The following is a 144,179-nucleotide window of genomic DNA, read 5'->3' on the forward strand; positions in this document are numbered from 1 at the left end:
AAGTTATTTTGTAAAGATCTTCACGAAAGTCAATCCCAGAGTAAATTTCTCAACACACCCTTCCTTTCTCCGCGTAGATATGACTTCCCTTCTTTCTCATTGCAACTTTGGAATAACTTTGGATAAAAATGCCCATTTTCTAAATTAAAGCAAATCAGTGTCAACAGAGTCTATTATATCTGAATATATGTAAACTGAGTCTATCGTGGTTCAATATATCTCAACAAAGTATATCATATCTAAATATATGTTAATTGAGTCTATCATAACTTAATATATGTAAACTGAGTCTGTTATATATAAAACATCTCTCTGAGTCTATCATATCTAAATATATGTTAACTGAGTCTATCATATCTAAATATATGTAAGCTGAGTCTTTCATATCTAAATATATCTAATCAATATATATATCTCCAGAGATATTATCATATCTAAAGATATATAATATAGGTCTATAAAATCTAAATATATGTAAACTGAGTTTATCATATCTAAATATACCTAAGCAGACTTTATCATATCTAATTACATATTAACTGAGTCTATCATATCTAAATACATATTTATGATGAGCAGTTCTCATGTACATCCGCATATGATACAATAGAGAACATCAAACATTGTGAAAGATAACCAGGAAAACGGAAGTGTGAAATGATAATGGCCGTTTATTACAAAAAACGACATGAAATAAAAACATGTATACAAGACCATGTTACATCACGCTGGAACAAAGTTTCGTGTATGCATAAATAATTACACAAACTAACTCAGATAAAAACGATACTGACAAAGCTTTACCCTGTCCTTATAGGCGGGAAATGTGTTTCCTGGGCCCAATAGATCTGTTTATGATATTGTTGATCAACCAAAAACATAAATAACAATGTGTTATCCAAGATGAGAACAGAAATGTTAAAGTATAACTCATTATTGAATTCAAATGAGGTATCCAAGCCTTTCACTAGTTAACGGAGCGAAAGTAACCATGACTTTTTGATAGTACAACATACAGCTAAAAAGAAAATGAAACTACAGGGTAAACAATTTCCCGATAAGTGTTATGCCCCTTTGACTACAAACTGACTTCCACAAAATATGTATCTATCATGATCACCGTTACGTCCGCGGTCGCCGAAAATACTTATAAACACATGAAACATAGACTATGTAAGAAACAGACGAGACAACCGTCCGAATAAGCCGTACTTATTGTGTAATTCGACCCTGGATTGTTCGGTACGACTTGATGGCTGCACCCCGCACACTGCGATAATACCAAGGGATACCAAACATGTTCAAATGGACCCCATCTGGTATGAAAATATCCTCGCTACTGTTCTTTAATCCCCTATGTTTGTGGTAATGCATATCCGAATTATCAGCTAACACAGATTTCAATAGCTGGTTCACTTGGCGTACATTGTCATTATAAACTGCGACCGAAATGTTCCTAGTGCTCCGACGAAACAACAGTTGCATGACACAAACATGGCGGACTCCAAACCCAAACACCATCCACTGTACTACCGATAAGATACTTTTCGCTACCTGGCTAAGATCAGAACCACACCTGTCGATATCAACACCTCCGACTTGCAAAAGTACAACATTGGGCTGGTGAGTAGTTAAGACGAAATCACTTGAGATGTTAATGCTTACACTGTCACATTTACCGAGGAAATCGACCACCACCTCTGACTCCCGAAGGTTCAAATTATCCCACCGATTTCTAGCTGCAAAAATCTCGTTTTTCAAGGGTGGTCCGTACACTTATAACTAATTGGCAATCTGAATGATTGTAATACATGTTAACATTGATTATCACTTAAAACATGTAAACACTCAAAAAGCACAGACCTATACAGGAATATTGAAATAACATTTTCAAGCAATGCAAAACATATTTTTATCATGACAGTGAAAATCATCACATCGTTGTAGTAACTTTCAAATCATTACATCCATTTCTGCACTATGTGACGTACTCTTGGACAGTAGCTACTAACGCCTAATTTCACAGATATAGAATAGGTAAAATCCCCAACACAAACAGTCCAACATCAGAAAGTTGTCTGACTGTGCGGTACAACCACACCGCTGAATCCCGCCCTCTGGTTCACCATATCCCCATGTCCTCATGGAAGTATTGATTCCCTGGTCGTTGCTAACAAAAACCCAGTTGTTCGCCTCATTTCTTTTACGTCCGGTGTATATAAGATCATAGTATCCTGAAAATAGGAAATTGAGAAGTTGATGAAAATAAAAATATAAAGAAGCATGTATCAGCTTATGATTATCATTTCGGAAATGTAACCTTTATCTACAAAGAACAATTATAAGGCTTTTCAATTTTCTTATTCTGCATCATTTTTTTATTCACTCTCAACAGTGAGGAATAAAGAACGATGACGATGATAAAATTACCCAACGGCATATGTATATGGAGCACAAAAACTTCAAATGTTGTTGAGTTAAAACAGGTCTATATCAATTGATCATACCATTAACGACATTTTTTTGTCTAAACATCCACCCGGAAAAGTGATCATTATTCTTATATCGTCCTTTCCTAACAGGAAATATTGTGATATAAGTGATACTTACCAACACGACTCGGCAGGTTGCTCATTATGAACTTAGCTTCTGTGTCGGTTTGGATCTCAACAAGATTAGCTCCCATGTCATTGCACTGGGTCTGAATTGAGAAATACTTTAAACAGAATGTACGTGACAAAAATACATGATCTGGTTACGAATGAATATTTTACTCATTCCTTTCTTATGGAGATTCGTAACTTAATTTAAAACACGAATAATGCATTTCTGAATAGTTTAAAATCTGATAATCTTATCCTCAAAAGAACATGAACATTTAGAATTGGGTGATTGGTGACATTTTAAGTGATATTCTTCAATATGAAATAATTTATGAATATAGGCTTATCATACGTTTACATTGGTATATGTTAATGAAATGGAAAACATTAGTAAATAGATATATATAGGATTAAGTATAAACTGACCTCCCACATCGGATGACCAAATAAGGACAAAGTAAGAGATTACATTCAACAGTCACAATAATGTTAGTTCGACTTCATCTGTAATAAGCTAATACAGCAGGAAACCCTGTAGGACAGCATCGAACATTGCATTTGTCGATTTCATGGGATGATGAAATGAATTGCTCTTTAGACAAATTCAATGAACTGTGAATGCTGGATTGTCTCAAGAGCAACTCTTTCCATCACCCCATGAAATCGAAACTAAAAATAGTTAGATAAAATAAAATTGTGATAATTGATTTTGTCGATAAATTTTGGATACAATAAAAATTTCTCTGGCAGCTATGCGGAAGAATAATGTCTGCACTGAGATCTACGATCGTCTGTCGTTTCAGTGGGCGGCAGCCGTATATGAATGGTCAGGGAGTGTGTTTTGTGATCTTTCTCAGTGGCCTAAGTATCCATAGTATCATGAACTTAGTCAAGAAGCAGTTTTGTATTATAATCGCTTAGAGGATTATCTTGGTCTTGGTGGAGATTTTCATTTTCGTGCAATAAAGAAAATTGTGGCAGACGACACGTGTACACTTCACTCAGGTCTCAAGCAGATATCGACACATGCATATATATTCTGTAAACACCGGGGAAATTGTGAACTGAAGTATGAATGTGTCCATACTACAATGGTTAGAGGATTTTTAATATTTTGTAATGGAAATAAGCCTCATTTGTATAACTCACCATTGCTGTTGCCCATTCCGTCATCTGGAAAGATGAGGAGACATAATAACACTTTTCCGGGGACGTTATCCAGTCACTGTCACAGACAACTGGTGGAACAGGAGTCGGCGTCGTGGTTGTTGTACTTGCTTTAAACAGAATGAAAGTCTATATTATTTACACTGTTTTTCATCATACCTGTTGAATTTAAAATCAAAACAGCTTAGCCACTTTTGATTATCTGTCTAGCACTCATTAAACTAAATGTAAATATATTGTTTTCAGTTTCATATAATAAAATGCTTCGAAAACATTACGTAATCTATGAGATCATCAAATACATTTTTGATGATGTTATAATTCAGTCTTTGGAATGTCTCTTTAGATTCATAAAAAACAATAAAGATACAGAGAAATCTGTCAGGTATTAAAGAGTCGAAATTGCTGCAAATGTTCTGTATATAGTATATACTGTATTCTGGGTACAATATTTCCCATTTTGATATATAATTATGCAAAGAAAACAAGATCGAATTTCCTCACTAGTGTTTGTTAAAACCATGGAAAATATCAATCATGATGTCTGACAATAAGACACATTATTCTTTAACATATTTGTAGGATAGATATTTATTCGATCTAAATATTACCCGTAGTTGTATACCAAGTAGATGGCATCATCATTACTTGTGAATGAAATGTGTGACAACATGGATAAGAAATCCTATGGTGACACATTCGCCACATTAGGTAGTGTCTCTATCCTATTGTAAGTGGCACCAGAGCGAATGCCATCATGTAGGTATAAGCAGTTCACCAATCACCATCCCCGATTGTGTTTATATTGTCAGCAGTACGAATGCGAAAAAGTGAAGACTACTAGGAGAGTTCAGTTGTATAAAATGGTAATGAATGCTGTTTACCACAGCGACTAGGAACCACACATCTGGAACCTATTTCTGTCAAAAACATTAAGAACTTAGATTCTAGCCAGATTTGAATTGAGAACACGCCAGGCGTAGGAAAAAGGTCAACTATGTGATTTTTCAAATCTCAGATTCGGATAATAAGAACAGTTAGGTTCAGTTGTTTAACCGCTAAATCGGGGATGCTTATAACCAGGCGTATCACCTCCAAGTTATCAAAACAGTGTTCAATATATACATTATGCATCAAATGACTGTACAGGTACTCTGATGGTGAACGCGAGATGTGTCTTACAGGTAAACTTTGCTGATAGTGACACCTGTTCGACGAATAGTGAGAAAAAAAACAAAACACTGAACACTTTATGGACAGGGATGAGTAATAGTGGTCCGAGATCTCCGAGATTAGATATAACAAGTGTTAAGATCGAGTCCAAACGATCAGTTAAACGAATAGGAGTATTGGGGTTTTACGGTCAGAGCTGTTTAAAGACGCTACTAAATCCACGTCCTTTGACAGATGTTTATCCTAACATATAAACCCACTACAGACGACGGTCTATCACCGTTTATGTGAATAAATTTGTCTCGTTTAGTATCACTTAATACGCTTATCATCATCTTACCGTCGCTGTCCTCTCCTCCTAGTAGTTTACGTAATTCCGCCTGCTCATTTTTCAAAAGTCGTATTCTATTTCCAAACCCAGACAGGATTTTGGAGAACGTCTTAAGCTCGTCAGACACAGATCGCCTAAAATCGTCAATTTCCGTTTGGTTACATTTACACTGATTGTCGGAGTTCGTGGTTCCTTCGATCGCGTCGACTCGCCTTTGTAACTGACATACTTTCTCATTCAAATTGAAGTAAGTGCCATTTAAAAGCCCTACAATCTCGCTTGTTAAACTTCTCTCCTCAAATTTCTCTATGTTGTCGTCATCGTCGTGGTGGTGGTCACAACACGCTTCATCGTACTTTGATATCAGAATCAAAACAGCTAAAAGTAAATACGACTTCATCGTTCTGTACTCCTGCCGTAGAATGATATAATATCTCTCCACGTATGGCTGTAGTAAAAATTGTAGTCACGTGTTTTAACAAATATCATTGGTACCATTGTTAACGGATTCGTACTTTTATATCTGTATACTTGTATGTTCGGTGTCATCATTACACAACATACAAGACAAAAAATAAATAAAAAAGGACACACATACAATATTATTATAATGAATTGTATCACACGATTCGACAAAAAATAAGCTATTACACTCTTGCTTTCCGGTATGTATGTACGCGGAAGTCTAATATGGGTGAGAACCAGAAGGCATGAGGAAACCCACATGGTGGGGCAAGTGTCCCTAGTGAAAGACATGTTACGTTTATCATTAACAACTGGGGAGGATGATGATGATGATGATGATGATGATGATGATGATAATAACACATCGGTGCATGTGTATATGTTTCCAGTCTACCACCATTCCCCGTTTAGTTATATGCAAACGAGATGAGAATATATCAGGCTATGAATGCCTGTTTGTGCGAGCATATGATTACATATTCGGGGTCAAGGCAATCTTGTTAGATATAAATGAAATATTTCCATTCTGTGTTACATTCATCTGTATATCATAACTACGCCTAATTGTAGTATATAAGAATGTATACTATCAATTACAGTGATTCGGTCTAGATTTTTGCTAGGTAAAAAACAAAACAAACAAAAAAATAAATAAAACTGGCCGCCGGTCACTTTCAATTCAATATTCAGTATACTCACATATCCGAAGTTCCTTCACACAAAAAAAGTTACTTTACAAAACCATCAAATTTTAACAGAACAAATTTATTGTCAATCATATGATTTATCAGAATCATTATTATCACCATAACACACAAGATTACCAAGTTTGTCAACTTCATCTGCTACAGTAGACGTCGATCGGACAGGCCAAAATTACAAATGTAGAATCCGTTTCAAACAAACTGTCGCTTCTGACCTGATCAAATTTCATTGATGTGCCCTCAAAACTTATATAGATCCCTGCATTTTTTATATTTACTTTTAATTTGATCATAGAAATTGCTCTAAACTCCCTGGATATTTCCTGTCTTACCAGATTAAGGAAACATTTTTTTCTTATTTTTCGTACAGATGAGTCTAAACCTAGAAGTTTTTAACTTTCATTGTCAATTTAACACCAATCATGACCATTCCGTGTATTTAAGTTATGTAAGTATTTGGTGCTCGCGCATGCGCTTCAAGCACAAAGTCAGAACTGGAAAAGGTCACACATGAAAATACCATACTGGCGGGACAGCATCATTGAAGGCATGGTGTACACTTCTAACCAAATGTTGGGATTATTAGTTAAAGCTGACGAATGTTTCTGATATAGTAAATATACAAATCTTAAAATCAATGCTAGACAATGTTAGTTAATTGATTTTCCATACAGAAAACACCGATGATTTGTAACATTAAAGAAATGAGCCCTATACAAAAATGTACATAGAAACCATGACTATTTTTAACTTTCTTTACATTTAAGTACCAATGGTGACGGTGATTTTTCCATTAAAAGCTATACAGCCTGGCAGAGAGATGCATGTGTTTAGTCACAACTGGAAAAGGCATTTTCACACAGAACACATGTTAAGGTTTGACTTACTTACAACTTGACGCCGAATCGCAAAATGTTTCATGTTTTCAAGCAGATTCTTATTCATTATATCAATGTATGAAGATGCATTTAAAAGCTATTTGGTTATAAAATCTCGTTTTGATTCTTAGTCAATTGTATCTATCACATAATTATTCTGTTATGGAAGTAATTTTTGAAAAACATGTGAACAATTCAGAAACAAACAAATAGAAAACGTGAAAATGTTTTGATTTTTAAAATTATTATCATCCATTTATTTACAAAGATTTTTACTTAAAATATTCATCTTCAAGACATGCAAAATTTTCACACCATTCACACCATTATAATTCCTACATGCATCATCATCATCATCATCATCATCATCATCATCATCATCTACAATGATGCAAATATACTAAACAAAAAAAAAGAAAGGTAACACTACTTTATTCTGTGATTAATTAATTAACCCCTTCATAAAACCTTACCAATCATGTACGAATAAAGTAATTGATCAATTCTGATGAAACTGCAGTCATGGTTCATTATAAAACTTTGCGTTCAGTTGATTTTATTCGACTGTAAAGGACGTTGGGGTCAATTTCAAAGGTAACACCATTAGTAACGGGTATGCCCACCGTTTGCGAAGTAAACAGCATTGCAGCGTCGTCGCATGGAACTCAAAAACCGGCGGATAATTCGAGGAGAGATGTTGTTCCATTCAGCGATCAAGGCTTGGGCCAGTTCCTGCAAGTATGACGGCTGATTTTGACGTTCTCTCACGCGTCGCCCAAGAACGTCCCAGATATGCACAATCGGTGACAAATCAGGTGATTTAGATGGCCAATCTTACACCTGTACGTTATTCCGCTGCAAGAAAGTTCTGCTGACGCGACTTGTGTGCGCTGATGCGTTATCCTGTTGAAAAATGGCGCCAACGCCGTGGCGTTTTAAGAATTGCAGAACCACTGGTCTTAAAATTTCGTCCCGATATCGAATGCCGGTTGAATTACCATTTAACACAACAAGCCTGGTACAAGTCCCCCCGCAAATACCACCCCAAACCATTACACTTCCGCCCCGGTCCCGTTCTGCGAGGCAGCAGTTCGCAAAACTCTCCCCTCGTCGCCTCCACACTCTGCGCCTTCCGTCACCGTGTTGCAGACAAAACATGGACTCATCTGAAAACAGAACATTGTTATATTGCGGTAAGGCCCAACGACGGTGAACACGGGTCCAGTTACGCCGATTATTACGGTGACGTCGCAACAAATTGGGTCCAGTGTAGGGACGCCGCGCTTTCAATTGGTAGGCTCTCAACCTGTTGCGGACTGTTTGGGGAGACAAACAATGTCCTTGCAGTCTCTACTGCGGTTACGAATCGATTGCGCAAGTGTATCAATCGTATACGACGGTCATCTCTGGCGGTCGTTTTACGGGGTCGGCCGCTTCGGGAAGATCGGATGTTGACCCAGTTTGGTTTAAACGACTTACCAACTGGCAAATTGTCTTAACACTGCAACCAAAATGCTGTGCAGCTCGACGGCGAGACTCCCCAGCCTGGATCATGCCTACAACCCTTTCTCTCTGTACTTGTGACAGCCGGGGCATAATGACAAAGTTGATAGATAGCAAGATTCGGTGATTTCTAACAGTTGTCAGTTTGAATGTTTATGAAATTCAAGCGAAGATACAAGTTAGTCGCAGAAAACCTCTTGCAGCGCTTTCGCTAATACAGACTTTCACGCTTGAATGATTTTGGTAACCCCCTTAGATTTTGTAATGTAAAACATTACCATTTTCTAACATTGCACAAACGTCATTTTGTTTTCACTCATTTACAGGTATTTTCCAAGGAAACATGTTAACTTTTCTTTTTTTGTTGAGTATATATAAATATGCAATGTTTATTCACACACATACCCCTAAACACACGTCCTCACTTCTACATATGATCACAACCTATACCACACATATTTACATATACCCTACATTAACTAAACATAGGCATGCAACACACTGACATATATGTAGTAAAGAAAACGGATAGCTAAAAGCTGAACAAAAATAAGAAAAAAGACCTATTTTTTGAGAGAGGAAGAGAGGACGAGGTCAAACAGCTATATTTGAGTTATAACTAGTGTGTGATCTTTGGAGTTAAACATGTTTTCTGGTACTCTCGTAAATAAATGTCAAAGTGAATTAGCATCTACAATGCTGACTTACCTTGTCTACTTCTGCTGCTGTCATTACTACAAATTATGCATTACAATGTAATATACTAACATAGGCAAGATCACGTTCAACTAGTTTCAACAATTGTTTTCCGTTCTGAAGTTATATTTTTAAGATATTGTTCACTTTTACCATAAACAATATATCTCTGGGCCCTGTAGTAATCTTGAATCAAATTAACAATAACTGTAACATTGAGTGACTTGTGTACACATCTGGTTTTACTCTGCTTTATAAACGGAAAACCTTCAATATCAATTCTAATATAAATTCCATGGTTTTCTTATTTATTGAAAATGGGATAGTGAGAGCTTCCAATAGATTTTCCAAATTCATCAAAACGTTCTGATTTCAGTCGAACATCAATGTTTGGATCCATTGTTAAGATTTCTTGAGCTAAAATTTGCCAAGGTGTAACTTCATTTTAAAGTAATCTCTTTAAGCATTTCAATTTTAAATATTTGATAAAAGAAAGGATATGTGACATTTTAAGGCCTCAATTTTCACGCAAACCAATCAAGTTGACCCTTTTAACTTTTTCCACTTGGTAATTTCAAATAAACTTGTACAGTATGCTATTTAGTAAGCAACATTCTACTCCAGAACGTGGTCAGAGCTTTAAGTTAAAATAACCTTTCATCAAAATTCAATAATTTAGTTTTTTTGTAAAGATCTACACGAAAGTAAATCCCAGAGTAAATTTCTCAACACACCCCTCCTTTCTCCGTGTAGATATTACTTCCCTACTTTCTCATTGTAACTTTGGAATGACTTTGGATAAAAATGCCCATTTTGTGAATTTAAAAAAATAAGTGTCAGCAGAGTCTATTATATCTAAATATATATAAACTGTGTCTATCATATCTAAATATATGTAAACTGTCTATTAAATCTAAATAAGCAAATTGTGTCTATCATATCTAAATATATGTAAACATAGCCTAGCGTCGTTTAGTATATTAATACATTGTCGAGATTTAATACATGTAAACATACCCTGTCGTGGTTCAGTATATGTAAACGGGACCAGACGTGGTTCATTTTGTAAATACATCGTTTGTCGAGATTTAATATATGTACACAGAGCCTGACGTGGTTCAATAAAAGTAAACATAGCCTGTCGTGGTTCAGTATATGTAAATAGAGCTGGTGTGGTTCAATATATGAACACCGACCCTGTCGTGGTTCAGTATATGTAAATAGAGCGTGTCGTGGCCTAATATATCTCAACAGAGTCTATCATATCTAAATATATGTAAACAGAGTCTATCATATCTAGATATATGCAAAATGTGTCTATTATAACTAAATATATCTCAACAGAGTCTAATAAATCTAAATATATGTAAATTGAGTCTATCATATCTTAATATATCTCAGCATATTCTACCATATCTGAAGATATGTGAACTGAGTCTATCATATCCAAATATATGTAAACTTAGGCTATCGTGGTTCAATATATCTCAACATAATTTAACATATCTATATATATTTCTGTCCTGATTCAACACTGTCGTAGTTCTACATATGTAAACAGAGCCTGACGTTATTCAATATATAAACACAGACCCTGTCATGGTTCGTCATATGTAAACAGAGTCAGACATTATTCTATATACGAACACACACCCTATCGTGGTTCATCATATGTAAACAATGCCTGACGTTATTCAATATATGAACACATACCCTGTCGACGAAGTCTTGGGATAGTTCAAAACCGTATATTTGTATTTATCTCTCAAGCCCTATGGGACCAAGATCCAACATTCATACCAAATTTGTTTCCTTCTTGGAAGCATATTACTGGCCAATTGCGGTCAAAATCTGCTCGTTGTGGTATAAAAATCCTTCACACCAGGTGATATAGATGTATAGGTTATTCTCTCCTTACGATCACTTTGGACTTTCCTCAGTCGCCCAATACACTTTTCGCTTCACTGCCATGTCCTAGAGATAGCCTTTCCTTCATCGTTTGTCTCTAGTGTATCTAATCTGTATCAAAACGTGTTATTCACTTGTGTTTCTTTGAATTACCTTTATCTGCATACCCAGTACAAAGATGTACCTATTTTTTATATTAAGGTCATGTTAAAATCACAAAATTTTGAACAATGGAAACAATCTGTATATTCTAGTCAAAGATCATACGGCAGTTATTTCGAAGGAGTCATTGATTGCTATTAATTTGTTTTCTTCCACGCAACTGTAAACTTTAGCAAAATCAAAAGCTGCACACTCACCTTATCCTCCTCTCCCTCAATGCCAATGGGTAATGGATTATCAACAATACTTAAAAACACAATTATCCTTTCATTAAAAATTTTATTCATAATTTCGGTAATGAACGAAGTTTTCGGTGCGTTGTGCGTTACCACAAATGTACATATAATCAATATACCGACTAATTTATCAATTTAAACAACGAAGTGCATATTTGATGTGGTAAGCTACCCATTTCTTCATCAACATGCAATAGCGTAATCAGCAAATCAATACATCTCTTGACAGTTGCAACACTTTATCAGGCTATTTTGATTAGAAGACGAGACAGACTCACACAAAAGAGAACTAAAAGAAGACCCTAGAAGAAAACTCACAAAAACAAATGTGACATTTCTTCAATAGTCAACAGAACTGCTAGTCTTCTTTAGTCACGAATAAAACATGTTTAAACATACACATTCGAATATTGTCTCTAAACAACAGCCGTCGAAATCAAGTGGTTTAACATCAGTCAAACGAAAATAATCCAAAGTATAAGAGTAATAGATGAATCAAGATCTGACGAAACCAGCCAAAAACTGGAACTGAAAAGTATTGCGTTGAAAAACTAGCAGTGGAACTATATAAAAAGAAAATGACAACGCTGTTTAAAACGACAAACATATATCTTATTATGGCATAAACACAGATATCATCATACGGAAACACAACTGGCGAGAGCTTATGACACTTAGAAAATGCTTCAATCCATTATGAACCAAATTGGAAAATTATAAAAAAAAAAATAAATAAATAACCATGATATACAGAATTACTATAGGAAATATTCATTGTGGAATGTCAGTGATATCAGAATTGGGATTTAAAAAATTGAGGAAGACTTAATTTTATGGTACACAGGATTAACTAGTTCTAGATATAATTTTATTAAAATATTCAATGGTATAAACAAGAACATAATTAGCAATGGAAAATAAAATTGATCGCAAGTTTTATACTCAATAAGAATTAAAATCTTCAATACAATGAAACGATAATGAAACGTTTTCTTTCATGTACACTAGACAATCATGCATCTTAAACGAAACATGTTCAATGGAAATGTTATGTTTCTTTATCAATTAACTTACATATAAACCATCATCAGAATGCTTATGTCCAGTACTGAGTTGGTTATTGTATGATATAGAAATACAAACAACGCATTCAAACATAAAAAAATACATGAAATATGCATCTCGTACACAAAATGTATTATCTCGGTCACACTCACGTGCACACTGTCTTACAAAAATGCCTCTGTCTCGATCTACAAAATGTCATGCGTACACAAAATGTATTATCTCGGTCATACTCACGTGCACACTGTCTTACATAATGCCTCGATCTCGGTCTACAAACTGCCTTGCGTACACAAAAATGTATTTATCGCGGTCTACAAACTGTCCTGCGTATATAATTTTTCTATTGCGGTCTATAAACGGTCCTCCGTACACAAACATTTGTTTATCGGTCTACAAACTGTCCTGCGTACACAAAAATGTATTTATCGCAGTCAACAATCTGTCCTGCGTATACAAAAATATATTTTTCGCCGTCTACAAACTGTTCTGCGTACAGAAAAACGTATTTATCTCGGTCTACAAACTGTCCTCCAATGTTTTCCATTGAAACGTGCAAATGGAAATACGACGGGCTTCAACGCCACTGAAGATTCGTTGAACTAAAGGACACACGTGTTTAAGTACTGATGCCTTATATTCAGAAAACATATGGACCAGATAACATATTATACATGTACATAATGTATCCAATCAACCTATCATTGCTATATCTTTTTCTGCTACGTTTTTGTCAGAGAATTATCTTCTGATGAATTGCAAGTACTCCTGGAAAATAACTTCAACATCGACAAAACCAATGCACTGCAATATATGTTCTTTCCCGTTCAATTCTTGGCCAACAAAAATCGTACAAATCTTTCTCATCTAATATTTAGGTTAACATGGCGTGGAAAGTGAATTTCGAAGTTGAAAATTGAAAACCGAGTAGAAAGAAACAAAACATAGTGAAGAAAGCCGTTCCTAAAGTAGATGACAAACATATTTATCAGAAAAAGTATATGTTTTAAAATTATACAATGAAACGTTATAGTTTATGTATGGTACAATTTATACACAATGTTGGTAACTGTTTTTCATCAAGCAAAGGTATCACCATATTTGGTACTCAAAATGTCTTCAATGTCCATCAAAACATTATCATGAAAAGCAGATTGATCATTTTTCATTCAGCAATGCATTTATGTTATTTTGTTTTGCCGTTTCCAACATCCCTTTAAGCATCCAATTTTAAATCATCGTGTAAATCAAAGTGATTCTTAAGCACATGGCGTGTGTATTACAAACACGGCATGAATATAATGTAGAATAAGTTATATTCAATATGGAAAAATCGAGGTATGGGTTGATATCAAGGGTCCATGTTCCTCCCCATGCTGCTTTTAACAATAACATCATTCCGACCAATCTATATATTTCCCCAGCTGCCTTTTACGTTTCTATGGTATTGACTACGACGTGTCATAGAAGGACAAATCTGCTGTATAAACTGTTCATATAAATTTGTATTGAAAGTTGCAATTTAGTTGTGAGTCTATGTACAATCTTGCAACACAGTTATAATAGAGAAATACCTTTGTAATTACAAGGGATATTGAAAAGCGGATGCAGCCATGTTTTTAAAAATATTTAATATAAACAAAACAGCTGCGATTAAGAGTATATTGCTTAATTATATATACGTGGATACCATTCTCAATCTTATCTCCTCGGTATTCATATGTTTACTAAAATCATCACAGAACCACCAATACAATTTCTAACACGGAGTTCAGTTTCTTCGTCATTTCGTTAAGATGATGGCACAACAGTAAACCTGCTATTTTTGTCTTGTTCATGACTTATATTCGGTGTGATGAAATTTACAGTTGGACAAAATTCCTTTGTCGTATTTGGAGACGATGACCCTGGAGATGATGATGTTGGAGAGGTAGACCGCGGCGATGTTGACATGGGTGGCGTTGATCTTGGAGAGCGAATATTTCCATTATTTTCTTTGTTTCTAACTCTGACAGATCTTGCTCGATTCCATCTCTGTTTATGTGGTATTGCCGCCATGCTACTAGGTTGAACTACATACCTGAAAAAAATTAATATACAAATATTTACAATTCTAATGATCTGTTTTCGATTTGTACAATTTATTATTAACAACGTACCAAATAAAGTTGGTATACTACTCATAGTTTTTGAAAAATTGATTTTGTTACTTCTTACCATCAAGGTGGACGTCATCGACGACACATGTCGAAAAAAGTACTTTTCGTTTATTGGGCGATGGAAAATATATATCTGTACTCGTTTCAGGATTCTGATACCTTGCATACATACATGCTTAACTGGCGCCATCTAAAATGATGAATATTATTATACATTTGTATATCCTACTTACACGATATCTCCTACCCTCAATTTTCTCTTTGGTGTTGGGTTAAGTATAACGTATGAAATTTCATCATCTTTTGTATCCTCTTCGGCTGAAATATATCATTTTGATATTCATCAAAAACATAGTATAATCATTGAGAAAATCCTACACTTACATGATCACATATGATAAAATATTTTGTTCAGGATTTTCTGCGATCTTTGTGTTCAAGCAAAATGTTTGTGTATATTTTGGTAGTCGCTACTGTTTTTGAGCAGTAACCAGGCAGAATTAGTTTAACTAACCATTTTGTTCACTATATACAATGTCTAATCGCACATCACCCGTCCGAATTCAGTTTTTGCCCTAAAAAGTAACTTTCATTTTAAAACATTAACATATCGTTATTTGAATGTTGTGTATATTGAGCAATGCATGTTGTAACAACACATTCCTCATTTTTAAGAAGAGATTTCAAATAACATTGGCATTTTTCATTCCTCCATACAGAGGTTCAAAGGCTATCATTTACTCACGATGGTAACCAACGTGCAATCAACATATCGACATTTTCGATATTTTTCTTATAATAAAAACTAATCCTAAACTTGTTTTCTGTCACTGTCTATAGTTTTACTTCAACTTTAAAAATCTGTGGGTTTTTTTTTTTTGCATTTGAAGAGGCGGCCATCTCGAAATCTGGTGACCATCTTAGATTTTCAGCTGGATAACTTACTTTTCTTAAAAAGTACATCCTGAACATCATTTGTGCCAAATTTGGTGCTTGTATCATAAAATGAAAGATTCTTATGGAATATTGTCTTAAGCTGCCCCACTAATATGCCTAGCAACAACGGTCTATTGTGTTCTGTATGAAGTTAAGTGACCGAAGTGAAGAGCGGACTCACTAGCCCATATTTTTATCCCTAAAGCTTACATGACGTGATGGATAATCCGAATTGACCAAGGCTGTCAAATTATTTCCAATTTTAAATTCAATTCCATACAATCTGGAACCAACAGGGTTTAATACAAATATAAGGTCTGCGTTTTGGCCATACTTGTTGGCTTGGTTCAAGCTATCAATGCAAACAAAAAAAATACAATATCACATTAACATCTATCAGCATACTCTGCTTTGGTTAATTGCAATTTACTTCGCATGGTACATTAAACAATGAAAGCTTCATCATCGGGTACTACGTTGTTCGCTAACTTTTTAACCTCTCACTACATTGTACCAACATACACATAAATCTGTTACATAACAATACTGTTAGTCTGTAACATCTAATACACATAGTCAACTATAGTTTAAACACTTTATATCTATAAATGATAAACAATTACATACTAAATTAATTACACTTATTATAATGAACCAATATATGCTATATATATTATCTCCCTTTAAAGGCCTGACAACCTGCATAGGGTTACAGTGGACACCCTTGAAATACCATATTTAAGTACAACAGTTTGAATACAACCATTAAACGTGAATAGTTTCTTGGCGCTTTTATGTAAACTTGTGCATAGTGACCTAGTTAATCAATCCCTCCAAACAATGCACATTTAAATATGGTTCTGAATATTCAAGTTTCCTTTCATCGAAATTAAAAGATTTAGGAGAGCTGTCCAGACAATACAAATACACATAAACAGGGGGATGCCTCTATACCCATCAATATTGCTGCATGGTATTTAGGGGATAGTATGCTTATTTTGATGCATGTACTGGAGCTTGGATCCTGAAATTAAGTTTTTACATGAGATGAAGTCTACTGATAAAATTTTCATTTTCCACTTTCCGGTATATGTATAAAACAGGCGTACTATCCCCAGTCGGAATTAATTAATCTAAAGACAATGTAATCATTGATCGTAATATCAACAAAAGCCAACGAAACGGTCCCTCACATGTTCAAATCGCTCCCTTCAATTACTGATGACATAGAAATTCCACCCACAAACAAGTCAAATTAGTCAATGAACTTGGATCAGGAGATGTAGATCGAGGCATTTGAAAAGACACGAGATGTTTCTCTGCGTGGATTATTCGTATTTATCGTTGTTAAAATTGATTCCTAATGTAAATATTCGATATTCGTCATGTCTATAACTGAATGACAAAAACGAGGAATGTTTCGAAAAGTGTCGAGATACTTTTTTCCGAAGATGTCAGCAAGTTTCTTTTGAATGGATATTGAGATATAAGTATCATTCTGTATAGAATTATCCAGTAAAGGTAAGAGACAATATGACGTATGATTGATTGGGATATTACAATATCCTCGGATTCCTTGTATAGAGAATATTCCTGTACCAGCCGTATTAATCGTTATTCTAGCACTACCGAAAACCTAATTTGAAGCAGAGAAGAATTGGAAGACGCTATCATCATCGTACTCTCATTTCCAAGACATAATGGAACATGTTGTTATCGTGATTTCTCCAGTGTTGAGGTCGATCATCTGCCTCAACAGGAAAGATGATCGCCATATTTAGGCTAGTATCAGGACAACAACATGACCATTCCTGAGTATATTTGAGATTAGTAATTGAATAGTCCAACGAATAGGTGCGCTGCATAAAAAATTGTAACTAAAAAATATTCCTTTTCTTTGTACGATTAGAAGCTAGATGTGTTTGATGTCTGTGGGAGTCTATTGATGTATTCCTTTTTCTCTTTGATAACGTGACATTAATTACTTGAACTAACTAAGGTTTGCATGGCGAGTGGCGCCGAAGCAGAATACTCTTACTCTTCCGAAACGCCTGGTTTTATTCTCATTGTACGACAAATTTTGCCGTGTATGAACAAAAAGGGGCACATTTAGTTCCCATAGGTATGCCAAAGGCTTGTTGGAAGATCTAACAATCGACGAAGATGTTGTCAATCAGAACCTCGACCAAGTAAATTCAACACAATCATTATCCAAACTCAAATTAAAATAAACTAAGGCAAACTATTATAGATTTACACGGAGACTCCTGCAAAAGTACAAGTATTCCAAACCAAAATTGCATATAATTTTCCGACTCTCGTCAACTCATTCACGAAAATTGCAGCGGCCTGAACATCGTTTGCATTCTTTGCATGAATACTTAACGAGTAAAAGTTCAGGGAGCAACATCAACATACACATCGCCTTAAACTAAGACCTAATACTACTGCACTGCCTTTAATGAAGAATAAGTTATCTTTTTCGTACAACTCAATCCAAAGGTTCTTGTATTAAATAAATGATGTTGTTAACATCAATTACCACGAAGCGAACTCGTTTTATAATCGATCATTATACAGTACTAGTACATCAAATGAAATACCGTAATCATCAGCATCCATTCCAAGACTTTGTAACCGATTCCTAACGAGATCGCTCATATCGCTGTTCTGCATGTGATTGCCCATGAAAGGCCCCTTCGGAAGAGATGGGCGGTTGTGTGCTTCCATAAGTCCATTCTTTTTACCATCTTCATTGTTATTGACTGTTCTCTGATTATAACAATAAATCTATGTGAGACAGGTCTACCACGAAACTTTGATAAGGCTGATGAGAATCAGAATGTGGATATCATTTTACAGAAGGTTATTGTTATTGCTATGTTATATAGGTCACATGTATATGTTATATAGGTCACATGCATATGTTATATAGGTACATGTATATGTTATATAGGGTACATGTATATGTTATATAGGTCACATGTATATGTTATATAGGTACATGTATATGTTATATAGGTCACATGTATACGTTATCAAGGTCACATTGTTATATAGGTCACATGTATATGTTATAAAGGTCACATTGTTATATAGGTCACATGTATACGTTATAAAGGTCACATTGTTATATAGGTCACATGTATACGTTATAAAGGTAATGTGTATATGCTATATCAGTGACTTGTTATATATGTTATATTAGCTGGTTTCACGTTAAAATTGATTAAGTGAATTGTGTTATGACATTGACGCAAGAATTCCCAGGTTATCTATCCCTGTTTTTTCATTAATTATTGCCTTCGTGTCTTCGGTTTGGTATCGCTACAAAACTTCGGCAATTTATTTTATACAATATAGTAAACACATCGAACAAACCGGACCTATTTAACAATGAAAGAGATGTCTTACGTCTTCGGCTGTATCCAATAAAGATCTCTCGGTTCTGTAAATAGCAATAGGCACTTCACCCGTTGTGGTAGCCATCCCTTGGTATAGTTCTTCAAATGTCCGGTAACGCACAAGAGTCATATTTTTAACACGAATCTATAAAACAAATACACCAATATTTCGTTTAAAACAGGTCGGAAAACTAGATTTCCTTTTTCCTTTAAAATTAGAAAGACAGTTTTATGCACGAGTACCCTTTCATATTCTCAATCCATTCTTCCGTCCATTAATATCATTTCCATCATACAATTGTCACCAAGTTTGAACTATTTCCATATTAAATAAACAACCAATATTATGTAATTTCCTCCCCCCTCCCCTCACACACACTCACACACACACACCTCATGGTCCAAAGTGCGAGATGCGACACCCTGATTCTACCATTCTTGGTTATTGAAAAGATTTTTGAAATTCTGATAAAAGTTTACGACGCATGACGCCGGACAAAAGGCGATGGAAATAGGTCATATCGAGACTTCCTTCCAGGTTACCTAATACCAACAAAACCGACAGCATTGTAAGTTCTAGCCTTGAAAGCAGGTCACTGGGATTCGAAAAAAATATCTTAACAGCAAAACATCTTTTCACGTTTTTATGTGGAAATAAAAATATACTCTTCATAAGTGACTGTACTATTGGCATACATTACTTACACTTGATAGGTGACCAGAATTTTCCTCAGCATCTATCCCAAGTAATAGCCGTACAAAGGTGATGAGGTAGCCTTTAACGAACGTCTGCAAGACAAACAAAATCTTACAATCCGATTTTCAAATGGCACTATTCCCTTTTTACATACTATCGGTTTACAGTGTTCCTTATAGAAATTCTGCCCTCATTTCATCGATTTTGAAACAAAACGCCAATTGGACAATAGTTATTTGACGACAAACCTGATATAGAAGACTGTCCAGCATACTGGCGCTAAAGACCTGTCCTGCAGCAAACGGAAGTCGGAATATGTGAGATAAAGTCGAACTCATCCTTTCCTTTAGTTTCTGAAAATATGTTGATACAGAGTTTAACATTTTTTTCCCAATTAGTTGTTCATATACTGCACGTGTTCAAACTCAAAATTAGCAACCCTTCCTCTGAAAATGATGCTTTATTGCTATAGTATAGCACGACTCAATTAATCCATTTGGTGTTAAATCAATAATTTACCATTAAAAAGCAGGAACTTACAATATACAATACATCGTCTTTCTATCTAAAAGTTGACAGCTCAATATTCACCATGGCTAATATTAGACACTGACAAAAGCACAATATCTGTTAGATTCTAAAACAAAGCAAGGAATTATTAAATTGCATATCTTACCCTTTCCAGTTTAGACACCTGACGCGTATACTCATTGTTTGCCTGGAATTGCATGAACCGGATATTGGACGCCTGACTAAGTTCGGTTATGATGTTGGTGTTTGGGAAAAGTCTACAAAATGATAGGAGCAATCACCAATTAATAGACATAGGAGACGTCAAAATAACCACGTCGACAATTTAGGTAAGAATATAATAAGTGACACAACTCACTTAAGAATGGTTTGTACTGCAACCACGGATTCTGAGTCCACCATCGTTTTCTCCATTTCTTTTGATTTAGACTCGTGGTTGACGATAACTAGATGACTAACTTTGTGGATTCCGGCTAAGATCAGATCATCTATACTGTGAAAATGAAATCAGACGAAAAAATGGACAATGAATTTATTTCATATCTTAAGGCAATACTCATCAACTACTTGTGTAGAAGGAATGGTTTCATGAAGTTGTCGCTAGTTAGTAATTAGAGGATTGTTGTCATGACAAAAGAAATCTTACAAATTGATTTTCTCGTGATTATTTGAATCTTGTCATTTTGACCAATCAGAATAACATTTTCTCTTCACTGCATTCAAATTTGTCGATTTTCTCTTCCGGGTAAAATGAAATGAGAATGCTTTTCAACTATCTACAACAGTTAATGATACATCGGAATATATAGCAACAAACAAAACAATAGAAATCTTCTCCTTTATACATTAACTTATTCGTCATTGTAGGCGAATACTCATTTGACACAGTCTGTTAGATTATACCAACATTTTAGATTTTTCCTAAATTACTTGTGGCAGGATCGATTAAACTCACTCTGTATATATTGATGACATCGATAATTGTTTTGTTGCTTTCAAACTTGAAAAAACTAAATTAGAAACACAAACCTTGTAATTTTCCCTTGAATCCAGTAAACTAAAGGAAAATGTCCTATTGTTTCTAAAAATAAGTTCGTCGGTCTGTATATAAAAGAAACAAACTTCAGATTAATACTCTGAAAATTGAATGTCACTTTCCCTTCTATATTCCATGCATTTTCTTCGCTACGTAACAATGTTGATAAGGTTTCTTCAAACACACAATTTAACGCAAGCAAGAATTAGATTTACATTCAAATAAACTTATTCTGTGTTTGTTTACAGTAAAAATATCATGATCGATCGACAAAACGTATAGGAATAATGGTTGTCTGGAAGCAACGCTCTAGAAATTCTACACATATGATGTGTATTGACTAAACAAACGAAATTCAGAGCATACCGAGCGATCACGGTTCGTAGCGGTCGCAGGTTTTGATTTAATAAGACATTGAATTGCAATGATCTCGATAAAAATAAATTATGAACTATCACAATCTAGTGATATAGTTAAAAACAAATATTGCCACAAATTTGAGTTGAAATCAAAGAAGAAAACATAAATATCAGTGTCATACAATTGATTTGATTTCTATACGTATAGTTGGCGAGATGGCACAAATCCTGGTGACTACAACAGTAAACATTTATAGTTTTATCACGGTATACTGTTACATGTAGTGATGTCTGAAATGAAAAAAGGAAATACCCCAAAATTTACATTTATACTGTATAAATATGTGTAAATAATTATGTATTAACTAACCTTTCATTTAACAGCAAAATAATCGGACTGAGCGAATTCATACTGATGAAATTTGACCTTAGCGGGACGATGAAGTTGTGAATCCCCACGCAGGCATGCTCCGCCGCCAAAATAATCAACTGATTAGTCCATCTATGGTCTCGTGCATTCTTGTATGTACAGTGTTCACAGTCCTGCATTGGCATAAGTGTATAGATATTTACAGATGGTACGCCAATCAATATCAGAAGAGGTTCAAGTTTTTGGCATGTGCTATACTCTATACAACTATATGTAAAAGATAAGTGATCTAGTGACGCATTTTGTAAATAGACGTCTTAGGTTCGATTCCCGAACGGACATGAAAAGGTTTGTGGTGACCACAGTAAGACCCCTTGCCACCAGGGCCGACAAGCGTGATTAACGAAGTGTAGTGTTCCAGTCACAATCCAATTAAATACATCACGTAGGACTACACATACATATCTTAACATTATTTATTTTACAACAATTGTGAAACCATTTATTTCAATTTTTCGAATAATCTTTCTGGCCCGGATGTAAACATCATATTGAATTTAAATTTCAAATCACTGTTACACCTCACACTTAACCACACAAGTCATGTTTTAAAACTGCATGTACATCTAAGTATCTTTAACTTTGACCCAACATTACACCATATTTTACTCTTGAGCATGTTTGTCCGGACAATGTTTTTCAAAAAAATGATCGTAGATAAAAATGTATTATTTGATACAAAGTACATAATTATACAAATAAAATGAACATCTGTTACCAGAATGGGGCACTTTTGTTAGATATGAAATTAAACATACCGTTCCCCATTCTAAACAGCATACTGGACGGGGTGACTTCATCACGTGACATAATGTCTTCTGTTTACTGGCATAGAGAGTTGGAGGAGGTGGCCCAGTCGTGATACTGAAACACACAAGTTATCACTGCTGTAATGGTCCCGCGGGTTACCACTGATGGTATTCAAACTGCTTCTAATGTCTACCTCCATAACAACGATCATTCAATTAGTTATTTGAATTTCTACAGCCTTATATTGTAAAGTATTTGGTTTGTAGTCGACAAACACTGAAAATAATCTACTCGCTAAATTCTGGTAACAATGAAAACATTATACTCGCTTAATTCTGGTAAACATTGAAAATATTCTACTCGTTTAATTCTGGTAAACACTGAAAATATTCTACTCGTTTAATTCTGGTAAACATTGAAAATATTCTACTCGTTTAATTCTGGTAAACATTGAAAATATTCTACTCGTTTAATTCTGGTAAACACTGAAAATATTCTACTCGCTTAATTCTGGTAAACACTGAAAATATTCTACTCGCTTAATTCTGGTAAACACTGAAAATATTCTACTCGCTTAATTCTGGTAAACACTGAAAATATTCTACTCGCTGAGTCGTATTTAACAATCTATTTCAGCAGCTTTTAAGAAATTCTACCGAGGATGCTATGCTATTCAAGACAAAACCATTTGAAATACTGAATTCAAGCAATACAGCGTGGAACAATGCCATTACTCGTGAAAATGTCCCCAGTATTTCAACATGTAGTGGTAACACAGCTCCCGAGGCCAAGCATTGAGTTGATTTGTTTATCATTTTCTACTAGATTAAATAGCATGTATTCCAGTTACGAGATATGCATACAGTTTTGTTGTTACTATGATGTTCTTACTGAATCTGAAGACGTGAAAAAGCTAGTTAGCCGTTGATTCTGTTTTATGCAATTACAGTTAATAAATTACTTTTTTTTACTGTTTTGGATGTATATAAAATGGTAATTTAAAGGAAACGGTTATTTACCATTGGTAACATCTAATGACACCACGTGTCACGTTTTAATCCATTTGAAAAAAATAATGAAATTTATTGCGTACAGGTTAGAGACATATTTTCGACCAAGTTGTATTTTCTTAAGTTGAACTTTGAACATTTACGTCCCTGTCATTACTGACGAGATTCAGAAGGATGGAGCTATAGCACGAGATTCAGAAGGATGGAGCTATAGTATGATAATACATATATATTGTTTAGCAACGCTGAATCTAATGATTAATGTATAATGGAAGGTGATATTCACTTACATACGTTTTGTATAATAGTATTGGTGAGTACTGAGCTTTTATTCACAATCATTCACAGGCTTGTCACCCGTTTTACTTGTTCAAGATTCCGCTGTCAACACCTAGGGTTTGACAGATAGCGCGTGCACCGGAAGTGAACCGGAACTACTTCTACACACGTCGTCTGCTACATGTATGTGAACAAATGTACATGTACGAATTATCACCGAAGCTAAGGCTCTCTGAGAAAAAGTATGCTGGGAGAAAAAATATCATCCCCTACCTTGAGGGTGTGACAGAGAAATCGCCGACCCTCGGGGTGATATTCTTGGTTGTCTAACCCACGGCATAGCCTCGGGTTAGACAACCAAGAATATCACCCCTCGCGTTAGAGATTTCTCCGTCACACCCTCGTGGTAGGGGAAGATTCTATTAATCACAACAAAGAACAAAGTTACCAGATAGACAGCCCGTTGATTCACAGACGTAGTAACGTATGTAGATATATGTCAGGGATTAGATACATATCAAAGCCTTAAGAAATCAAAAACAGTATAAGCAGAAGTAACCTTTCTTGTCCCATATCTTCATACAGCTGTAAGACCTTTGGTACTGCTGGATCAGTCTGACCGTGGGTGTCCACCTCAGTATCTACTCCATTTTCGTCTAGGTCACTTTCCGATGATCGGGTTTCTGGCGGTTTTGTACGCATGCGTCGTGCTATCTCTAGTCCCCACTGACACGTAATAGTATTGTTGAAGACACTCTCTTCCTGTTCGTCCTGTGGTGAACTAAGGTCCTGTTGAAGCAATTTTTCCAAAAGTTCCGATATCTGATCTGAAAATCACAATGATTAACAACCTGTACAATAACATACTTTTCTCGTGTGAGATTTCCATTTATCTATGTAGTAATGAAAATGTCGTCACCTTTGACCTCTAAACGAAGGCTTACTTTTGCAAGATCATCATCTTCGTAGCAATATCACTATAATATCACAATAATCATTGTTATCGATCACATTATAGCAGAAACGCGTTTTGTTGATCGACCGAAATACTAATTAACCGGGATTGTAGCTAAAACAGTAATTTCACAATTTCAGTCTAAAATTTTGTATAAAGGACGGCATGCATCTGATAATTATGTATAACCATTGTTACAAGTCACTTAGAACATACCTAAATTTTTGTTGGGCTCATTTCCCGTTTGTTTCTGATCAGTTTTCACTTCTGAACATATTTTAGCATATTCTTCCTTAAACTCCGCAATATAGAAACAGTAGTCCGAATCCTTTAGCTTGTAATCTGCTCCGGGGTTCAATTGTAAACGTGGATCTGGTTTGGTAATGTCTAACACGGCCACTAAACAAACACCAAACCTGCAATACAAAATAATAAAAATAACAATACTCCTCTCGATTAAACTCAGAAAACACCTTCATAAATATCTTGTCACGACCTCAGCAATTCAAATCCACAGAGGACGACGAACACTCTACCAGTTATTACCGTCAGTAATCCTAATCCACATAGGACGACGAACACTCTACCAGTTATTACCGTCAGTAATTCTAATCCACAGAGGACGACGAACACTCTACCAGTTATTACCGTCAGTAATTCTAATCCAAAGAGGACGACGAACACTCTACCAGTAATTACCGTCAGTAATTCTAATCCACAGAGGACGACGAACACTCTACCAGTAATTACCGTCAGTAATCCTAATCCACAGAGGACGACGAACACTCTACCAGTTATTACCGTCAGTAATCCTAATCCACAGAGGAGGACGAACACTCTACCAGTAATTACCGTCAGTAATTCTAATCCACAGAGGACGACGAACACTCTACCAGTTATTACCGTCAGTAATCCTAATCCAAAGAGGACGACGAACACTCTACCAGTAATTACCGTCAGTAATTCTAATCCACAGAGGACGACGAACACTCTACCAGTTATTACCGTCAGTAATCCTAATCCAAAGAGGACGACGAACACTCTACCAGTTATTACCGTCAGTAATCCTAATCCACAGAGGAGGACGAACACTCTACCAGTAATTACCGTCAGTAATTCTAATCCACAGAGGACGACGAACACTCTACCAGTAATTACCGTCAGTAATCCTAATCCACAGAGGAGGACGAACACTCTACCAGTAATTACCGTCAGTAATTCTAATCCATAGAGGACGACGAACACTCTACCAGTAATTACCGTCAGTAATTCTAATCCACAGAGGACGACGAACACTCTACCAGTAATTACCGTCAGTAATCCTAATCCACAGAGGAGGACGAACACTCTACCAGTTATTACCGTCAATTATCCTAATCCACAGAGGACGACGAACACTCTACCAGTTATTACCGTCAGTAATCCTAATCCACAGAGGAGGACTAACACTCTACCAGTTATTACCATCAGTAATTCTAATCCACATAGGACGACGATTACTCTACCAGTTATTACCGTCAGTTATCCTAATCCACAGAGGACGACGAAAACTCTACCAGTTATTACCGTCAGTAATCCTAATCCACAGAGGAGGACGAACACTCTACCAGTTATTACCGTCAGTAATTCTAATCCACAGAGGAGGACGAACACTCTACCAGTTATTACCGTCAGTGATACTAATCCACAAAGGACCTCAAACACACTCTACCAGTTATTACCGTCAGTAATACTAATCCACAGAGGACGACGAACACTCTACCAGTTATTACCGTCAGTAATCCTAATCCACAGAGGACGACGAACACTCTACCAGTAATTACCGTCAGTAATCCTAATCCACAGAGGATGACGAACAATCTACCAGTTATTACCGTCAGTAATCCTAATCCACATAGGACGACGAACACTACCAGTAATTACCGTCAGTAATCCTAATCCACAGAGGAGGACGAACACTCTACCAGTAATTACCGTCAGTAATCCTAATCCACAGAGGATGACGAACAATCTACCAGTTATTACCGTCAGTAATCCTAATCCACAGAGGACGACGAACACTCTACCAGTAATTACCGTCAGTAATCCTAATCCACATAGGACGACGAACACTACCAGTTATTACCGTCAGTGATACTAATCCACAGAGGACGACGAACACTCTACCAGTTATTACCGTCAGTAATCCTAATCCACAGAGGACGAATGATATTCTCTCATCTTCTAACAATCGATACATAATTCACCAATGACCACGTTATAATATGGGGTTACCTTTTGTGCAATGTGAATTAAACTACAATCAATGTTATTTGGCATTGTCAGTAATTGTAATCCCATATTTACCACCATTCCTGTTCATACAGGTGTGTATTATACTTAAATAAAACGATGTGCTTAGGAGAGAGATATCCGTTCGATATCGACAGAATACTGAAATATGTGTATTCATAATTATATATTCACCGCTTGTGTGCATTTGCTGACGCATAGGTGAAACTCTTTCCGCTATAACTCCTAAAGAACATGCTTTTACACAATTGTATGTGATAAACAGCATTTCTGGAGTGGCGGCCATACACCTGCTGCCATGGTTCCTGTCCGATATGTCCCGCCCTGAAATGAGAAGTATTTGGATACATGTAATTGTGAATTTCTAAAATTGTGTAAAATACGCACAGATGATTAGTACAGTTTACTACTACTACTACTACTACTACTACTACTACTACTACTACCACTACTACTACTACTACTACTACTACTACTACTACTATCTACTACTACTACTACTACTACACTATTCACCAATGACCACGTTACTAATATTACTACTGAATTAAACTACAATCAATGTTATTTGGCATTGTCAGTAATACTACTCCTACTATATTTACCTACCATTCCTGTTCATACAGGTGTGTATTATACTTAAATAAAACGATGTGCTTAGGAGAGACTACTACCTACTACTATATACTACTACTACTACTAAATATGTGTATTCATAATTATATATTCACTACTACTTGTGTGCATTTACTACTACTACTACTAGGTGAAACTACTTACTACTATAACTCCTAAAGAACATACTTTTACTACAATTACTACTACTACTAAACAGCATTTCTACTACTACTACTACCACCACCACCACTGCCTACTACTACTACTACTACTGAAATGAGAAGTATTTGGATACACTGTAATTGTGAATTTCTAAAATTGTGTAAACTACTACACAGATACTACTACAGTTTACTACTACTACTACTACTACTACTACTACTACTACTACTACTACTACTACTACTACTACTACCACTACTACTACTACCACCACCACTACTACTACTACTACTACTACTACTACTACTACTACTACTACTACTACTACTACCACTACTACTACTACTACCACTACTACTACTACTACTACTACTACTACTACTACTACTACTACTACTACTACTACTACTACTACTACTACTACTACTACTACTACTACTACTACTACTACTACTACTACTACTACTACTACTACTACTACTACTACTACTACTACTACTACTACTACTACTACTACTACTACTACTACTACTACTACTACTACTACTACTACTACTACTACTACTACTACTACTACTACTACTACTACTACTACTACTACTACTACTACTACTACTACTACTACTACTACTACTACTACTACTACTACTACTACTACTACTACTACTACTACTACTACTACTACTACTACTACTACTACTACTACTACTACTACCACTACTACTACTACTACTACTACTACTACTACTACTACTACTACTACTACTACTACTACTACTACTACTACTACTACTACTACTACTACTACTACTACTACTACTACTACTACTACTACTACTACTACTACTACTACTACTACTACTACTACTACTACTACTACTACTACTACTACTACTACTACTACTACTACTACTACTACTACTACTACTACTACTACTACTACTACTACTACTACTACTACTACTACTACTACTACTACTACTACTACTACTACTACCACTACTACTACTACTACTACTACTACTAATACTACTACTACTACTACTACTACTACTACTACTACTACTACTACTACTACTACTACTACTACTACTACTACTACTACTACTACTACTACTACTACTGTACTACTACTACTACTACTACTACTACTACTACTACCACTACTACTACTAATACCACTACTACTAATACTACTACTACTACTACTACTACTACTACTATTACTAATACTAATTATAATAAAAAAGAGTTAAATACAATAGAGCCAAAGTATGACTTAAACTGCGTCATTCAGTTGTTTCGTCGCTCGATGATAAGAGTTATCAGAGAAATATCAAATGGAACAGAGCACATCTAGCCCCGATGATCTAAACGGAACCATGTTGACGTCATGATTGAGTTTGCTGTTAATGGTAGCATTTTCATGATCAACGCAAACGTGGGAATAACATGACATACGTACTGGTAAAAAGGGGACTTAACGATCTGAAGTGGGACCCTAAGTCGTCCACATGATCTGGAGTGGGACCCTCAAGTCGTCTACATGATCTGGAGTATGACCCTCAAGTCGTCTACATGATCTGGGATATGACCTTAAAGTCGTCTACATGATCTGGGGTAGGACCCTCAAGTTGTCTACATGATCTGGGGTTTGACCCTCAAGTCGTCTACATGATCTGGGGTAGGACCCTCAAGTCGTCGACATGATCTGGGGTAGGAACCTCAAGTCGTCTACATGATCTGGGGTTTGACCCTCAAGTCGTCCACATGATCTGGAGTGGGACCCTCAGTCGTCTACATGATCTGGGGTAGGACCCTCAAGTCGTCTACATGATCTGGGATATGACCTTAAAGTCGTCTACATGATCTGGGGTAGGACCCTCAAGTTGTCTACATGATCTGGGGTTTGACCCTCAAGTCGTCTACATGATCTGGGGTAGGACCCTCAAGTCGTCTACATGATCTGGGGTAGGACCCTCAAGTCGTCTACATGATCTGGGGTTTGACCCTCAAGTCGTCTACATGATCTGGGGTAGGACCCTCAAGTCGTCTACATGATCTTGGGTTTGACCCTCAAGTCGTCTACATGATCTGCGGTTTGACCCTCAAGTCGTCTACATGATCTGGATTATGACCCTCAAGTCGTCCACATGATCTGGGGTAGAACCCTCAAGTCGTCTACATGATCTGGGGTATGACCCTCAAGTCGTCCACATGATCTGGGGTAGGACCCTCAGATCGTCTACGTGATCTGGGTTAGGACCCTCAGATCGTCTACATGATATGAGGTTTGACACTCAAGTCGTCTACATGATCTGTTCACTATAATACCCAACACCCTCTGTGTGCCAAGAACTAATGTCCCTTTTTTCAACACGAGGATTTCATATATTTCGTCTTCTTTAGACATTGTTGAAAACATGTACTAACTCAATATATCATAGGCATTGTCAAAACTATTACACCTAACTATCAAATTGTTCCAAAATCAAATTAAAATTTACATTTTAAGTTTGAATTACTGTAAATGTAGAATATGTCAATTTAGAAATATACAATCCTTAACAAAGTTCTACCATAAAATGTCATTGTATTTACAGAAACATCTGCTGACCAGCAACTTACTCTCCCGTGGTGGTGTGAAGAAGCAGAGTGACCAGGGTTGACATACCAGGATATAGACAATTATTGGCCAAGAGAGCATACTTAAATTCGTCCTCACAAACCACATGTTCTGAAATATGAACGTTCTATTAAGGTTCCATAACGAGAGAGAGAAAACAAAAACAAAAACAAACACAAAAAACAAAAAAACAAAAACAAAAACAAAAACCAAAAACAAAAAAAACAAAAAAAAAAAAAAGCGAACAAAAGCAAACGTGCATTGTCGATATGCATTTTGTGTCCTACGTCATACTTATTTTTGATTTCAAGGAATTGTCATGGTTTATTCACGATGAAGTAATTAATTCGAAATCAAGATGGCAGACAGTGAATAAGTCGACATTAGAGTATTCCATTGTAAAGAACATCAAATCGTTACATGTAGAAAGGGAAACAACTCTCATCATATTAAACAAAACATTGTTATATGCGATATATTCTAATCGCCGAGTAACTTAATTACTATTTCTATCTAATGACAATTTTACCATCCTGAAATAGTAAACGTTCTTACATTAGGAAAAAATCGAAAATAAACACATTGTGCAATGGAATACCACAGTTTTGCTATTGGTAACATCCCCAGTACTTATTTTCCCGAATTTCGGTGCTATATTTTGTGTAGAATCATAAGTTGATAATATCATTATGTGTTTTCCATTTAGATTGTAGTAAGAAGAACCACTTCGTCTTGTATGAAATATCTTTCATACTACGAAGTTCTTGCATAGGAATTTCTGTTTACCCAGTTACGGAATAAACCGAGTATTTCAGGAGAAACATGCATTTCGCGGATATGACAGAAGTATATCAAAGATTTACAAGATATGGTAGATTCCAGAGAGAGATTTATACATTTGTATAAGGAAACTTCAAAGAAGGCGATATTATTCGCTCGGAATGATACAAGTATCGAATATAATTGTTGAATTACATTTATAAAGAATATTAAACCAGTAAGCTGGGAAATCCTAAACTTATCACAATGATTCCAAATGGAAGGGACAAACAGATCAATAGATAACATTTTAGGGACAGGACGGACGGACTGATAGGGAACACTAAAAGGAACAGGGCGGACGGACTGATAAAAATGCTTTAGTGACAGAACGGATAGATAAACGGGGAACAATTTAGGAACAGGACAGACAGATCAATGGGTAACACTATAGGGACAAAACGGACAGACTAATAGGGAACACTATGGGTACCGCACGGACAGACTAATCGGGAACACGAAAGGAACAGAATGGACAGATCAATAGGTAACACTATAGGAACAAGACGGACAGACTAATAGGGAACACTATGGGTATCGCACGGACAGACTAATCGGGAACACGAAAGGAACAGAATGGACAGATCAATGGGTAACACTATAGGGACAAGACGGACAGACTGATGGAGAACACTAAAGGGACAGGACGGACAGATCTATGGGGAACATTATAGGGACTAGACGGATAGACTAATAGGGAACACGAAAGGGACAGGACGGACATATCTATGGGGAACACTGTAGGGACTAGACGGACAGACTAATAGGGAACACGAAAGGGACAGGACGGACACATCTATGGGGAACACGAAAGGGACTAGACGGACAGACAAATAGAAAACACTATAAGGACAGGACGGACACATCTACGGTAAACTTACAGTTACAGGACGGACAGAGGAATGGGTTAACACTATAGCAACAGCACGGATTGACTTATTGGGAACACTATAGGGACAATATTGACAGATTTACGGGAAACATAATACGGACAGGATGGAGACATCTATGGAGAACATTATAGGGACAGGACGGACATATCTATTGGGAACACATTAGGGACAGGAGGGACAGATTTATTTGGAACGCCTTAAGGGCCAGAAGAACTGATTGCTGGTAAAACTATAGGGACAGGACGGACAGATTTATGGGGAACGCCTTAAGGACAGGACGAACAGACTGATGGCAATACTATGGGGATAGGACGGGCAGATTTATGAATAACGATATAGAGACATGATGGATTGGTTTACTGATAACACTACAGGGACAAAATAGACAGACTTGCCATTATATACCTCCCATAAAATAACAGGGACATAAAAACAAATGAAAAATTCCGCAAAAACAAGTTTGTATTATCTTGTATGGGTCATTTTATTTTGTCAGTAGCAAATCTTCAACCCAAAACGTTGAACACAATTTACTGCCTTTAGGAAAACCTATGACATATCGTGCAATCCAATCGGTTTGTTTAACTGTACCTCTCGGTAAACCTATGACCGATCAGTATATCTCAGCGAAGAAATACGGTAAACGGAAACTTGGAAATCTGCATGTGCAAAATAAAACTTTAATTATAAAAAAAAAAACAAAAAACGAGGAGAGGACATATTATTGATATACATTGTATTAAGTTTGTCGGTTTGTAAAGAAGAAACGAAGGAAGTATCAAAACCAGACGAATACTTAAATGATTGGTATATACAAACGCATAGCATGAATAAGAGGGCAAAACAAATTTCGTTCATAAACAAATATTTTTCGTTTCTATCCACGAAAAAAATGTTTAGTGGGATGTTTCTTCCTTTAACGCTTCTTGGAAATACTCATTTAAACAGGACTCTTTAGAAATTGATTTATAACCTTAGCTTATCATAATTTGATCTTTTGGTTGGCCAAGGGAAAATGCCAAGGACAAAAATGAAAAAGGTTTGCTGGAAGTCGACATCACACCATATTACTCACGCTGTAATCGACTCTCGTCTGAATAAAAAAACATCACAACAAAGTAAAATACATTCCCTCCACAACAAGGGCTAAGAGCTATTTAGTCGATGTGTCTGAAGTCGTATAAGGAACAATGACCATATTAGTGGTGCGTCTATCATTATGTCGGTAGTGCCTCTATCATTATGTCGGTGATATGTTCGTCATTATATCGGTGGTGCCTTTATCATTATGTCGGTGATGTGTCTGTCATTATATCGGTGGTGCCTCTATCATTATGTCGGTGATGTGTTTGTCGTTATATCGGTGATGTGTCTATCATTATGTCGGGGTTTGTCTATCATTATGTCGGGGTATGTCTATCATTATGTCGGGGTATGTCTATCATTATGTCGGTAGTAGGCCTGACATTATGTCGGTGGTGTGTCTATCATTATGTCGGTAGTGTGTCTGTCATTATGTCGGTAGTGCCTCTATCATTATGTCGGTGATGTGTCTGTCGTTATATCTGTGGTGCCTCTATCATTATGTAGGTGGTATGTCTATCATTATGTCGGTAGTAGGCCTGACATTATGTCGGTAGTGTGTCTGTCATTATGTCGGTAGTGTGCCTATCATTATGTCGGTAGTGTGTCTGTCATTATGTCGGTAGTGTCGGTGGTGTGTCTATCATTATGTCGGTAGTGCGTCTGTCATTATGACGGTAGTGTGTGTGTCATTATTTCGGTAGTGTGTCTATCATTATGTCGATGGTGTGTCTATCATTATGTCGGTAGTGTGTCTATCATTATGTCGATGGTGTGTCTATCATTATGTCGGTAGTGTGTCTATCATTATGTCGATGGTGTGTCTATCATTATGTCGGGGTATGTCTATCATTATGTCGGGGTATGTCTATCATTATGTCGGTAGTAGGCCTGACATTATGTCGGTGATGTGTTTGTAATTTGGTCGGTTGCATGTCTGTCATAATGTTAGTGGTGTGTCTGCCGTTATATCGGTGGTATGTCTGTCATTATGTCGGTGGTATGTCTGTCATTATGTCGGTAGTGTGTCTATCATTATGTCGGTAGTAGGCCTGATATTGTGTCGGTGTGTGTATCTGTCATTATGTCGGGGTATGTCTATCATTATGTCGGTAGTGTGTCTGTCTTTATGTCGGTAGTGTGTCTATCATTATGTCGGTAGTGTGTCTATCATTATGTCGGTGGCATGTCTATCATTATGTCGGTGGCATGTCTATCATTATGTCGGTAGTGTGTCTGTCTTTATGTCGGTAGTGTGTCTATCATTATGTCGGTAGTGTGTCTGTCTTTATGTCGGTAGTGTGTTTATCATTATGTCGGTAGTGTGTCTATCATTTTGTCGGTGGTATGTCTGTCATTATGTCGGTTTCATATCTGTCATAATGTTAGTGGTGTGTCTGCCGTTATATCGGTGGTATGTCTGTCATTATGTCGGTGGTATGTCTGTCTTTATGTGTCGGTAGTGTGTCTATCATTATGTCGATGGTGTGTCTATCATTATGTCGGTAGTGTGTCTATCATTTTGTCGGTGGTATGTCTGTCATTATGTCGGTTTCATGTCTGTCATAATGTTAGTGGTGTGTCTGCCGTTATATCGGTGGTATGTCTGTCATTATGTCGGTGGTATGTCTGTCATTATGTCGGTGGTATGTCTGTCATTATGTCGGTAGTGTGTCTATCATTATGTCGATGGTGTGTCTATCATTATGTCGGTAGTAGGCCTGACATTGTGTCGGTGTGTGTATCTGTCATTATGTCGGGGTATGTCTATCATTATGTCGGTAGTGTGTCTGTCTTATGTCTATCATTATGTCGGTGGCATGTCTATCATTATGTCGGTGGCATGTCTATCATTATGTCGGTGGCATGTCTATCATTATGTCGGTAGTGTGTCTGTCTTTATGTCGGTAGTGTGTCTATCATTATGTCGGTAGTGTGTCTATCATTTTGTCGGTGGTATGTCTGTCATTATGTCAGTTTCATGTCTGTCATAATGTTAGTGGTGTGTCTGCCGTTATATCGGTGGTATGTCTGTCATTATGTCGGTGGTATGTCTGTCTTTATGTCGGTGGTATGTCTGTCTTTATGTCCGTGGTGTGTCTGTCTTTATGTCGGAAGTGTGTCTGTCAATAATAGAAATCCTACTTGTTTACCATGATATGTTTATAAATCAAGAAACATATCAAACTGACAAGAATAAACCACTAGATTTGATTAGAAAATACATGTTTTAATTTCCTCACGTTGATTACTTCATATCAATAATATTTAAATGAACTTGAATAAAATTAGCACACTGATGCCTACATACCAGCAAACTTGACATGAATTTTATTCTCCGTTTTGAATAGTTGAATATATTGCCTGCATTTTGGTGCAAAGTCTTTCACAGCCCAAGATCGTAAAATGGTATGCTGATCCTGAAACAATTATAAAGACATCCAGTTGATGTATAATCGTTTACTACATAAAAGTTATGTTAACAAATATAATGTAGTTTATTCACTTTGATATGAAAATGAAACATATATAACATTACACAGTAAGATATGCAACTTCAACAGCTTTATTATTATCATTGTCTAAGATAATTTGATGCTTTATAAGTGTGTGAAGTTTGAGGGAGAATCCTTTAAAGATCGAAGCCGATAGAGCGCTGACAAACGGACGGATGGACGGACGTAGAGGTTTTCCATAATCCCTCCGAATTCACAGGTTTGGGACTAATAACTAACAAAAATAACTTAACTCACAGTAGACTTTTGTGATAGGCAACGATAGGCTAAAGGGCGAAAAACAAAACAAATAAAAATAAAATATTGAAGGTATTACTAACCGCTTCGTCTCTGTTATTACAGGCAGTGGGCGTAAGGATGAAACAACCGTCAGCTTCGTGTATCCTGTAAATATAATCATTTAAATAAATTCATCAATTACAATTTAATACTCTGCATGTTATGTTTTAAAATAAACTATTACGCCATTCAACCAAATGAAATTGACATAATTAATTCATCCAGATGACTACGTTTATAAAATTCCAAAAAAAGAATGTAGGTGAATTTAATACACGAAAACACATTAGCATCAGAGTGGTGAAATTATGAACATATATACTGAACGACTTTTATTTGTATTGAATACTTATTATGAGCTCAAAAGTCTTTGTAGCAACAAGTTTTGTAGGATTTGTTCTTGTTACCAAGGAAATGGAGTGGGTTCTTAAAATTAGAGTATTCCACGGGAAAAACACGAGCCCAGGGCTCATTTTTGAGTTCCGAAAAATACCTGCATCGTTTGAGATCAATATCCTTCAAAGCTGACCCTCGCATGTATATCACACGGTGAGCCCATTTTGGGTCCTTCAATATCATCTGTAGGCTGGTGTCCCTTTCCTCAGAGCTCAGCAAAACTACAATGTGATCCTGAAATTCAAATGCATAATCGCCATGTCTATATACTAATATTATAAACCAATCTCTACTGTTATGAATGCATTACCAAACAATATATATTTTAATCATATACTCATCTACGCTTAAAGGAAATGTTACCTATCAAATTTAAGAGTGATATAAACATCTATTGTCAAAATCCGAGAATAGTTCCGATCGACCATTTTTGCTTTCTTGAATAGATAAACAGTTAAATGATTTGAGAAATATTTTCAAACACTTTTCGAGATTTCAACCTTCAAATATCTAAATCGAAGATGGTGGTCTGTCAGGCTTTTCGATTTACCAAAAACGGAATTAGCACATTAAGGGACCACGTGGAACGTATTTGAGTGTCCCCTTTGTTATCTGTACTGCAGGGATTTTTCTCAAATTTAACATGTAGGTTGCCTTGCATCATACTATTGCTTCGTTTCAAAACGTGACACAATGGTTACCTCAAACTTAGGGTATACCAGCGGTATCTACCACCTGTTATCTCGAAGATTGTACAACAGGCACACAAATGAATAACACCTTTTAATAATTAGATACAGTAGAGACAGATCATAAGTTAATTGCATACTTAAGTGGGACACAATGAAATAAACGCGCACCATACAAATGTTTTGTCTTTCTAATATCTGAATTTTAAAACCTTAATGGCAAATGAAAACAAAAAACAAAAAACCTCAAAATGATCGGAAGAAATGTCAAAATCTAGATGGAAAAGTGAACTAGCCTCATAGTTCAGTCCCCCAACGTCGATATATAATCAATTCACTCTGTTTGAAATGATAAAAAAAAAATCTGACATTTCCTGAAGCAAGGTGACGTAATACAAAGTGGTGGTCTGCATATAGAACATAAACGCCTCATGTCGATATTACCTCTAGTTTTGGATGGGCGTAAAATTCAATGAGGAAGTCCATGATACTTTCTGCTGTGAGGTTAGTAGCACAGACAACCACATGTCTATGGCCCGCCGAGTGTCGCTGACTGTATTCTCCTCCGATTTTTTTCCTCTCTTTTAATGTAGACGTAATACCTTCAACCTGATGGTAATAAATAATGAATAAATGATACAAATAAAATGATTGTGTGTCACATTTATAATGTTTATGTCTGTTTCACGGTAAGGGCTACCGTGACCGAAAGCGATGTTCCTACCAACATACAAAATGGCGACGAACGATAATTGATGACGTAATGAAACCTGTTCACGAAAATAAGGTTTCGGTTAAAATGTTTCATGAGGACTTAGCCTTTAGTGTGTTTTGAAGTAAATGTCTCCGCTTTCATCACAATACTGCCCTTCTATCAAAGAGTCTCAAAAAGTACGAATAATTTTATTTCAATTCAACATCTTCGTTGGTTACACTTTGATCAGCTCGTGACAACATGAACTTCGACCACGTGAGAGGTTAGAGAGTAATATCGTGCTAATGTAGTTTTAGTGATAATTTCAAAAACTGGGATTTTTTTCGCGTTTTCTCTTTTAAATCACATATTTGATGAAATGGATTTGTGTGTTTCATAATTTCTTTGGTCATATTGTAAAATACATTCCTTGTTTCTTCAAAAATACACAAATATATTTTTGGAATTTCAGAAATCACCTTATCTTTAGTATATTTTAATATAACTTTTCATTTTAATCTTATTGAACGTTATATAAGGTTTATATAAGATTTTATGACATCTTAGTAAAGAGTTATAGGTTTAAATGATATTTTATCACATTGTAGTAAATCGTTATTGAAGATTTGTATGAGACATTATTACATTTTGGTAAATTGTTACTGAAAGTTGATATGAGATTTTGATACAATTTGAAGGTTTATGTGAGATTAAATTATATTTCAGTAAGTCGTCATTGAAAGTTTATGCGAGATTTAATTACATTTCAGTAAGTCGTCATTGAAGGTTTATGCGAGATTTAATTACATTTCAGTAAGTCGTCATTGAAGGTTTATGTGAGATTTAATTACATTTCAGTAAGTCGTCATTGAAGGTTTATGCGAGATTTAATTACATTTCAGTAAGTCGTCATTGAAGGTTTATGCGAGATTTAATTACATTTCAGTAAGTCGTCATTGAAGGTTTATGCGAGATTTAATTACATTTCAGTAAGTCGTCATTGAAGGTTTATGCGAGATTTAATTACATTTCAGTAAGTCGTCATTGAAGGTTTATGCGAGATTTAATTACATTTCAGTAAGTCGTCATTGAAGGTTTATGCGAGATTTAATTACATTTCAGTAAGTCGTTGTTGAAGGTTTATGTGAGATTTTATTACATTTCAGTAAGTCGTTGTTGAAGGTTTATGTGAGATTTTATTACATGTCTGCCATCGAGATATCTCATTGATATAATTGGGGTTTTTTTTAGTGAAAAATAATACTTTTGCAGACTTACGCCAATGAAACGAGGGAACACAAATCATCTGATAAAAGTAACAAAGCATAAACCCCCATACAATAAACACAAAACCAGACATCCGAAAGGGCTGTTTACTTGTGACACTACCTTCAATTACGTAGTAAACTTTCATTTCCATGAAAGTCAACAAGCAATGCAACGCAAATTACCTTATCTGACATCGAACCTAACCCCAAGCAAAATGTCTTGAATGTGCAGCTAACGCGTTAGACATTTCAAAGGGATTTGTGTCATCAACAGCGACAGCTGTAGGTTGCCGACATATTTTCTGCCGCGTAGTAACTTGTCACAGGTTAGATTATCTTTGAATAGGTAACATTTTCTTTGTGAATATTAAAATAAATTGTCATGAAAATTTATTTTTGTGTTAACATACTTTTAATGAATTTTGAAAAAAAAAATTGGTTATATTTTGTCGCGTACTGGGAAGCTAGAATGATTGAGTAGTGTCTGCGAAAAGCCTAGTCAGCTTCCTCATTTTACACCTGTTTTTAACAAGCCAGTAAATTTGGTTATTTTGCACGTGGAAATGTAATAAATGCGAAAACAAAACAAACACTTCACGGAGACAACATATCATTTCCTTGTCGGGGACAACATTGTTTCGCTTACATGTCCAGTACAGCAGCATATCATTAACTTGTCGGGGGGAAACATCATATCACTTACTTGTCGTTGCCTATGGTTGGTATTTCTTACCTGCCTTGGTATAAAAGCGAATGCCAAACATATCATGAAGGTCATGAATAGCTGTCCAAGCCATGTATCCGGTGAGATGTCACCGTATCCGACCGTGCTGAAGGTCACAACTACAAAGTACATAGCCTCGAACATGGACAGTTGATGGCCATTACTTCCCCGCTGTATGTGTTGTATGCCGCATATCCTGTCATAGAAAAGAGTTTATCAATAGAAACAAATGGTACGCAATCCTATATTAATCTTATAGGATCTTTTTAACTAGTTAGTTCTCGTTGTCTGCAAAATATGTTTGGTAAAAATTGCTTAAGATCCAACCAGAAGTGTAAGGATTTTAGACATTTTAACCTGGGAAACTAAAATTAAATTCCTTCAATACATCCATACTTAGGACCAAAAACGGTACCACCGATTCCTCTATTACACATACTAATATCACGTCCGTCTAGCCCCAGGTGGTATGATCTTTCCTATACACAACTGAGTCTCCTTTACCCAAAACGACTTCAGATCAAATTTGTATAAAATTCTGTTATTTCTAAAGGAGGATGTTTTCTATTTCACCTAATGGACCCTACCCTTCCGCTTCAGAGGGGCAACTAGCGTCGTTTATACCAAACCAATTTCCATGCACCACACGAGGCTTCAGAACAAATTATGAAAGAATCATGTTTTCTCCACAGAAGAGGAGTGATTTTAATATTTGTTCTATTTACTCGACAAAAAAGAAACTCAAAATTAAATTATGCAACCAATAGCCTATGACATTTTGGGAAAATTGTACAAAATTTCGATCTGTAAAGGGACCAGTCTACTTTTTACAAAACTGTAGAAGAAAAATATGTGTGACGTCACTCGTGTCATCAGTAGTTACTCAAAGCGGGATACCCGCAAAATACAAAATGACACTTCAGGGCCTGGTGAGGGCACCTCTTGCACGAATATCTGCACGGATTCTCCTATGTATTCATTAATTCATGAGAGTATTAATTCACTGTAAGGGAATGCTGTTCCATTCTTGTGTTAATGCCGCGACGCGATCAACTAGGCGCAGTTAGTTGGGGGAGGGGGTTGACGTTTCCTAATACGCCTGTCCAGCTCATCCTTCAGATGCTCCATGAATATGATAGTCATTCCAGAGGCTGAACGTTGTTTGTTGTGAGCAAATCGCGACAGACTCTGGCAACATGTGGTCAAGCATTTTCTTTTCGGCTATGACGTCTGAAAAGTGGAAGGATATGGGGTTGGAGGATCAGGTCTCTGTATCGAACAGCATTCAGGTTTGGATCCAGGACCACTGAGGCGGATTTTAATCCATGGGGGATGGCTCTCCAAACCATTACAGTAGCCCAAACGAATCTATCGCGTTCAACCACGCATGCGTCGGCGAAACGTTCACCGCGTCTGCAATACACCCTTTTCCTTCCGTTTGAGCTATACAGACAGAACTTCACGCGCCTCCACCGACGCATCTCAAACCTCTTAGGGTCATGTCTAAGCATACAGTCAAGACGCACTTGTGGCCCGACACATGGTCGGCGCGCAATGATTCTCTCGGCACGCAAGCGGTTCCTTCCTAGAAGCCTAAGTACTAATGCGTCTGCCATGTGTACCTAAAGTATGCGACGCAGTCTCTACATCAGTCTTCAATCTGTTGCGCAAGTGTGACAATCGAATCGCCCTGTCTTGTCGCGCGGTCGTTAAACGCGGACGTCCGCTCCTGGAACGATCGGAAACTAACACAGCAGCATAGAAACGTGCATAGATGACGATTAATTGTGCACTGGGCAATGCCAAACTGCCGAACAGTTTATACAGAAACCGTTTATACAAAATTGATTTTCCTTCATCCGAAGATGATTAAGATAAACTTGAAGACAGAATAAGAGGATTCCTGCAGATCGAGAAAGATGCTTAACTAATTTGCTCCATGCCTCCTATCTGGCCCAAGGGAGCTTAGACTTACAATTTATACACATGTATACAATTGATTTTTCTTCAGCTAAAGAAAGCTTCAGAGCAAAATAGGGTGAAGCCTGTTATTTCAAGGGATGGAGAAGGTTTCTAAAAAAAAATGAAAATTTCCCTTTGTGTGTGTGTGTGTTTTGTTTTGTTTCGTTTTTTTTTTTTTTTTTTTTTGTGTCTCGCCCCTCACATTCTGGGGGCCGAGACCCACCATTTAAACAAAATTTGTTTCTCTCCCTTAAGGATGTTTCAGACTAAATTTGAAAAAAAATCTCAGTTTGTCATAACTGTGAGCGAGTTTTAGGAAAAATTGACAGACGAAAGACGATGACAATGGACGGATGACAGACGCATAAGCATAACTTTGAACCGTGAAAGATAAAAACGAAATAAGTACAAAAATCTCTAAATATTTTACCATGGCATGTTGTATATGATAAAATAATACCTGTCCAGTACGCATACTTACGTGGTAAATATGAGGCACCACAGCGTAACGAGAAGAACTAGAAGTTGTTGTGAAAGAGTCACAGATATTGTCTGAAATCTCTGTCTTGTTAGGTGGAGATCGTTCTAAAACAACACAAATTTTACAAATTAATACAATCGTAATCCAAACTCAGAATCGATGAAGCAATTGTAAAACATGAATGAAAGGCAGATTTACACGGAGGCAAGGTTAACTATGTCAGAATCTCAAATAAGAACAAATTTAAGAAAACAGAAACACATTGAGACGGGAATGGAATATTTCTAACCACTTTTTAATAAAGTCATAACTTTGATTTACTTATTTGATTTCTTCACACACAAAGTGTTTCTTACCCTTTATACATGAAATTGTTTGATATCACATATCAGATTTTATAATTGTTATTTCCCTGTGTAACATATAAATCCGCTGGAGTTGGTTAAGTTCCTTATCTAGAGGCGTCCACATCATCCATAAGTTACTTGAGCATTTTTCCTTACAAAAGACTCTATTCTTCATCGCATGAATTGAATGGCTGTCTACATGACCAGATCGACACATTTGTCCAACTTAATCATCAGTATTAAAAATATCAAGCTACAAAATACTGGAGGGTGAATCAAAACACCAATCATCGGCTCAAATCATGTCGGCTAAATTTTCTTAAATCTAGGAGCCTCCACGGTACCAATTTATCTCTATAACTCAATTCAATGTATGGTACCTACCAGTAATTTCTGGAGAGATCTTCGGACAAGCCAACAGTTGAGGAAACAAGGAATAAATATGTTGCTAAGTAACGGTGGGTACAACACCTATCGGAAAAATAATAATTCATCCAATGAGATCATTTTATCCCGCCACTTTTAATCCATAAACACGCCTTATTCATGTTTCCCAACTTAATGCCTTTGTAAATATTTCTATGGTTAAATTTTTGTATTTGTCAATTTTTCCTTCAGAGATCTTACTTTATTTCTCTGATCATGTTTAACTATGATTGAATTATCCAGAAGCCTGCACGTGTCAAAATTTACACTAATAGCAAGTGTAGTTTAAAAATAATGACAATTAAAATATCAACAGGTGAACGGAAGATTAATTTAAGCTCAAGTCAGATGAATTTTAAACTATGGCAAAATAAAAGATTAAACAATGACATATAACCCATTGTCATATGTCTATGATAGATTTATCAATATATAACTAATATAACCGCAGGGAAATAAGGTGTTGTCTTGATTAACCAAAGTTTCTGTACACAGAAATCAGTTCCTTACACTTACTAATACGTGTCACAATGGACTATGTGGGGGAATTAAAATACAGACATAATCATTCTATATTTCAGGTCATATGCTCAAGTTTTGTAAGGGACAAAATTATTTAGTCTCATCATTATTTGCTTGTATCTCAAAACCTAGAATGTGTTTTTATATAGAATACACAAATTACTAGACAGAATTGTTATTAATCTAATCAATAAGTACAGCAAACGTTGGTACAAAAATAACATTACACCAAAAATGGATAGAGAAAGTGTCCTTTTCTCAAGCCAAATTATATTAACTGAACTGTTAGTTGTATCAACCAGATGTTTATTCGGTAGGCGAAAAGTAAATGTAAAACTATTGATATACAAATGTAGTTCGCTTCAAATGCTTTCATATTGTGCCATACTATCGTCATAACTTGCGAGATATATTATAAAATAAGTCATCTTAAATTCACCAATTTTCTACAATCGAATGTCTGTGGTATGATGTATTTATCAATATTGTTTCGAGTCAGATACTTACCGTAACAAGAAAAGGCACTGTACAAATGAGATCCAGTATAAACCCATCGTGTGTAAGTTTCTGTAAACAGGTGCCCTAGCAGTAAAATTAAACAAAATTGTAGTTTTGTCTGCGTAGCAAAAACAATAGTATCTTAATTAAGTACATCTGTTTTCAAAAACAATCCTAATTTTATATCTTGAGTACAGAAGTTAAACCATATGCCCAATGCATGTGTGGAGCTGCCTTTGGTACCAACAAAATCTCGATCACACTGTGTTATCATGACAATGTGTTGTCTTCATGCATTCCAGTAAAACCATCTGCTGCATGTTGTCCATAAAAGTCAGGTACTTTTTTTAACAATCTCTTATGATCCCGACTTTCTCATTTCATTATATTGAAAGGTTGACATAATAGCGTAGGTTAGAGCGAGAAATCAAGATACGATTTTGAAGCCCGTGTTACACTGAATTACATTTTGACGTTACAATTATTGTTCAGAACATGCACATTCTCCCACATGAAAATCACAAAGATATAATTCGCTGATAATTTAAAATTCGATCATGATCTATGAGGATATGAAATATATGATAGTATATGTTACATCGTGCTGATCAATTTACTCATCTTTACGATCGTAAGTAGAGAACGTTATATTGATAAATATATGGGGAAAATTAACACACCATTACGATAGTGTGTAGAAGTTAATTGTTATATTGATAATGTTATATTGATAAATGAGAGATCAATTTACATAACTTTACTATCGTGTATAGAAAATGTTATTTTGAAAAATATTAGATTGACACACTTTTACGATAGTATATAGCAAATGTTATCTTGGTAAATAGGGAATCTGTTTACATACCTTTAAGATAGTATAAAAAGAATGTTATATTGATAAATAGGGAAAAAATTAACACAACTGTACGATCGTTTGTAGATAAAGTGATATTGGTGAATAGGGGATCAATTTACACACCTTTACGATCGTGTTAGAAAATGTTATATTGATAAATAAGGGATAATTTTACACACCTTTACGATAGTGTTTAAAGATTTTTTATGTCGGTAAGTAGAGGATCATTTTAAACACCTTTACGATAGCGTGTAGAGAATGTTATATTGATAAATAAGGGATCAATTTATACACTTTTACGATAGTGTTTAAAGGTTGTTATGTTGGTAAATAGGGGGCTTTTATACTCACCTTTGATCCGATGTATATGTCCAATAAGCCTTTCATCAACGTCATGAAGGACAGAATGACTTGAATAAGCCACAGGATGAATGAGCGACGAACCCATATCAATACATACCTGTCCATATAAAATGTAATGTGTTATAGAACATCGGTAAAACATCTTACCCAGATCGGTCAACTAGTTAAAATTAACTATAAAATGGTTTGTGATAAACAATATCATATATCACACCTAGTTAAACGTTCATGTGTAATATTTCGATGACTACATCAGATTGACTACACAAATTAGCGTTCCTTATCGAAGACTTTAGGAAATAAATTCTTAATAAATTCTTGAATAGCCAGTAGAATATCTTTTTAAGTATATATAAGACTTGTTATCACGTCGAAATAAACCAGAGATGCCACAAAAAATTAACTTTAAGTGCAACATTAGTCGGACACAGCGGTTATATCGCCAAATATCTATATTCGCCATTACATTTCACCCTTCTCTGTTTTTTCTTAGAGACAAGAACCAAATACAATAAAAATGAACAGTCAAACATACATGTTTAGTATCTTCACAAGTAACCTTTACATATATCATTAATATCTACACAGGTAACCTTTACAGTACAGCCTGCATACTTAGTATCTACACAAATCTCCTTTACAGTATAACATACATCTTTAATATCTACACAAGTAACCTTTACAGTATAACATACAATTTCAATATCTACACAAATCACATTTACAGTATAACATGTATGTTTACTATCTACACAAGTAACCTTTAAGTATAACATGCATATTTAGTATCTACACAAATCACCTTTACAGTCTATCATACATCTTTAATATCTACACAAGTAACCTTTACAGTATAACACACATCTTTATCATTTACCCAAATTACCATCACCGTCTAACATATATGTTTAGTTCCTACATATATTGTATGACATTCATGTTTAGTATCAAAGCAATTATTTTTTTCGGTATAATATACTTGTTTACACCAGTAAACAATATTGTCTCTGAAACCTACCAGTTAATGGCGTTTGATGAAAACACCATTTTGTCGTTGTCAACCGGAAGTGTGAGATTTCGATCCGCACAACTGTAGCCATAGCTAAAAAGACACAAATTTGTCAATCTAGTTAAAAGTTATGCCTTAAATGAGTCAACAAAATATGCACGATGAAGGAATCACCATATAAAATGTATTCCATTTTGAAGTCCGTTTTGTGGAAACGAGCTTATTTGTGCGTATTTCTTTATCAATTTTGTTATATTGTTGTTTTCTGTATAATGTGGGCATGGTTTCAGCATTCCACTTTTTTGTTACGTAAGAAGCACTTTTAATACTTTTGTGCTTTATACGTTCTAATAATCACAGGACATACTTCTGTTACGTAGATTTATCTACATAAGTACACATTTATTTATTAACACATGCTTAGTACAGTATATATGCTTTCATATATGCGTGCAACTGGTACTTGTCACATAAAATACGCGCGTTATAATCATAATGACAATTTATAAGTCACAAATACCGTATATATATTTGCTTTAAACGCATGACGCATGATATATCACTTCAAATAGTATCGATGGCATCCAACACGTGACTAAGACGCCATTATTGCTTTCATGAAAAAAATGACGTTGAATATAAAAAAGTTGTTCCACACTGCGCATTTCTATGCCGTCTATAACTGAGCCGCGTTAGTTTAAATCGATTTACAATCTGCATTACACACATATGTAATGAAAGTTAGCATATACATAGTGAAAAACAACAGGGTGGTTACCACATATGTCATAAAAAGTCACATACTTCGGTGTCTGAAATACTTCATAGACAGTAATATATGTACAACTATATTGTATCAATGCATTGTCTGGATGATATTGGTATGTGGCATTAACATACACTTTATCAATACAGAGATATTTACATATTCTGTCAATAAGTAAAATATTTTCCCTAATGAAGCAAGTCAATTGTTAATATTTGTTTTTTTCTTAATATTAAATTAACTATCCATGCCGGGCACTATCATGATTCGCCGTTGCGAATACATAAACACAGTCTAAAATAATTATATACCTTATATACCACTGATAGTAAACTTACCATTATCAGTAAACTTACCACTGACAGTAGACGCACTACTGACAGTAGACGCACCACTGATAGCAAATATATTTACCTTGATAGTAAAACAAGTAATAGTAAACTTACTACTGTTAAACGACTTACCACTGATAGCAGACTAGCTACTAACAGTTAACTTATCACTGACAGTTGAAAGCAAACATACTTACCATTGATAGTAAAACAAACATACAAGTAATAGTAAACTTACCACTAATGAAAGATTTACCATTGATACCAGTTTTAGCAATAACAGCGTACCACTGATTGTAAAGAAGACTTGCCACTGGTACATATCATATCACTGATAGTAAGCCTACCACTGGCAGAAATGTGAACTTACTTCTGCAAGAAAAGTAGACTTACTACTCTTATAGTACTGGTGGACAATGATATTAATGGCGGACTTATCACTAATAGTCAAGTACACTTTCCACTGTTAACACCGAAGGACTTACCAAGGATATAAAGGGTCATCTTACCATCGATAGAAAAGGTACATTTACCGCTGAAAATAATGCAGAATTACCACTGATAGTAAAGATGGACTTAACACTGATATAAAAAATTACCTTTGATCGTAGTTTTACCATCGATGTCAGACTTAGCACTATAAATAAAGTAGACGTACCACTGATAGTAATGTCGTCTTACCACTTATAATAAATGTTGACTTACAACTGAAAGTTAAGTAGACATACCACTGATCGCAAGGGTGGACCTGCCACAAACAACAGAGTACACTTACTACTGAAAATTAAAGTGAATTTACCACTCATTGTAACTTAAAAGTACCGCTGATAGTAAGTAGACTTACCGCTGATAGCAAAGGGGACATACCACTAAGAGAAAAATAGACTTATTACTGATAACAAAGGCGGACTCATCAATGATGGTAAAGAAGTGAATTTACCAATGATATAAAAGTGAAAGTAAAGTAGACTTTCTTCTGATAGTAAAGTCGACATATCAATAATAGCTAACCAGGACTTGATATTGATAGCAAGGGTGGTTCTACCACTGACAGTAAATGTGAATTTTCCACTGAAAGTAAATGAAAGCATAGATTCACTTACCAACAGTAGCAAAATTCAACTTTCTAATGATAACACATGTTAACTTATATATGAAAGTTGACTAACAACTAATAGTTAAGTAGATTAACTTCTGATCCTAAAGTAGACTAACTATTAATATTAAAGAAGACATAACACCAATAGTTAAGTGGACTCATTAATGATGCTTAAGCAGAATAACTACTGATAGTAAAGGAGACTGAATACTAAGGGTTACGTAGGCGTATTACTAATAGAAAAGTAAATTTACTACTGATAGTAAAGTTGGCTAATTACTGATATTAAAGTAGACTAACTTCTGATATTAGAGTAGACTTACTACTCTTAGTAAAATGGACTGGCTAATGATATCAAAGTAGACTTACTACTACTCTTAGAGTAGACTTACTGCTTATAGTTAAGTGGACTGGCTAATGTTATTAAAGTAGACTAACTTCTGATATTAGAGTAGACTTACTACTGTTAGTAAAGTGGACTAATTACTGATATTGAAGTAGACTTACTACTGATATCAGAGTAGACTTACTACTGCTAGTAAAGTGGGCTGACTAATGAAATTAATGACTCGCTACAGATAGTAAATTAGACAGTGTTGGCATGCCATTGATAGTTAACTAACTAATGTTATTTAAGTACACTTACGTAAACCCCATTCATAACGACGAAAATTTGCTTATATATGCAAATTTACACATGAGTAAATTTACACACATAAGTAAAAGTTAATTTGCTATGCGTTCATGAGAGATTTATGTTCCGTCAGGACATCCCCAAATTGTCATTTGAAATAAGAAGATGGACTGGTTCAGACTAGTGTATTTTCACAGAAAAAAAGGGTATCCCCTTGCTATTTGGGCATAGGACTAGCTATTGGATGTTCCCGAATCAAGAATACTAGAAGGAAAGTCCGATCCACTGAATGGTACGACAGAACCTTACCTAATGACTTTAAGGACGAAGATTGGTATGAGAATGAAAAAGGAAACATCCTTTAAATTTTGTGAAAAATTGGAAAATGCATTGGCCCCTGTACGCATACTCCCATCATAGCTCCTAAGCATTCCCATGGAGCCTACTTGAACAGGAATGGGTTTTTTTACTCCTTGATTTTGCAGGGTGTTTGCGACCACAGCTATATCTTTAGAGGAAAGTACTATTGCCAGTGGTTCTTCGTGGCGACCCAGCGTATACTTTGTAGAGTTGGCGTTTGAAGTCATACACCAGCAGATCTACTTTTACAGAAACTCAGTCTACTTTCAACTATCGTTTAAGTAGAGCACGAATGACGATTGAAAATTCGTTTGGCCGTTTGAAAGGCGCCATGTTTTCAGAATTATGTTTTTCCCGCCAAAGCACACACAACCATAACAACGCTTGAAATGATGCAATACACATGACAAAATAATTACATAACTAAATTTGCTGCGTGTTCATACGACAATATTTACACACGGGAGCAAATAATTTGCGACAACATGTATGCAAAATTTAATTTGCACCTAGTCCTTGTCCAGGTGCAAATTTACTCATCTGTGCAGAATTTGCATATGAGCAAAATGTAAGTAAATTTACATATGGGTAAAATATACTGAGGTATGCAAATCGTATGAATGGGGTTTAAGTAAAGTAGACTGACTACTAACAGTAAAGAAGGCTTTATTTCTAATAAAAAAGTAGACTTACTACTGATAGTAAAGTAGAGGAACTCCTGTTAGGTTAGTGGACTGACTAATGACATTTAAATAGACCGATCACTGATAGTAAAGAAGACTAACAAATTATATTTAAGTAATTTAAGTAAACTAACTACTGATTGCAAAGTTGACTGATAACAGATAGCAAAATAGACTAACTAATGATAATAACGTGGACATACCATACTAAAGTTCACTTACTACTTATTGTAAAGATGACTAATTACTAATAGAAAAGTAGACTTACTACTGATATTTAAGAAGACTAACTACTGATCCTTAAAGTACAATTACCACTGATAGTAAAAGTGGACGTACCAATCAAACCAACAATGAAGTGATAGGACTTTCCATTTATGACAGATGATGAATTTTTCAATGATATGAAAAATGGATTTTTCATTGATTGACACCGTGGATTTCAACGCATATTTGGACTTACCATTGATAGGACAAGTGATCATCTAATTCCACTCTAATGACATATAGTAAGCACAAGATGACCTTCAGCACCAAGTCCACTATCCGGCTTCCGAGGCCTGAAAAACCAGCGTTAAAGTTGAATGAAAGTTCACTATTTACAGTGAAGACGACCTTGTCATTCGACTTGAAATAAACAAAAGTGATCGAAAGTGTGCATGTTTTTCAACACCGACAACTGATAGCGGCCAGACAGTTTTCAGCACTTTTGTGTTCAAGAGCGTACTATAAAGTACATTTCTAGTAGTCATGTGTACCATGGTATAAAAGTGATTGAAAAATGAAGAGCGTTAGAACGAATAATGACAGAATTTGTATCGATTAACGTGGGTACTTAATGGGAAAACAAGAATTTATTTATATAAAACATTAATGTAGTCTCATCAAGAAGAATATTGTCACTATTATTTTACAAAAATATGCAAAACTTCGAAAAAATGGAAAAAGGTAAGTGTTAACGGAAAATAATGGTCTTTTTCCGAAAATTAACTTTCCATTTCACGTAGATATTACACCTGTCAAATGAAAAGCTATGTTGATAAAAACAACAGACCAGACTATTCATCAGGAGTAAGGAATTTCAAACAGACCCAATGAAAACTTTTTGTGTAACGAATGTCCGTTTTTTGCTTTAAATGAGGGACAATTGCATACCAAAATTTGAATCCGAACAGTGTTTATAAAAGTTATAAAAATTATGACATTCAAATGTGTGTCGTGTTACACTTTAGTGTATAACAGGGTACCAAACAAAATGGTACCATAATACGCTTTTAAATATGAGAGTTATGAAATGCATCATCGTACTATAGCCAGTGTATGTGAAAAGGTGTGTTATTTAGTGAGGCACATCATTTACTAACAGACTGGGAGAGATAAAATTTGCCATATTTTTGTATAGAAAAAATTATGTGAGGTGTGTAAAAAGATAGTTTGTCCTCCTTGGTTAGAAATCTTCTTTTTATAATTAACATATGTTAACATTGTACGGATTCAGCCATATGTCACCAAATCCTACATTATCTGAATCAATGTTGGCCAAGATAAAGTCGGTTCTACTACCATATCAATTGACTTGAAAAATGGTAACAATTCGAAACAATGTAATTCTCGCTATGAACAAATTTAAACCGATATTCAAACTTTGCATGTTATCTAATTAACTCCGAGGAGAAAAGGCCCACTTTACTATACACCAAATTATGTTTTGTTGACTTTAAAAAATAATTTCTGATATAAAATAATGCCAACATGGCTTAACGCCCCTGGGCAGCAATTTTTTCTTGAATATCATTATATAAATCATTGGAACGAGTTTAAAAACGGCTTTAAGCATGCTGAAAAGAGTATGTTTAAGTGACCTTTTAGACATGTACAACAACAAACGTCACGGCAACAACAAGGCTAAAAGGAAACACACATACCATAAATAATAAAAAATAAAAGTTATAAGATATGCATATGAAGTAAAAATTGTGTTTGCTTTAAGAAAAAAAAATAAAAGGAAAAGACAAATCAGCACTTTGATGAGTTTTGTCTTAAAAACCAGATAATATAAATAATATTCATAGAATTTATGATTTATGCAGGAGAAAGTTCTGTGACACCTTATGTAATTATAAAGCTTTTACCAAACAAAAATAATCTCAAATTATTTACTGGTTTATGATTTACAGAGCGCCAATAACTGAAACCAATGATAAATCATAAGGAAAATACACCTAAGCTAAAGGCGAAAAATGTATTGAAACAAAGATGTGACTTGAAAGTTAATCAGCCCGGGGTTGACATTTCCTGCGACGTTCATGACTGTGCATATACATGTAAATACACACTAGACATGTAGGCTAGTTTCAAATACATGTACACGATTAATGTAACAGGGCAAGGAACAATCAGGGTCCAAATACCACACCCATATATATATGATAATTACAGGATGAGTCAGGACTTACCACGTAATCTCTTATTTCAGCCCTAATTGTTTGTAAATCAAAGTTAATTGGTAAAGGAACAAGACATATGTCTTTATGTTAAATAATGATAAGTTATTACAAAAAAATAATTTAAAAATGATTGAAATTAAAATTTATAAATCTTTATATATCGCTGATTGCCAAAACAAATAATATTAACATAATCTACTCGACTGATTAGTTATGTTTTTAACATAATTGCCCCGTCCTTGTATGGTCTTGGCGAGGAAGTTAAACCCGATACATCAAAACTAAGCCTATCTTTATTAAACAATAGGTGTGAGAGATTCCCCATGATGAGTATCGACTTTATCTAACCTTTCATTAGATCAGTCTCGATTTTCTTCGAACCAAGATTTCACGATTAAGGCCACAGGTAGCACTGGTAAGCCCGAGAAGGATGAAACAGCTGTATGACACAGTCATCTTTTATCTTTACTGTGTCTGGCTCTAAATCTGGTTTGAAAGATCCTATCCATTTAAGTGTTCTTTGTACAGTCTTGCCTAAAAATGCTTTGCATGTGAATAATTGTGTTTCATTTGATTCCACTTGATTACATTTCAAGCTATCAATTGGATGTTACCATAGAAACTGACAATATAAACATACGTCTTGACTTACTATTTCTGAAAATCACATCCTTTTAATTTGACTAAAACTAAAATCGTTAGGAAATGTGGCATCATGTGTTTCATTAATTAAATGTCTGAAAATTATCAAGAACTATAAGAAGGGACTTATTTTTTCCAGATTATTTGCACTTGTTACTATAGTGATAGCGATTAGGATGTCACATATTGACACAACCAAATAACATTCTATGTGAATTCATAGGATTTTTTCAGTTTTGTGTATTACACATGATGTCCGGGTAAAGCCAATATACATGTAGATTATTCTTTAAATCAATGGCAATGTCAGAACATATTTAATGGAAACAAAGTTCGGTTTTACTTACGTGTTGTTGGCTTTCGTAAAAACAATCTTTTGAGACGGCCCCTAAAGGACAGTTCGTTGGTGAAATACTTCACTCGGGTAGAACTGTAAGGAGAACAATTGATATATGCATCATTATCACAACTATATAATGACACAAAATTATAAAAAAAGAAATGTTGATTTTCAAATGTTAGAATCGAACAAAATGCCGGATATCCATAACATAGGTAATATTATTCTCTGTCTAAGAGATATGAAATCAGCAAAACTGTCACATCCCTGTTTAAGTAGTTAAGTGATTCCAGCGAGTTTTCTTCCGATAAACTTATCAATTCCTCAAATATCGGCTCTTGAAAGCGGACATTTCTTTTCCCTAGTTCATTCATCGTCAGGTCTACATGAGTACGTTTAATATTCCCGAAAGCCTCGCTTCCTTCTCATTTCATCTTCTATAATATATACACATATTTCTATATATGTGTGTACACACACACACGCACAAAGACTTTCCAATTCCAGACAATCCGTATTGTGATAAAGAAGTCATTTCAGTTAGTCTACCAAGCGTCTCAATCGTTTCAGTATCTGTTATATGTAAGTGCTTTGAATTGGTGTCCTATATAGATTTATGTAGGTTTTAAAAAGGTACTTATGCGTGATTGCATCAAATGAAAGTTACACCGTGTAATAAGTATGAGTGTATCTACAGACACGCATCGCTGAACAAGCAAGTGCTATATATTTAAGTCACATTTGAGGACATAACATATATAACAGCGATATAATTTAAAGTCAGGTAATATGCAATTGCGCCGTTGCACAGCTGAATGTAGGTCAAGGCTTCAACTGTAACTAGTATTATCTGTTTTCATTCCATAAAACGTATCTGACAAATTTCTTTATCAACAATATAAACAATTATAAACAATCTTTATAGAATTTGCATGATTATTTGTTATGTCCAAGCTATGTTCTTGAGCACAATGCTCAAAAGTAAAAAAAAATCACATCGTTAAAAATGACAAAATCTTATATCGGAAGTCAAAACTTAAACTTATTCGATAAAAAATCCAGAGGGAAGGCAATAGTGATACACGTAATATAGACTAAAGCTTACTTTATTCATCTTTGAATGTTTTAAAAGAGTCTTAAGCTACAGGATTGATTTCAAATTCAAAGACACCACGAATTTTGTGGTGAATGTTACATGCTTATTTACATGCGCAACTGCTAAGCGTCCTTTATAGACCAAGTTTCTCTACAGCCGCAAATGCAATGTGAAATACCTTTATGCAATGTCAGTAATTAAGAGGTATGATGTCTTAGATACCCCTCTTTTCCTCTATCAATGCATAATGCTTCGCCAATGAACCATATTGGCAATATAGAGTACCCTTAACCACTAAGCCGATAATCGACCAGATATGCCCAATCAACGAGAATACACCTACATGTCAAAAAATTCCAAAAGAAAAAAATCAAGATGGAGATCCTTGGAAAAGTAAAATAAGACCTGGTGTTCGGGAATGATAATCGTCCTTTGCTTCATCGACGACATTTGTAAGCGTCCAACAATGGAGACTATTCAAGTAAACTTACCAAATATACTATAGCTTTAATAGTTATATCAAATCATTTTTTATATATCCCTGCCGTGATACGAATTCCTGTATATATATGATACACTAAGCAAATTATGTCGGTCATTGTTTAACGATAAAGTCATTTTACCCGAGTATATACTAATCGCTTACAGTGACAATTCTGATATACAGCTGTAAGTGTCCGAAAAATTCGCTATGTTATGGATATTTTCATGTTTTTTTGTTTTTTTTTTTTTGGTTTTTTTTTTTTTGAGGTTTTTCGTACGTTTTCATTTTCAGACAGTAGGGAGTCAAAGTATGCTACAGATTCTATAAAACCTTTATATAGCTACAAGAAACACCAGAGGGATCTTGATTCGTTTACCATTGATGTCTAGTTGAAACCTTTTCTCGTTTTTTTCCTCTCTCTCTCTCTCTTGTTCTTAACTATATGAAATTAAAAACCATCTCGTAAGTAAGAGCAATATCCCAAAATAAAGAGTATACCCAGTGTCTATGGTGAACCTACAGGTTTTTTTTTCAGTCCATCTTGTACGTTGTAGCGATTATCAAACTTTCACTGTCAAAATCGATGATGACCGTGACGCAGCCTCTTTTTTCAGTCTTAAACTTAAAGGGACCTAAGTGAATCTTCATATGATTATTGTGAAGGATCTATCGCGATCTGGAGATTATTATTATTAAGGACTGATGATAGATAGACGATGTGTGTACAACGGACAGAGGACGATTTAAACAGTTCACCATCTGATGTCATTGAACTGAAATAAAGTTGCTAACAAATAAGACTTATTAGCTTTTAAACAACAAAATCTTGGCAACAATCAAAATAATGTGTTGGTACAAGTACATATTAAATTACAGTAAGTAACTTTTTTTCTGGTTCATAAATTATAATCCACTCGTTTGTATACATTAAAACTAAGGATGGATTTGTGCATTATAATTATGACAGAATGTCTGTTTTTCTAATGACAGTCTAGATTTTCAAGGCGTTTGTACTAGGTACCGAAATCAGTTCATCGAGTAAATTATTCAAAACAGCTACATATATATAAGTTTTAATATGATAAACAGACATTTCTCCGACACCGTTTATCATTTCATTATTCGCTGGTAAAGCAGGAAATGTTGAGATTATAATTTTAATCTTAATGCAAATGCAAAACACCACAAGAAAATTCAAACTCGCAGAGAATACGACCCGGTGTTCTGGAAGAGTAAGCGTCTTCTTCTTCGTTGGAGACATCCGCCATGTAAACTTTGGTCAAACCAAGTAAGTAATGTAACGTTCTCAAATAAGAACAATATATACAAACACGGAACCAAAAAGTAAACTAATGAGCATCAAACACGTCCATCTTCATAGTGCACAAAGAAATAAATAATTTTCCAATGGGATCACCGAGCACACACCAAACACAATAATGACAGGAACTAATTAGACATCAATAACAGAATTAACACAACAACAGTAATCAAGCAGACAACAAACACAACAACGACAGGAACTAATTACATATCAGCAACAGTAATAACACAACCCCAGTAACCAAGCTGACATCAAACACAACAACGACAGGAACTAATCAGATATAAGAAACAGCAATACCAAAACACCAGTAATAGAACAGACAATAAAGACAACAATGAAGGGACCTAATTAGATATCAGCAACAGTAATAGCACAACACATGTAAAAAAGCAGACAACAGACACAACAACGACGGAAACTAATTATATATCAGAAACACCAATACCACAGAGCAGACACCAAGCACAACAAAGAAAAAGGTAATTTCCCAATGAGATCATTGAGTCATCACGCGTATCAAGCCTTATTTCTGATGTTATCGTTTCAATAATAACAAGGTAATTTGCACAACTCAAACATTACTTAAACTCAAAATTCCATGATCATTGCATAAGATAGAAGCTTCGACTTAAACTGACACAAGATAAAAGTGTTAGTATATGATATATAACCATCTATATGCGTGCACATCTTCAATTGCACAACGAGTCTCACATAATTTTGGATTACATCAAGGAATCTAGAATTTGCATTAAAACTTAAGTCTACCAATATACAAACGTTTCATGCTCAGGAGACATCATCAGTCCTCAGATGACGAGCCCGTTCAGGAAAGGAAAAACAATCCTGATATTAATCTTATGACACACGACTTATGTTTCATCTGTACGATACACAAAGTCTACCTGACCTTGAATTCATACGTTCGATCCTGAATTTTATTTCATCATATATGTATCTTAAGTACTGACATTTATTACTGTCAGACTACTTCACTATAACTTTATTTTGCCAAATAAAGTTGCCAGCTCAACAATATATATATATATATATTTATTTTCAAATGTGATTTGTCGGTTAAACACACTGCATATTCACATATAAAAACAGTTTAAAACGTAAAATATCTCTTTAAACAAAAATGATATGATGGGTATTTACTTCTCTATCTATGTTAGTAAGAGGAAGAAGATACTAGATAATATGCGTAGTCTTAATTCTTTGTTGAAAAACAAGATTATTTTTGGTGAAAATAAACAAAAGCTGACAAATCACTGTAAAGCTAAAATCGTGTTTGAATATTCCCATAAAAATATTCAGAACATGTCATCAATGAGTTATTCGTTTACGACACATGTAGTTCAGGACAACAGTCTTAATCATCTACGATAAAAGTTTTTATTTTCTTCTGTATTTGCCTGAAAGCATGAAGCAGTACAAACGTATTTACAATGCAAAACAGGCGTTGAGTCACTGCAAATGTTGTTTTCCTATCAACAACATGTTATTCAAGAGAGTATCTAAAATATCGGTATGTCTGTGGACCATTGTGAACATACCGAACAACAGGTATTGTTATAATAATGAAACGACAGGGAAAAGCCGGTGCGGGAATAACGTAGACATCTAAAACAACACCACAAGGAAAAATAATATCACAACACCAGTAACCAAGCAGACACAAAACAACGATGGGAACTAATAGACATCAGTGACAATAATAACACAATACCAGTAACCGAGTAGATATCAAACACGAACAACAAAAGAAATTCCACTAAAACCACAGAAACAGCATAAAAAATTTAACAGCAATAACGAAACCCATAACTAATATGGACAGCGAAACAAACAGGCAAAGCAATGAAGCAAACCACATAACAACAGCGAAACAAACGTGACAAACATATTGAATACTGCTAACGCAATATATGTCCCCTACCGGACCCCAAAAGCTATTACACTGTTTACTATTATTATTACAGGCTATTTATAAAGATGATGCTGTTTGGTGTTTATTTGTATAAAGAAAAAATTATGCATTAAGTTTTAGACTAATTTGAATGGCACAATGCAATAAATATGTATGACATTCAAACAATTTAATTAGTTTTATTAGTGATATGTAATAATGATGTTATGGTCGTTTCAACGTGTATGAGGTTTTGAGGGAAGGATGCAAATAATGAGCTGATGACGATTGTCTAAAACCAGTTACGCTGACCTTAACTTTGACCCAACAACTCCGACACTAAAAGTATTTTTGATGCTTTTTAACTGTGTGAAGTTTGTTGCTAATAAATCAATCAATGATCCGCTAAAGAGTTGATTAAGACTTTTCGAAAATAATAACAGTGACAATTACATTATCCAACAACACTGAATCTCAAACTCTTCAAAGATGTTTTTATACTTACTAAATGTGCGATGTTTGATGAGAATCCCTCAAGGGATGAAGCCACTAGAGCGCCTTAACAACGACTTTATAAATATTCTTCTGTGACCTTGAACGAACAACATTGAAACTCGAAGTTGTCCTAGATATTTTGATGCTTAACACGTGCGTCTTAAGTTTGATAATCGTCTCAAACGCAAGGACGGACGTCCGGAGAGACAAACTATATTAACATCCCCGTCTATGGTTCAACAGGTATTGGACTAAACACAACAGAAACCACATAGAGACAGAATTTTTTTAAATGAAAAAGAAAATTACGCTACAGAGAGGGAAAAAATCAACAGAGACACCGAAAAAAATGACAACAAAAGAAAACATTTAACATTGGAAACCAAGGATAGAATAACACAGAAAGAAAGACAAACTGACGAACCGAAAAGACCGAGATATGTGATAAACTGATAAATGTCTTAAGCTGTGTGTATGTAATATATAGCCTCAAGGCATAGTGTTCAAAGATATAATCAATATCAAACGTTGAGGCAGAGAAAATGGAATCACGAAATAGTCCAAATCAATTGTATGTGTCGGCCACACCTATATAGATACAACTTACCATCGAAACGCATAATGTGGTCGACTGCTACATCATGCTGTTCGGTATAACTTACTTGTGATCAAAAATGACGTCCAAAGACAAATCGTAAACATGTGTTTCCGCTTGTAGTGATGTGATTATATTCAGTAAAATAGGTAGAACAGAAAAGAGTGTTCGGCAATATAACGGACACGTACAACATCAAATCAGTGAATCACGCCATTTAAAGAGACCTTTAATATGTAACATTCTAGATATAACAAAGCCGCACTACCCTATAATCTAAACCAAAAACAATTAAGTCATAGTTTCATTACTTATTCAAAGTTTTCAAGATCGTCTTCTTTTCCTTGACTGTTTATAATTTTATCATATTTTTTTTTAGAATGAACACTTCCTCTATGACAACAAAGATTTGCTGATGAAAGTAAAATTGAAAGACGAATGATGCCATTTGAAAAAATAAGCAATATAAAAAGTCTAAAATTTATCAATGTAGATAAATTTATATCAAATTTAATTACTTCTACAGTTTTATTACGTTATTATCAGCATGCTTTCAACGATATGTTTTCAAGATATTACCCTGTCAATGTATTATTTAGCACCATACATTTTTCCAAGAAATCCACATTCGATTTTGAATACATTTCCCGACAAGGAACCCACGAATTATTTTCGCGATAATATTCCGACTAGAAATCCATGACTAATTTTTAGCATACTTTTCCCGACAAGAAACCCACGCCTGATTTCCAGGAAACTTTTCCACACAAAACATCTTATTTTTAAGACACCTTCTCGAAAAAGAAGCCATGTCCTGTTTTCAGGATACTTTTCCCACAAGAAACACAAACGATCAGGGATAAAAGTCCTATCTCAAGAAAAGGTTAACTGTCAAGACAGGATTATTATCAAGATTTAAGGGTAGTTTTCTACGTTAGCGGAAGAATATTATTTATTATAAGCTCTGGAATAAATGCATGGAAGCTACGACACGAGTCCATCATACACGGGAAAACATTCATTGTGTATTTCTAAAGAACTAGTCAATTACAAGTAGTCACGAAAATGGCAATAAGACCGAGGGACGGCGATTGAATGATAAACCACGGACGACAAGTTATTTGAACATCCGACAAACATCCATAGTTAGAACTGTTGCAATGATGACAAACAGATGACGTATATACTATATATGATTTGAACCTGTCAGACTGAAACACTAACTCTTTCGTATATTTTTGAAATTACATCTTTAACACTCAGAGGCACTTCAAACTGTCGTTTGAGGGTTGACAACAATAAATGTACAACAATTACAACGTCCCTTGACTACCTGATATTTCAATTCCGACTCTGATATCTACACCATCTACTTTTAAGTAGGTTAACTCAAAATGTGGGCCACTTTTCGCAAATACTGTTTTAATGCCATCAATAAAACATGTTTGGGATTGGAAAATTGAATGGAACAATATTGCCCGATATCTTTGACCGAAAAAGACATCTCTTATTAAAATCTTTGATATCATCAATCATTCTTCCTATTTTTTATTGCTTTAATTTCGATCTTTTCGACATTTTTATTGTAAGATATTTCTTACTGTTTGACACTTCGACAGATCAGTAGGCTTCTAGTATTAAGGTACTAGTAACCTTCATTTCATGACATCGAAATAACGAGATTTTTCTAGGTTTGATTGGTAATGTCCCAAGAGGTGTCAGCCTTACAACATTACCAATTTACTATCCTAATATTTGATTATCTTGTTTCTAGTAGCGTTTCGAATAATAGGGACTGCGAGCCTAACCAAAGATAGAGGATCATGTGAATGAGCTATGAAATCGGCTTCCTCAGTTAAACGTGTTGGAATTTCAGTCGACAATAAGGATGGTCTACCTTGTGTTTTAGAGATACTGCATTATGACTTTACAGTAATGAAAAATGTTATATCGGCTTATTTCTCGTTAACTGCGACTTATCTCGAGTGACTGCTGACATCAAGATTAACTCCAAGTTTGCCTACTAAATATCAAGCGAAGACGACACATGCGCGACCGGAGCCATTCTTTCAGGACAAAAACGTAAAGATTATCATGTTCGGGGGTTCAATTACTTTTCTATTTTTAAAGATGGAATAAAATTGCGATATTTTTTGTTTGATGGGAATACAGCCAAGTCGCATATCATCCAGAACTAAGTATCCACGATTTCCACGGCGTGTCAGCACAAACCGGGGAGTTTATCGGGTTCCTGAGGAACACATACTGCCAAGGGAGCTAACCTATCGTGGATAATTTTTCTACACAGATTTCAACCATCGAAAAAAAATTCAAAATACAATTATCTATACTGGATGGTAAAAACTTACTGAAGCCATTCCTCTTCTCCATCACTTCCGGTTTCCTCTACAAAGTCTAAATCGATCCCGTCACAAACCGTATCGTAGACCATAGCTCAACGGCAACTCGCTGTAAAGTAGTAAACAAAAACTATACAACATATAAATAACTTCAAGACAACAGACTATTCGCACTATCATCAAATAAACAAGAGTAATTATAATACACCATAGCTCAAAGACAATAAACTGTTAATTAATAAACATCAGCAGTTATACATAATACACGATAGCCCCACACATATGACGGTGTTAACCCTTAAAAATTAGAAGTAATACAAAATATACTATAATCCCGCAATAAAGACACTGTTAACTGATAAACATCAGCATATATACAAAATATACTATAGCCACGAAAATAAGACACTATTAACCAAAAAAGATCAGCAGTAATATATACTTTATTTTACCCAAAAATACGATGGTCAACCTTTTAAAATCAGTAGTTATACAAAATATACTATAGCCCAAAAACAAGACACTGTTAACCTCTGAACTTCAGCAGTTATACGTAATATACTATAGTCCCTAAAATAAGATATTGTTAGCCTATTAACATCAGCAAATATACATAATATATTCCAGGCCAACAATAATACACTATCAGCTGAATAATATCAGCAGTTATGCATAATATACTATTACCCCCAACCCCATCCCCCCAAAAAGACGGTGTTAACATGGAAACATCAGCATGTATACACTATATACTATAGTCCCAAAATAAGACACTGTTAATTTATAAACATTAGCAGTTTTCCACATTGTACTTTATAGCCCCTAATAACCAAACTTTGTTAACCTTTAAACATCAGCAGGTCTGCATAATATACTAAAGTCCCAAAAATGAGACTGTTCAACGATAATCATCAGCAGTTATACAAAATATGATATAGCCCAAAAATAGACACCGTCAACCTGGAAATATCAGCAGTTATACATCATTGATATAGCCCAACAATAATATATTGTTTACCTATATAACATGCAGTTATACAGACTATAGCCACAAAAATACGACACTATTAACCCTGTGATAATTATGAATTGTACACCATGGCTCAAAGAAAGATTCGTTAACTTATAAACAATAATAATTATGAATTGTACACCATGGCTCAAAGAAAGATTCGTTAACTTATTAACAATGATAATTATGAATTGTACACCATGGCTCAAAGAAAGATTCGTTAACTTATAAACAATAATAATTATGAATTGTACACCATGGCTCAAAGAAAGATTCGTTAACTTATTAACAATGATAATTATGAATTGTACACCATGGCTCAAAGAAAGATTCGTTAACTTATAAACAATGATAATTATGAATTGTACACCCTGGCTCAAAGAAAGATTCGTTAACTTATTAACAATAATAATTATGAATCGTACACCATGGCTCAAAGAAAGATTCGTTAACTTATAAACAATAATAATTATGAATCGTACACCTTGGCTCAACAACAATTTACTGTTAATTAATAAACGTGTCAAAAAGTACACACTAACTCAAATTATACAAATAAATAAGAGAATTTATACATAGTGTATCACACAGTTGCTCAACGACAAATCGCCGCTGACAAATAAACAAATGTAGAATTACATTGCCTATAAGCACAAGCGCGCTTAAGGGCGATTCGCTGTGAACAAAAACACCGAATAACATTTATCATGCAAACATATAACATTTATATAACGACAATTCCTATCCGGTCCCTTGTTTAACGGATGCGTTAAGTCTGTAAGACATGTTGGTATATATGTTTGTAAGTTAAGCCGTAAAAAATATTTATAACTAATTACATATCTTGTAGTGATCTTATTAACATAATTGAGTGTTATTTTATTGGTGTGATCAATGGAAAACATGACGTCTTAATACTGATAGATCTCTATACCGGGTTAATTGTATTCTTCCCTTTCCATCTCGACACAACAAGGCTTTTCCCACCTCTCTTTTAAAAATATGGGAACTATTATATCTCCCTTTCTAAATCTTAACTCAAGTGGACTGTCTACTTCAGTTCTGTTTCCTTTATGAAGATATGAGGACTATTAAACCGTCATTACCGCATCTCAACAAACGGTAATTATCTACCTCCTCTCCACATATCTCATCATAGGAAACGTTTTGCATCTCTGATGAACCAAGTTGTTCAATGCCGTACTTTTCAGAAATAATAAGTTAAGTGTATCGTTGATTTTCCATTAAAATATCCATTTTCGTCATTTGTTTGATTATTTTATAAGGTAATAGTATTTCACATACTGTCGACAAAGATTAGAATAAAGAAATTAGATGGATTTCCTTGTAAGGATAAAAGATCGTGATTAGAAAAAAATAACATAGACCAATCATGAAGCAAAAAGAATAAGTGTAAAATATTAGCCAACTTATTTTTATTTCAATATAAATCGTCACCTTTATCAGATATCAGAACTTGTTTTCCCATTTGATCCATTTAATACCGGAAAGTGTTCTGTTTTCACATACATTTTTGTATTAATATCAATCCGTAACATACCTCTCTGATTTCAACATACCTGAGTTTTGTCGAGTTACTCTCACGCGAAATTAGTATTGACGTGAATATTCATGAGGTAGGATCATAAATTATGTCTAAACTTTGACGTCATATTCCATGTGACTTGGGAATGTGCTTGCATGTTATTTCAATTTGATGACGTCAATGATGAAATGAAAATGTTGTTTGCTAGTAGATTCTGCTTCCTAAATGCTGAAACGCCTTTAAAGGAGGATAGATTTTACTACATGTCATACTGTCATCAGACGCATGTATGTTGATATTTCAAGACAAATATTTTACTGTTGTATAGGTCAGTGTTACATACTATTTTTATATCTTTTTACCCATTTTATGGTAATCTAAATTAGTGCCCCTTATTTTATTTTGTAAACTTTTAATTTCATTGAATATACAAGAAATTGAACCAAAATGAGTGAACATATAACGGCGTTTTGTGTGAGGCAGTAGCCAGGGATTCCCCTTATCAGAGAACATTGGCGAAACGCATATAGTAGACATCCTCACATTGCAACTAAAGGTAATTGTCATTTTCCATTCTTATCTATTTACTTTTAAAAATTGTTTGTCCATCTCACAGTCAGAATATTATCTGTATAGATGAAATGCCATAGACTGTTCAGTACAAAGGATTTCTATGCGACAACATCTGTCCATTAGTGACAGGACATATATTGAGATATTCTCCTCATTATTCAATCAAACGTGTCCCCTGAAAATCACTTGCATGTTCATTGTACGTGCATGAAATACAATGGCTATCCCAACATCAGTCCTTTGTCTCATTTACATAAATAACATGTTTGTTTTTAAAACTAATAAATGACTGGTTTCAACGGTTCAGGAACAACACAAATGACTGATATCTCGTTTTTAGTTATCACTGGATGAATATTCTATTTGACGAGTACATGATTGTTGAAGTACTCCTTAACAAATTGTATTGTACATTTAAAAGGTGTGATGTAAAGCAAATACACGCATCAAAGCGATTGGCTTGTGTTATTGGTAGACGTAAGGAATACCACCATATCACAAAGTGATCGCGTATGTTGTGATGCCTTAGGCGACAGGCAACAACGACATAAATTGCTGGAAATAGACATTGAGTGACATTGAATCATTTAAACCCTTTGTAATGGCAACAGGTCATTAGTGTTAAGAAGCCAATTGTGATGGGGATTGTTGTTAACACGAACAAAGAGTTAAGTTACATGTGGACATATAAACAATTTGTTGCCTAGGGCTGAGGAAAATTTCCTACACTGACATATGTACACAGAAAAACTGTACAGTCAATACTATTGTCACAAAATGTTTTGATGATACTATGATTGGTTTTGTAGTCTCGATATTCATTGTCGGAAATGTACCCATTCGCGAGTTTCGGCGTTTTAATGAATTGTTAAGATTCAAACTAGATGTATGAAAATACCAATCAGTTACATACTCCTCCTTCAGGAAATAACTCGTCCTCGAGTTTCCAGTGGTTATCGCGATGCTGGTGGGGCATGGCTAAGTGATATTCCCGGGTCCCTACATGGGCGCCAATGTAACAGAGGTCATTATTTTTCCAATGCCTCCGCTAGGAATCGAACCCGGGTTATATATGGATAATATTATAATATTGCCATAACTCTGAAAAAAAACATAGCTGACAATAACCAAATCAAACAATACTAAACAATGTGCCAAATACAGTTCTGCGAGAAGAGAAATTATGACGAAATGACAGTTAAGGATAATGCGATATGCTCCCGGACATGAAATGATGGGTACAGAAAAATTCTCACTCATAAAAAATGAAGACGATGTCTAAAGAAGTGATTTAATTGAAACTTGATATTCTTACGATAACAAAAGCATTTTGGGAAAGCTGTAACAGATTGAACCGAATTCCATAGACTTCAAAATCTATATTTCACGAATCTCGTTTTAGATTTACAGATTGATGTGTATGGATGTATGAATACGTTTATATCCTATTGTTATGTACATTATAGAGCCACATCGAAAATAAACAAAATATACATATCATAAGTAGATGCACAAGGTGATTTTCCAGTCGTGCGATAGCAGACATTACAGAATGTTTCGGCTAAAATCCATCAACATGTACTATAAAGAACATGGACTTCGATTAATAAAGTTTAAGGTATATATTTTGTTCTGAAAAATTAGTGAAAACTTCCCATTTATATACGTGTTAAACAAAATCTAACAGTATTAAATGAGCAATAAAGTATACAACTTTGTGTTGGATTGTAAATAATGTCTAAAAAGGTGTTGAAAATACTTAATTGAAATTTAAATGACATATTACTGAAATGGTTTACCTTTGTTGTTTTTTTTTGTCGTGACACCAAGTACACGTGCGTGTGTTTAAATGAGTTACCTTCTTCACAACAGATCCTCGTGCGGTAGATTGGTAATGTATTAGCTTCAGGCTAATTCTTATGAGCAACACACAAATATCTTTTTACATTACGTGCAAAATATATTCCTTTTGAAGCAGGGTGATAATCTGACCATGATAAGGCTGTTTTGTAAAGACAAATTATGTTCCCAGCAATGGTGGACTGTCACCGTCATTACAACAAGGTGTGTGACACCGTCGGCGGTTTTATAATATGATACGCATCACTGAACACGAGGAAATCGCCAAACAGCACTGTCATCAAAGATTTATACAAACATCGCGACACCAGTAAGATTGATTTATCTTAGATAATGTTGGTTCACATCTAATCATGTTAAACAACTTGTCACAACATTTTTCAATGGCTCTTAATCTTTGTTCGGATGGCGTAATAAGATATATGTCTGCTGACAGAAAAACTTATTTTCTTTAAATCGCGAGTTGTTGGACTCTATGTTTATTCACCTGTGCTAAAATGTTTACAACAGCGTTCAGAGAAAGCTGAGTATCAATAAAAAATCAACTTTTTTATAAAATGATTCATTAAGTTATTTTCTAAAACTACAAATCAATACAATAGGACATGAACAGAGAATTGAAATAAACTACTGCTAAGAAATATAGATTATTACACATGATATTGGAATTATTTCGACAGCTGAATTGTGCTCTCTTGTTAGTAATCTTTCAGAGTACAATAATGGTATCTACTTTTTAAGTCTTTAATGCGCTACTCATTTTGTGCATTTTGTATAAACATGGGAGAAATAAGATAGAGCTACACACCCACACACAAACGCAGACCCAACCCCTCTAACGTTTCTATGCTATCCCGATATTAACAGTCGATTTCCCATGTCCAGCTTGACCACTTCAGGAAACCCCTCTCAGATTTTGCGCTGATAACGTCGCGCGATAGTTTTGAAAACGAGGCATTTCATTTTTGTAAACTCGAACACTTGCTAGGGGGCAGAAATGACAGCAACGGTAATGACGCATTCTGTAATATCCCTTTTTTCAGCACTTGATCCTGTTATGGGTATATTAAATATTATTTGATAATTTTAAGTCATACAGAATTACGAAATAAGTTATATGAATTTGCCAACTGAAGCCATTTTTGTTTACAGGCGACGGTGTTTTGTGCGCATGCGTTATCATATATGACGCAAAAATTTACAAACCCCGACTGTTGAGATAAGGATTTCCTTTTTATAATTATTGATTAACCTCTTTATGTTCATATTTCTTTAAACTAACTGTCTTTATACATAATGTGATACACTTGATATATGTAAAAATGTAATAATAAAAAAAATCATTAAGCAAAAAGTCGTTTAACCGCGTATCTATATATAGATATATAATAAATAACTACAAATCCATCTTTGAATCATCGGCAAGTGTTATAAATCTAGTTTTTCAGAAAATATCAATGTTTTCGTCGACCTCAAGTCCTACAGAGCAAATCAATCGCTAGTCAAATTAAACATTACATAGGTATACATTTTAAGCACAAAGGGCTCTTTCACTTTAAAACCACCATCGTTTAAACCGAAGAAACATTACAAGGGGGGAATCTGTAAAAATAACAAAAGACGAAGACAAAGAGAAATTGTTACAATGGAAACCACAATGATACAATAGACAGGGGGCCCCGGCTATTTTGCCACACAACCAAGACAAGTATTGACAAAGAAGTATCTATCTAGTCAGAAGAGTAGACAGTAAGGTCCTCATTGGTGTAACCAATACTAGGTCAGTGGTTTGTCATGAAGAGAATTATAAAGCGACACAAACTTTTTGTACAGGTATGTGTGTTTCTAACCTGAATAATCGCCGAAAACTAGTTTACAGAAGACTGAGGGCTGATGAAGTGATAAAGGACTTTAAAAAACGCTATGATTGGAGAGAAAGTATCTGATCTCTGAGAGGAGTATGGAAACCGATACCCAATTGATATTGTCTTGCTTACAACATTCAAAACACACATATCTTCAACACCCTCATCCATTGTTTTAAACTTAGCAGGTCAATGTTTTAAAGTTAGCAGGTCATTGTTTTAAACTAACTTGCTAAGTGTTTTAGAATAAGCTGGTCATTGTTGTAAACTTAACTAGTATTGTTTAAAACTTAGCTGTTCATTGTTTTGAATATAGCTGGTCATTGTTTTGAAATAAGCTGCCAATGTTTTAAACTTAGCTGCTGGCCATTGTAGCTTTAAAATAAGTTGTTCATTGTTTTACACACTACTAAATACTATTTAAAACTTAGCTGGTCATTGTTATAAAACCAACTGACACTTGTCATTGTTTTAAACTTAGCTGGTCATTGTTTTAAAACCAGCTGGCAATTGTTTAAAACCGAGCTTGTCTCTGTTTTAAACTTAATTGATCAATGTTTCAAAATCAGCTGGCCATTGTTCTGAAGTTAGCGGTTGGCCTTTGTAGCTTTTAACTAAGCTGGTCATTGTGTTAAACTTAGTTGGTCTTTGTTTTCAACTTATTTGGTCAATGTTTAAATTTATTTTGTTATCGTTTTAATTATATCAGATCATTGTTTTAAGTTTAGCTGGTCGTTGTTTAAACTTAAATTTGTAGCTGGTCAGTGTTTTAAACTTATCTAGTCATTGTTTAAACTTATTTTGTCATCGCTTTGAAATAAGCAGGTCATTGTTTTGAGCTTAGCTGCTGGTCATTGTAGCTTTTAACTGGGCTGGTATTTATGATAAACTTAGCCGGCCACTGTTTAAACTTAGCTTGTTATTGTGTTTTCTTAAATAAGCTCGCATTCATTTAAACTTAGCTGTAGACATTGTAGTTTTAAACTTAGCTGTTCATTGTTGTAAACGTAGCTGGTCATTGGTATAAACTTAGCTGGTCATTGCTATAAACTTAGCTTGTCATTGGTATAAACTTAGCTTGTCATTGGATTTAAACTTCGCTGGTCATTGGTATAAACTTAGCTGGTCATTGGTATAAAATTAGCTTCCCATTGCTTTCAAATACGCTGGTCATTGTTTAACATTGAGCTGCTGGCCATTGTAGCGTTAAACTTAGCTGTTTATTGTTGTGAATTGTGCAGGTTTGTATTTCAAACAACGCTGGTCACAGTGGCATTGCTTTAAAATGAGCATCTCATTTGTTTTAAACTTAGCTGGTCATTATTTTTAACTTAGCAGGCCATCTTTTTAAACTTATTTGAACATTGTTTCAAACCAAGGCTTTCATTGTTTTAAACATAGCAGGTCTTTGTTTTGAACTTAGCTTTTCATTGTTTTATACTTAGCTGGCAATTGTTATAATCTTAGCTTGTCGTTGTTATATATAAGCCGGTCATTTTTTAAACCTAGTAGTTTATTGTTTTAATCTATGGTGGTCAATGTTTTGAAATCAGCTTGCCATTGTTATAAACTTATCCGCGGGCCATTGTAGCTCTATACTATTTTGATCTTAGCAGTTTATTTATTCTAATTGATCTGTGGTCACTCTTTTAAACTAAACTGCTGTCCATTGTAGCATTAAACTTAGCTGCTGACTTAGATGTTCAAATGTTTGTAACTTAGTTGGTCATTGTTTAAACTTAGCTTGTCATTGTTTAAACTTTGCAGGTCATTGTTCTGAACTTAAGCTTTAAACTTAGTTGTTTATTGTTGTTAATTAAGCTGGTCGTTGTTTAAAACTAAGCTGTTCATTATTTAAACTTTGCTTGTCATTGTGTTAAACTTATCAGGTCATTGTTTTAAATTAAGCTGCTGGCTATTTTAGCTTTTAACTGAGCTGTTCATTGTTTTAACCTTGGCTGATCATTGTTTATAGACAGACATGTATAGTCGTTACTGTATTATTTATAGACAGACATGTAAAGTCGTTACTGTATTATCTATAGACAGACATGTATAGTCGTTACTGTATTATTTATAGACAGACATGTATAGTCGTTACTGTATTATTTATAGACAGACATGTATAGTCGTTACTGTATTATTTATAGACAGACATGTATAGTCGTTACTGTATTATTTATAGACAGACATGTATAGTCGTTACTGTATTATTTATAGACAGACATGTATAGTCGTTACTGTATTATTTATAGACAGACATGTATAGTCGTTACTGTATTATTTATAGACAGACATGTATAGTCGTTACTGTATTATCTATAGACAGACATGTATAGTCGTTACTGTATTGTTTATGGACAGACATGTATAGTCGTGACTGTATTGTTTATAGACAGACATGTACAGGTGTTACTGTATTATCTATAGACAGACATGTACAGGTGTTACTGTATTATTTATAGACAGATATGTATAGTCGTTACTTTATTATTTATTAACAAACATGTAGAGTAACGACTATGTATGACATTCCATATTTGATACATTTACGACTGTACATGTGTGTCTATAGTTTTACAGTAACGGTTGTGTACATGTCTATTCATAAATAATTGAGACCCGAGTTCATATCTGGTAACAAGTATTTAAAATAGTTACATCTTATTATAGTGTCAACATCAGTTTTTGTAAGTATACTACAGCTTTAACTAATTAACGCATCATCATTAATACTTGTAGACACCTAAGAGCTATATTTAGTTAGCAGTTTGACAATGATATGTGTGCATAATGTAATATTCAAATTAACTGAAATTATACATCAGCGACTCGCTCTTATCAGAGTTCGCATGACCTGCACGTGAACTTGACCTTTGACCGAGATGAAGTTTGACATGCTTACCATAATGTAATGCGACATTAATTAAATGCACATCAACCTGCCAATCATCCGGTAACCAACATGTGTTAGTTGTCGAGGGAGTGCAGTCTATATCATACAGGCAACAGAATGTTTACACACGACATTACACTTACAGTATTATTTAGGGAGACCAGGAGATCTCTTTGTATGTATAATATAAAAGTTAACTCTATAATGATAATAACTCTAACGAAGAGGTTCACTTTTAATGATATTCAGTGTTAATTTTACGTTTACCTAAACATTGTGTATTACAGTAATATCCGTTTGTCGCCACTTTAAATCACACGTAGAATGTTTACTTCGTACAAACAAGAGAATATATATAAACAAACTTTCATTTTAATTAAACATTTGTCATACATAGGTATCGTCTGATTAACAACAGATACAAGTTGGTTGAGAAGGAAAATGTATTCATAAATTACCGTTTTTGTACTTTTTAAGTTACCCAACCCAAATTCAATGTAACACTACCGTATTGTTCGTGCCCATGGTCCCTTTGCTACAACACCAACCCCTATTCGTGTCCATGGTCCCTTTGCTACAACACCAGCCCCTATTCGTGTCCATGGTCCTTTGGTATTAAAGACGGGAATAAACTTACCTGTCCGAGTGTAGTCACTTGATGTTACCCCTCCGATGAATGTACCACGTTTTAGAGTAAACAGCTTTGAATCATTTACAGCTTTCAGTTAAAATCAGCGAGTGACACTATCACACAAAGGTCCTAAAAACGTAAACATCAGAGATGATCACGCGCCCGTTGTCAGATTCCCACATGTGCATGTATCCACGCGACGTATAGCGTTCTTTGTCTTGTGTGGCAAATTCATCGCGCCATTTGCCGTATGTTTCGTTTGCTAGCTTTAAAGGGTCACAGTTGGTTAGGCGTGGACAGTAACAAACGTTGCATTTAAATTCGTCTCTATCACACTCTATTTACATCCAGTGATGTAACCCTTAACCTGTCACTTCAGTGAACACCATATCTACTTATTATTGTTTTAACACGGCTAATAGGTCGTAAACTTCATCTTTTTATGACAAACTCAGCTTAAAATTCAACCTATGTAACGGTCCTCATCCATGTCCTGTGGAACACGTGTAACCTGCATATGTGTGGGTTTATATGCCTCGCCAATGAGTGTACACAAAACACTTACAGTTTGAGTGGTAAGTTTCAAATGTCACTCTTCCGCAAATACTGAAATATACTGCCCAATATTTGAAGTGTTTGTGTACATAGCTGTTGTCCACTTCAATTTTACACCCAGTAACAAATTATAAATGTCACGTTTTTCTCAACATTATTTATGGCGTAACACACAGATACGTTAAAATGCAAACAAATCTAGTGAAGTTACCATATTGTTTCGAGAAATTAACTGCCACACAACAGTCCACAGGGGGATGATACTTTTTTCAGCACTGCTGTCTGTACGATTTGTTTGTTTGTTTGTTTGTTTTGTTTTGTTTTGTTTTGTTTTTGTTTTTGACAGATTTTCCGTCTCCGCGACTCCTCCCGTGACCGGGTATCATCTTTCCGACGAATATTAGTCATGAGTCGATCTGCACGAGTAAAACGTGCCCGACAATTACCTCACACTGAAAATGTCCTCCCTCTTACCACTTTTCGCTTTAGAAGAAGTCACATTAAAACGTGGCTATTAAAGTGTCAAATATCTTAAACTTTTAACCTTAGCTTTGGTGAACTATTTCCTACATGTATCAATAAACCAGAGGCACTTTACTTCAGTTCCCATAAACATTAACTTGTTAAGGGGGTATCCGTTGTTTCAGCTTAAATACAATGTCCAATGTGTTTCTGTTGTTTACAGAAAACAAGTGGTTACGTAATTACATGTGCACTCGATTTTTCCAGAAGCGAAGACCTGCTGTGAATGAGTGCAGATCGTTTCCAGTGTTTCAAAAACAGCATTGAGTCCAAATGATCTCCAGTTGTCGTTATTGAATTTGTTGGTATGCATTCTAGTGCAATGGAAAATACATATTCCTTTCCTTGTGCGTTATGAAGCTATGTTTTCGATGTTCATTCGTATGCCTGTTGGTTCTGTTCTTACAGACCTTGTTTTCGACGTGTCATATCTTACTTGGATTGATAAATGATAAGTGAGTGGGTGTCATCCGGAACACCTGATTATCCCCATACTTTATCAAATTAAGGGCTCCCAAAAGCCTTTTTCTCACCCGAAAGGCAATATTCGCATTCATTAGATAATTTATGTCACGTGTAGACCGTTTATATTTTCATATATGGCAACTCGACGTTAAGGACGGCAATATGGGTGCCGACGTTGTTATTGTATGTGTCCCTTTGAGATTACAAACACCCAAATAAAACTCTTTCATATATAACAGCTATTAGGATATAAATGTTACATGTCTGCCATCTTCACTGTTACCTTGGGAACATGAAGAAAAATAGAACCTTCCTTTCGAGGTAAAAAAGCAGATTTTGTTTTCTTTTTTCAAATTTACATTACTAATAATTTCTTATGAAGTACAATGTATAAGGGAATTGTTTTGGAGCGACCAAAATTAAATTATAACGAAAGAATATCAGTAAAGGTTAAGAGACATGATATCACTGTTATTTTTTAATAACAAGATTACTATATATTTCAAACAAGGCAAAAACAGTGTGGTTGATAAATTTTGCAAACAATCACATTTTCATATATGTTTTATAAAAGTTTGCAAATATATAGAAAAAAAAAGAAAAAAAATAAAAGAAAGAAAACCGATAGTATTATCTTTAAAAGTCATAACAGCACTTATAAAAAGTCAAAAGAAACATTTCTTACAAACAGATACATCACTATATATTATCTTTACTGCTTACTGTACCCGTTGGTGAAAATGTTGGAATATATAACATCACTTTAAATGTCATTTACGTCATCATTACTTTATTTTCCAGCACACCGGTTTATGATTAATAACACGATTTTTGGTTTTTCACACCCAATCAAATTTTTCAAGTTTTTCAAGATTAAAATCATTGGTTTAGAAATGTCAAGGTACATTTGGTCTAATTTTCTATGGAAGGTCAGTTTGTTTCATTAGAAGGCAACATGGCGGCGCGTATGTCAATCGATTAAAAAATAAAACGATTTGTCATTTGGAATAGTGGCGTGAAATTGAAACCAAATTCACATTTGTAAATGATTATGTTACGAGTAAATGTATAAAAGTTGTCTCCCCTCCACCGCTTAAAATGAAAAGACAGCATGCCATTTTTAGGCTAAACGTACTCAGTACACAAAGCCTATTGAGACGGCCTTTCAGACAAAATTTACCTATCCTGGCCTTCTTATTGGCTGAAATATAGAAAAGAGTTAGAGCCATCTAGCGGCAATTTTCTGCGTAAATAATACGCGATCTTTCAAATCGCTATTTTAAAAGCATCCGAAATTAGTTTATTTTTTACTAACAATACGATTACTATATATTTCAAACAAGAAGCACAGTGTGGTTGAACTATTGATAAATTTTGAACAATATATTTTACGGAATTCTCGAAATGACGTAAGCGTACAGAACACTGTACGTTATAAGAATTAGTCTGGGGGCTTGGTTTGAATTATCAACTAACAACACTTATAAACAAACAAAACTTACAAACAGAACATCAATTTTGTTTTAATCTTTGTCGTTGTGGCAAGATCGTCTTAATATATAACATCACTTTACCTCATTCGACGTCACCGAATTGGACTGTTCGTCCCACGCGCACACACTTTTTCAGGTTTTTCACACCCACCGCCATCACACTTTTTCAAGTTTTTCAAGATAAAAAGTTTGCGCTTCGTAGGCAAGGTGCATTTGGTGCTCATGATTTATAAATAATATAGTTTTAATACTGTCCTGATCATGATGTTGACTTTGTTATAACTTACATTTTTTGTCTTTTAGTTTTATTTGATGAAGGTTGATTGTGCTGATTTCTCTAGGTTTGTTAATGTATATCAAAGTTCATTGAAATAAAAATATTCCTTCAAACAAAGCGCGTATAAAAAAAACCCCAAAATATTCATGTTAATAATTATCAATTAACTAGAACGAAATATTTCCATAACATATTCATTCATTTAGCGTGTCATGGTGACATTATCTAATGCATTGGAGATCAGAAATAGTAGTAGCTATAGTGAAAATATTGTAAATTTTGTATATATATGGAAATCTGGTTTAATCTCAAAGAACTATGTCTTTATAGACATAATTACTGGAAGAAAAGTCTAACCATGATACTTCAATGTATGCATGTAAATACATTTAATGTAATTACTTACACTTTAACCTATCTGAAATGCTGTGTATACCTTATCTACTTTCCTCAACTACAAATATAATTATAATAAGTAAGGACTATTACTTTGCAATACATTCAAAATAAAGAAGTAGGTATAAAGTCCTTTCGATTTGTCTAAATCCTCATATTGATAGTATAGTAATTGCAACATTTTGGGTATTTCAAAGGTTTTATTTAGTCAACTTCATCATAGAGCTATTTATCATTTGGCTTGTTGGCGATAAATATATGGTTGTGTGTATTTTTTTATTTATTTTTTTTTTACCTATTTCGATTTGTTCACATTATTGTCGTCAAATTTGAAATAAGAATTAAAGAAGATATAAAATCGCTTAAAATTAAGAAAAATAGCCTCTGGTTCTCTTATTTTAGTAATTTTTGCATTCCGAAGTGTAAGAGTATGGGGAAAGTAATATAGCTTTGCGGTTGTTTGTGAACATTTTTCAATACGTTTAGCCTTTAAGTACTTTCAGTACTTTGATTTTGTTTGGTGTTATATGACGGTCCGTAACATGTACAGGATGTCTGCTCTATGGCTCAGTTGGAATCTGTGGTTTATAAAGGGTCAATTAGATGTGTAGGAGGTCGGCCTCTGTGGTCCTATAGAGGTTCAGTAACATGTATAGAAGCTCAGACACTGTGGTTGTATAGAGGGTCAGTAACATGTATAGGTGGTCAGAGGTTCAGTAACAATAAACGAGGTTAGACTATGGTGTTGTATAATGGTCAATAACATGTATATGAGGTCGGCCTCTGTAGTTCTATAGAAGTTCAGTAACATATATAGAAGGTCAGACTAAGGTTCTATAGGGGGTGTATAACACGTATCGAATATCTGCCTCACTTGGTTCTATATAGGTTCAGTAACATGTATAGGTGGTCGGCCTCTCTGATCTGCAGAGGTTCGGTCAGACTCTGGTTGTATTGTCTATTTAATGAAGGTACTCCTATGAAAGGAAAATCACAAATCAGTCAATAATGCGAGTATCCGCCTTGGGCATTGAAACGGGCTGTGCAACGTCGTCTCATAGAATTGCAGATTGTCCGGTGTATCAATCTAATTGGCTGATAGGAGAGCAGTGCCAGCTGTGTAAATCCGAAAGTGTCCAGCGATGTGAGGTGGATGTTTATTATTTTATAGATAAGTAGGGTGATTATTTAGAAAGAATCTTAAGTAATTATCATGTAACCCGTGACAAAGTAGAGGCTCCGTCACAGGCGTAACTTTCGTGACGTCGGCACTACAGTATCAGAAGTGAACATAAAGCTCGCCATTTCATCATTTGCACTCACAACTTTATAATATTGATATTAAAAGTAGTATACAAAAGGTCCACACAGTAAAATAGTTTAGCTTTTTTAATGTGTGCACTTCTTACTTCGGACTTATAATTTTCCAAGGAAAAAAAATTCACATTACGCGGAATATTGCGGTAACTGAGCAGACCCTTCAAATCGTATTGTAAAGATTTAATGTTATTCTGGGTTCAATATCCAGTATCAGTGTCAGTGGTAATCACTTGATAAGGAATTCTAAATTGTTCCCGTGAATTGTACATTTTGTACAAATTCCAATATGTCAATAGAATGGCTGGGAAAGGTATTCAAAAATTCAAACTTGGCTATTAATAGTCACCTCAGCTCCAACGAGAATGTGTAATCGTTTTTCATGTGGTGAATTTAAAGTTACAAATACTGTACATACATACATACATACATACATGTAAATTACCAACTTTTTTAGCCTTTCAGTATATAAATATCAAAATATAGCTAGCCGCTAAAATGGAGCGGGTCGTTCCCCAAACACGGTAGTAAAACTTGTGTATCAGTTATAAATGACAACAACACACTGAACGTTCTGCTTGGGTAGCAAGATAAATAACACCCCGGGAGATCCCTATAAGGTAAATACGATATACGCCGCGGTGCAGACAAGCAGAACTGGTTACAGTGACATCACGGACGGATCTCTTGTGTGATCGGGATTTATAAGAATAAATACCGCGATGGCGTCAGTGACATTTTTCAGGAGTCTATGGGCTTTACGAAATATTTTCCTCATCATTGCCGCTTTCCTGCTGCCTATCGGTCTCTTACTGGATGATTCACTGGTAAGTTGTCCTATAAATAGTATGTAAAATTGATAAGAGATGTTTACATGAAAAATATTGTATATTACAAACATGGATATAATATATATATATATATATCAACTAGGTGACATCCTGAAGCAAGACGCCAACACTTACAATAGTAGGACAAATACTTCATTGTGTTTAACTGTGCTTGAGATTTATACTCTCACATCGGGTACAGAACTATCACTGAAATCAGCCGTACATAAAGAGAGCGTCTAGGTCAGATGTATGGTGGCATGTAACTACCATCTACCTGTCGTGTGGTCATGATTATTTATCACCGCAAATCGTTATAGAAACATTGTGTTTAGACGTCTTAAATATCATGACAACACATTTGTTTTGTATCAAAACTGCTCGAAAGCGACATGTGTTGAAATTTTACTTCTGTAAAAATACATGCAGATTGACGCGTTATTCGCGAGGCCTTAGTATTTTGGATTTTCGGTGATAAGGAGAAGACTGCTTTAGCGAGTATAGGGCGAGCTCTACTGTAACTAATTCATTCCGTGTGTAGCTTATTGAGGTACCTGAATAACTAGCCAGTCTCGTTTTAGAGAAAGTAAAGTTTTAACCCAAGTCATTTCCAAGCATTATCGCGATAAAAAGTGGTGTTGTGTTGTCATGATACTTAATGTGAATCAAGGATAAATTTATCGCGATAATTTTCACGACTAGTCGCCTTCATAAGACGTTTATTATGATGGCAAGTCGTGTTAATGAGAAAATGTTTAGCAAGACGACAAGAAGATGGCAGTCATACGTCACTATACAGATAGAAATATTCGCATGTAGACCGATAGATTAATGTGTACTTGCGGGGATGGTACGGGAAATGTTATGTCGCATGGATACCCATTAATGACCATAATGTGTTTTTAGGCACACAAAGCAGCGTAAACCAATATGGTTAGATCGTAATGACGAAGATTACAATATCCCTGAGAGTATTATGTTACAGTATGTATAAGATACATATAAATCCAGTGATACGGAACCATGCAGTTCACTTACACATGATCCGTGCTCTCTCACGATCTGAGACAAGGGGGTTTTGGTGACCGTGTAATCAAGATCATCAAGAGAGAGAGAGAGAGAGAGTGTGTGTGTGTGTGTGTGTGTGTGTGTGTGTGTGTGTGTGTGAGAGAGAGAGAGAGAGAGAGAGAGAGAGAGAGAGAGAGAGAGAGAGAGAGAGAGAGAGTGAGAGAGAGACAGAGAGATAGAGGGAGAGAGAGTGAGAGAGAGACAGAGACAGAGTGACAGACAGAGAGAGATATTAAATTGATTATAATCAATAACATATTTAATCATTAGATGCTGGAAATCCTTATACAGAGTATGACTTTATTTTTTTCTAGAGAACTGTCTTCGAGTACGTCCCATGTGTATAGCTCTTTAAAGATCTCGCATCTTAATAAGACATTCCGCGGGTTGAAAGGTCACTTTACATACATCCACTGTGACAACAAATGTTGTTTATTGATACGTGTTTTTATTTCTATATAATTTCATATTAGATTTAAATTTGGACAATATTATTAAATGAATGACATGCTCGGACATTGTTGTCTTTATCAAGGGCATCACTGCCACTCCCGACGCTATACAATGATACGATCTAGAACAGAACGCGACAGGTCCACTTACAGCCAACTGTATCTATAGACCAAGGGCAAAGTGGGAGGCAATTAAAGCAATTCACGTTCTATTTTCATCGGCACGTAGCGACAGGTAAAAAAGGTCAAGAGGACTTTCGAATATATAATTGCCGTCTGTATTTTTTTTCTCAAGATTTAAAATTTACACAAAAAAAACGATTAATAGATTTTTCGCATCTGTAAAGTTTGAGCGCCTTTATAGACGACCCGTTCAAAAGTTCTGTCATAACAAAAAAACCAAACAAAACAAAAAACAAACATGGGAACATAACAATACTCAAAACACAAATAAATTAAAACTAAGACGATATATAACACAAAGAGACCTGGTTTTCTGGCAGTGTAAGTGTATAACACTTCAACGACGACACCTGCTTTGTATGGTCAAATTAGGTTAGTAATCTCAAGTTCTCAAATGAGAAAAAATACACAACAACGGAACCTACAGGCAAACTTATAAGCATCAAATACGACCAGCATATCGCACAGAGAAATATATGTCTCATTAAGATCATTATAACAACCGACAAAAATTTCCCTGTATCTTTTAAAACGTTGTGTACTCATTACACAGCGTTTTAAAAGTTACAGGGAATTTTTTTCGTTTTAACTTTGCATCTCGCGGTGTTTTTCTACCTCAGCGTCTGACTGATTTTTTTACTTCCACCTCTGATTTTTGATCCAAGTCTGAATGAGTTTTTACCTTTGTGTCTGACGTGTTATTTACTTCCATTTATAGAATTAGCATTGAAAAATAACTTTGAAAACGTAAAAATATTTTTTGAGAAAATGACAGAGGTGTACATGAATAAAATACCGCGAATTCTTGTAGCTTAAACGGATTACATTTATAACTAATTAATGATGAACATGGTGCTCTACTGGGATTTTAGTTTTATACCACGTTCAGGCGTTAAGCTTAAATCCTATTTTGACACAACTTCCTTTTCATGAGAAGATATAATCAGAAGATAAGATAGTTTTCATGTAGTTATAGCTTGATTTTAATCAGATTTTGACTGTGGTCATATATAATTGATTATTGTAGTCTTATGTAGTTACGATTTTCTTTCACTAGCGCTTATTGTAGAAAAAGTGGCCATTTTGATAGGGGCACAGGTTGAAACCTTATCTATGCCCATTTGTGTTGTGTGAAACGTACACAAATAATTTCACTTAGTGTAGGCCTGGTCTAGATATACTTATGTTTAACATAGGTCCATTCGCAATACAATTTATATCTAATGTTGGCATTGTCTCAAAACAAATAACATTCAATGAAGGCCCTACCTGATATTTTTCTATCTCGATAAAGGTCCCGTGTCTATACAATATTTATTGAGTAGAGTTCCTGTCTTGTTTTAATTTATTTAAGTGTAGGCCATGTCTCAATGTAATTTGAATTTAATTTTGGTGCGCCTCCTCATTTAAATGTTGACACTTCTTTCGATCATTTTTTATTTTCCTCAGTCGCCCCTTCAAGGTTTAAAATTTAGACCCATAGCATCACTGACGAATGAAGAAACAGCAGTATCATGCAATTCTATTAGCACTTGTGTCTTTTGTACAATTTTGGTACAACTGTACTGTTTCCATGCAATTAATATTTAATTTAATCCTTTCTAAAAAATAATCTACATCTAGTGTTTTTTCTGTCTTCATTCAGCTTATAGTTAGTGTAGATCTTGTCTCAATAATATCTATGATATGTGTTGGTCTCGGCTCAGTAATGTTTACATTAAAAAGAATGTTCTGTTTGGTATCTCGCAATGCATCATATATTAAATGTTATTTATATTTAGAGAAAGTCCCGTATCAGTACAAGTCATATTTAGTCTAGACCCTGTATCAATAAAAAGTATTTCTTTATTTGATCCTGTCTAAACATACTAACATTTAAATGTAGGTCCTACATAATATTATTACTATGTTTAATGTAGGACCTGTGTCAAAATGCGGACCTGTCCTAATACTATGGTGGCTGATTCGGGACATCGTAATATCGCTTCGTTTAATGGGAAGCGATATTGCGATATTACGAAACCACGTAGTATCGCATCGTACTATCGTAGTATCGCATCGTGGTATCGTAATATCGCAATATCGCTTCCCATTAAACGAAGCGATATTACGATGTCCCGAATCAACCACCATATTATACAGTGTATGTCCTGTCTCAAAACGCTGACTTTTAGTGTTAAACACTTTCGATAAATTTCCACCAAGGAGAAGTAGGGATAAGAAGATATATTTTCAGGCGTCAGATAAAAGAGGCAAAAATAGGCCTTTATTTCTTTATTCGTCTACTTTGTATGCACATGGGCCTGAATAGTATCTAGAACGATTTTGAACCAAAAAACAACTTATCAGTGGAAGTCTTGTCTCAATACGCTTTTCATTCAGGAGATTTAAAATGTTTTCTATAGTATTTTGATCACCCCGTCTCACTATTTTCTACTATAGTTTACATAAAAGCATTAATGCATCAATGATGTCTTATTCTATGTTTGAATACAGTCCTATTTGAGGGCAGTTTCCAGCCATGGTCAAAATGTGAATAAAACAAAGTTTTAGTCAAGCTGTCAGCAACGTTAATGATAGTTCTCTACTACATGGCTTCGTTAACCCTCACCCTAGCGACTTACATCTATCCTGTCCAGAAGCATATCAGAGTATGTTTACTTTCTTTACTTATTTGATTATATAGCACACCACAAAGTATGTCCCCGTTTACTCAGTCTTTCACGCGGTAGGCTAAACACACCAAGATACAAGTCATGATAACATGTCTAAAACAGCATCTGGTTTATTTTAATCAAATAAGTCACTGCAGGTGCTTCATCCTCTTTGGGAACAAAACAGAAAAATAAAAACATAATTCTCGCGATGTCAATGACTTCTAGAACGTCTTTTATTTCTCCTCTAAGTATGTAAAGCAGTTACGTCATAAAAGACAGGTATCATTTGAAGGTTTTGTTACCTTTTAAAGACGACATATAATTCATTTCTTTGTAACTGGAGTAGAATGACCAAGTACAGCGGTCTCTGGATACAATCTTTAAAACGTAATAAGATTCATAGGATTAACGAACTGAGTCGTATATATTAAACGTCCTCCCAAAATGAACAGGCGTATCTTCTTCAAAGTGACAAAACGTGTGTGGAATTTTTTCATATTTTGATATGAACTCTCGCTTTTCTCAGTTCATGTTAAAATAATCATGGACTGGGTCTTTGTGACAAATACTTTCTGTTTACTTTTGATTAAAAAACACACACACACAAAGCACGTATTTGAGCTATTTACAACTGAAATATCTTGCCATATTGAAGAAAGTGATTCCGCGGCAATAAAAATCTCAATAAATTTCCGTTTGACCAATGCAATTTCTATGATTCGTCATTCTGATTTATTAATATTATTTTTGTTACAAAAGAGAGATTCACTTTTCACTGGCCGACAAATTGGCTTTAATCAGGCCAGACAGCATATATTTTGTAGTGAATGGGGGCACACGTAAATAACAAATGAACGGTTTTTACGGCTCAATGAACAAACACAAAAGCTAAAACCAGAAAAAGCATCCACTATCCTTTTGTAATATATCCCTTGGCAAAATGCCTGTTTAAAATTTTAAATCTGTTTGACTGGGAAAGAAAGGTATCGTTTTATAATCCATGTGCTACTGAAATAATTAAAACAACGTAGCAGTAATGAAATTCGGAAATCACCACATATAACACCCTGCAGTTACATTGTATATATTTTATAATTAAACAATCTACAATTTAGATTGTCCAATCAATGCTTGATACTAAATATACTTTAATAGTATTAATGCATTTTATAATGATAATAATACATACATTTATATATATATATATATATATATATAACAGAAAAGGGCATGTCTACCTTATCTAATGTTAAATTACTCAACAATGTTAGTTTCTTTAGTAAAAAAAATAGCTAAATTACTGTAAGGCAGTCTTCAAGTCTCGCCATAAACCACAAAATAAGGGGCATGATTATGTCATTTCTCATAGGACAGATAGAGTCACTCAGCATATCCCGTCATATCTATTTAGGTATCCCCTCACCCCCGTTCCGAGTATTGTCTTACCGACGGTCTTTCGACTTGAAGAGGCGAGTTGCATCCCCCTGAGAGGGGTGAGACCTCTATATACGTACAAACGTGTGTGCATTTGACTGTATCTTCATTAAATCCACTTTCCGACTCGTTAAGTCGTGGTTATTCACCATCAACTTGATAAAAAATAATATGAATACTTCGACACGGTTTCTTGACTTTGAATAAGATTTTGGAATTGATCACATTAAAAAAACATGCAATTGTTTCCTTTCCAGTGTTACAGAGCTTGCAGAGAGGACAATCTTTTCGTTTCGCTTTAATAAAAAAAATTGTACTTAAAGTAATGTGTATCATTCTAAGTGATTTGCAAAGGTTTAACCAGATGTCATCTTTAAAATCAGAAAGTTCTCCATTCTTTTTTGCTCTTAAATTTTGACGGTTCTCTCTCTGCTTAAAAAAATCATAACATGCTATTGAATCTTTAGTATTTTAATAGCTATTTAGTGACCAAGATTCTCCTGTGGTTATCGATAATAATAGTAAGCCTTAACGCCGTCCAGGAGCCCAACATAAATATAATTACATATACTATTAGGAAAGGACTTCAAAATTTCTCCTTATCTGAAAGTTAGAAATCCTAGAAGGACAGTCTAGGGATTGGGCTGCACAAGAACCCCTCCACCACCGAATGCAGACACAGTGCAACACTAGATCAGTCAATCCCCAGACGACTCCAAGCCATGAGGGGAGAAGTCCCCTCACGTCGCCAGAGAATCGACTTTAGTCGATTGGACAATGCCCGGCAACATGCAGAGTCACTGAGACTAAAAGGCATCATCGCCTTACCATTCTTCCGAACTGAGTGACGCTTGAATGCCTCCTTTTGAGGGAAAGACATGCCCGCCATCCTCCCTTTGGTGTACTTCTAATATAGGACTCATAGAGTCGTCTGTATGGGTGTACGCTCATTTGCATACATGGTACACAGTTTCACTTAAAATGCAATGCAACGAATAAAACCAACCTATCGAGAGGTATTCATGCTTAAAACAACAAATTACGTAGCAATAGTTTCGCGAAAAAGTGAAATATGGTGAGATTTTGAAGGTATTGGGTACTGGTGTTGCAGATCTGTTTTACATACGTTCAATATACGTTATCTATCCCGTGATACACAATGATATCATGTAAAAACAATTAATTACAATTAGTTAAACGGAGGTAAAGAGCGATATTTAATTTCACAATTTACGTAATGTAATATCCAACATTAGGCCGCTGTCTGATTTCGTTATATATTCTGAAATTGGTGTGTTTTTAAATGAACAAATTTGAAACACCGCGAATAAGATTTTTCCTGTTGTATATATAGAAAACAAAAGTGAGAGCAATCCACGTCTTCTAATAGAAGCCAAGTGTGATTTTCCTGACACGCATGGGTTGTCACATGAACAAAGCTACCTGAAGTAGTGTTCTGTTAATCCCTTTTTCTTAATCTCTTTTATGTATGTGACTGTGGTGTGTGCGTTACGGAGTTTTTATACACAATTGGAGATCCTTGTGCACGCGGGATGGCCGTGTCCTTATATTTTGGTTTTTGTTAAGGAATTTCCGTAATATTGTACGCATCAGGTTAAACTATATGAGATGAGCGATTCCAACAGGGCCCTTCTTCAAATACGTTTGTCTATTTTTTATTAACTGCTGTAAATTGCATTTGTATTGAGAGAGAGAGCATACAAAAATGAAAAATACTTCAGGCTCATGTTGTTGACTGATGAATACATAAGTAAAAAAATCTCATTCAATTTACACATTTGAATAATTTATAAATTGGACCTCTACAAAATCCAAGAACTTTTCCCATTTTCTCAAATCATTATCGAAACTCAATTTTGCATGCTCTCCTTAACTATTGACTGTTTATTTCTGATATGTATGATATTCCTTCATGAAACTGATCAAGACATTTAGACTTAACATTTTTCGTTGACTTCTAGTATATATTGATGATAATGAAGATATCATCTTCAGTAAAATAATAAATCAAACTTTATTTTTGAACGAGAATGGAATGCGTGCATTTAGCATTAATTCAATACTTTCTAAAACTTTTTTACCTCAGGACATTCCCACATAATATGAACAATTTTACCTCTTTCTATATTACAAAATGAACAGTTTGGATTATCCAATAATCCTACTTAACACATAAATGAATTAGTAGTTAATATACAATACAAGCGCATGCGACTGGTTTATCCATTATACTGATCACACAATATCACTTATATCATTGTCTATAGTAGGAAATACAGTCCTACCTGAAAATATTAAGACTTGCTTTCAAACATCATTGCCTCTAACAGAGAATTAGTTTTCCTCTTAACAGTCTAAATCATTTCTATCTGTTTGTATTTTTCAGGAATTTAAATGTGCCTACGTCATGGTGTCCATGGCGATCCTCTGGTTGACAGAAGCGTTACCCATCACTGTCACAGCCATGATGCCGATGTTCCTCCTGCCGTTACTGTCTGTACAGCCAGGCAAGGTTGTCTGTGGAAATTACTTCAATGTATGTAGAACGTTATACGAGTTTTTAATTTATCTTGTTGACTTGAAATATTATTTGTAAACGTTTTTGCCTATATTCGTTGATACGTTCCTCGATTAAAACTGATTTTTATGCTAAGAGCATTTGCAATGCTCTTCAGCATGTTGCTGTCGCCCCTGAGTATCAGTACTTCGTTTTCATTGGTTCATAAATCGAAAGTTTACTCCTATTCCATCTGCCGGACATTTCCGTAATCATTGGATTATCGCCCCTACAAGTTGCTGATGCTAGTCATTAAATGAAACAACCTTATCGACATTTTCTTCATTACTTGTACATCAAGAAAACGTTTTGTGTTGTGTATTAATGATAATTAGACATCGAAATTTGTAAATACAATGACAAAGACTCACGTTTTATGGTGGTAAATTTTGCGAGGCGATGCCAATATGGCGGCTTAACTTTCTTTTCCGCGCGATGCAATGTGGATGTCATATATCTTTCTTTTTTTTCTTTTCGAAAATTTTCATCCCTTTTAATACTGTTGAAAACTTTTGAAAATACTGAAATATGTAGTTGAAAATAAGAATAAAACTAAAATAAGAATGATTTAGAGTAGCATAAAATTTTGACGGAAACAGCCGGGGTGCTCTGTGCTGCTGGACCCTGAAAGAAGACGGCGGCAGAAAGAAGATGGCGGGTATTTTATGTAGGTAAGTATCACTATATATGTATATATATAAGCTGAATTTAGTCAATACTTATACTGAACTAGCAATTGCATTTTTTGCAAAAATTCATTTGAAATGAGCCATCGCATGTATTGAATTTAGGCTCGACGGCGACGCGCAAGCTGGGCACTGCCGCCATGGCACTTTTTTCAAAATATTTTCAAGACTTTTCCTTTGAAACAGTATGCGTTTGAAAAATGTTATGTCAGTATTTCAGTGTTTTGAAATGAATTTATTTTTGAATGATCGTTTCATAATGGTCTCATCGCAGTCACTTCTGTCAGTGGCCCAACAGATCGGAAATTAAACAGAAAAAAAACTTATCCGTAATATTGTACTGTACTACTTACGCTACCGTGAATAGATCTAGGAATCTATCTGTGTAATATATCGATTTTACTTTAAAATATCGGTCACTGTCCGTGCTATTGTAGATCTAGCTCTTTCAAATTTCTGATCGGAGCACCTCCAGGCCAGGGTATGAAATCGTACGGGAACTCTACAGCTATGCCAATTGTAATGTTTACAAGTGAAGTTATAGTTTTAGCTTAAATTTAGTTTTTGTCTTTCAGACATGATGTCTCGTTCATTCTGTTGAAGAGTGATTCATGTGAACGATTGCAATATAAAGATTGGGAATAATGAAGATGCCAATTAACATCTAAATCCCGGAAAGTGTTTTGATAAAGATTAGGATAAACCTAGCAAAGTGTTAGGTCCCAGTGTGCATGTGTAAAGTGTTAGGTCCCAGTGTGAATGTGTAAAGTGTAATTGGTACAATTCTTATTATGCCTGAACTTTTGATATATGTACTGTATTTGTTTATCTCAGAAATTGCAGTATTATGTCAACTGCTTCCACTTTCAGTTCAACACTTGATTCATCAATTTTACACAGCCTTAGGCTCAATATTTGTCATTAATTGTCGACTGTTTTTAAGCGTTTTAGAGTTTTGTTTCCATGGTGAATGGAATGAAATGGGATAAATAGTCTAACCAATACCCCTTGAGAGCTTATTAAGACATTGCAGTATTATCACTTTGGGCCTTATTAAAAGTCAAATTGAAACTTTAAGAAACTCAAGTGACCGTAAGTACAACAATAAGATGTCAATAATCAATGAAATTGATTAATTGAGAGGACATTTTCTTAGTACAGTTAACCAGGCTTTGTAGTGGTTTGTTCAGAACTATAGTTCTGGTTAAGTAACCATTAATTATGTCCTTCCAGCTATAATGACATACATTTTTGAAATACCTCTACTGTAGCTAAATGTGGCATTTGTAATAGACAGCCAAAGTTAATTTTGTGATAGACGTAGCCAAAGTTAATTTTAGGATCAGTTAGGACAGCTACTGTTTGTAACAGGCATGGGTTCAATTACATGATGATGTAATTAATTAAATTACAATTACATTATGAAAATTGCATTGCCATTACATGACGGTCCAATGTAATTAATTAAATTACACATTACTTTTCAAGTCATAATAATTTTTGAAATACAAACGTCAAAATAAATTATCATACTGCACTGATTTATCACACAAATTTAACTTTATGATTCAATCTCTGTCTGACCATGGTCCAGATATTATTATTTTGCTAGCTGTCCATCGCTTAATAATTTGACAGTCCTGAACGTCAAAGTAATTAATTACAGTATATTTAATATAAACTCCTATTGGGAAGTTCAAGACTATAAGCTTATGCAGAAGTGTATATTTCTTGCACATAATCATAGCAATAAAGAAATATAGTTATTTATATCCCTTACTCTCTTTCAGGAGGTGGATGTCCCTGAAGAAAAGAAATCTGGAATGGTTGAAAGTATCTCTACTGATTCTTCTAACTTGGAATTGGCCATTGTGACCAACAATGGATTTGAGGACCTTATGGTGGAGAAAAACGTCCTTCTTTCCGACCTCCAATTAGATGTTGAAGATGATTAATCACTTGAGGAGATGCTAACAACCATGTTGCCTTTTAAGGTCACAGTACTCTCTAAAGGCGGCAATATATTTACCATCACAAAAGAAGAATCAACAAATCGCGGAAACTAAAAAAATGTGGAAAAGATCATTGTGTACTGCATTTGTAGTAAATTTGTATACAATCTTCAATTTACTTGAGTAGAAAGATTCACTAGTCATACCAAGTTTGTGTAGAAAGGATCACTGTATACTGAGTCTGTAGTGTACATAGAAAGGTTGACTTTTTTTTTCTGTGTTTAGTGTACACAATATAAAAAAAAAAGTTTTGTAGAAAAGAAAACCGCATACTGAGTTTGTTGTTTACAAATGTGTAGAAAAGATCGCTGTATACCGAGTTTATAGTTTACAATTGTCTAGAAAAATCACTGTATACTGAACATAATACGACTTCTGTTTAAAACCTTCATTTAAACTTAGACATGTATTTTTTTTATTTATCTTAAAAGTCTACCTACAACAATTTTGTGTATGCAATCTTGTACTAGGATATTGACATGACAAGATTACATTGCTGATCAAAGCATGGAAAGAATATTGAATAAAGAAAACAAGATATAAGCATCTTTATCATGTTTTTATTTTTATCATTATCATTATTATTATTTTTCCATGATGTCTGTCCACATGGAATTTGTAAACACTCTTGTGCATTCTTATACCACCAAAAGGGTGGGTATATCTGTCCATCCATCTGTTTGTCTGTCTGTAGACACATCTTGTCTGGACAACTCCAATGAAACTTTACAGTAATGTACCATTTTCCCCTCGAAATATTGATTACCATGGCAACTGGTCAATATAGACAGGTTTGGCATGTCGGTCAACTTCTAAACCTGTAGACCAATTTCAACAACTTCGCAGGAATGTTAGGGAACATACGCACATGCCGCTGTGTTTCAGAGGATGTTTCTGTGCAAAAAGTCACCATGGGGAGATAACTAAGGCTGTGGTTGTTGTGGGTATTAGTTATCATTTGGATTACAGTTTCAATGTGGAGAGGATATAGTAATGATTTTGAGGATTGAATGTAGAGGTCACAGTCCTTGCATAAGTACTATATGATTACCTTGTAAACGCATTGAGACCAAGACAGTTAGTATACCTTAATTAAATTTTAACATGTATCCCTTATGAGGAGAAGTCGGTTTCTTTAGAAATTCAGGGTCAGATGTCAAAGATCAAGGTCACAGTCAAAAAACGGATAGTTGCATTGGGGTGTTTTCCTTTGCATTACCCTCGTTTTTCTATCAAATTTCACAACCTAAAAGATATTCACATCTTGCAAATTTCAAGGTTCAAGGTCACTGTAAGGATGTTAAAAATGATAATACAAGAGGAATAAATATCTTACGACAAGTTTTAGAGAACAAAGAATATATAAACATGTCAACAGAATTGTAGAACCAGCAAAACAAGTGTTAAATTGAAACAAAGACAATATCTACTTGAAGATTCCCTGAAAAAGTACAAGGAGAATAAAAACAGGTGTTCCGGAAGAATAGGCATCTTCTGTTTTAAGTTATGGTGACAAGTCATGTTTGTTTTAGAAAATTGGCACTCTTATGCAGTCATTTACAAACAATCTGGAAAATTAAGCTGTCCAATATTTGTATGTAGCATGTTAATTGCATGATGGTCTAACTAGTGGTCTTAAACCGATAAGATACGCAGTCTTTAAAGTGATAATATGGTGTCCAAGATTAACATTCCCTACAATGTATCCAACGAAATGGACAACTTCCCTATCATTGCATCTTGGAGCCTACTTGGGACATGTATTACATAAGTAATACTACTATGCTTGTTATTTCTGATATCTGCTGGTCATTTTATATGGGCTGCAGTGATTTACTGCTTGCATATAGTTGGTTTCAATATATAGCAAGCTTTTTATTTTATTTTATTTTATTTATTTTTTTAATGGTCTTAGCATACCAGTACTTTCAGTACTTTGATTTTTCATGTATTTGCATGTTTTCAAATTTATCTAATAATTTACGTTTTGAGGACACAAGTATGTTGTTTCTTGGCGGGCTGATAGTCGGCGTGGCTATGGAGGAGGTCAATTTACACAGACGTATCGCCATGGGGATCGCAAAATGTCTAGGCTCAAGTCCGAATACGTGAGTGGTAAATGTATCCGTGTCAAGAACATTCTCGGGGGTAGATGTTTTCACTTATACGACCAAATTATGTTGGTGAACTTCCAATCTAAACCATTTTCATTTGATAATTTCCCCTCGTATTAATTGAAAACATTAATTAAGAATATCAATATCTGTGCATCGCGAGACTTTTTCAATTTAACTTTTCATCCACATTAGGGCGATTCTGAAACAAGATATCAGTACGTTCAGACCCACATACGTTTTCTGTTCCAATTTAATCATAATGTTTCCGTATCATTTTCATAGTATTGTTGTAAAATTAACCATTTGATCGAAACTGTTACTGATCGTACTTTTTGAAAATACGAAAAAATGGTTTTAATAAACTGGATATATTTTCAATATTAAAATTTCGTTTTATCTCACATGAAATCAATAAAATGTCCTTTATTTGAAGAAAACGGTTTCGAGAGACATAGCAAGTACATGAGCTATGTATCGCATCTATTCAAATTTGTTACGTACACAATCATCGACTAGAGATGGACATGCATCATCGTCCTGGTACCGCGACAGATACAGACCTATTATACAGAAAATCATGAACAGTTAGGGTATAGAGGCTTACAATATCCTTGGCTTTGTTAGAGGCGAGAAGCATGTTGTTATTGCATGATTTTTTGTCACTCAGGACTCTAGTTCTGTGCATATTTGAACACTTCTGAGGACTTGGTACAGAAATGCGATGCTGACTATCCTCTAGTTTCTGCTTCACCATGGCTTCTTCCGGTTTTGCCCATTTTGCAACATTAGTTAAGTAGGACATCTCTTCACAATAGGTACCGTTCTACCCCAATCGCTACTGAATCAACGGCATTAGCATCAAAATGCGTATTTGTTGTAAAATGGCAAATGCTATCACATTCCCTCATATAACACGATTATCCATGAAAAGGGATTAGCTTTACAGTGGACAATGATAGGAAGTGATCTATTGCCAACAATTTCCCATTGTGAGAGGTGTGAGTCATGCATTAATTCTGAATATGGACCTCGGAATGGGTCGCAGGACCCGTAATAAATACTGACAATGGTCGTTTGTAGCCAAATGAACATTTGACATTTATATAGATGTCTCTCTTTAACATGCATTAATTACGAGAAATTATTTTGGTAAACTGGTAACATTAATCCGTTACAGTAAACTTATATTTATTACGAAAACGATAATTTCAACAGAAAATTTTAATGCATCAAACGTAAGCTTGTTGAACGCGTCTGTAGCTTCCTTGTAAATTAACACGCTCACACGTAATTGATATCAAAATCAATATTGCAGATATATATATATATATATTGCCAGAATGATGTTGGGCCTGATGGTACCCACGTGGTTCCTATCTATGTGGATAAGTAACACTGCAGCGACTTCTATGATGCTCCCTATTTTGATCGCAGTTTCCGAGCAGACATTAGCACTGGAAGCAAATAGTGAAGCAAATTTATCAGGTAGGTGTAGATAAGCTTTAGTGTGTCATGTCAAACGGATGTGACAGGAAGGATACTGATTTCGAAGTAGTCAAACTATCATTCTTCATGAAACAACATGACGAGCGAGATAACTGCAAGAAGTATATAAAGTACTGCACTGTCTTCTATTTTGTCTGCATTGGCGTCGGGAACTCATTGTTCTGAACTCTAATATTACGGTTATTAATAATTATTGAATTCGTACCATTCCATAATGATTTGAGGAAAGGTTAGAGAATTTGTTATTTTTTCTTGGACATTCTTTTTGTTAGTTACTTTGTAGTTTAACTGCTTACTTACCCGAATTACCTCTCCATCAATCAATCGATCCATCCATTTATTCAAATCCATTTAGCTCATTCAATCAGTCTGTTGTACTACTAATAAAATCCACCTTTATACATAAATAAATCATAAGTTAAAAATAGTCAGAACCCTCTATAACTAAATATAGCAATAACAAATGTATTCCCTATAACATTGATCACTTGATATGTCTTTTAATTGAACATTTATATGTTTGATTCACGAAAGAGATACTGTTGGGTTTTAAAGTAAATTTGTTTATTCTTGTCCCATCTGTTGTTTATAGTGGATTTGTTACTATGGCATTTATAGGGAAGGTACACCAATTTTGATAAATAATAAATTTGATTATTAGATATAATAATATAGGTCCAGATATGAAGAAACCATCCTATTTGTTACTTTATATAACTTGAACAGGTCATATTTAACTTTGTTTAATGAAGTTAAATTTGAACCAGATATCACCAGGTGGCTAAGTAAAAACCTAGTTAACAAACAAATAAACAATGGATGACACCTCTATAAAGGGCCTGATATAAACCCCCGAGAAATTGCGTATGGTGCCATTACGCCTCTAGTATAGATATTTAATAAACAACAGACGTAACAAGTGAACCTTCCCTATAAATGTCTTAGTTACGATTTCTGATGATAAACGGCTGGTACAAGTATGCCTTCCCAATAAAAGCCATATTTAAGATCCTTGATTAACAATGGTCTTAGAAAAGATCTCTGATATACAACGGGTGGCACCTTCTCCATTAAAGCTCTACAGGTCATAGTAAAGATCCTTGATCAACAACGGATGATACAAGATGGTGTACCTTCCCTATAAATGCCAAAGTAAAAACCCACTATAAACAACAGATGGGAGAAGACTACTTTCTCTATAAATGTCTTAGTAAAAAGCTCTAATAAACAACATATGGTATAAGTGAACCATCCTTTACACATCTAAACAACGGGTGACACCTTCTTCAATAAGGGTCTAGTAAAGGTCTTTGATCAACAACGGATGCTCCTAGTAAATATCTACCAATGATAAACAACATGTTGTCCTAGTAAAAATCTATGATAATAAACTGATTGTCCCGGTAAATATCCATGATAAACAATTGAACGTCCCAGTAAATATCAATGATAAATAACTGATTGTCCTAGTAAATATCAATGATAAATAACTGATTGTCCTAGTAAATATCCATGATAAACAACTGAACGTCCCAGTAAATACCAATGGTAAACAACTGAATGTCCCAGTAAATATCAATGATAAATAACTGATTGTCCTAGTAAATATCAATGATAAACAACTGGTGTCCTTGTAAATATCAATGATATACAACATATTGTCTTAGTAAATATCCGTGATAAACAAGTGATGACAATTTCTCTATTACGGCCTAAGTTGTAATACCCGGAAAACAATAGGTGACATCTTCCTTATAAAGGTCCTAGTAAAGAGAAACAGCTTATAACACATTCTCTATAAAGTTCTCAGCAGAGATCACTGTAGAATTAGTCGATAACATTTTCCTTTAGTCATGATCATGAGAAACAATTCATGACATCTTCCTGTTAAAGACTATATTAAAGTTCAATATGACCAATTATTCACCAATAATTCTTATTTTCAATTGTCGCGCTCTCTTTTTTCTTCAATGTTCGCGTTGTTCTCGCCTCTCTCACCAAAATCCTTCTGTTTTCAAAAGTATGCCTGTCGAAGGTGCGAAAATATTATTATACTCATAGAAACATTTTTGTCTGAAAAAATTCCATTCTTGCCTTTCTCAACAAACACATTATTATCCTGACCTATCAAGAGAGATAAAAATATACTCTGAAGGAAAACTTCGAAACTTTTGAATTCCAAAAGGCATATGTTCTCTGTTCGTCTCTGAATTTGATTTAAAATGCTATGCCGTGCACTAGATGAAATCTTCTAAACGACTCGGAAGTTACTGGTCTAAGGGCATACCTTTGTCAACGAAGTGAAAACACGTAAATGATAAGTTAAGCAAAATGATTCAGTATATATTATTTTGAATGAACTGAACTGCATCATACAGATGTTTCGTCCGTCTAGAACTAAATTTTGAAGCCGAGGAGGCGGTTGAGTAAAGTACAAAGTGACTTCAAGAAAAGACTAATTCTAGCTAGAGAGTTGTACTACATTAGCACCAAATTTTATGATTGAAAATTTTCATCGGTGAATGATTTTAAAAGAATGTCAATGTAAGGTTTACTGGACGTACATGTCTGGTATGTGATGCTGATTTTTACCAATTTGGATTCAGTAACTTTGGTTTTTAACTTTGATGCAGTTTAATTCATAACCTAACTAATGTGTATTCCGCGATCGAGATAGTCCTTTCTTGTCTCCTTGATAATTTGTATCGGTATACACATGCAGTTTGCTTCATGGTATCTTTTTAACATATACGTATGAACTCGTAGTTGAGTTTCCATTTGATATGCTATTTTTGAAACCAATAAAATAGTTTAGAATAAAACAAATGGAAACTCATTGTAGATTTCATGAAAAAAATCACTAGGTAAACTTGAACTAGTTTCAGCTCTACGCCATACCGTCTCTCTTTTTACGTCACAATGCAATATATGAGTTTGTGACGTCATTTCATTACATAAAAATGACGTTAAAACAGTTTATATTAATGTTATGTACTAAGTAGTACGTAAACAGTGATTATCGAGTGTTCATGTATGTATCCATGCTGCTGACATAAACAAAATAAGATTCTCGTGAGGAATATATATTTCTTACCTCCGAGATCAATGAAATGTGTTTAGATATTGTAAGTCGGATAATCATACACAAAAATGTTTCAGCAGAAAAAGACAGTACAATGGATGTGCAAGATATTCAATTGACAGAAGATGAAGCAGGGAATTCGAAATCGGACCCTTCACAATGGTATACACGCGACAAAAGGTAAGGAAAATTGACCTGAGGCATATAATTCAATCTAAATTTCGATTTATTTAAACATATGTCGAGAGATTGCGTGGGTAACACAGGGTGTGGATGGGCGTGACAGATTGGGGGTCTGCTTGAAAGAGAGAGTTTGGGTTTTAGTAGATCTTGACTAAATAAAAGGCACTCGCCACACAGGGACATTGTAGGTTTACTTCTCGAAATATAGATTCTAATCCAAGCTGTATGCATTTACCACACTTTAACAAATGTTACATAAATATGTCATTTATCTTGAATGTTATTAAATTATCTCGGATCACTTGAGTTTGATCAAAATGGCTAGCAGAATATACTGTTAATCACTTTAAATTGATACTGACATAATTTCTGTTTTTATGTTGCAAGATGCTTCTTTGTGGTTGAATGAATTGTGTAAGTACGCAAATATACTGGTACCACAGCCAATCTGTAAGACCTAGTAATTTCAGATATGTTTTTATTTTGAAATTTTTCATGAAAATAGGGAACAGACATGGCACCAGTTTATAAATAAAGTAATACTATATGAATTCGTTTTAATAGTTATTATCCAATGTCCATTCAAGACGTATTTTTATCAATCTATGTTCATTAGAATATAACAGTGGAAATATTGTAACCAGCATATATTAATATCAATTCCCTTTCTTTCGGTAATCGGTGTCGAGAAACAACAATCATAAATGTTGTTATTTTGCGGTTTAAAGACGTATTATTAGAGTGTGTGGGTGAGAGAGTGGGTGTTGGAACGAGAGTGTGGGTTTGCGAGAGAGAGAGGGTGCGCCTAAGAGAGTTTGAGTTGCCAGAGAAAGTATGATTATGCGAGAGTGTGGGAGTGCGTAAGAGAGTATTGGTGTGCATTAGTGTGTATGTTGATGGAGTGTTGAATTCCAAGAGAGTTAGTGGAAGAATCATCAATAAACCTATGATTGATTTTGCCTGATACAATGAAATTTGCATCTCCAAAAAGGGGTAGATTTTGAGGGAGGACGGCATAATTCACGGAATAAGAATTACAGTTAAAAAGTGTTAGGTATTCTCGTTAGGAAAATCACAGTAACAATGTTGATCAGTAACAAGGTAAATTCTAAGGATTATTTTGTTTAATGTATTAGGATGATCTCTTGGTCCTGCGTGTAATTTTTTTTTTTTTTCGTTTACCGTTTAAAGATGAAATTTTAGAAAAATGAATCTGATAGTCTGTGCCTGTTTTTTTTTTTTTTTTTTATTCCACTGTCTAATTGCAAAGGGGAATAAGGATTACTTATATTATCGTTATCTGTTATAAGACAATTTATTGGTTTTTTTTTCCATTATGAGGATTGTGTAGAGAAGAGTTTAAAGTAACAACATGTAATTGGGATTCAGGCTCTCATCTTGTTTTAGTGTAAACAGAGTGTCTGCTTGTATAGGGAGGGTTTTGCGTCAATGATAGATCAATAGCAAAGTTTACACCAATATTCTAACACCGGAAAAAGTGAGGATTTTTGTATTTTTTTTTTTTTTTTTTTGTCGATTTACGTCTAGCAAGGATATATTTGAATTTATGAAAGATATCAATTTGTTTCCTAGTTGTTTTTCTGTCATGCTCATTGTGTAAAATTGTTCATTGCACGAATGTAAATATAAATGGAATCATTATAAGTGTATCAACATATTTTCTTCAGTCTAAGGATGAAATATCTAGACGATGATATATTTGGCCTTCTCAGTCAAACGGACTGTGCCCAAAGCTTCAGGCTGTCATTTACTCTCACAAATTTTTAGGTTTCTGTTTTCCGTACTTATTTGTTAATAAGAAAGCGGACATTTACCAGGGGAACAACCAGGATAAACCAACAGCACGTTTCGTCACAAATATATATTAGAAAAGTAGAAGTGTCATTATGAAAGAAAATACACGGAAACAGAAACGAATTTCAGATCATTTTCATCACTTGATCGATTTTTCAAACATTTACGAACATTTCTACGTCAAAGTTGAACTCATGTCTGCTGCATTTCTATGATCTCCATTGTTACGTCACAAAGTAATCTGTAAATGTGTGACGTCATTTCATTACCAAGAGTGACTTCAAACCCAGCTAAATTACACTTGTAATACGCAGAAAGATGACATAGCTTTATCCAAAGAATATCATTTGATAAATATATAAACAAGACAGTCTTTTTTCAAATATTCTTATGTTTCGTAACTATATCCCATTTATGCATTTGCAAGAAAAGCGATAATTAGATATATCAACATGCTTTAGTTTATTCCGTTGAATGCTAACAATAACTCAAAATTCGTTATTTCCTAGCAAAACCCGTCAAGAGAATATTCGTTTGAATAAAGGATTCACATTGAGTGTTGCCTACGCTGCAAATGCCGGCGGGATGGCCACACTAACCGGCACTCCACCTAACTTGGTACTTCAGGGACAAGCTGACCAGTAAGTGCATGTAATGTACGGTATATCTGAAGATGTGTGGTGACATAATACATCTGTTATTACCAGGAAAGATTGACAAGTAACTACATCAAATTTGTGAAGACATTTTACATATTAATCAGTGTATCAGAGCATCTGCTGTGTTTGAAAATATTGCTCATATGACCAGTGTATACAAAAATAATTCATGATATGTTAGGTAAAATCCGTGATTATCAGGACAGATTGACACGTTTATTCAGAACTTCTGATTATAAGGAATTATCCAGGATTGACAAGTATATACAGAGAGACTAATTCGTAGGGAAATGTCTGTCATTACAGGGACGGTCAACCGATGTATACAGATACTCTAATTAGATCAGATGTTCAGGAACTAATACGTATTTCAGACAATTAAATTACGATGTTTCGGGAAATTTCTGCTGTAACAGAGAAAAACTGACAAGTATATGCAGAACTTCTATACAGAAATGTGTAGGGACAAATCTATCATTATAGGTACATAGTGACAAGTACATACAGAACTGAGTTGGAACACATCTCTTATTACTGTTAGGACAGGGATAAATTGACCAATGAATACAGACTTTCCAATGTGTGAGGGTATATCTCTCTACAGAGGGACAGCTTGACCACTGTGAACAGAACCTCTGTTGTGTTGGGGTATTTCTGTTATGACAGAGATCAGTCTGACCAATAGATACAGAATTTCTGACATATGGTAACATATGGTATATTTTGACAGGGACAGATTGATCAGTATACACAGAAAAATTATAATGTGTAGGGATACAAGTTAGTACAGGGACAGAATGACCAGTGTATACAAGTAAATACAGAACTTTTGATGTGTGGAGAATATCTGTTTTGCAGTGATGAAAATGAAACATACGCAGATAAAATGTGTAGGGATACATATGTTGATACAGGCTGACTAGTACATTCAGATTGACACTTGTATAGACCTTCTGACATGATTGGATATTTCTTATGCAATTACAAATTGGACAGTTTTTTGAAATTGGAGTGTATGCTTACACATACATTTATTTATTTCAATAAATGCAACACAAAATTTCTTTTGTGTGCGAAATTATGCTCAGTTTTTACAGAACATTAAAAACAGTTTAAACATACCTAAGAAACAACACGAACTTATTTATACTTAATACACAATAACATGAATACTGATAATATGTACATGTATTTGACCATCGTTTGAAATCATTCAATAACAATAATAAAAAAAGATACGTAAGTGAATGACGTTTGATGTAAATGCCCATCCTCAAATGATCATTTGGCGATGATTTAGGCTCGTGTTTCCTTCATACGCCTCCAAGGATTCACATACTTAAGAGTCTTTTGAATAACGAAACAAGAAGGTTGATGTAAATCTCTACGCAATATTTGGCTCTATCTAATTAATAATATATTGAAAAACGTCCTTTTTATTGATGCTTTTCTGTACAAACCCTTTAGTACTCTTATTTTCTTTTTGTGCCATTTGTTTTCAGACTTTTCCAGGACTATGGGGCAGCTGATGCCGGCATAACCTATGCTAACTGGATGGGGTTTGCATTTCCTTTATCACTGATCATAGTTTTTGTCACGTGGTTCTGGCTACAACTTGTCTTCATTAGATGTGGGTGCGTTTCTTGTGTATCAGCGTTTATTTATTTCTAATTTTCAGGTCAAAGGATAATAATAAACATACTACTGTCAAATTGATCTTTTTAGAATATTTCATCGCTGAAAATAGAAGAGGTAGAATTGTATCTAAGGAATTAAATGGTAATTCTGAAAGCTGAAGCCCTGTAATTCCAGCAAAACATTTCTCGATAACATTACCTTATGCATTACACTGTTTAACAAATCAATAAAAGATGGTTTATCTACTGAGAAACAAATATAACATCAGAGCTCTCCTGCTTCGCAACGGCATTTATAACTTTATCATCTATGTTACTTGAAGGTGCTGTAAGGCAACAAACAGGGCCAGACAGGCTGTAATGAAGGCAGTCGTGCGACGGGAGTACAACAAACTAGGACATATCAAGTATGACCAGTTATTGTGTATAAGTCGTCAAAATGGGGTTCATCAGGCATTTTTTGTTTTTTTGTTATTTTGTAACTTATAGCTTTTATTCAGATTGATCATCACAAACACATAACATTATATTGCCCATCATAAATTTTCAAATTATGGCAAAATTTGTTGACCTCTTGTTATTCACATATAGCATATATAGAAAACGTTTACAAACAATTGTAAACATTTATGTTGTGACTTATGTGTGAGAGAGCGTGGGGGGTGAAGGGTGGGAGATAGCACGGGGGGGATAGCGAGGGTGGGGTGGGGGTGGGGGTAGGTTGGGGAGATAGAGAGAGGAGGGATTGATAACAGTTAATATAATATGGGATAAGTATAGGGTTAACTGAAGTCGGCTATTTAATCAAAGCTGGGGAACATGTACAGAAAGGTTTTATAAATTTTTTCCCATTTTTTCCAATATTTGTCAAATTTTTCCTTAGAGTTATCTCCCTTGCTAATTGCTATAAATCTTTGTACATTATAGTATTTTATGATAGTGTTTATTAAGGCGTTTATATTAAGAGAGTTATGGAAACAGCGCATTTTATATATATAATGTTTAAAAACAATTAGTATGTCATTATCAGTTTTACGATTTAAATTTTGTGTTAAGAAACCAAATAACCAGGATGCTCTACTAAAGTTAAATGGAATGATAAGTGCATTTAACAGAAATTCAAAGCTACTGAGAAGATGTTGAACTGATTTGCATTCCCATGAAATGTGACTTATAGTTTCAATTTCAGAGTTGCATAGATATAGCTAATCGAATTTTAAAAAACATAATTAGTTGTAAGAATGTGGTGATTAAGTTTTAAATTATAGAAGGATATTCTAATCTTATTTTAGGGAAATCTGGATCAGGGTTAAAATGCTTTACATCGTTTAGAACACTATGATACTGGAGAAAACTAGTCCGTATATGGTAGGTGTGAGTGAATTCCTGAAAAGTATAAAATGTTCCAGAACTAATATCTTTTATCAGATCATATATAACAATGGCACTCTTTCCTAGTCAGTCCATACTAAAAGTTGATTTCATAGTTCTGAAAAAGTGCTGTTCATACCTATTTGATTGTTGAACCATGTAGGGCCTTTCAGGAATACTTCACTTTTATCTGTTCTTATGTCATTAGCATTGTGTAGATTTTTATATGTTTTAAAAGCATCAGACCAAAACTTGTTTTCGCATTTATTTTGACAGCGTCGTATGTTTTCACTATCGCGATTGGCCATCAGGTCTAAGTTTACATGTTTTTAGAATTACTTGCCACTTTGAAGAAGACTTAAAAAGTCTTCTAATCCACCCCAGCTTAAGAGAATATATAAAGGCTCTAACATTAACCATTTTTAAACCACAATCAATGTAATCCTGACCGAGGTCGGTGGTTTTGTTTCCGAATTTTGACCGCGGTCACATTGACAAAGTATATAGGCCTACTACGTCAGTCATATTGACACAGAGGTTTGACACATGTTGTATATACTTAGTTTACCAGTAATAGTTTTAAGTCTTGGTGGAGATATGTATACGGTTTACAAACCTTTCGAAAAATATATATTTATGATGCTGGTTAACAGGTTCGGGGAGATTATGGTTCTCATAGTATTTACCATACTGGCACTGCTGTGGATATTCCGTAATCTACCCGTTATCGGTGGCTGGGGAGATGGTTTCTTGGATACTAACGGGTACGTGGTTTAGAATATAATTTTTTCCAAATTCATCGTCATTTCGTATTCAAGCTGAGCAATGTGAAGAAAGTTTAACAGACGAGGAATATGATGTGTTCGGTAGTGTTATCCTTAATGATAATTCTCAGTTTTAATTGAGAAAAAAATATCATACACTAATGATTGCATAGAATGAATTAAGCACTAAATTAGGATTAGCTTACCATAAAGATATCGAACGTAACCTACTAATTTACAAGGATTCACCTATAGTAACGTTTTCCTGAAAAGATAGATTTCGTAGTGTCTCCACTCTCTTTTGATTTACGATTATAGTTATATACTGAGTATTTAACTACATGAATAATCGGCAATTATTTTCATTTGCAATACAATCGATTTGTTCTAGAAAGAGTACAGTAAGGGATTCCACGGCCTCAATCCTAATGGCAACCATGCTGTTTGTTCTGCCAAAAACACTGCCAAACATATTTTGTTGGAAAAGACTATCTGGTAATATCAAAGAGAAGAGCGTCAAGTGACGTATTGTTAATACAAAAAATAGGTACTTTCTCTTATGTAAAGAATACTTTTGCTGACATCAACTTTCTGCAAATTCTTCTTGAAGGAGAGCTGGATCATTTCATGTTCTAGTACAAGATAGATTTACATTTAAGAAATTTGAAGTCTAAAAGTACGATATAATTTTACACAAATGGCATCTGCAGACACATAATTTCAGTATTACTTTTGGAATTTTCTTAAAAACATCGCCATTGATTTTTCTTTATTTATGTTAATAACTAAGAACTCTGTAACTTCATGTCTTGTTGCAGAGTCTGAGAAGTCAGGTAAACCCGAGTATAAACCAATTCTCACATGGCACACTGCCGAGAAGAAGGTCGCATGGGGAGTCCTTGTCTTACTCGGAGGAGGATTTGCTTTGGCCGACGCCTGCACCGTAAGTTATATATATAATACAGGCCAAATGTGTGAAAATTCGGTCAAGCCTGTTACTGATCTGTACATGCTACTACAATGTCCGAATATTAAATGATTACCATTTATTATTATTGTATGGAAATGAAAGATTGCGATGTACGCTTAATACTATTTATTGCAGACATATTGTTTAGTTATAATCAAAGAAAAGTAAAACAGCTTTGAATTTTGTCCGTGCTTTATATCAATGTCAGATGTCAGCATTGGCGGTGGAAAATAAACGCGAAGAATCCAAAGTAATGCTTAGTTCGTGAGTACCATAGGTACAAGCGTTTTCATGAAGCAGAATCGCACAAGCACCACGGTATAATAACGAGTGAAACTGCAACAACTATGTTGAAATATTAAAACAATGAATGAAGTAATAAAACGAAACGCTTAATGCTCATTACGAATTCAGATATTAGCAAACCAATTCTCGAATGTTTTCCCTCATCCAGAATTTGGACAAAATACTGCATCAGAGAAAAATATCTTCAGACGCATTACGTGTCTGATAATAAGTCAATGAGAAAACTCCAAGATATTGACTCTGCCTGTCCCTGTCTATTGATCACCCGAGAATGGTAATTATTTTAATGAGGAATGAAATAAGCACACTAATTTTCCTTTTATTACATATTTCTTGCGTAGATATATTTTTTCTTCCCTCTCTGTCACTGGGATCTCGTGTATTTAATTTACCACCACCGAAATCAACTTCGAGGCATTCTAGACAAGTTGAATTGATAGGATCGAAGTTATTCTAACATCAACTTCATTATTTTCAAAGAAATTTTGAAATAATGTAATTGGTAAACACATCGTGTACTTGTTGAATGACTGTAAGTCATCCATATCTTTTTGTATATTATGAAAGGTGAAATTAGATTTGAAAGTAGTAAAAACCGATACACTGATAAAATCGCATTTTCATGTTCAACCTTAACAAAGGACCCCAGAACATAAGGACCCACAATTCTTGCTCTATTATAATAATTTATCCTGGTTCCACATTCAACGTTGAAAAGGGACCCCGGAGTATAATGACGAGCCTTTCTTGTTATATCATCATCACACATATTGTATTTTGAGGCTTATCTCTAACTAAAAGCATGAGTCCCTTTGTATTAATATAGAACACCTTTAATTTTAATAAAAAAACAAGTTCCATAAACATTGTCTCAGACAATAGGCTTAAATCCGTCTTTTGCAATTTACCGTTGTTCTTATTTTTCTCATCGTGCTTTCAACCAAATCAACGTTATTCATTACATTTAACACATTGAAAGGTAACACCATAGCGAACTTATTGCCACCATTAGCTGTGTTATGTGTAACGAATAACACTGATGTGGTGAAGCACACAGAGCATGTGTAATGTAATTTCGCTGTGTCTTCTGACACTAAAGCAGGGCCTTCCTTCCACAGTTTACATCTTCCAACTAATGAGTTTGAATGATACCAATAGTGGTTTAAGTGATATTTTGTCACTGTAATAACATATATCCAAGAAGACAAGTTAAAATGTGGTCAAAAATGCAACAAGATTTTATCTACACTGAAAGATTCTTACAACAATTGAAATCCAGAAATTGTGTACTATGACTCAACGAGTGGTAAAAACATCTTTCCTTTAGGTTCCAGGTTCCATTTTCAACAGCCAGCCGGTTTCATTTGAAACGTTAAAAATGGACTCCGGATAAATTTTCAACGCTTATCCATTTTCAACGTTTTACTGTCTATAATTTTTCTACTATTTTTTCCGCTAGAATTTAGTGTTTTATGTTAGTTATATTCATCTTGACGTTATGATCCTTATACCAATCTTTGTCAATATGGTCCTAACACCGCTCTTTGTAGATATTGTTCTTACACCAATCTTTGCCAATATGGTCATTATACCAATCGTTTTTCAATACAATCCTAACACCAATCTTTGTCGGTATCCTTATACTGATCTCGGTCAATATGGTCCTTATATCAAACTTTGTCAATATGATTTCTATCACCGATCTTTGTCAATATGGTCCTTACACCACACTTTTTCGTTATGGTCTTTATACCAATCTTTGTCAATATGGTCCTTACACCCATGTTTGTCAATATGTCCTTACACCAATCCTTGTTAATATGTCCTTACACCAATGTTTGTCAATATGTCCTTACACCAATGTTTGTCAATACGGTCCTTATATCAAACATTTTCGATATGATCCTAACACCGATCTTTGTCAATATCATTCTTATACCAGTATTTTGCAATACGGTCGTAACACCAATCTTTGTCATTATGATCCTTATGTCATCTTTGTCCAACCCCCACGCCCCTCCCACAACCACAATAAAAATGGCACAAAAGGAACCAGTTAAAAAGTGGAAATACGAAAAATCAATCGTCGGATGCTTAAAGACAGTAGATTAACAAGGATGTAGAAATAAGTACTGTAGATTCATATTTTCACAAAAATAAGATATTTTGTTTGGTGGAAGTAGAAACGTGCTAGTATAGTAATAAATGAAATGGTGTAAGTATTAACAAGTAAGTATTAAATAGAAAATCAAGCAAGAATTAAACATAGTAGTGTAAGTCGATTTTGGTACTCACAATAATACTTAATCATTCTGAGTAAACACAATTAGCATTGTCTATAGCTACAATCATCTGTAATACACATGTAATTGTCATTCTTTTGTAATTATTCCATATTGAAAAAAATGCATCTTTTATTGAATTATGATCTCTCACTAGGTTTTAGTACTTAGCATCAGTGACGAGACTTAGAAGGATGAAACAGTTGCATAATGCATTTTGTTCAGTATTTCTTAATTTGCGTTTGGTGTTATCTATCTCTGTGAACATTTGTACCACCATTTAGAAATCCGGTCTGTCTCGGTTGGTTGGGTGTGAACTGAGAGTACTGAAGGATTTGGATGCTTGGATGTTAAATATGGTTTTGTGTTTTATCGTGGCTGGAGCTACCGAGATTACCAGCAACACTGCAACAGCTTCCCTTCTTATGCCAATCATGTTTGAACTGGTACGTACTGATACCTCAGTAACTGCATCTGAAAGTTTGAAGACGCAAATGATGTCCACCTTTAATCAGGATAACTCGGTTATTTCCAGTTCCTTAATATTAAATTGGTTTCATGGACAAAGGCGTTCATGAACTGCTGAATTGCACAGTCGTTTAAATGTGGATATTTTCAAATTTGAGCTGAATACAACGGAAATGAGATATATGTTCCTAAAAGACAGCATATCTATAATGTTGCATTACGACCGATTCAAAGGTTTTAAATGGTACATTTACATTTGGAATATTAATAACTCGATTTTACTTGACATTAATGCAATGCAATTGACTGCTGATTGTATTTGTCGTTATGAAATTTCATCTCATGTTCTGTTTTAAGTCCATTTCAGTTGGTCTAAATCCCCTTTATTTGATGATCTCGGCATGTATTGCCTGCTCCTTTGCCTTCATGCTTCCGGTAGCTACGCCGCCAAACGCAATTGTATTTTCGACTGGGACATTACGGATACCAGATATGGTAAGAAGAAATTACTCCGCACATTAATAACTCATTCAATATAAAAAATAAAGTCTTATTGCTTTTTTAAGTACCGAATCTCGGTTTCAAGATTTTGTAGGAACGATTGTAATTCCTTTGGAGCCATTGCCAATTAAACTTTCCCGATGATTACAAAACGTAAAAAGATTTTTTTTTATTCAGGAGGAGCTATAATAGTACATAAAACATTTTTCAAATGAAATTTTCAGATAAGTAAGTTTTCAGCTCACTTGTTCAAAAAATGGGTCAAGATTACTGATATCTAGTCAGTTGCATGTTCCATAGCTAAGACGCTAATATGATTTTGTCACAATTTTTGGACAAGTAGTCTGTTGGGATCAAATGAATCAACATGATTTCTTGGAAAGTTCAGGGAAGGGAAATCTTCAAACGATGTCTTCTCAATAACGTAGAGATCTAGAATCATAAAATTGGGCTAGGGGCATGTTGGGATACCAAGGTAAAGGATCTAGGCCCATTGGGTCTTTGGTATACTTATAATGATATCAAAATTGTTTCTTGTAGGCGTTAACTGGCATTGTGCTGAACATTCTAGCAGTTGGAGTATTGACTCTTGGCATCAACACATGGGGTGCAGCCATTTTCAAGTTGAACGATATTCCAGATATATTCCTGAACTCCTCCCAGATATCATCATGTCCCGGTACAGAACAAGTTATCAACACTACAATGAACACGTTTTCCATGTCTTTGCCTAGCACAACACCATAGAAAATTGCGAAAGTTTGGAGACGGATGTTATCAACATAAGAATCGTATCGTCAGTTTTGTGTTCAGTTATATTTTCAGCTGACGCTTGTATATGAATACATTAGAAAACTGCTATGACACTCTTCTCGATATTCTCTTCATTTTCTCTGTTTACATAGAAAGTGAAACTAAATATTGATGTGTTGGAGCGAAAAATCAATGTATTGAAACGAAATATCAATGTGTCGGAACGTACTATTTACGTGTTAAACAAAGTTTGAATGTATATTCAACAAAAAAAGAACCGCACAATTAAATTATGCCATCAATAGCCTATAATATTTTCGGAAATTTGTACACAATTTTATATCGATGTGAAGGAACAAACCTACTCTTTACAGTATAAAAAATGTCTATGCAATGTCACCCGTGTCGTCAGTAGTTACTCAAAAAGGATACCCGCGGAAAACAAAATAACACTTCAGTACATGGTGTGGGCACCTCTTGCACGAATCCCTGTACGGAGAACAATTATTCGCCTTATGGAATGTTGTTCCATACTTATGCTAATACTGCGATTTACTGGGAGCGGTTAGTTGGGGGTGGGGGTTGGGTTGACGTTTCCTAATACACAATTTCAGTTCATCCCACATATGTTCAATGGGAGACATGTCGGCGAAACTCTCACCGCGTCTCCGATATACCATTTTTCTTCCGTCTGAGCGATACAGGCAGAATCTAGACTCGTCGGTGAACTTCACAGGCCACCCAAACCTATTTCGTGTCATGTCTGCGCATCCAGTCAAGACGCACTAACGTAAGGCCGGCGCGCAATGATTCTCTCGGCACGCAAGCGGTTACTGGTAGTTTGAGCACTAATGTGTCTGCCATGAGTACCATTGGTATGCGATGCAGTCTCTACAGCACTCTTGAATCTTTTCACAAGGGCGATAATCGAATTGCCTCGCCTTGTCCTGCGGTCATTACACGCGGACAACCGCTCCTGGGACGACCGCAAACTAACCCAGTAACATAGAAACGTGTACAGAAACGGTTGGTTGTACATGGGGCAACGCCAAAGTGCCGTACAACACCACGTTTCTTTTGTTGTGTTGAGTATGTATCGATATTCACATGTTTTTCCTGCTTTAAACATCAATCGAAATAGTTAATACATGTATGTGAATTTGCTAGGTATTATGATGACAACTGTATAAGTTCTTACCACTTGTAATACATGTATGTGAATTTGCTAGGTATTATGATGACAACTGTATAAGTTCTTACCACTTGTAATACATGTATGTGAATTTGCTAGGTATGATGATGACAACTGTATAAGTTCTTTCCACTTGTAATACGATCAGAAACAATGAATTGAATGCAAATACTTTTTTTAACTTATGTTTTTTATTCAGTTTGATCATCACAAACACTTAACAAAACATTGCTCCTCATAAATCTTCAAATTATGGCAAATTTTGTTGACCTCTTATTCTTCACATACAAAACAGATCATACATCAATATTAAGTATACACCACACACATACAAAACAAACCATGTGCATATTAGAATTAAAGATACACCACACTTATCATACTAACCACACATACTAGTAATGAATATACATCATACATACATACAATAAAGGCCATACATACATACATGTATTAGCAATGTATCACACATACAGCACAAACTGATTAAACTGAAGCACTGATTACAACTAATATATGTGTGTATATAATCAGTAGACATACATACCTTCTAAATGTATAACCACGTATCACGTACAGCAGATATAGAAATAGTTTACAAATATTTGCATATAATTATGTTGTGACTTACGTGAGAGAGAGAGAGAGTGGGGGTGAGCGAGTAGGGGAGAAGGGGAAATAAAAAGAGAGAGAGAGAGAGAGAGAGAGAGAGAGAGAGAGAGAGAGAGAGTAGGGATGGATAACTAATAATATGAGGAAAAACATAGGATTAAAGAATTGTAAAGGATAGGAATGTTTTCCCATTTTTTCCAATACTTATGAAACTTTCCTTAGAGTTATCTCCCTTGCTAATTGCAATAAATCTTTGCACGTTATAGTATTTTATGATTGTGTTTACTAAGGCGTTTGTATTAAGGGAGTTATGGAAACAGTACATTATATATATATTTATATATCTTGTTTAATAACGATTAGTATTTCATTATCAATTTTACTATGATCAGCGCATCTATCAGAACTTCAAACCTAGTAAGATTTTGAACCGATTTGCATTCCCATGAAATGTGAGTTATAGTTTCAACGTCAGAGTTACATATCATACACAGAGGAGATATAGCTAATCGAATTTTAAAAAGAAAATAATATGGTGATTAATTCAAAACTGGAACCATTGGAACTTTGTGTTTGTCGTTATCAGAAAGGGTAGCTTAACAATTTGGTGCCATGTAGTAGAATCATCAAAATCAAAGACTTCATTCCATTTTTTCTGACCTGATGGAATAACCTTGCTCTTTATCAAAATACTATAAAATATTTCGAACCTTTACGCTGTTTAAAGAAAGGTTCCAAGTTCCAGAATTGATACCTTTCATCACATCATTCACAACAATTACACCCTTTCCGAGCCAGTCATTAATAAAAACTGATTTCTTATAAATAGTTATTTGATATCATATTGTGTCACACTGTAGTCTTACTGGACCCCGTGTATAATGATATCATATAGTGTCACATTGTGGTCTCAGTGGACCGCGATTTTAATGACATCCTATAGTGTCATGCTGTAGTCTTAATGGACCGCGATTTTAATGACATCCTATAGTGTCATGCTGTAGTCTTAATGGACCGCGATTTTAATGACATCCTATAGTGTTATGCTGTAGTCTTAATGGACCGCCATTTTAATGACATCCTATAGTGTCATGCTGTAGTCTTAATGGACCGCGATATTAATGATATCATATAGTGTCATGCTGTAGTCTTAATTAACAGCGATTTTAATGACATCCTATAGTGCCACACTGTAGTCTCAATGGACCGCGATTTTAATGACATCCTATAGTGTCATGCTGTAGTCTTAATGAACCGCGATTTTAATGACATCATATAGTGTCATGCTGTAGTCTCAACGGCTAACAAGTACAAATATATCAGAGAGTGTCACACTTAACAGCCCACATGTACAATGTTACACCGTGATCTGAACAAAAGAACAATGCTATCCTATAGTGTCAACCCGTAGTCTTAACGGACCGCAAGAACAAATAATACCATTAAATGTCACCCTGTATTCTTAACAGACTACAAAAGCAACGATGACATAAAGGTTCTATAGGGTCACACTGCAATCCTAAACGATCGCAAGTACAAGGCTAATTTAGTGGCAACTGTCGTCTTAACGGACCACGAGATCTATGTAATAATAATAATGATAATAATAATAATAGTAAAATTTATTTATTGAGGATATAAAACATGTTTAGCCAACGGCTAATCTTCCACATGGTCATCTGGTTAGTAAAATAATGTTAGTTAAAATCTACAAAGTTACATGCATGAATCAAGTGTAGACTACAAACTACATATAAAACATCAATGGGATTTTAAACTGAAAAAAAAAATATATAACCGACATTAATTAAGATTATCACAGAATGCACAATTACTCATGCAAAAATAGTTCATCAATTAAATGGCTGGTGCCTAATACACATACATGCTAATATAGCAAACAGATAAAAATTGACATAGTTAAACGCTAATATAGCATAGTCTAAAATTTCGGTCAATATGGTGGTAAAAAAGTTGAATAAGAATGTCAAATATATCACAAAGAGATCTAAGACATAGATATAAGGTGTTGAATAAGTTTTCCTTTAAAAGTGGAAAAACAGCGGACATTCTTAATATCATTGGGTAAAATATTCCATTCTTTAAGTAAGAAATTGTTTAGAATAAAACAAAGTTCTATGTTATGGCACTTGGAAATTGTTTTCAGAAGCATATCTAGTATTCCTGCTGTGACCATTCCACACTAGTGATACATTGTTTGACAAATATTCTGTTATCATTTAGTGTCACACTGTAGTCTTAATGTACCACCAGAGCAATAATATCATACAGAGTGATACATCGCTTGCACTAGATGATACAGAAAGGTCACTTCGAGAATCAATTAAATAACATACTTATATCAAGATATCAAGATTAAAAAATGAATATTTCAAAATCTCAGGTGGTATCAATTGCTAGTAAGAAAAAACAGTTCATGCCAGAACTAAATTTACAGTGGGGCAGACATAGTTTCTCACATCTTAGAATTTCTTTCACATCGATTTAAAAGAGATTTCCAAGTTGAACTTTGATCATAAACTGATTAAACTTAAATCACTCAACAAATCATGGAATAGAAGAATATTGATTCTAATTGGTAAAATAAACGACATTAAATCATTGCTAATTTCACAGTTTAATCATTTGTTAACATCGCTGCTAAATCCAAAATGAAACATTCTTTAACAGTTAACTCCATATTGTATGAGTTTTCATGGAATAGTAAGAGAGATATACTTTTATAGATTCATAGATAGTCAGGATGGATTAGAAGAGTTTTCAAAAGTATATCCAAGTGGCAAGTACTTTTAAAAATATATGTAAACATAGATTTAATGTTTTATTGTAGAACTGATCATATAAAGTTATGGCAAAGTAAATGTAAAGTTCTGGTTTGATGTTTTCAAAGCTTGTAATAATTTGAATGCATAACAAAGAGTGAAGTTTATTTGAAAACCACGATATAGTACAATAATGATATAATTATTGATAGAAAATCATTTTCTATGAAGAACTGGTATGAAAAAAGTGTGATAATTATAAATGACCTGATTAAAGATTACCACTCTGATGCAGGCTATACCTTACGATAACATCAGAAAGTTTGACGTTGCAGTCGTAACGGCTCTCAAACACAATTGTTTCATACAGAGTGACACTGTAGTCTCCAAGACCTATATGCGCACAAATAGCATACAATGTCAGTTTGTCGTTTTAACAGCCAAAACAGTAAAATAATTCCATACTATGGAAGTCAAACTGAAATTTCAACGACCTACAAATGCAAATAATTTCACACTTTGTACACTGTAAGAGGACACCATATAATGAATTATCACACAAACAAACCCGTATAATACAGTTCACAAGGACGATATAGTACATTTGGAATTTACACCATAATTTATGTTTCCCACGATAAATACTAATCGTAAAAATTAAATGACAAATCTTCCAAAATTAAAAACAAAATAGATATAGATGTATTAAACTAAGTTCAGTAAATTCTAGTAATCGGCACAATATAGAACGAGATCACAAGATAGTCTTAACGGTCAACAGTAAGTGTTTTGTTCCTCATTTAACCAAGCATAGCCCTGAATGTAGGTGGCGATCTGAGCCTCGTTCCTTGATGACAGTTAAAGTTTTAACACAACGTGGTACAGCAGTGATCATAAGACAAGTGTGTCATAGATATAGAATAGTTACAACAATGGGCCACCATACTTCACAAAAGACAACAGGTACATGTCTTTAAAATATCAATATGTTGATATAACGCTACGTCCTATACGGGCTTCCATAATTGCTGACAAAAAGAAAGACAAAGCTATCTAGATGTCTAGCACTTTAAAAGAAATATACCTGGACTGGGTTTTGGTATGGTATGTCAAATCCTCACCTCGCCTAGCAGATCACCGTGTGTATTGTACCCTTTGTCCAGTTATCAGCGATCAATTTAATGTGTAATTAATTTTCATTAAAAATCGCCGAACCGATCCAGTGAACAGTGGGTTAAATATGATGTTATCACTCGGGACATAAAAGGTGACGTTTGTGATTTGTAATATTTTCACATTTTAAAATTGCTATATACATGGATTTGTTATTGCGCGTATGTATATATAAGTGGTATAACGTTGAAACATCTAAGGAAATATCGATCATTGGTGATTTAATATCAAACAACTCTACACGAGTCGATAATTGAGTGCTCTTTGTCTTTCGTAATATAGGTGTTGTAGGAACTTAGGGGAGATTCCGATACATACATAGGATGTGAGCGGGTTGAAAAACATCTTAATTATTCTTTCACTTTGATGTACAGAATTAACGAAAATAAATAAACTCAAAAAAATTAAATAAACAAAGAACATTAGAACATTTGTGTTGGCATCCGAAAGCTATTGTCACCATAGCTGATGTGCGATAACACATGCAAGGAATTTCGTCTGAAAATAATATCAATTTATTGATTATTTTCACAACGAATGTTCCTTTGCACATGTGCTAAAATAACGATTAAATTTATTGTAAACAAACTCAAACATATTGACAAATAAACAGAAAACTTGACCTAGTACAAATATATTTCGAACTGAATTATAAATGGCCCTCTTCGTCAGCCCCAATAGCCTACACGCATACATACACACCCTCACACACACATATAGATATGTCATACAGCTAGCGCGCTGAATGGGTGACACTTGCCCGGGTGGATCTATCCCTTGGTAACCCGTCTAGAGATCCTGTGTTTATCTGCTGGCTAGATTGTGGATAAGATGGAAGCGATGGTTGTCTTAATATGTATATAGATAGTCATTACCGTGGGTTTTGTCATCTATAAACTTTCCCAGGAAGTATTAAAACGATGGATTGAGCACCAAATAAGGAAAACTGTGTAATTGTGAAGGCCTTAATTTATTCTGATTTTTTAATTAATTGGATTTTATCTGGGATCTATAGAAAGAACGGTGAGTTTATGTTTATGTAATTTTTTAAAAATTGTGTAGCTCTTTATATGTTGATGTAACAATACATTTACTCTGTAATGCTTAGTGCTTAATCTAGGATGAAAGAAAAGGCAGTTTACGAAAATGAATGACGCTGATGACAAATTGTTTCATTAAATGTCGAGAAAGAAACTGAGAGCAGCAAAGCCTGTTTACAGCTTCACCCCTGGTCGATAAGACACCATTTCATTTTAGTTTTCCAGTTAGTACATTTGCTATTAGAAATAGTTAAACAGGTTAAAGAAAACCTTCTCTTTCGATGGTATTATGATATTTATAATATATTTTGAAAATTTACGGCACGGAAAACGTTTTGAAGACTTAGTTAGCCTTCAAATTACATCTAGGTTGTCATGCGTTAGTACTGAATGCCAGTGTATTATTTGTATACAACAATTTGAAGTACGCTATCTTGTCTTTGTGTATAATTAACAATATACTACAAAGAGATCTATCTGAAATAGATGTAAGCGATTCTATAAGAAGCACAATGATAATATGAATTACACAGAAGCTATCAAAGGCACGTAATACATGTATTGGTTAGTATGGAACTAAAGTTACACGTGCGATTAATAAAAGGCACCTAGTATTGGTAGCATTTGGGATGCAACTAACGTAGCACGTGCCCATCTTCGATGATACAGAAGTTATAATCACTTTTACTCTCTGCACCTCTGAAACATGTCATGGCAAAATTGAAGGTTCCATGAGCGACATCTTGTGAACAAGACGTAAAGGCTATTTTGATCCTTTGGTGTGCATCAAACGAAACTTGAGATCTCATAACAGTATATTATTGTTCCTTTGTAATATTCAAAAAGAGCGTATCAACTTATGGTTGGTCAGTGTTTTTTTCTCCTTCAAACAATCAAATTATTTCATTTATGCCGTCAAATTTGTCATAACACATGCCAGTGATGTAGAGAGCGAAAGTAACGGTAATGCCTGGATAATGGCACGTGCAATGAACTAAAGATACCTAGTACATCGGTTGGTATGGAACTAACAGAGTAAGAGCGCGGAATTACAGACATTTAGTACACATATCGGTTTGAATGCAACTTACTTAGCACGTGCGATAAATTCAGACACATAGTACTTGTATCGGTTTGTATGGAACTAACACAGCTCGTGTGGTGAACTAATGAAAAACATACCTAGTACAATCACTGGTTTTAATACATATAAAACGATGTAGTATGAGTTGGAATTATAATGATAGCAGTGTTGAAATTATGCCCACTAATAAATATCTCTTCAGTCGGACGAAAAGATAATTTTGTTCGATAATAAACTTTCATTGTATTAAGTAACTAAACGTGACGCACTGAATCTTTTCTCTTCTGTTTCAATTATTATCAATGAACTATAAATAGATAAGCATTAAAGTCAATAATGGTCAAAGCATTTTATGCGCAAGACACAGTGCGACGAAAGGTTGTATATATATATATCTTTATACACACTATTTGTTGGGTTTAACCATAGGTATGCATATGCAATTGGTACAAAAACCAAGAGTCGTCAATTCAATATAATATAAACACAATTGTGAAACAAGTTATGTCAACTTACACTTATCACTCTTGTTGACCCGGATGTAAGCGCGCGAGGGGTCTTATTGTGGGAGGAAACCTGAGTACCCGGGAAAAGCCACGTAGTCGGGCAGGTGACCTCTAACCTTTTCACGTCCGTTCCGGGAATCGAACCCGGTCGGATAGGTGAAAGGCGAGTGCGTTACCAATGCGTCACCCGACCACATCAATTTAATGTCAGAATAAGCTATGTCATTCAAAAACATATCCGGCACGTGTCGGCATATTAAGTATAGTGGTTTAAACACATATTTTTTGTCTGAGTTGATGTCAGAATATATGTGGAAGATTTTCTGTAAATTAATTCAGAGCGTAAGAAGAAACGAGAAAAACTTCCTTGTTTTTATTCAATTATAACTGTAAATCTCGCTGAGTATTCTACTTTCCTCCTAGTATGTACGTTATTATTTCGGGACTTTTTCTGCTAGAATGGGCAGGTACAGTGATTCCAGAGTAGAAGGGTGGTCAGAGAAACCCAAACCATTTCTAAGGTATTCGTTTGTTAATCTGTCTAATGGTAGATTGCTCGGTTGGCTTAATGACACCACTTTTATAATGCTCCGTTAGGATTTCGTTCTGGGATGAGTACAACTGACGTCAGTTGTGCGTTACATTCTGTTATGATTAAACGTTTAATAAAATTATACGTTCGTATTGGTCTTTCAAACCACCAAAGTTAAAAAAAGGAAGAAAACTTTTAAATGAAGTGTTTATATGGACAGATTAAACCTTGAGTAAATCTAAAAAGAAAAATTAGCGTGATTTTCAATAAACTTGTTTTTTTTCTAGATATAAATCTAGATATATATGTGTGAAGGTTGTGTACCCGTTAGCTCTAGCACCCCTTTTATAATGCTTAGTTTTAAATTATTTGATTAAACACAGCATTTAATGTTTTTAATTTTTCATAAGTATTGAATTCAGGCATTGATAACACACACATGAAAATATACTGTCGCACGTTTTAAAGTTAAGCAAACACAAAGTTTATCTATGTGAAACCACGTGTTTCTAAGCTATCGCACATGCTGTCACAAATGACACACTAAATAAGGTTATACGTTTGTCCATGTGACTGCTTATTCTCAGTTCTGGAAATGTCCCCTGAAATAAAAACGAAAACAAAAACGCGGAATGAGTATTCGACTTGTTTCAGAGATTTTAGGGTACATGCAGTGTATGTAGATATTGGTGACATCGCCGTGAAAATAACATCAGTACAATCTTGTCTAAATGAACAAACACCACCTAATTAATACAAATACATTTAGGATATTGTTTGTACGTTTTCAAACGCTTTGTAAACATGTTATTCTTCTCAAAACATCCTAGTAAGAGTTTAGAAACCGTCTTCTGTTTAAAAGTAAACACTTTCGTTAAAGGGCTATGGTTCGAATTATGAAGTGTTTAAAGAGTTCTTGCTACCGTGCTCTTTTAAGAGGCTAATACTTTTAAACACCCGGTCATTCTGACGTCATGACGTTAATCCTATTCTCAGTTTGTAACCTGCCTAACACATATAGTCCACGTAGTACCCATCAGTGTAAAATACCAATAACCCTACACATAGTGAAAGTGATTGCCTTTTGTTGTTATATCCATAAAAGTTATAAAAAGAAATTTAATTTTGAAGCCATTATTTAATATAGTTTATCGATCCTCAAAAGGAATATCGATCGCTCTTGTTGACCCGTACGGTTGCGTTCACAGGGAAGGTCTGTAGTGTTGGAAGGACAAAAGTGTGAACAAACATAACAGGTGGACCGATGCTTTCTTAAATGGATGGATGGATGAACTTCAGAATATGATTATTAAGACACCGATTGACTTGATAATTATGCATACTTTAAAAGTTGAAATGTCCTTTCCATTCTTAGCAAGTAAATCTCTCCTGATCAAACATGATATATTAGGGGTATATTGCTTTAAAGTGCTGTAAATAAACACCTACTTAGTACTTGGCGTTTCCTTTTAAGTTTAATAGTTAGCTTCAAATATTGAATATTTTTTCTGGCGTAACACATTAACCGGAAAGTTTTCATAGACCTGTGTCGAAATTTCACTTGTGAATCAAATCTGTATTGATTGAAGATCAATTAATTTAAAAATGAATATTTCATGAAAAATGTATTTTTCTTTTTCTATAGTGCTATCTTAAATCCCATTTCTGGAAATCATAGGTGTTTTTTTAATATTATAAACCACTTCGTCATTTATTGTTGCAATGGAAAGGCTTTCACTGAGATAACTGAAACAGAACACATAAAATCGAAGTTGATCAAAGCAATGTAGCTTCATCAATGTGGCGGCGAGTTGTTTCACTGTTTGATTCTAAACACCATGGTAGAATTAATAGTCAGTATATGTCCTTTCATTACCAACTTGAACCTTTATTTACCCCATATCTGATTAAGTATATCAATTTTTCTCTCCGACTGGTTCGAACCCGAATCTATTCCACGATACAATATTTAAAATATTTTTTCTTTTGTGGTGTTTACAGGTGTGCAGTTTACACACCAGTAGACATTTTTTTTCTGCGAACACATACGTTCAGTGTCTACCCCTGGATTATCGAGGATGGGTTAGGTGATAAACCCAGGAAACAAACGTTCGAACGAAGTATTTTGTTTAGTTTGAAATAAATGAAGATATAAAATCACGACAAAACATTTTTTCAAAGACATTAAGATATCATTTAAATCACGTGCTTAGTGTTTTTCTTTACAAATATGTTCCTATAATGAACATGCCAACGTTAGGGAAATAAAAGATACATGCATCCAAGGAGCTTTACAAAAAAAAAACAACAAACAACACAAACAAAACAAACCAAGCAAACTTGATACTATCTAATTTCTAGAGGATATGCTAACGACCACAATCCTAACGATTTGTGTACTAAAGTTATTGCATTATATGGTAAGAAGTTTGCAAGGACGACAGTCGGTTAAAGGGAGATAATCAAAACGGTTTTACATGTAATAGAATAAGAAATGATAAACTTAATTACTTATACACATTTATCTTATTATTTTCGAAACACACCTGCCTTATATATTTTTGTTGTATTCACCAGCGACGGGAAACAGCTGTATTTAGCAACGACTTTGAATAATATTGTTATTATGATATGAATAACTCTTAATAGAAGAAATTTGGTTATTATCGACAGATTCGTGTTTGCAAAATTCATATAAAGACTGTTTGGAACAACTATTTAGGCGTTCTCATCTGACCTATATCAGCGTCACGTCAACGTCAGCTAAACACATTTTATTATAAACCGTCCAAGATCCCATAGTTTGAATTTTCAATAAATGTTGCAAGGTAAATAGAATATATTGCCAGCGTCGTTTAGAAATACGCTGCATTTTGGCTCTCCTGAGACATCAACAAATGTGGCCGGTCTCAGTGTTATACTTTCTCTATAACGAAGTGTTATACTTTCTCTATATCGAAGTGTTATACTTTCTCTATATCGAAGTGTTCTCTATATAGAAGTGTTATACTTTCTCTATATCGAAGTGTTATACTTTCTCTATATCGAAGTGTTATACTTCTCTATAACGAAGTGTTATACTTTCTCTATATCGACGTGTTATACTTTCTCTATATCGAAGTATCGAAGTGTTATACTTTCTCTATATCGAAGTGTTATACTTTCTCTATATCGAAGTGTTATACTTTCTCTATATCGAAGTGTTATACTTTCTCTATACGAAGTGTTATACTTTCTCTATATCGAAGTGTTATACTTCTCTATATCGAAGTGTTATACTTTCTCTATATCGAAGTGTTATACTTTCTCTATATCGAAGTTTTATACTTTCTCTATATCGAAGTGTTGTACTTCTCTGTATCGAAGTGTTACACTTTCTCTATATCGAAGTGTTATACTTTCTCTATATCGAAGTGTTATACTTCTCTATATCTCTATATCGAAGTGTTATACTTTCTCTATATCGAAGTGTTATACTTTCTCTATATCGAAGTGTTATACTTTCTCTATATCGAAGTGTTATACTTTCTCTATATCGAAGTGTTATACTTTCTCTATATCGAAGTGTTATACTTTCTCTATATCGAAGTGTCGAAGTATACTTTCTCTATATCGAAGTGTTATACTTTCTCTATATCGAAGTGTTATACTTTCTCTATATCGAATATACGAAGTGTTATACTTTCTCTATATCGAAGTGTTATACTTTCTCTATATCGAAGTGTTATACTTTCTCTATATCGAAGTGTTATACTTTCTCGAAGTGTTATATCGAAGTGTTATACTTTCTCTATATCGAAGTTTTATACTTTCTCTATATCGAAGTTTTATACTTTCTCTATATCGAAGTGTTGTACTTCTCTGTATCGAAGTGTTATACTTTCTCTATATCGAAGTGTTGTACTTCTCTGTATCGAAGTGTTATACTTTCTCTATATCGAATCGAAGTGTTATACTTTCTCTATAGTGTTATAAGTGTTATACTTTCTCTATATCGAAGTGTTATACTTTCTCTATATCGAAGTGTTATACTTTCTCTATATCGAAGTGTTATACTTTTTCTCTATATCGAAGTGTTATACTTTCTCTATATCGAAGTGTTATACTTTCTCTATATCGAAGTGTTATACTTTCTCTATATCGAAGTGTTATACTTCTCTATATCGAAGTGTTATACTTCTCTTTATCGAAGTGTTCTCTTGATCGAAGTGTTATACTTTCTCTATAACGAAGTGTTATACTTTCTCTATATCGAAGTGTTACACTTCTCTATATCGAAGTGTTATACTTTCTCTATAATGAAGTGTTATACTTTCTCTATATCGAAGTGTTATACTTCTCTATATCGAAGTGTTATACTTTCTCTATATCGAAGTGTATATATACTTTCTCTATATCGAAGTGTTATACTTTCTCTATATCGAAGTGTTATACTTTCTCTATATCGAAGTGTTATACTTTCTCTATATCTACTTCTCTATATCGAAGTGTTATACTTTCTCTATATATCGAAGTGTTATACTTCTCTATATCGAAGTGTTATACTTTCTCTATACGAAGTGTTCTCTATATCGAAGTGTTATACTTTCTCTATATCGAAGTGTTATACTTTCTATATCTATATCGAAGTGTTATACTTTCTCTATATCGAAGTGTTCTCTATATAGAAGTGTTATACTTTCTCTATATCGAGGTGTTATACTTTCTCTATATCGAAGTGTTATACTTTCTCTATATCGAAGTGTTATACTTCTCTATATCGAAGTGTTATACTTTCTCTATATCGAAGTGTTATACTTTCTCTATATCGAAGTGTTATACTTCTCTATATCGAAGTGTTATACTTTCTCTATATCGAAGTTTTATACTTTCTCTATATCGAAGTGTTGTACTTCTCTGTATCGAAGTGTTATACTTTCTCTATATCGAAGTTTTATACTTTCTCTATATCGAAGTGTTATACGAAGTGTTATACTTTCTCTATATCGAAGTGTTATACTTTCTCTATATCGAAGTGTTATACTTTCTCTATATCGAAGTGTTATACTTTCTCTATATCGAAGTGTTATACTTTCTCTAAATCGAAGTGTTATACTTTCTCTATATCGAAGTGTTATACTTTCTCTATATCGAAGTGTTATACTTCTCTATATCGAAGTGTTATACGAAGTTTCTCTATATCGAAGTGTTATACTTTCTCTATATCGAAGTGTTATACTTTCTCTATATCGAAGTGTTATATATATCGAAGTGTTATACTTTCTCTATATCGAAGTGTTATACTTTCTCTATATCGAAGTGTTATACTTTCTCTATATCGAAGTGTTCTCTATATCGAAGTGTTATACTTTCTCTATATCGAAGTGTATACTTTCTCTATATCGAAGTGTTATACTTTCTCTATATCGAAGTGTTATACTTTCTCTATATCGAAGTGTTATACTTTCTCTATATCGAAGTTTTATACTTTCTCTATATCGAAGTTTTATACTTTCTCTATAACTAAGTGTTGTACTTTCTCTGTATCGAAGTGTTATACTTTCTCTATATCGAAGTGTTATACTTTCTCTATATCGAAGTTTTATACTTTCTCTATATCGAAGTGTTGTACTTCTCTGTATCGAAGTGTTATACTTTCTCTATATCGAAGTGTTATACTTTCTCTATATCGAAGTGTTATACTTTCTCTATATCGAAGTGTTATACTTTCTCTATATCGAAGTGTTATACTTCTCTATATCGAAGTGTTATACTTTCTCTATATCGAAGTGTTCTCTTGACCGAAGTGTTATACTTTCTCTATAACGAAGTGTTATACTTTCTCTATATCGACGTAATATACTTTCTCTATAACGAAGTGTTATACTTTCTCTATATCGAAGTGTTATACTTCTCTATATCGAAGTGTTATACTTTCTCTATATCGAAGTGTTCTCTATATAGAAGTGTTATACTTTCTCTATATCGAAGTGTTATACTTTCTCTATATCGAAGTGTTATACTTTCTCTATATCGAAGTGTTATACTTCTCTATATCGAAGTGTTATACTTCTCTATATCGAAGTGTTATACTTCTCTTTATCGAAGTGTTCTCTTGATCGAAGTGTTATACTTTCTCTATAACGAAGTGTTATACTTTCTCTATATCGAAGTGTTATACTTTCTCTATATCGAAGTGTTATACTTCTCTATATCGAAGTGTTATACTTTCTCTATATCGAAGTGTTATACTTTCTCTATATCGAAGTGTTATACTTTCTCTATATCTAAGTGTTATACTTTCTCTATATCGAAGTGTTATACTTCTCTATATCGAAGTGTTATACTTTCTCTATATCGAAGTGTTATACTTTCTCTATATCGAAGTGTTATACTTTCTCTATATCGAAGTGTTATACTTTCTCTATATCGAAGTGTTATACTTTCTCTATATCGAAGTGTTATACTTTCTCTATATCGAAGTGTTATACTTTCTCTATATCGAAGTGTTATACTTCTCTTATATCGAAGTGTATATCTTTCTCTATATCGAAGTGTTATACTTTCTCTATATCGAAGTGTTATACTTTCTCTATATCGAAGTGTTATACTTTCTCTATATCGAAGTGTTATACTTTCTCGAAGTGTTATACTTTCTCTATATCGAAGTGTTATCTATATCGAAGTGTTATACTTTCTCTATAACGAAGTGTTATACTTTCTCTATATCTAAGTGTTATACTTTCTCTATATCGAAGTGTTATACTTCTCTATATCGAAGTGTTATACTTTCTCTATAACGAAGTGTTATACTTTCTCTATATCGAAGTAATATACTTTCTCTATAACGAAGTGTTATACTTCTTTCTCTATATCGAAGTGTTATACTTTCTCTATATCGAAGTGTTATACTTTCTCTATAACGAAGTGTTATACTTTCTCTATATCTAAGTGTTATACTTTCTCTATATCGAAGTGTTATACTTTCTCTATATCGAAGTGTTATACTTTCTCTATTCTCTATATCGAAGTGTTATACTTTCTCTATATCGAAGTGTTATACTTTCTCTATATCGAAGTGTTATACTTTCTCTATATCGAAGTGTTATACTTTCTCTATATCGAAGTGTTATACTTTCTCTATATCGAAGTGTTATACTTTCTCTATATCGAAGTGTTATACTTCTCTATATCGAAGTGTTATACTTCTCTTTATCGAAGTGTTCTCTTGATCGAAGTGTTATACTTTCTCTATAACGAAGTGTTATACTTTCTCTATATCGAAGTGTTATACTTTCTCTATATCGACGTAATATACTTTCTCTATAACGAAGTGTTATACTTTCTCTATATCGAAGTGTTATACTTCTCTATATCGAAGTGTTATACTTTCTCTATATCGAAGTGTTATACTTCTCTATATCGAAGTGTTATACTTCTCTATATAGAAGTGTTATACTTTCTCTATATCGAAGTGTTATACTTCTCTATATCGAAGTGTTATACTTTCTCTATATCGAAGTGTTATACTTCTCTTTATATGTTATAAGTCAATGGCGTAAATCTAATAATGTTAAAGATTTAAGACTTAGGCAATGTTGGGGGGAGAACCATTCTGTGGAGATTTATTGTACTATAGTATAAACATCACACTTGTTTTTTCGTGTTTATTCCTGTCAAGCCTCGATAGTTTGGAGGTTCGGAGGTCCTTTCTTGTTTTGCTGTTTGAATACACTAAGACTTGAACTGTTTACCACTCTGAGAATTGTTGAATTAAAATTAACATTCTAACTCTACTGGAGCCTCGTTCAGGTCATGGATTATAGGGGTGGTCAGTATAACAGTTCAGTTATGACCTTAAGTTTAAAATGTGTTTTATATGGAGTCGTATATTGTGACAATAGCTAAAATCATTTCCATGGATTTAAGCACGAAAACAACTGAAAATGGATTGTTCCTTAATGACGCCATGGTTTTGAATTGAAATCTTGTACTTTAAAGAGACAGCGATCGTGTTTATAAATGTTAACACAAAGACTGGCATTATGTATAACCGAAAACAGTAAGTATAGCCTTTATTTAAAGCATTGAAGATTGAGTATTACAGTTTTGTAATAGGGGGTCTCCATGTGTGTAATGTTGCTATGGTAACTTTACGCGCTTATTTCATTACATAATGCTATCCGCCAGCTTTGTATTTATGAAATTTATCACATCTGTAATGATATCTCTGATTTAAACATATATTGTCAATCTCGTCACAAGGTATAACAACTTTTCACCTTCTATACAGAATGAATATTACCATAACATTCAAACTTAAACAGTAGGAATGTGTAATGAAAAACTTGTGTATATATACAGGGTTGATATGTGCAAGTATTTGAGAAACATCAATATCAAATGTAAGCGCCAGAACCCAGAGGAAATTTCTGTTGTGTGTTTATGTATTTTATCAAACATGTGATTTTGAATCTCTCACTCATCTTTAATTACCTTTGGCAAAAACTGCTTATTACGACATGTTTAAGTGTCCTCGTGTTTTATCGTATTGTAACCCTGGTAAAATACTAGCCGCAATATACAACTCGGCTAGAGAGAACTTCTCTACCTCGAGCGTGAGACTAGTTAGCCAGGGGTCCCGGGTTCGATTCCTAACGGAGGCATTGAGATGAAAAATGACCTCTGTTACAGTATTATCAGTGGTTTACTTAGCTTCTGTGTGTGTTGTGTATCAAATGCATGTGGTATCATTTACTTCTTTGTGTGTTTTATGTCAGTAAAGAAAGACAGCAAAGAAAGTCTAATGACTTCTGTATGTGTTATGTCGGTTATAGCAGCTAATTATGTCCTGTCAATGCGATTACGTGTCGGAAAGTTCCAATTTTTTAGCGAATCAATGACGCAATATCTTTCAAAATACAATAAGGTTCTGTTTGATTACGTTTAAATATGAAAGAAAGATCTTTCCCTGCTGTCGTGTTCCAACGTCTATGGTAGGGTGGGTCAAGACGTCAAGACGTCAAGACTCTCTATGTGCACTTTTCTGATTCTCCATAGCACACGGACACTTCATTGTACCTTTTGACCGAACTATAGAATTCCATCCTCTCATCAGTCTCTTCGTCTCTCCACTACCATGGAGTTGATAAATGCTTGATTCCCTTTGATCCGAGGATGCTCTAAACCAAATCATATCAAATTCTATCCATCCGAAGGGAAGGAAGATATATTAATCTTTATTCCTATTATTTGGCCCTCCACTCTCCGCTTGGTCAGAGAAGCTAGATCCTCCGTTTATAAAAAGATGAGTCCTCTGTACTAACGGATAGTTTCGGCCGAATGTTGTTATAAACAGAAAAAATATATTTACGTCCAATTCTCTTATCAAGTTTCTCCGCTCTAGCCCCTGACCTGTTCTTTACAAAACAAATTAAACCGTTTCACCTTCCGATACTTTATAAATATTTTATCAAAATTCCTTTATTTCACCAGAAGGTGACGGATTTTACGGGTTCATACAAAACCTGAAACCTTCTACTATAAGTGATTCGGACACAATTAGTTAGAACGTCATTCAGGCATTACAGACTAATAACATAGTGACGGATAGCCACGAATCTGTGACGGTCGCTGCGGCATGGCAAAACCTCAAATGTCATTCGTGCTAAATAAGTTAAAACTGTCATATTTACGGTGTGATGAAAGGGAGATAACAGAAGTTATTTTCATTATTTGCTTTGCATTCTAGGTTCGTCAGGATGCCCCTGCGGGACACATATAAAGTACAGCTCAAACGGGTGAAGGATGGGATAGATAGAGAGCGCGTGAAGATTCCTAAAGCGCCACCAAAGTCAGTAACACAATTCAATGTACAATGTACGGATAAGCTGGTCAAAATGTTATGAGGCCTTCGGCGACGGAAAAAAAATACAAAGAGTGTTTTCCCATTTCTACAATACATAAATGTATAAAAAGCAAAATATATATTCATACTTTGTATGAAGAATATAATTTTCTCTTTATGATCTAGAAATATGATACAGTCACATAACTTCAAATCATGACGTAATCATCAAATGCATTACGCTTATGAATAATTACCCATAAAGCAATAATCAAAATTGGTATAAGACTATCATATTGATTAAGGCTTTAGGTTTTCGTTATCTACTCCAATCATGAACGAGAAAGTATATTAACAAAAAATAGAAATAATTTGCATGTAACTCACTATTCGAACAGAAATTATTGTTTTCGTTACATTTTTTTACAGAGAAGGTTATAAGCCGTTTATATGGAATAGCTTGGAAGGCTACTATGACACGTCCGTACCAGAGTATGTTATCAACTGCGTAAGTATTTGATGAGTGAAATCTTGACCAACTGATTTGTTGATCTCTAAGATGTAAGTTTGATTCTTTGATAAAATGTACTCAGTGATGCTATCTTAACTAGTTGGTTAAATATAGTATGGGATGGAATATTGACTCGTTGGTAAGATGAAGTGTACGGAGAAATTAAGAGTCTTTGATAAAATGATGATAAAATAAAAGATAGGTTAAGTATAGGATGAAATGGTAACTCGTTGCTAAGATATATGATGAAATGGTAACTCGTTGCTAAGATATATGATGAAATGTTGACTCATTGCTAAGATATATGATGAAATGGTGACTCGTTGCTAAGATATATGATGAAATGGTGACTCGTTGCTAAGATATAGGATGAAATGGTAACTCGTTGCTAAGATATATGATGAAATGGTAACTCGTTGCTAAGATATATGATGAAATGTTGACTCATTGCTAAGATATATGATGAAATGGTGACTCGTTGCTAAGATATATGATGAAATGGTGACTCGTTGCTAAGATATATGATGAAAGGGTGACTCGTTGCTAAGATATATGATGAAATGTTGATTCGTTGCTAAGATATATGATGAAATGTTGACTCGTTGCTAAGATATATGATGAAATGTTGACTCGTTGCTAAGATATATGATGAAATGGTGACTCGTTGCTAAGATATATGATGAAATGGTAACTCGTTGCTAAGATATATGATGAAATGTTGACTCGTTGCTAAGATATATGATGAAATGGTGACTCGTTGCTAAGATATATGATGAAATGTTGACTCGTTGCTAAGGTATGTGATGAAATTTTGACTCGTTGATAAGATTCATTAAACCATGAATCATAAAAAAGCGTTATAGTGAGTAAAGTGTCTTAATGAAAGATAAATTGCTCAATGGTTTCAATGTCATAGACAAAAAATGTGAAATACTGAAAACAACCTGAAGTGTTATAGTTCTTGATGTCACATCTGCCTCAAATGCCGTGCTCGTAACCAATTATCTAATATCAGCATTGACTATTTTGATACTTAATTCAGTCAGGATTTACGTAAATATCGTTCCATCCTTCTCTGGTAATACAGTTATAGGGAAAGGAGTCCGCTCAAACATTATCTCATTTGTTCTAAACGTCGTATATTTCGACTTCCTGACACAGAAATGTCAATGTCTAGCTTTAGCAGATTATTTTGACTTTGTCATATTCCTTCCAGCCAAAAGAAGATATGCAGCCTCAGGTCCCCTACAGCTGGGTAGACAAAGACGTAAGTACACTGTATATCAATGACTGGTTTGGTATGGCATTCATAAGCGGTATGATAATCATCTGAAAATGCGAAATCACAATAAGCAGCGATTACAAAGGAAGATTGTTAACTTTTTGTTCTTAATTCATTTAGCTCCTATTTTCGTACCTCAGAATGGAAGTGTCTGATGCAGTTCAATGTTGATCATTGACGATCTAAAACGAATGCTTTCTTTAATTTCGCAAAAATGAACATTTTTTATGACAATCTTTTCAAAATTGAACCTTTCATACTCCTTAAAGGCTTGGCATCAAGCGGGGATATCCAACCTTAGACGAGATTTGCCGAGACATGGTGATAGCATAACAACTTTACATCATCAACTATAAATGCATTGCGTCATTTAGAACCAACTTAACAATACACAAGCCAAACATAGAATATTGTCATAGAATGGAGTTACGGTATCATTTAAACTCGACCGCTGTTTTAGTCACTGATAAAATAACACAGCCTTCAAACCATTAAAACATTCTACAAATTTCTTTATAATCAACCCAATGACATGAAAACTGATGCATGCAATCCTAATTACCACATGTTTATTGAGAGTCAAGTTTCATCCTCGCATGTTACAGTTAACTCCGTCATTTTTAACCTATCTGGTTTTTGGAGATGCTTCTTATTTGCTGTTTCATTCGATTAAATCATTCCTCCTTCAAGACTACGTTGATATAACGACTGAACTAGCCCATGATCTCGATTTAATATTACGAAAATGTTACCCTTACGTATCCCGGTTTAACATCTGAGTTTCCTTCTTCTGTGCAAATGTACCCAATATATAATTCCCTTCTCTTAGTTTAATAGTTAAACCTTTCCCTCCCCTTACGTGATACCGTTATTGACCCATGCATTAGATGTATTTAAGTGTGCTACCCCTCATTTTAACGACTATTTTATTCCCTATCCTTGTTTGACGACATCTAAAGTTACAACGTCATCTATATCCACATATTTCAAAGTTTCACCACAGACTCCCAATCCTTCACTCTTTTTTGTAGTTTGACGACTCTCTAATTGATGTTTCGACAAGGAAAACTACGCTCAGGCTGGTGGATCCTTTAGAGGATTTCAACATGGCCAAGGAAATTCTGCCCAAACTACGTGACAGTCGTCCGTCCACAAAGAATTCTAACTTCCGGTCAAGCCAGCGGGGGAGCAGACCACCTACTAATGATTCGGCCGATAGACAGAGGTCAGTTATTAGTTAGTCGGGATTAATTTCAAAATTTCTGTCCTTTTCTTCTGCATAAGGTAGTAACGGCGTAAGCGTTTATAGAATAATTACTTATTCGTTGAATGAGTTGACATTTCGGAACTGTTCCATAAGTAGTTGATGATCAGAAATCAAAATTTGATTGATGCAATTTTATTTTTGATAAGAATAAATTGAATGGAAAAAAGATATATTGAAATAAAAATAGAGAAGAATGCTTCATAGATTATGAGTAAATATGAAAAATGATACATGACTACTATAATTATATGATAAATTTCGGTTTAGATTTTTGCTTCAAGTTTACAATTGAAGTTTAAGTGAAAAGTGTTGAAAGTGGTGTATTTTGGTGCTGGATATTTTTTTGAAATCTTAACAAATATTTCAGAATGGTTAGGATATTGTGTTGAATGGCAGTGATACTTTATTTGGAATCCAGTTTTAACCATTCCTAATGTGACGGTTTTTTGTTTGGTGTGAATTTATGATTTCCAACACCATTTTGTCAATCAAATCACATGAAATCTACAATATTCTGCCAAAAAGCAAAGAGTTAGCAAATTCTCGTTTTAAAAATGTCGTTGCTGAGTAGTAAAGAGGGACAGTCCACGTGACGATATGACCTAACAGTATGAATTGATACAATACTAACTTGAGCATAGTAAGGGACGATATACACCAGAAAGTACAATTGAGGATATCAACCTGACAGTACGCTATATGACGATTTCCACTTGATAGTACAATTTTTGATAACATCCACCTGAAGGTATAAGATGTAATATTAATATAAATCTGATAGTACCAACACAGACGATATTTATATAAGAGTACGATTTGTGACGATATCCACCAGACTGTGACGATATCCACCAGACTGTGACGATATCCACCAAACTGTACCATTGGTGACGATATCCACCAGACTGTAGGATTTGTGACGATATCCACCAGACTGTAGGATTTGTGACGATATCCACCAGACTGTGACGATATCCACCAGACTGTAGGATTTGTGACGATATCCACCAGACTGTGACGATATTTATATAAGAGTACGATTTGTGACGATATCCCCCAGACTGTGACGATATCCACCAGACTGTTATGATATCAACCAGACTGTTATGATATCAACCAGACTGTAGGATTTGTGACGATATCCACCAGACTGTAGGATTTGTGACGATATCCACCAGACTGTAGGATTTGTGACGATATCCACCAGACTGTGACGATATCCACCAGACTGTGACGATATCCACCAGACTGTTATGATATCAACCAGACTGTAGGATTTGTGACGATATCCACCAGACTGTAGGATTTGTGACGATATCCACCAGACTGTGACGATATCCACCAGACTGTTATGATATCAACCAGACTGTAGGATTTGTGACGATATCCACCAGACTGTAGGATTTGTGACGATATCCACCAGACTGTAGGATTTGTGACGATATCCACCAGACTGTGACGATATCCACCAGACTGTGACGATATCCACCAGACTGTTATGATATCAACCAGACTGTAGGATTTGTGACGATATCCACCAGACTGTAGGATTTGTGACGATATCCACCAGACTGTAGGATTTGTGACGATATCCACCAGACTGTGACGATATCCACCAGACTGTGACGATATCCACCAGACTGTGACGATATCCACCAGACTGTTATGATATCAACCAGACTGTAGGATTTGTGACGATATCCACCAGACTGTAGGATTTGTGACGATATCCACCAGACTGTGACGATATCCACCAGACTGTTATGATATCAACCAGACTGTAGGATTTGTGACGATATCCACCAGACTGTAGGATTTGTGACGATATCCACCAGACTGTGACGATATCCACCAGACTGTAGGATTTGTGACGATATCCACCAGACTGTGACGATATTTATATAAGTGTACGATTTGTGACGATATCCACCAGACTGTGACGATATCTACCAGACTGTAGGATTTGTGACGATATCCACCAGACTGTGACGATATCCACCAGACTGTAGGATTTGTGACGATATCCACCAGACTGTGACGATATCCACCAGACTGTAGGATTTGTGACGTTATCCACCAGACTGTAGGATTTGTGACGATATCTACCAGACTGTAGGATTTGTGACGATATCCACCAGACTGTAGGATTTGTGACGATATCTACCAGACTGTAGGATTTGTGACGATATCCACCAGACTGTAGGATTTATGACGATATCCACCAGACTGTAGGATTTGTGACGATATCCACCAGACTGTGACGATATCCACCAGACTGTGACACCAGACTGTGACGATATCCACCAGACTGTAGGATTTGTGACGATATCCACCAGACTGTAGGATTTGTGACGATATCCACCAGACTGTGACGATATCCACCAGACTGTGACGATATCCACCAGACTGTAGGATCTGTGACGATATCCACCAGACTGTGACGATATTTATATAAGTGTACGATTTGTGACGATATCCACCAGACTGTTATGATATCAACCAGACTGTAGGATTTGTGACGATATCCACCAGACTGTGACGATATCCACCAAACTGTAGGATTTGTGACGATATCCACCAGACTGTAGGATTTGTGACGATATCCACCAGACTGTGACGATATCCACCAGACTGTAGGATTTGTGACGATATCCACCAGACTGTGACGATATCCACCAGACTGTGACGATATCCACCAGACTGTAGGATTTGTGACGATATCCACCAGACTGTAGGATTTGTGACGATATCCACCAGACTGTGACGATATCCACCAGACTGTATGATTTGTGACGATATCCACCAGACTGTAGGATTTGTGACGATATCCACCAGACTGTGACGATATCCACCAGACTGTAGGATTTGTGACGTTATCCACCAGACTGTAGGATTTGTGACGATATCCACCAGACTGTGACGATATCCACCAGACTGTAGGATTTGTGACGATATCCACCAGACTGTAGGATTTGTGACGATATCCACCAGACTGTGACGATATCCACCAGACTGTAGGATTTGTGACGTTATCCACCAGACTGTGACGATATTTATATAAGAGTACGATTTGTGACGATATCCCCCAGACTGTGACGATATCCACCAGACTGTTATGATATCAACCAGACTGTAGGATTTGTGACGATATCCACCAGACTGTAGGATTTGTGACGATATCCACCAGACTGTGACGATATCCACCAGACTGTAGGATTTGTGACGATATCCACCAGACTGTGACGATATCCACCAGACTGTAGGATTTGTGAAGATATCCACCAGACTGTGACGATATCCACAAGACTGTGACGATATCCACCAAACTGTACCATTGGTGACGATATCCACCAGACTGTGCGATTTGTGACGATATCCACCAGACTGTAGGATTTGTGACGATATCCACCAGACTATGACGATACCACCAGACAGTAAGATTTGTGACGATATCCACCAGACAGTACGATTTGTGACGATAACGAGATATGTGTATTGATCAATGGAATACGTTTTCTTCTTGAACATAAAAAAATCGAGCCATCGTAGTATGATCAATGACAAAAGTATCAAAACGTTAATTACACATTGGTTCTCCTTTGATCTTAAACCGGAAGTTGGGAAAAATCCTTCAACGGAATATCATAGTCTTTTGCTTTTTGATATATTTTGTTACCAATGATTGTAATTTTTGACAGAAATGGAGTACATTATGTATATTTTTGTCCTGTACATTTAATTGTGTTGTCGTTATGATGATGCGGGATTTCGCGTCAACGATTCCAGTGTTTTCCGGTTGTTTAGGGTGCTTCTCTTGAGTATAAATCTGGAAGTTTCAGGCATACTCCAACATGATTCTGCATCAATTTTCACAACAAAAGTATGCATGACAAAATTGTAGTTATTTAACTAAATTATTGCATACGTTTCAGTCTGACGAGTGCCAAGTTTACATATAAAACTTAATTACTTCGACTTCTGCAAAAACACTTGAATTATATAAATGAGTTTTATCTCTTATTTTTTTCAGTTCACATACATTTTTTTATCTCTTTAAATAGAGGCTCAGTTTTTCAACATATAAGACATCGACTTCAGTTCATGCTCAGTCTAAAAGGCGTTCAACAATTTGGCCTTGGTGTCGGCTAATACTTGTTTTATATGAAAATGACGTTTATGATAGTTTTACTTTTTAGATGGATTCATAATGTGTGTGATTACATATTTTCTAGGATTTGGGAAAACATGAATTTGAGATTGCCGAAGGTGTCTCCGGAAAGGTATTTTTGATATTTCCACAGGTGATAAATATTACTTGATATTAGTCAGTAGTTAGTCTATAAATATATAACAGAACTACGTCATTTCATTAAAGAATGCTTTGATAATAAATAACACTAGTCAGCGTGTTGTTTTGATAAAAGATGGGTGGTAGATAGTGGTATACGAGTGACTAGAAAAGGTTAATAAATGCTTACGGGCTCGGACCTACTAATTTGGGAACCGCAACAAAGTATTATGGTGTTGGATTAATTCGTCTCTAATAATTAACATGCATATTCACTTCGTTATTGCAAACAAATATTTTGATATGATAACGAAGAAACGGGAACGTATTCGAAGAGATGATGTGCAGCATTTAAATGGGAAACAGTATTCGGGAAAAGGTTGCAATATAGAAATTAATGGTAGATATTAACATAGCTAGACATTTAACAGTAGAACAGATTGTATTAAACCCTTGGTGTAATTTACAGAGGAAGAGATGGTGGCCGTCCCGCACTAAACGGGTAAGTTGTATCAAGGTGCAAAAATCTTACAACCGTTCAGAAATAAATACGTGCACACGACACTATCCTTACGTCCTCTTGTATACGAAACCAACACGCAAACTGGTGAATACATATCAAAGAGGAAAGTTTAGGAGGGCAGCCATGTTGAATATGTTGTTTGGGAACGAGATCACGTGATATGTTCAGCCCTAGAGACGTATCCATAATGGCGACTCACCTTAGCAACCCCTAAACCTGCGGCCTGACTCCGGTTGTTTAAAGGCTGGTTAGGGCTTGACACTGATTATTGAAAATGTCCAAACATTAATTAAACAAAATTGGAATGGTTCTTTACCATGCACCAACAGTTGATTCGTTGAAACAGATAAGATTGATATATTTTGAATGTTAAGTTTACATTTAACACACTTTTTCCGTCGTAGCTAGCAATATGAAATGTTCACTTACCACTTGTTAACTCTAACTTTTGAATTATAAATGTTGACTAACATGTTGACATGGAAGTAGAACTGCTTGTTCTATTTATTACAGTAAGCTCCTGACCCATGTCGCTATGTTCTTGTCTGTTTTCATTTCTCATTCCAGGCCCTTCCATTCGTTAGTTCAGTCGTAACAAAATCATCTATGCAATAACGTCATTTCAATGACGTCACTATGTTTACTATGTCCTAGGTTTTATGAATATTTCGACTCTTCTGAATTTTGTTCTCGTTGCATGAAATATAGAGTCAAAATGTGCATTATTTTCTTAAAACCCAGAGCCTCGTTTCCCTTAAATTATGTATCCACGGTTTTATAATGAATTTCGAAAAAAAAAACTGTAATTGCAGTTGTTATAAACCAGGGGATGAACGAATTGATATATAACCATTGACTAAGCCTTCGGTGCATCATCTTCTTCGGTAGCTATAACATCTACAGCATCAATGATCACGAGTCCGGAGAAGGCGACAGTTCAATCTTTCACAGCAGTTACCAAATCCATACAGAGATGCTGCTATCTTCACGTGACGTGAACATTCTAATAATTAGGTTCTAGTAATTGTTCTACACGCAACAAAACAATGTGACGTACTTTCAGTTCATTCCCCGAAATAAAAAAAAACGCATCAAGGAGTTCTATGTTAATTTGCTCCCCGAAACTGCTTTTCCTTAGTGTTAAAAATCATACATTGTTGTATTGTCATTATTCCGATAACGTTGCTAAGTTTGCTACGCGACTGTTTTCCTGATAGGGTCAGCGCATTATCATATCTGAACTCTTATTTTCCTCGTTATCAAATAGAAATTTAGTATACTGTCGTATCAGTACAAGTATTTGACACGTGGTTAACTTTCTGTAATAAATAAAATAATTTGATTTCCCGTAGTCCAGTGCATTATCTCCGTTAGTGAGAGTTCTTGTTTACGAAAGCGGTTTGTCAGGTATTTCGTTTCATAGCATGTTTCTAGGGTCCATGTAGCGTTTCCACGTCTTTTTGAAATTCTTTTAAAAGGGTTACTTTTGTGGAATATTAGAAAGCACATTTTGCCGAGTGCTATGAGGTCAAACAATTCCGGTTCTCCACCGTGATAATCCGAGGGTCAATAAAATTAGCCAAAGTATGCTCAGTCAATTCGTCATAAATATGTTTGTAAAATAAATAAATTGAGTTATCTCCCCTACAATATTAACTCGTTGCAGTGCAGAATTTCACATAAAGCAAAGTAATCAGTAACGGACGATATCGCCTTACGAGTAACTAGGCTATAGGAAGGTATTAATGTTTTTAGAAGTTAAACACATAGCTAGCATGTTACATGCCATACCAGAAGGACACTGAGACTTTTGCATTTGTTCATAAGACTTCAGATACGTGCCCATTCATGAAAACTGCCGCACTGACGAGTAAAAGTTGTCTGGAGCCAGAAACCGAAACAAACACAATGTCATGGAGGCATTTTATGTCTTTAAGAATACTCTTAAGAGTAAATTATCAAGAAAAGAAAACAAACAAATACACGTTGCTCTTGGTCTGGATTTGCTTTAAAAAATTGAACAGGCAGCGCATCTTCCTCGCAGACATGTTTGTCAACATTCATTCTGAAGAAAGACGTAGGCTCGAAGAAGACAAGACTAGAAGTCCGGGGTTAAGAATTCATGTATAACGTTTTTTTCTTGGATGAGATATAAAACTGCGATTTTGTTTTATTTATTCCTATCTTACGTGGTAGCGGTGGTAGACGGGACCTCGAGGGTTTCCCCAGAAAAATTATTTCTGTGGCAATCTTAATCATAATGCTTCACCTTCAAGTACAGACAAACTAATTATTGTTTACACACATCGGTAACGTCACAACGCACATACCATGATGAATACACGTGGTGATCAGGCTGTAGGCTCAGGGATTTACTGAGGTGAGCAGACATCTTGTATACATTGCTAGGGTTCGCGAGATCTCGCATCCTAGCGACGGATTCAAGATGACGCTGTACTTAGTTTCACTTCCTGTTATTTGCATGTATTATGATAATTGCAAAGTCATTTGGAGCGACACTAGTATAATAATGTATATATTTCGTTGGTGAGCGAGCCTATTTGTTGCTATGTCCGCCATGTCACTACTCATATTAAGACTTGCTTCGCAATCGGCCCCTACGATCGTTATCAATTCACCCTGTAACTCCAGACCAATACTGACTTCAACATGACGTTGTTGTAGTATGTGTACGTAATTACATTAATCATGTTCTTTAAAATATTTATCTAAAGTCATTATATGCTATGATATAAATGAGAATTAGATATTTTCTTTGTTTACAGTGACGAGGAAAACCAAGGTCAAAGCCGACGACCACAGTCATACAGGTTGGTTAAGTAAACATTGAAATCAAGGTCATTGCCGACGGCCACAATCGTATAACTGGTTGACATTGACGTTGTGTGATTTTTCACACCGAATATGGGAAAAGCCTTTAATCCATACAAAACCTCCTAATTCCCCTTGTTTGTGATGAACATATATTTATATATAGTGTGCTGGTATTTTCTAGTCGCGACAACAATACAGAGCTACTGACAATTTTCCATATTTTTGTTTTAATCACATTCGACGTAAGTAACCACCTTGTTTCCCATTAATATCTAATATCACCATAACGTAAAGGTGACTTCACTGTTGTTTCGGTATTTCATCCAGGGACATATATGATACTGATGGCTAATGTATGAAGGCCTGAATATGCAGAAAATGTTGATCATTTGAGTCAGCGTCTTTATATCATTATTATGTATGTCTAAAAAAACCTTAAGACTTACACAAGTACATAGAGTGTTGGTCTTTACTGTAATATTTGATATATCAAGTATAGTTGTTACTCCGAGGAGCAATATATGATGTGAATATATAACAAAATGTTTTTTTTTCTTTTCTTTTTAAATGAGTAATTATTCCAACAGGTAAAGTTTCCTATGCATTCATATGCATGGCAGTTTCTCAGCTATCGTAATTAGACAAACATGTAAATCAAGGCATCATGTGTTTGGTAACCGTTATATCGAAAAAATACTCGACGATGTATCGCAAGTAACATTGCTTGACGGATAAATGAATAATTAATTTCAATATTTCTTATCAGGATCTTCATGACGTCGTTTGTCTGCTCTGTCATCAACAGCACACATAAATGCTTTAAGACAGTTCAGTTCTTAGACGGTTACTTTGATCCTTTATCTTACAGTTGTAGTATAAATGCGATGCTTAAAAAAAGCCGGATATTTGTTTTTGAGGGAAAGCAAAATACGCAAGGAAACTTTTTTACTAACCTGTTGTATTATTTCTAACAATTTGCACTGTGTTCACTGTTTTCCGTCTTATTGTCACACCTCCTTGTTGTAGTCAATTAACAGAAGAAAATGTAAACGAGGCAAATGTACAGCACGAGGGCAAGAAGTAAGTATATTATACATATAACATGTTTACCTTAACAGCCTATCTCTTTAAACATCCGGCCCTTCCCCTTATCCAAACCCGCCACTCCTACCCTCACCCTGTCATGACATTGCCGCTTGCCCGCCCCTTCCAACACTGTTCCTTACAGTGCATATGACCAATTCCATTAATGAAACTCTCAGATTTACAAGTGCATTTCCCAAAAAACATAGCAATTTAAAATAAAGGATTATCATCGTCTGTAGTTTCTTTTGATATTATTTATTTATCAAATGTTTCAGTGTCATTACATTAACGATTAGTGTTAAAATCGGGTTACTACGGATCATTAAATGTAACAATAAAAGTTGTTTATGACACGCTCGAATGATTTCACATCTCTCTCTTTGATTTCTTCTCAGAGATCCCGAGACAAAGGTGAAACTTCCGAGAAATCTGTCTGCTAATTCAAAGTAAGCAAATTGGGTATTTTTGAAATTATTGTTTCATCAAATATGCATCTCATAATACAAGTATGATGCAGAGTAAGCTGTTTAATGTAACATTTTCCTTGATGTATATCCGGTTTATTTGTTGCTTTTGAAAATAAAAAAAAAATATATTAACTTGACTATTGCATAATAATTATTCAAGAAACCATAAAATGGCTGATGATATGATACATTTTAATTGACAGAAGACGAGAGCGAAGTCCATACCGAACGGCCTATAACGAGGCTGCACTTCGGACGTCCATCACACAACATCAAAGCAGGCATGCGCATCGACAGAAGTCGTCAAGGACAAGTACATCAAGGTAGGCCAGACCAACCCAAGAATCACCTGTCGAAACAATGAAAATGACACGTGAATCATATTCTAACCGGAAATCTAAGGAATGCTCCGCAAGGTTTCATATTGAAGCCACTTAAGAATTCATCTTGTCATGTAAACAATAAATAACAGCGAAATCATCTATTATACTTTGAATTGCACCGGGTGAGAATGCACTTAGGATGTATCATATGTTCTAATATCCATGGCGAATTTACCTTTTCACTTAGTAAACCCCTCCTTCTGCAGTTGAGCATTCACTTCATTTCAATTACCTAACTTAACATGAGTCTGAGTTGGACAGAATGATTGCAGTCATAAAGATTTGTGCTGGATTATGATATCATTTATTTATTTTTATCGTCTTATTTTATTTATTTATTTACGTTTTTGTAAAATTCATTCAGCAATGACAATACTAAGCTTGAGTCACCGAGCATGTGACAAAAGGGGCTATTTAAAACATACGTTTAATTCTTATTTCATGGCACCAGTCACCACGTTCAATAAAGTTACAATGTATTGTTTTATTATTTCATTGGTTGATATGATTCCAGGTCAATACCAAACAATAATAGGAGATTTTATCATTTATAAATTTAATATCTTTCAGGGGGAGCTATTCTCCAGAGAGAGGGAGAATTCTTCTACCGGAAATTCATAAAGTGGAATTTGATGTCGTTAACGATAATGCTACAAAGGAATTTCCATATAGTGGAGTTCCCCGTTTCAGGTAAAAAGTTTGGCAATGTGGCATGATATTCGCAATTCACTATTTAATGAATTACTATACTGTTGTTTTTGTTTGATAACGTTTTTCGTGCACTGAAATTGTATTTGTACATAAAACAGCATTAATACAGTCAGCCTATTCATTAGCACTTTCTGTAGCCCTGTATGTTTATGAATGTAAGAATGACATAACTCTGTCATTTTGTTGGTTCCATAACATAGTATAGACTTGAATCTGCATTTAAAAATATCGAATATTGACACTGATGGAATTAAATTGAAAAATAAACACATTAAATTTCAACCGTTAAGAATAACCAAAGAAGTGTCACGATTTAATCTGTAATGGGAAACGCTATGTAAAAAAGGAGATAACTCCCGTCTTAAATGAAATATGAAATAATTCTTTAGTATCTTACTGATATAAGAAAATGATTTTGCATTCTGTTTTTTTTTATATAGAGAGAAAATGCATCGACAATATGATATAGACTCTCCGAAACGAGTAGACGAAGATTACAAGAAAACAAAGAAGGATTTCTACTTAATGAAACTACACAAATTATCGGAAGTGCATCCATCAAACAGATCGGGTATGCGCAAAGCATATTTTGCATACCTTCAGAATAACCCCGGATCGAAAAAAGCCGTTAAAGATTGCGTGGAAAAGCTTGTTTCAGATGAACCTCAGTTACAAAATACCTCTCCTAGAACATCATCTACCTCACCTGTAAGGACAGGTGCAAACTAGGATATCACAGTGCAGTCTGCTATATTCTCGTGGTACAAGTGGAAGGACAGGTTCTTTCTTTTAAAGTAAATCCAAGGAACTGATTTTTTTTATAGCAAAGTTCCAGTACTGATAAATATTACGATTTAAGAATAATGTTGAAATATCAGTATTACACCACGTTACTGTGCAAATGTTTGGTTCACCACCAACTAAAATAGCACAAAAGGAAATGTAAAAAGCACGTATGTGATGGCCGAACACCAAATGTTTGTGCCGTAAATGTAGACTAGATAGACGCTAGTTAGAAATTTTCAACAGTTACTTTATTTACGATTTTCATAGATTAATGATATTCATATCACATTATCATACAAATTATAAATCATTCCGAATTGTTGTTATTACTATAACACATTCCGTCCATATCACATAAACTCTTTAACAAGCTTAATTCATAAAGGTTTAGGATACGAAAGTGTCATTTAATGCTTTTCGCACTACATGAGTATACTATCATATCTCATTTCATTTCGCAAAGATTTGTTTTTGATTTTATTAGAAACTTTTAATGTTTAAAGGACATTATCAGTTTGAGTATAAAGATGCCTTTTAAAACTTCTGCTTTAGCGATGTAAAGTATCAGATAAAACAATAGCCAGCAGAAATGTTGTTATTCCATTGGCATTGTTTGTTTGGCGTTTACTTTTATGATTGCTGTATGGTGTACACTACTTTTTACATACTCGTCATCATGTTGTTGATATCTTTGCGCCCAATATATAATCAAACAAGGTACTGAAGTTTGTCATTTGAATCCAACTTTTTTAAAAAAAACTCATCTGATGGAAATCTTTTTGATGCTACATCACATGTACCACAGAATTATGAATCATTTTCCATCATGTTTGCCATAATTAAGTTTTGAAATATTTAGTAAGAACGGTTTTTTTATGTAAATACACTTTCTATTTATTTACTTTAAAAGATACTACATATGAAATGTACACTAGTCATATGGATACTAAATAATTGTACTTAGACTCTAACCCACTTGCAATGTGAAGAAAGAATCATATGGAATCTAATGAGATAAAATTTATTTGTAAATATATGTCTGTATTTGTATCACCGACTATACTAATTAGTTAATCAAAGTAGAATTGATCATGTTAAATACTGAGGACGTCCTCGTCAATAGAAAATCAGTTATGAAATGCAGGTTGGAGATGAAAATATCGCGCGATGAATTATATCAATGAATACTAATTGAATTGATGAATTTTCACATGGACATTGCATCCTTACCGGTTTTTAGCACATCTGCTCGTCCATCCTTCCGTCCGTAATCCACTGTGTGGGTCGAGGAGGTGTTTTCAAATATTTTAAGGTATTCAAATGACTTCACAATAACCAAACTGCTGATATAGGGTCTGTAAGGTGCTACTAAGTTTGTAAGGAAAAATGACGTTGACTTACTTTCAAGATCACAGGAGTCAAATGTGTTAAAATCTTGTTAAATCTTTTAAAAACAAAAAATCACAAGGTACTGATATTGGTTCCGATTAACCTTAACCCATTCTCAAATTAAAAGGGTCAAATGTAAATTAAATTTTTCAGCAATCAATAGTTCCTGGGTCAACGTATTTGTAAAGATGCATGCTTGAAGAATAGATATTCTAGTGTGCAGATATTTTCCCGTCTTCCATGTAAGCTGCAAAACAGGTGAATGATTGAGGAACTATCCTTTTTTGTGAATTGCCAGGAGTAAAAAAGTACGCTTTCAAGACTTTATCTGTAGTTCATATTGTACAGCAAATGATGATGTAGTGAATGAACCTGTAAATATCTTTAATAAACTAGTTCATGGAGTGAAATTTCTTATTTCTTTCTTATTTTTCGCTGTTCATAATAAAGATAAAATCATAATACATCTATCAGAATGTGACTTTCTATGCATTGTTATTTTTTGTTAATGATTTCCAGCAGACTATTGATATATATTTTTTTCATCTGAGGCTGGATTTTACTGATAGTTTTATCAAAGCAGGTCAAAATGACCTTTGCCGATTCTTTTAAGGTCATGTTTGGATGAATTAACGATGTTTTGTATTTGAATTACAAGTAATTCATTGATCGGTCCATCATGTCTACCTTTCACCGTTAAGGAGACTCTTCTATCTCTGTCACTTCTTTTCCAACAAGGACACCAACAAGGAAAGTTTTATCGCTAATCTGTATAATAAGCTTGATGTTGATTTTCCTACTGTGACTTTCCCATTCTTGGAAGTGACATGCCTTCTTCCAGTGTAAAAATGAAAAAATGGCAGTTTATTAGATATTCAAGGGCTTGCTCCGAATATAAAGATTTTCGTTCAAGACGTCGACAGCCAACATAACAACTGGTATCTCCGTGTGTTTGTTTCGTTTCTCATTCTCGCCATACTTCTTCCAGAAGCTACCTGTATTGGATAGAGTATGATGAAGTTGTATTAAAGTCTTGGTACTTTCAGTGCCGCGTTGAGGCCCGAGTGATATGAGCATGTGCGCATGTGTCTTCCGTATTGGATTCCCTAGGTTTTGCACGATAAGTAGATGAGTACATTGAGTAAGGAAATGGGCACTTTGCTTAAAAGACGCTTCTCTCACACCGGTCCTTGTAGATGACAGTGATCCAGAAGAGTAAAACTTTGTATTTAATTTTCACACTATGGACTGAAATATAATTTTCCAGACTGACATGCTTTTAATTTTAAAAGTCACTTTTTGTTGACCTCAATAGTTAACAAAAGCTACTTGTTGGCAGACCAATATATATTCCTTGCAACTATTGTTTTTATAACGTAAAGTTTACCCCATTATGATCGACCACACTTGTATCAAATCGTAGAAACGTTATGAAACAGTATATAAATACAAAAATCACCAATCCATATTTACATGTTTTAACATCACAGTTTTTATTGTAATAATTGTAAACTATTCCTTTTAAGAAATAGTTGGGCAATCAAACTGTTCAACAGGATTCGAACTACTGAAAGATATATTGTGTTTGATAGAATTACAGAATATTGTCATGTTATGAATTTTGTATACAGTGCTTAATATTCATTTTA

At 34.7% G+C, this 144,179-nt stretch overlaps 4 protein-coding genes across 5 annotated transcripts; 2 read left to right on the forward strand and 2 right to left on the reverse strand.

Annotated features, from left to right (window-relative positions):
- Positions 1–1,861: 1,861 nt before the first annotated feature.
- LOC132565148 (C-type lectin domain family 7 member A-like) lies at positions 1,862–5,674 on the reverse strand. The gene is made up of 4 exons (XM_060229760.1): positions 5,284–5,674; positions 3,753–3,880; positions 2,611–2,701; positions 1,862–2,234 (listed from the first exon to the last, which is right to left on the reverse strand). The coding sequence occupies exons 1-4, from the start codon at positions 5,672–5,674 to the stop codon at positions 2,008–2,010; spliced, it is 837 nt and encodes a 278-aa protein (XP_060085743.1). The 3' UTR covers positions 1,862–2,007.
- A 6,175-nt stretch (positions 5,675–11,849) lies between these two features.
- LOC132565137 (potassium channel subfamily T member 2-like) lies at positions 11,850–73,344 on the reverse strand. Of its 2 annotated transcripts, XM_060229748.1 has the most exons (30): positions 72,922–73,344; positions 62,542–62,641; positions 54,271–54,353; positions 51,298–51,394; positions 46,970–47,053; positions 45,940–46,048; positions 44,742–44,816; positions 43,671–43,757; positions 42,940–43,043; positions 40,506–40,692; positions 38,255–38,419; positions 37,219–37,355; positions 36,767–36,830; positions 36,242–36,350; positions 33,923–33,940; positions 31,138–31,246; positions 27,904–28,053; positions 25,654–25,853; positions 25,042–25,309; positions 23,202–23,307; positions 22,384–22,556; positions 21,648–21,719; positions 20,977–21,111; positions 20,764–20,875; positions 20,336–20,440; positions 20,096–20,179; positions 19,401–19,535; positions 18,590–18,758; positions 15,284–15,368; positions 11,850–14,971 (listed from the first exon to the last, which is right to left on the reverse strand). In XM_060229748.1, exons 2-30 carry the CDS (start codon positions 62,622–62,624, stop codon positions 14,683–14,685), a joined length of 3,594 nt encoding a protein of 1,197 aa, XP_060085731.1. In that variant the 5' UTR covers positions 62,625–62,641; positions 72,922–73,344; the 3' UTR covers positions 11,850–14,682. The 2 variants fall into 2 exon arrangements, with proteins under 2 accessions (XP_060085731.1, XP_060085732.1); XM_060229749.1 differs by lacking the exon at positions 33,923–33,940.
- Positions 73,345–78,662: 5,318 nt separating this feature from the next.
- On the forward strand, positions 78,663–108,248 carry LOC132565151 (Na(+)/citrate cotransporter-like). The gene is made up of 14 exons (XM_060229763.1): positions 78,663–78,767; positions 86,972–87,121; positions 91,833–91,948; positions 93,297–93,442; positions 96,623–96,725; positions 99,053–99,184; positions 100,705–100,836; positions 101,163–101,246; positions 102,864–102,978; positions 103,370–103,469; positions 103,793–103,917; positions 106,817–106,978; positions 107,358–107,495; positions 108,042–108,248. Exons 1-14 carry the CDS (start codon positions 78,663–78,665, stop codon positions 108,246–108,248), a joined length of 1,815 nt encoding a protein of 604 aa, XP_060085746.1.
- Positions 108,249–125,200: 16,952 nt separating this feature from the next.
- On the forward strand, positions 125,201–141,084 carry LOC132565135 (uncharacterized). Its single transcript, XM_060229745.1, has 13 exons — positions 125,201–125,217; positions 126,907–127,008; positions 127,432–127,510; positions 128,730–128,780; positions 129,827–130,020; positions 134,295–134,342; positions 134,820–134,852; positions 137,660–137,704; positions 138,735–138,788; positions 139,190–139,240; positions 139,465–139,584; positions 140,215–140,334; positions 140,796–141,084. Exons 1-13 carry the CDS (start codon positions 125,201–125,203, stop codon positions 141,082–141,084), a joined length of 1,203 nt encoding a protein of 400 aa, XP_060085728.1.
- Positions 141,085–144,179: the final 3,095 nt, after the last annotated feature.

This window comes from Ylistrum balloti, unplaced genomic scaffold, assembly GCF_031769215.1.
Source record: "Ylistrum balloti isolate Yb309-2 unplaced genomic scaffold, AGI_CSIRO_Ybal_v1 Utg369696, whole genome shotgun sequence".
Lineage (NCBI taxonomy): Eukaryota > Metazoa > Mollusca > Bivalvia > Pectinida > Pectinidae > Ylistrum > Ylistrum balloti.

Coding starts and splice junctions, on each gene's coding strand:
- LOC132565148 (XM_060229760.1), bottom strand. CDS start 5,674: ATGAAGTCGTATTTACTTTTAGCTGTTTTGATTCTGATATCAAAGTAC. Junction 3,881..5,283: donor AGGAGGAGAGGACAGCGACG/GTAAGATGATGA, acceptor TTCTGTTTAAAG/CAAGTACAACAACCACGACG. Junction 2,702..3,752: donor CGGAATGGGCAACAGCAATG/GTGAGTTATACA, acceptor TTCTCAATTCAG/ACCCAGTGCAATGACATGGG.
- LOC132565137 (XM_060229748.1), bottom strand. CDS start 62,624: ATGGTCTACGATACGGTTTGTGACGGGATCGATTTAGACTTTGTAGAG. Junction 37,356..38,254: donor ACGCCCATCCAAAACTAGAG/GTAATATCGACA, acceptor TTTGAATTTCAG/GATCACATTGTAGTTTTGCT. Junction 36,831..37,218: donor ATTGATCTCAAACGATGCAG/GTATTTTTCGGA, acceptor TTATATTTACAG/GATACACGAAGCTGACGGTT.
- LOC132565151 (XM_060229763.1), top strand. CDS start 78,663: ATGGCGTCAGTGACATTTTTCAGGAGTCTATGGGCTTTACGAAATATT. Junction 96,726..99,052: donor TGGTATACACGCGACAAAAG/GTAAGGAAAATT, acceptor GTTATTTCCTAG/CAAAACCCGTCAAGAGAATA. Junction 102,979..103,369: donor TCTTGGATACTAACGGGTAC/GTGGTTTAGAAT, acceptor TGTTCTAGAAAG/AGTACAGTAAGGGATTCCAC.
- LOC132565135 (XM_060229745.1), top strand. Junction 130,021..134,294: donor GATTCGGCCGATAGACAGAG/GTCAGTTATTAG, acceptor CATATTTTCTAG/GATTTGGGAAAACATGAATT. Junction 134,343..134,819: donor CCGAAGGTGTCTCCGGAAAG/GTATTTTTGATA, acceptor TGTAATTTACAG/AGGAAGAGATGGTGGCCGTC.